At 37.9% G+C, this 104,557-nt stretch overlaps 16 protein-coding genes across 29 annotated transcripts; 8 read left to right on the top strand and 8 right to left on the bottom strand.

Annotated features, from left to right (window-relative positions):
• Positions 1 to 4,972: 4,972 nt before the first annotated feature.
• Positions 4,973 to 48,505, top strand: LOC108146008 (heparan sulfate 2-O-sulfotransferase pipe). Of its 10 annotated transcripts, XM_017271778.2 has the most exons (7): positions 4,974 to 5,262; positions 26,070 to 26,236; positions 32,576 to 32,634; positions 37,024 to 37,341; positions 37,401 to 37,645; positions 37,709 to 37,863; positions 37,921 to 38,196. In XM_017271778.2, exons 1-7 carry the CDS (start codon positions 5,174 to 5,176, stop codon positions 38,097 to 38,099), a joined length of 1,212 nt encoding a protein of 403 aa, XP_017127267.1. In that variant the 5' UTR covers positions 4,974 to 5,173; the 3' UTR covers positions 38,100 to 38,196. The 10 variants fall into 10 exon arrangements, with proteins under 10 accessions (XP_017127262.1, XP_017127267.1, XP_017127264.1 ...); XM_017271773.2 differs by lacking the exons at positions 37,024 to 37,341; positions 37,401 to 37,645; positions 37,709 to 37,863; positions 37,921 to 38,196 and adding exons at positions 35,306 to 36,165; positions 36,229 to 36,383; positions 36,450 to 36,977 and having other exon boundaries at positions 4,973 to 5,262; XM_017271775.2 differs by lacking the exons at positions 37,024 to 37,341; positions 37,401 to 37,645; positions 37,709 to 37,863; positions 37,921 to 38,196 and adding exons at positions 46,633 to 47,192; positions 47,545 to 47,699; positions 48,188 to 48,505.
• LOC108146010 (heparan sulfate 2-O-sulfotransferase pipe-like) lies at positions 42,333 to 42,911 on the top strand. Its single transcript, XM_017271785.2, has 2 exons — positions 42,333 to 42,459; positions 42,528 to 42,911. The coding sequence occupies exons 1-2, from the start codon at positions 42,333 to 42,335 to the stop codon at positions 42,716 to 42,718; spliced, it is 318 nt and encodes a 105-aa protein (XP_017127274.1). The 3' UTR covers positions 42,719 to 42,911.
• A 2-nt stretch (positions 48,506 to 48,507) lies between the features above and the next one.
• Positions 48,508 to 51,010, bottom strand: LOC108146009 (deoxynucleoside triphosphate triphosphohydrolase SAMHD1). The gene is made up of 5 exons (XM_017271784.2): positions 50,675 to 51,010; positions 50,068 to 50,234; positions 49,838 to 50,009; positions 49,080 to 49,780; positions 48,508 to 49,022 (listed from the first exon to the last, which is right to left on the bottom strand). The coding sequence occupies exons 1-5, from the start codon at positions 50,825 to 50,827 to the stop codon at positions 48,956 to 48,958; spliced, it is 1,260 nt and encodes a 419-aa protein (XP_017127273.2). The 5' UTR covers positions 50,828 to 51,010; the 3' UTR covers positions 48,508 to 48,955.
• A 1,550-nt stretch (positions 51,011 to 52,560) lies between these two features.
• Positions 52,561 to 64,316, top strand: LOC108146169 (glycogen-binding subunit 76A). Of its 2 annotated transcripts, none has more exons than XM_017272064.2 (3): positions 52,561 to 53,594; positions 59,825 to 60,044; positions 60,217 to 64,316. In XM_017272064.2, exons 2-3 carry the CDS (start codon positions 59,877 to 59,879, stop codon positions 62,212 to 62,214), a joined length of 2,166 nt encoding a protein of 721 aa, XP_017127553.1. In that variant the 5' UTR covers positions 52,561 to 53,594; positions 59,825 to 59,876; the 3' UTR covers positions 62,215 to 64,316. The 2 variants fall into 2 exon arrangements, with proteins under 2 accessions (XP_017127553.1, XP_017127554.1); XM_017272065.2 differs by lacking the exon at positions 52,561 to 53,594 and adding an exon at positions 56,557 to 56,709.
• Positions 64,317 to 64,368: 52 nt separating this feature from the next.
• LOC108145779 (collagen alpha-2(VIII) chain) lies at positions 64,369 to 65,507 on the top strand. The gene has a single exon (XM_017271349.1). The coding sequence runs from the start codon at positions 64,842 to 64,844 to the stop codon at positions 65,505 to 65,507; it is 666 nt and encodes a 221-aa protein (XP_017126838.1). The 5' UTR covers positions 64,369 to 64,841.
• Positions 65,508 to 65,584: 77 nt separating this feature from the next.
• LOC108145746 lies at positions 65,585 to 70,000 on the bottom strand. Its single transcript, XM_017271308.2, has 5 exons — positions 69,140 to 70,000; positions 66,833 to 66,893; positions 66,709 to 66,783; positions 66,049 to 66,300; positions 65,585 to 65,984 (listed from the first exon to the last, which is right to left on the bottom strand). Exons 1-5 carry the CDS (start codon positions 69,264 to 69,266, stop codon positions 65,858 to 65,860), a joined length of 642 nt encoding a protein of 213 aa, XP_017126797.1. The 5' UTR covers positions 69,267 to 70,000; the 3' UTR covers positions 65,585 to 65,857.
• A 2,118-nt stretch (positions 70,001 to 72,118) lies between these two features.
• On the bottom strand, positions 72,119 to 75,960 carry LOC108145722 (uncharacterized protein KIAA0825 homolog). Of its 2 annotated transcripts, XM_017271284.1 has the most exons (8): positions 75,692 to 75,960; positions 75,511 to 75,614; positions 75,287 to 75,368; positions 74,466 to 75,227; positions 73,888 to 74,299; positions 73,533 to 73,797; positions 73,020 to 73,219; positions 72,119 to 72,950 (listed from the first exon to the last, which is right to left on the bottom strand). In XM_017271284.1, the coding sequence occupies exons 1-8, from the start codon at positions 75,764 to 75,766 to the stop codon at positions 72,226 to 72,228; spliced, it is 2,625 nt and encodes an 874-aa protein (XP_017126773.1). In that variant the 5' UTR covers positions 75,767 to 75,960; the 3' UTR covers positions 72,119 to 72,225. The 2 variants fall into 2 exon arrangements, with proteins under 2 accessions (XP_017126773.1, XP_017126774.1); XM_017271285.1 differs by lacking the exons at positions 72,119 to 72,950; positions 73,020 to 73,219 and having other exon boundaries at positions 73,628 to 73,813.
• A 325-nt stretch (positions 75,961 to 76,285) lies between these two features.
• LOC108146340 (putative aldehyde dehydrogenase family 7 member A1 homolog) lies at positions 76,286 to 78,674 on the top strand. The gene is made up of 2 exons (XM_017272310.2): positions 76,286 to 76,391; positions 76,973 to 78,674. Exon 2 carries the CDS (start codon positions 76,974 to 76,976, stop codon positions 78,597 to 78,599), a length of 1,626 nt encoding a protein of 541 aa, XP_017127799.1. The 5' UTR covers positions 76,286 to 76,391; position 76,973; the 3' UTR covers positions 78,600 to 78,674.
• LOC108146341 (rRNA N6-adenosine-methyltransferase METTL5) lies at positions 78,592 to 79,680 on the bottom strand. The gene is made up of 2 exons (XM_017272311.2): positions 79,193 to 79,680; positions 78,592 to 78,848 (listed from the first exon to the last, which is right to left on the bottom strand). The coding sequence occupies exons 1-2, from the start codon at positions 79,678 to 79,680 to the stop codon at positions 78,695 to 78,697; spliced, it is 642 nt and encodes a 213-aa protein (XP_017127800.1). The 3' UTR covers positions 78,592 to 78,694.
• A 26-nt stretch (positions 79,681 to 79,706) lies between these two features.
• LOC108146343 (SOSS complex subunit C homolog) lies at positions 79,707 to 80,276 on the bottom strand. The gene is made up of 2 exons (XM_017272312.2): positions 80,052 to 80,276; positions 79,707 to 79,982 (listed from the first exon to the last, which is right to left on the bottom strand). Exons 1-2 carry the CDS (start codon positions 80,178 to 80,180, stop codon positions 79,707 to 79,709), a joined length of 405 nt encoding a protein of 134 aa, XP_017127801.1. The 5' UTR covers positions 80,181 to 80,276.
• A 354-nt stretch (positions 80,277 to 80,630) lies between these two features.
• Positions 80,631 to 82,606, top strand: LOC108146490 (protein max). The gene is made up of 5 exons (XM_017272522.2): positions 80,631 to 80,826; positions 80,898 to 80,963; positions 81,431 to 81,538; positions 81,921 to 82,044; positions 82,113 to 82,606. Exons 1-5 carry the CDS (start codon positions 80,782 to 80,784, stop codon positions 82,253 to 82,255), a joined length of 486 nt encoding a protein of 161 aa, XP_017128011.1. The 5' UTR covers positions 80,631 to 80,781; the 3' UTR covers positions 82,256 to 82,606.
• A 214-nt stretch (positions 82,607 to 82,820) lies between these two features.
• On the bottom strand, positions 82,821 to 83,532 carry LOC108146491 (BET1 homolog). The gene is made up of 2 exons (XM_017272523.2): positions 83,348 to 83,532; positions 82,821 to 83,251 (listed from the first exon to the last, which is right to left on the bottom strand). The coding sequence occupies exon 2, from the start codon at positions 83,212 to 83,214 to the stop codon at positions 82,855 to 82,857; it is 360 nt and encodes a 119-aa protein (XP_017128012.1). The 5' UTR covers positions 83,215 to 83,251; positions 83,348 to 83,532; the 3' UTR covers positions 82,821 to 82,854.
• Positions 83,533 to 83,966: 434 nt separating this feature from the next.
• On the top strand, positions 83,967 to 87,642 carry LOC108146298 (lysophospholipid acyltransferase 5). Of its 3 annotated transcripts, none has more exons than XM_017272246.2 (4): positions 83,967 to 83,984; positions 84,381 to 84,496; positions 85,179 to 86,209; positions 86,679 to 87,642. In XM_017272246.2, exons 2-4 carry the CDS (start codon positions 84,388 to 84,390, stop codon positions 87,033 to 87,035), a joined length of 1,497 nt encoding a protein of 498 aa, XP_017127735.1. In that variant the 5' UTR covers positions 83,967 to 83,984; positions 84,381 to 84,387; the 3' UTR covers positions 87,036 to 87,642. The 3 variants fall into 3 exon arrangements, with proteins under 3 accessions (XP_017127735.1, XP_017127734.1, XP_017127733.1); XM_017272245.2 differs by lacking the exon at positions 83,967 to 83,984 and adding an exon at positions 83,991 to 84,092; XM_017272244.2 differs by lacking the exon at positions 83,967 to 83,984 and adding an exon at positions 83,991 to 84,096.
• A 343-nt stretch (positions 87,643 to 87,985) lies between these two features.
• LOC108146299 (ruvB-like helicase 2) lies at positions 87,986 to 89,694 on the bottom strand. Its single transcript, XM_017272247.2, has 2 exons — positions 89,591 to 89,694; positions 87,986 to 89,533 (listed from the first exon to the last, which is right to left on the bottom strand). The coding sequence occupies exon 2, from the start codon at positions 89,522 to 89,524 to the stop codon at positions 88,076 to 88,078; it is 1,449 nt and encodes a 482-aa protein (XP_017127736.1). The 5' UTR covers positions 89,525 to 89,533; positions 89,591 to 89,694; the 3' UTR covers positions 87,986 to 88,075.
• A 453-nt stretch (positions 89,695 to 90,147) lies between these two features.
• Positions 90,148 to 90,966, top strand: LOC108145669 (39S ribosomal protein L21, mitochondrial). The gene is made up of 2 exons (XM_017271223.2): positions 90,148 to 90,308; positions 90,383 to 90,966. Exons 1-2 carry the CDS (start codon positions 90,239 to 90,241, stop codon positions 90,916 to 90,918), a joined length of 606 nt encoding a protein of 201 aa, XP_017126712.1. The 5' UTR covers positions 90,148 to 90,238; the 3' UTR covers positions 90,919 to 90,966.
• A 5,526-nt stretch (positions 90,967 to 96,492) lies between these two features.
• On the bottom strand, positions 96,493 to 97,010 carry LOC108145670. Its single transcript, XM_017271224.2, has 2 exons — positions 96,846 to 97,010; positions 96,493 to 96,794 (listed from the first exon to the last, which is right to left on the bottom strand). Exons 1-2 carry the CDS (start codon positions 96,876 to 96,878, stop codon positions 96,513 to 96,515), a joined length of 315 nt encoding a protein of 104 aa, XP_017126713.1. The 5' UTR covers positions 96,879 to 97,010; the 3' UTR covers positions 96,493 to 96,512.
• Positions 97,011 to 104,557: the final 7,547 nt, after the last annotated feature.

Here is a 104,557-nt window from a genome sequence, read left to right as displayed (position 1 = left end):
TAGAGAGCAAACAATTTGTGGGCAGTTCGTAGATGCCTTTGGCATATTTACCACATAGCACATAGCACCCATTAAAAGGAAGTAAACAAATTACATTTAGACACTAAATGGAAGAGATCATGAACTACAATGAAATTGTATAGAAGAGCAACTCCAAGAGCAGATCCCTATGCGTAGGGCCTCTCTGGCATTAACTTTTAAGCAATTAGACTAGGTATAAAAACTGTTAGCAGCATTTGAAAAGAAGTTGGGGAAAGTCGAAGGGAATCTCTAAAGTGTTGTGATCTAAGGCATGCACATACTGAACTATGTTTAAACTCAAGCAAATCGAAGCATTTACATGATTAATACTCACAACCGAAGGCGCGGTACGATATATACATATATTTGTATAGGAATTATCTATATAGTCTATTAAGATGGCAGCACTTTTGGGTTTTTATCGTACAGCACAAACACATTAGCAAAGAGCATCACTTAGTGGTTTATTATCTATACAAGTCGATACAAAGGGTTAATAAAATGCAATTGTTATTAATGAATTAAGTAGAACTCCAAACCAGAGATTTGTTCACTTTTCATCTTAATCGAGAGAACTGCCAAAAGAATACAAAACACAAGCCAATCAAATGTAAATATTTCTGTCGAGCAATTACTTGTTTAATGTCAGCATTTATGTTCGTAAATTGAACACAAATTGTTTCCCATAAGTAGCTGCAGTAAGTAATATTCCTAAAGTTACATAGACTTTGTAAAAACTACAAGCAAAGCGTAATAATAAACTGTATGCAAATCTACCATTTAAGACACGCCCCATAACCCACATAAACAATCAAATTTTTGGCAGTTGCAGTAGGATTAAGCAAACACCAAACGAAAGAAAAGCGTAAAAAACAAGACATAAGTACTTTATTTTATAGACACCAAAACTAGGACAAAAATTATAATACTGAAAAAAGACAATTCAACTGGCTGCAATGGAAATTTTAAAAATTTAAGAACCTATGCCATCTGCATGCCGCATCCACACCCATAAAAACCTATTAATATTTCAACTCCAATAAAACTGTACCGAAAAGCATGTGTGTAAAAAAAATATATATATGATTTAGCCAGCATAAAAAAGTAAAAGGAAAACGATATATACATAAATTAAATCAAATATTTTCGGTTGGCATTTTTTGATAGCAAATAACCTAAATATTTATAGCCGAAAAAGAAGTAAAACAAATAACGGAACGCACTTTGTACAATTTAATGAAAAATAAAGAATTATTATTTCCAGACACACACCACACACACCACACATATAGGATATTTTACACCCATTCAAATAAGAGATAAAATAATACTGAAATATATATAAAATCGAAAACAAATTAAATTAATTAATTAAGAACGGCGCCTAGGCCAAAAATGCATTTTGGCTGCCGGCAATTGAGGAAAAAACCAAAATATTGAAAGTATGGTTGGCAGTGCATTTAAATAAGTAGCTTTAAGACCAGCTGGACTTGGATCGATCCGAGCTGCAACTACTTCGTTGGCCACCATTGTCACACACAAAAATAAACTCACATCTCAATCATCAGTTCGGTTCAGTTCCTTCTCTCTACCAAACCAAACCAAACTATGGAAATTTCTGTGCCAACTGTGTTTAAAGTAGAATTCAAAGATAAAATACAAATAAAAAACGGGGGCGAACGAAGAAATTGAATTATGACCGCGCATAAAACATTGCATGTAATTTATTTGAAATGTTCGAAAATAAAGTAGACGAAAAAGAAAAGATAACTCTGCGCGCCATGGAAAATTATAATAAAAAAAAATCAGACAGCTGTGTAAATAGTCAAACTGCGTACAGTCTACGCATATTTAATTAAAAAACTCAAAATAGAAACGCAATGAGTTGAATTAAGCGAAAGGAGATCACGTCTTATGTTCAGTTTTTGACTTCCCCGTACATTTTTTGTTGCCGTTTGATAGCGTAAGTTTCACTTGTATGATAAATAAAACTAAACCAAATATTTATATAGAGATATTATACGTATATGAAAAAAGGAAAACCTTAAAATAATGACGCACTGAATCAAATAGATGAAACGAGTATTTAAAAACCAAGACAATTAAAACAAAAAAAAGAACTTTAAGCAAAAATAAAACTGAAGAAAAAAATGAAAATTAAAACGGCGCACCTGTCTTCATTAGCCCAATTTTTGGGGCTGTGGGTGGATGGGTGAATGGATGATTTGGGGGCATTTGTGGCCGGAATGCCAACTGTTCCGTTTGACGCTTGGGGGAAAACCGTTGGCTAACTAAGGCAAACTCAAACTCGTGTCCAAATAGCTGGCAGTCAAGTAGGCCACAGATTTTGATTGCCCGCATCCGGGCGACCATCGGTGGACATCCTGGAAAATTCGGAACATTGAACGAGATGGTGTTAAAGCCAAGCCGACTGCCTCAGGCGTGGGTTCTCACCGGTCGGAATTGGGATTGGCATTGGCACTGGGTTTTTGGTTTGGGAGCCTTCCCACGTTAACCCGCATAAAACATAAGCCACCGAGAGCCTGCTGCTCGTGTTGTGTGCTGCCTATACGCCAGATTCCCCCTGTTCTGTGACTCTGTGTTTACGGCCGGCAGCTCTGTTTCTGGCCCTGGCAACTCTGGCCCCCGGACTTGGCCAAAATGGCTATGATAAGCGTAGGCGACAGAAAGCGCTAACGAGGTGTGGTCCAAAAATATTCATAAAGATATTGTATTGAATTTTATATCAAGGTAAGAATTGAAATACAAAATAATAATAATAATAAAATAAAATATCATATGTTCATATGTTGTGAAAACATTACAATATAATAAAAATAATAATTTTATTATTGATAAATGATTTGAGATAGTAAAATTTCGATGCTTAAAATATAAAATATAGATACTTATAGGCAGATATTTGTTTTTTAACGTGTTAAATATTTATATAAAATAGTTGAAAAAAGAAAATTTATTAAGAAGTATAACTTTTTTAGTTTCTTGCCAAATTCTGGACGTAGTCATTAAATAAAGAAATAATATTTAAAAAATGAATATTGTTACTTAAGCTATAAATAATTTACCTTGGATTTATGTTTTAAGTTTAAGTGATCACTAACTGTCCTGGACACCCTCGCTATGTAAAATGTTCTCTCAAACGACGGGCAAATATAATATATACGCACACCTGCCACAAACACACACAATCGCCCATTTAAATTTGCACCTAGGGCCAATTGCAGTTGTTTACAATTGAGTGGCTAGCTCAGCACAATCGGCACAACAACAAACGAGCAGTTGGCAGCAGAAAAAAACGAAAACATCAGAGCAAAGATATAGCCAACTTTTGGTGAACAATGAGCAACCACAATGGGACAGCAAATAAACTTAACCCGAAAACTGACAGTCAAACAAGTCCTCACCTTTTATGTTTAAAAATTGGAGAAAGAGTCTGATTACTTGGATATGATATTTATTTCAATTGATTTGAACAATCATCGAATGCAACCGGCTAACACCTTTTCAGCAACTTACTTTTCATTTTTTAATACTATTTACTTTCTTGGTGCCAATTACAGTAGTTACTTAAATAATTACCATACAAAATAAAGGCATGTGCCGCCAACACTTTTTTTTGCTCAACATTATTATCATATCTGTCTGTTTTTATGTTGAGGCTGGCATTTTTTCATTTTTTGCCATTGTTATCGAGAAATTTACACGAATTTTCAGCTTGTTGCTGAAATAAAAAAAGGTTAGTAAGTTTAAACAATCAGTTTTTTGTCGTTTTTAAAAAAATGTGCACCTAGGCAGATAGTTGTGGGTAAACGCTTAAATCTGGCAGCCGTCAGACGCCAGTCAGTGGACAAGTAAGGTACAGTGGGAGAAGAAAGTATGTGTGCCACAAAAAATCATTTAAATTATATTAATCATTAAATAATTTAATTATTAAATTGCAAAAAAAAGACTTTTTAATTAAACAGATCATTAAAGGATTTGTGTATTATTATTTCAGATGTTCGAAGTCAAGAAAGCATTTAATTAATAAACTTGCTTGTCCTTCAGCTTTCCGGAAATTATACATACTTTTTAACTATGCTAGAAAGTGTATTAAGTTTATAATCAGAAATCCATTATTTTTTGTTAAGTAAATCATTGTTGAATAATTAATATCTCATGAATGTCTATATAAAAGACTTATTTTAGCCACTGTATCTACAGACGATTGAGGGTCATTGAGCTTTGCGGACAGCAAGTGCGGAAACTGACGGAACCCAAGTCTTAAAGAAATTTCAAAATTCACTCTGGCCAAAATTATACATAGAACCAGAGTTAGCAAACGAACGATGCGAGAAGCCAAAAAATGGAAAAAAATCTTTTATTTATGCACGACTGGCAAAAACTAATCGATGGAAATTACAAAAGCGGGAAGGTCAACTTTTCGACTGCCCATTAAGGGGGGAGAAGTTCAAAGGTAAACCTGTTTTAAATTCTAATTATCTTCCTCTAAAAAGAGTAAAGACATGCTGAACTGATCTTCTAGTTCTTTTTTTATTGCCAACGTGGTTTGGATCACACGAAATGTATATCTTTTTTCGAGTAACAAATTATTATTTAGGTTGTGGCAGCCAACTGTTTCAACAGGGGATATTTAAACAACTGCCCAAAATTAGATTCCTTGCGCGAAGAACAATAACACACTGTGCTGTTTGGACGACCTAAATAAATATGCCTAAGTAGATTAATGTCAAAAGTCGGGTAATAATAAAAATGTTACCACAAACAAATGAGCTACAGTCACGTCCACAAAATCAGTCAACTGCCGGACAAAGAGAGTCGGCAAGAGCGAATAAACAGAGGCGAAGAGAGCGATCGTGTGCGCAGAAGAAAATGGTAAAAGCAAACAGCAGTAAGCCGCTGCCAACGTCTTAAAGTTGGCCAAAAAGGCGGCCAAGTGCCCCCAGGAACATTCAGTCAAGCCGCGATCGCCGAGCTCTACGGACGTCTATATCTCCCATACCTATATCTGTATCTCTTCGTGAATCGGAGTGAACCCAAGTGCTGACCGGAAAATTCTTTCGGCCAAGAAAGGTCTTCGTTTAAAAAAGATCTCAAGCGATTGTGTTTTTTGTGTAATTCTCGTTCCTGGATGTCGCTGAACGCCGAACGTTCGTACAAAATGAAACTGCGCGATGTGGAAAATGCCTTCAAATATCGGCGCATACCGTATCCCAAGCGGTAAGTGTGATCTATCCAAGAAAAGAAAAAAAATCGGAGGAGAAAAGATTTCTTTCACTTGAGAATGAAGTTCGTTTCAAAGAAGAAATGCAATTGAGTTCCAGTTTCAGTTTAATTGAAAACCGGTCATAATTGCCATTGAATAGCCTGAGAATTGAGTTGGTAGATCGAAGATTGCGTTCGCCTCGACGGCTGAAGATTAAAAAAAGACTTTGCTCTCGATTCTCCATAAAAAGCATAAAAGCGTTTAACTTTCCGTTTTTCGCAGCTGGTTTAAAAGTGAAAGACATTTCAGGGTCGTCGCATTTGATAAATAATATAATTAAATATAAACTTCCATTGCTGGCAAAAACAGTTCAAACATTTTTGTCGGACTTTAAGTACTGCCAGCAAGTAAATTAATTGCAGCTATTTGTACATATAAAAAACTATCATCAGAATTGGTTAATAGTTCTATAATTTAAACTGTTGCACATTCACAATTTTTTTATGAATAGAAGTAATGTTATTATTATTATCAAATTGATTCATTATGATTATTAAATATTTCTTAATATAAGTTAAAAAATTTGATGGCAACTAATAATATTAATACTCAAAGATAAATATCAGTAAATATGGTTAGAACGGTTTTAGTAGTTAAATTAATAATAAAATAAAATTAAACACAATTAATAAAATTGTGCTTATGAAGAAACAACTAAATTTTCATGCCGCAAAATGAGGTACTAGAAAAAATAAATTAAACATTTTTCTTTTTACTGTAATACATTTTAATGTATTTGATTTTTTCCAAATTTACGTTTTTACGTTAAAATATATGATTTTATTTAAATACATTTTCAATGCTACAATATGAGTAACCGTTTTTAAAAACTAATCCTTTCCATAAGTTAATTCAGTCCATAAAAAAAATACTCCAGCAGCTGACATTTTTCAATTTTGCTCTAGTTTAATAGCAACAATCTCGTTTTTAATTTTTTTATTGCTGTTTTTATTTTCAATTCTTCACATAATTCATTTGGTGTAGCACCTTGGGCCAGCATACAGAGATGAAAAGACGGAAAACCACAAAACCCCAGCTCAGCTTCAACTAGTTCAAGTAGCCAAAAGAGCTGTGTCTTACCACCTCTTCCCTCGAGCTGCATTGTCTAGGCCTACATTTTTCAGTGTTTGTTCTGGCCTTTTACAGAACCCAACTCGGCGCAGTTCAGTTCAGATAAAAGTTAAGAGCCCGCTGACTTGACTGCCCGCTCATTAGTCGATGTTGATGGTCGACGGACGGCGGTTTCTGCGGCCGCCCATAACAATTTTGGCCATTAAAAAGGTGTTTAGGCCAGAGATCTGAGCCACTGCGTCCGCTATTGTGAAATGTTCGCTTTTTTTTCCACGACTGTATGGCCAAAATTTGTTGCAACGAGTGCGTCGAGATGTAAACTAATGATAGTCCGACTACACATGTTATGGACTAATAGGCTTTTGGAAAACGATTTTTTTTAGCTTTTGTTGATTTTCAAAGAGGGTGTGAGAATTTGCTTTTCATTATGGCAAAGCGAACTAGAGTTATGGACAACGGATGTTTGCATACAAGTAAATGTTAAAAGCAATGGTGAAAAAGTATATTTAAAGTAATTCGCTTTTACGGTAGATAATAAATAAAACTTTTGATGATATTGAAACTAGTTTAAAGTATATTCAATTATTTCAAATATTCTGTTTCGTGTAACTGTTACATATTTAATGCTTACCGAGCGAATCATTCCTTTAGGTTTAATTAAACTCAATTAAACTTATTTTACCCTCTTAAGCCCCTTTTTATTATCGATATCCACCAGCCCCGTTTGCCGTTTATTTACAGAACAAATTATTACATTTATTGTATGAATTACTGGCATTAATTAAACACATGACTTAAATGTAGATATGTACTTTGTATGATTACTGCTCGCAGTAGCATAAATTTCACGCTCATTTTGACAATTTGCATGCAGCTGAAAACTCTCAGTCAATCAGTTGGTCACTCAGTCAGTCTGTCAATCAATCAGGTAAACATTTGTTTTTTATCCATTTCCGATTGCGCAGGCGATTTGGCGAAAAGACAATCTCCTACCATTTGCACAATAAAATTATGCAAATATTTAAACATGGATATGATTTATAGCAAGGGTAATACATTGTCCTGGAGAGGAAAACCAAAAAATTTCCCAGCAAAATTGGTGCGCAACTCTTTTGTGCATTTCCCAAATGATATTAATTAATTAAATTAATTGGTTTTGCTTAAATAACTATCCGACAGATGTTTGGCAGCTTCATTAACCAGACACGCGATAAATAAGCATACGGAGAAAATGAGTTCGTTGCACTCAGTTGATAAAAACCTGTCAAAATCGATTTTATAAAGTCAATAACAATTAACCGCCCAGTAAGTAGAATCAAATGCAGTTATGCCATACTTGGGCATGAATTAGCATAAATTACTTTTTCTGATTTGTTTTCCATATAGATTAGGCCTTACCTAATACAATATGTACTTTTGTTTTCACTGCAAGCTGAAGCGTGACAGAAATTATTTAGAACGCCCCAAAAGAGGGTCAAGTGAGGAAAAGAAGCAGGGGGAATATTCAAGCCAGGCTTAAACGAAGAGAGTTTGGCCGACTCTTTACGTCTTTCTCCTCTGTGTCTCTCTTTCTTACCAATTTCTTTCTTTCTTCTGGCGCCACAACATGCAGTCACTCACACTCGCATAATTACATTCAGTGATGTGATTTGTTTTCTTTATTTTGTTTTGAGTTTTGTCTGGCGTTTTGTTTTATTTAGTCTGTCTTATTGCAATGGAAATGATGTATATTGGGAATTTTACACGCTGCTGACGGGCCACGGGAAAGTTAATTAGTGATGTCTGTTTGCGGGTGGCAACTTAAAAGAAAAAAATATTATAATTAACAAAAATGTTGTTAAAATTTCATATTTAAAAGCTTTAAACCTATATCTCAGAAAGAAATAAATATATATATATATATATATAAATATATATATATATTTTTTTTTTTGTATATATATATATATATATATATTTTTTTTTTTTTTGTTAAGACTTACAAAATAACAATAATAAGAGAAATTTTTAAATTAAGTCAGCTTCCAAACTGTGAATTGCCCATCAAAAAACAAAGATAAATTAAAACATGTCTACTGAAGTTTCTTTAAAATAATTATTATTCTAAAAAAGCCACCTTCACTAACTGTAAATTCAAAAAAAAATCTTTTGATGTAAATACTTTATAATTTATTATATGAGAATGAGATGCAGCTTATGTACAAAACTTATTTTCCCAGCACACTCAACATCTTGATAGTTATTTTAAATTCTGGAAACTATAGGCCACCTGGCTGTAATACTTCATCAATTTAATAGCCGGATAGCAAAACACAAATATTTGTTAAATACATTACCCACTACAGAACAGTGAGAGCAACATTTTAGCCCGCACTTTACACAATTTTCCCAAAAACTTCACACCTAACCCGCATGATCTGGTGAAACTCTAGGCCCTCCGCCTACATATCACTCCCTTTTTCACAGATAATTTCGCACGCAACTTTTGGCAAGAGAAAGCCCACAAAATATTCACATGTTTTGTATACATTATAGCAATTTATGACCGCAGCCGTTTAGCACCTTTCAGAAGAGATGACCAACAATTTTACTGGGCCAATTTCAGAAAGCAACAAACGCCCACCAGCAGTCCATTGCTATATGGCTGTTATTAGTTGGTCATAAAAACAAAAACTTTGGTTATGCCCGTGTGGATACCAAAAACAAACGCCCTCTCCCACGAAAACTGAAATGAGATGAAAGAGTTTTTCTACATTATGTAAAAACGGTCAAATGGCGACCTAGGTTACGATTAAAAAAAAATACGGACAACAAAAAAATTCGCATTATTTTTAGCATAGTATATAGAGTGTACAAGAAAGGCAAAAGCTGATTAACACAATCATGTGAAAAATGTGCAACACTTTTTGGCTAAAAATAAAACAAGTGCAAAAAAATACCCAGACGTAGACAGACATGTGGAAATTATGTGTATAGCTTTCACTTGATATACAAACATGGGCTTTTGGACAAAGGGGGCGTGGCCAGCAATGCGTAACCGACAACTGATGATGACAATGATGAATTTTTTGCCTTCTCACGGGTTTCAAGTTTAAAGATTGCCAGGCAATGTGTAAATTGCTGGGCAAAAGGTGAAGTTGAGCGGAAGGTGGAATTAGTTTGGAGGTGGAACTAGTTCAAAGTCATTGAAAATAGTGTTTTTTAAATGAAATAGTCATTGAAATAATCAAGGTGGAGGTTAGGGCAATTTTTTTGTTAAAGTATTAATACCTACACCTTTTTAAATGTTTGATCTTATCAGTTTTTAAGGTAAATCATAGGCTACACTTGTACTTATTAACATTTTTGTACCCCACTCGTTCATCTTTTGAGTTTGAGCAAATGACCATCAACTAATTACCCTTTCACAATACTGATAAAAACAATGAACACAACTCATTAATACCACTTCACCCAACATAGTCCCCTTAATTTGTTTTAGCACTTCCTTGCCCGAAAAAAGACTTTCATAAAAATAAACATTATGCAACGCACAAAAAGTTAAAAAACAAAAAACACATAAACCTCCTTTCAATTTTCGTTTTTCCCGAAACATATCAAGATGGTTGTCTGCTGTGTTTCTCGTACTTTCTCATAAAATTTGATTGTTTTTGATCAAATATGCATGCAAAATCCTATAAATAAGAAACCGAGTATAAATGTGAAAAAAGTAAAATTGTATTCACTTGTTTGCGAGCGTTTTGCTGTTTTTGTTTTTAAGCTTGCCAAATGCAGACGAGGCAAAATTGAATTTAATTTCTTTGCTGCTTCTTCACTCTCAAAGAGCGAAAGTGAGTTAACGCTTAGCTTCAGATCCAAACTGGGGGCTTCCTCGAGTATGTAAATCACTTTTTTTACAGCCGGCAAACTGCTGGAGATTTATGGGCGCCAGCTACTTAGGCGAGCAGAATATTTTACGGTGGGACATGTCTGGGATCCCAAGAGATAAATTCCCAGGTGGGTGGTGCTTTTAACCATTTGGAGTAAACTCTATTATCAAGTGAAAGCATTGAACTGCAATTAGCAGCGGCATTTATGATCCTTTTCACTTTTCGGGCAGCCAAGCATTTAGAGAACTTTTGGTGTTAATTGGTAAAGATAGCTAAGCCGTTTCGGTTTCACTATTTTGCTCTTCAGATGTAACAATTCACTTTCTATAAAACATTTATTTTTTTAGAATTTTAGGTTTCTCCATAAGTTTAAAAAAAATTTGTAACTTCGTAGAAAAACCTTTTTAAAGCTATTTATATTTCTGTTATTATTTATTTATATATATTATTCGGTTAATTGCCAGTCAAAACTTCTAGGAACTTTCGGCGATAGCTGAAAATTACAAATATCTTAATTTGTGTTCCACTCCTTGCACTTGAGAAGTCGAACTGGCTCGCCATAAAAGGCCATTTCATCAACTCTTAAGAAAACTAGAAAAAATAACCGCAATAAACCAGTTTGATAGTTGGCAAATATTGGCCAAGACCGAAACGAATGCACTTTCAAATGCAAGCAAAGCCGAGTAGTCGAAACAAAAAGGCGAAGGCAACGCCTATAAGAAAAAACTAAAACTACAAGATTCCGTGAGCATATAAAAAGTGGAGTCTAGAAACCGACCCCCAACAATGGACCAGGCCAAAATTGAAATTGTAACAAAATGCTCACGACAAATATGCGGTTTTTGTCTGTCCCGACTTACAAGTTTTTCCCCATTTTCCGCCTTCCTCTCTCACTACACTATATATATCTACATGTATATGCAGTATATCTGTTGCCTTTTGGCTGTGCCACTCCAAAAGCTGCATCATGACGTAATGACCACATGAAGCTGCTCGGCCAAGTCATGTGCCACTCGCTGGCTTTTGGGCTAAGCCGCAAACGGAAAATCGGTCCACGGCTCTCGAGGAGGATCCCGAGCCTTACTGTGGTATAATTAAATATTTTTTAATTGCACTCTCTGCGGTCTTTTAATTGCCTGGGGGATTGGCCTAGGCATGACAAGTATGTGAAGAAAAAACCAAAAATCTTGACTGCATTTTCTTAAAGTGGTCATTCCAGATTTAAATGGCCATTGAGACAAAAGATTAGAGTTATTATGACCCACAAATAATTAGAGTGTTGCGATGCTTGAGCAAGTGGAAAAACATTTTATGTGATTTTGAAGGTGTCAGGTTGGGCAAAGGGAGAAAAGATAAGGTCGAACCAGTGGTTTAGGCATTCTTGGGTTAATTCTACATTTCATTGCAGAAGCCGAATAAATATTATTCGGGTTAAATAAAATATTTTTTTTATAAATCATTAACTAATCAAAACGGTTAGAAGTTCTAACCTAATGTAAGCATTTGTTGTAAAATAGTTTTGCATATAACTAAATCAAATCAAATCAAGATTGAACTACTATAAGCATTAATAAAACAAATGTTAGTGTTCATCGCCCAACTAATTTTCAGATTACTTACAATCCGAAGAAAATAGCCTCAACTTTATGGATCATTAAAGCTTTGATTTGATTGCCTTGAATGGCCAAAACCGCTGAAAGAGTTAACGAATTGGAATTGCTCTGTAAAAGAAAGCCAAATTGATCCCTAATGAATGTCGAATGTTGTAACCTGCCATTGAACACCCCCAATAAGAGTTGTAATCCAATTTCGCCCCTTTTCCCTGGCATGTGGCAGCTGTTACTCGGAACTCGGTGAAAGGAGGTTGGCGAATCAAAATTGATTTTAATGATGCCTTCGTTTCGGATCGCTTATCGGTCATGTACCGAACATCATGTTCGTAAATCATAAATCTTGCTATCATTTCGTTTTGTTACCACCTGAATCGGAGGGTGATTTTGGCCCGAAAATGTTTCATTTCTCGGGGCGAACATATGAGTATTTGAACTGTCGGGTGAGGAGTAACTGCCGAATGATGCCCTGATGGGGTCACAAGCTGTGCGTGTACTTTCCACGACCACTGTTTTACAGTCTTGAACAAATGTTTGTATATTAGGCGGAGCCTTCGACTTGCGGCAGGTGCAGCAGGTATTCCACCTGCCTTTCACTAAACAAAAGCCAATAATGCCAGTTGAGTTGGTCCGAGTTTGTTTTGGCGCTTGCTTAGTTTACATCTTCTGTTGGTTTTGTGCGGCTGCATTTCGATGATTTTGATAATGACATGGCTTAAATGTATTCTCTGCCAGTCGTTGTTTATCATTTTAATTAGCCAGGCCACAAGTATCTTGATTTAATTTTGAAGGGGATTTTTCCACACCGATTTCGAATACATGATCACGATGTTATTAAGATATTAAATAGTTACATGAAAGGGGTAATGTCCATAAAAATGAACAAGAGCCTATATATTAAGGCTCTTGTTCAATCGATCAACAATATTTTAAGGCCTTCAAAAAAATTAAATAACAAAAGAAACAATCACTTTTTAGTATTTAATACTTTTAATGAGTTTAAATGTGATCATGCAAGTTTGAATTTATCAGTTTAAGATATTCAAATAAATAAACAATTGTCAAGCTGGATTAAATGAATTTCCTGCTTGGTTGATCAGAACACTTAAGCAATACATCCTAAATTTCTTAGAATCATTTGGAAGATAAATCAATCGTTATAAATAACCTACATCCTTTCCAAATGCCAAAGCTTTTCAATTAACATAAATGCAATGGCAAATATACATACGTCAGACAAGTGCCTGCAATTGAATTGCTTAATTAATTTCCACACTCGCTTCCTCTTTTAAAAACAAGAGAACGCAGAATTGAGACAAATAAAATTGAAAATAAAATTTAATTTTAATGTAGCTTAGACTCTCGTTTAGTCAAAGATGTCCCACAGGATGCAAATCCATTTTTATGTCTTTTTGCTGCCTTTGCTGCCTTTTGCTCCTTCTCTTTGCGATTTTAATGTGCGAAGCGAGTTTTTCCTTCGGTCGCCGGTTAAACAAGTTGCCGAGACGATGGCGACCTACTTTGGGCATCGCCTGTGACTTGGATTCAGTCTGAGACTATGGATGAGAAAAAGCCGGAGATCTCTGTCTGGGCGGTGGCGAAAAAGACACAGAAAACGGCAGTCAAACAGGAAAGAAATATAACGAACATTTATGATAAATTTGATTTTAATTCAAAGCGCCCACTAAAATTTTTTGCATTTATATAGACATGTTTGGCCAATAACAAAAAAGTGCCTTTCTATTTAGAAACATTTTTGTATTGCATTTAATTGAGACAACATATTTTATAAATTACAATAAAAATCTATGAATCCCTTAAATCGACGTTTAAAGGGTTTCAAAATGTCTTCTGCTATTTTTCCTCAGTGTACTTTGTGGCGCCACTTTCTTTGGCGTCCAGTTGACTGGTTGACACCAATTTGAATGGCAAGTTTCTGTCAGGCGGCCCGCTCTTTTTACATCACAAATGAGCAGAAAATCGGATCGGGTTCGCCATGTGAAAGTCAAGGAATGATACAAATACTTAATACTCGAGAGCCCTCCCACCGCCTCACCACTTTGCCCGTTCGCCCCTTCAGGTGGGCACGTCTAAAAGGTGGTTTCGGTTAACGCAAATTGGCGAATGTGGCCAATGGGGATTGCGCAGCTGCCGTGGAGAAAGGATTCTTTCCTTGGGTCATTGCAATCAGCAGAGAAAATTAAACTGGGCTTCGATTTAACTATCTTTGGGCAGTCCAATAAGCAAAGCTTGTTTTTCTTGCCGTATTGAATTTAATAGGCGCTTTGTTGCTTTGGGATTTGCAAGTATGGGAAACTCATTCATATCATGCTTTAAAAAAAACTGCACAAAATCTTATTTTATTATTCAAGTATTTCAATGTATAAAAACAAATGTATTTATTTTTATTTCAAAAAAATTTGCATAAAAAAAGACATTTCCAACCATAATCATTTTCTGGAATTAGCCCCCTTTCTCAAATAACATTTCAATTTTCTGTAGCTCTTTACATTGGCTTAAGCCCCTTTACCAAGTCTTTGGAAAATTATCTTTAAACTCTCTTTGTCAATATCAATTTTCTATGCCGCAAGTCGTTTCAGGTATTATAATGACAACAATGCAAATGCTTATCATGGTCATGGCAGCTCTCGGAAAAGCTAGCTCGAATTTCCAGCGCAAGACACAATATTTTGCCCCTCCCCAATTTCACTTTGTAGTCCATGCAGGCGTTAAATGAGGAGCGTTTGACAACTAGCGAGGCGCCACCTTATCCCTATTTGGCCCTTAAGTCGGAAGCAGTTGTTGCTTGCAGCAGCCAGAGATCAGAAATTAGTGTGCCAAGTTGTTTGGCCGCGGACCGCCCCCACATTCTTATTCAATGCACAGAGAACAGAAATGTTTTCTCCTTTAAATGTTAGTTTGGATTATTAGCTTAGAACTTTTTGTATTGTATAAAATAAGTGTATGCTAAGGAACACATTGATATACAAACTTATAAAGGTACTAAAAGTCTAGTGTAAATGAAAAAAAACTAAAATTTTTGAAACATTTAGAATTCAGTGAATATTATTCACCCCAAGACACAATATTCAGATGTTATGTATAAAATTCTAATTGTTGAGTTTTATATATGTAAAGTAAGCATTTAACAAATTAATTTCCAAATGTGTATTCTTCAAAATTAAAACTATATGAACAAATTTTATTTATACATATTGTAAAGAAATGTTGAAAATATTTATTCTTGAGTTGAGCCTGTAAAACAGGCTTCTGAAAACAGATGACAATCGTTGATATCTTTTCTGTGTATAACCGTGCCACTACCCCTTTCCCCATACCGCCCTCAACCCGTGCACACGTACACAGAGAGCAGGCAAAAATTAATTGCAATGCCGCAAATGACAGCGTCAAGTAGTAAAAGTAAGCACCCACGATGCCAAAGACGGAGATGGCGGCCAAGAAGCCGGAGTTTCAGCATGAAATTGGGCTGCCTCTGCCAGCAGGAGGCGTGGCAGGTGGACGACGGGGGGCGGCGGACGAAGGGCGGACGGCGGAGGGGCGTGTCACGTGCGCTAGTTGCAACAAGGACGAGCTCGTTAAAGGAAACGACAACGATGGCGACAACAATGCGACAACAGCAACAAATACCGTCGAGTTGTTCGCTTCTGTTGTCGAGTGCGTAAATTTTGGTTGTTGCTGGTGTTGTTGATACAAAATGTTATTAACATTCGCTGCAAGTCAAATAAGTAAGAGCAAGAAAGGGAAATGAAAGGCTTAAAGCATTTTCCTTGTTACTTTGACGCCTTTTGCTGGTATTGTTGCTCAAATATTTGGTTCCGAAATAGACAAAAACTTTTAAGTAAAACATTTTTAAATATCAACCTTTTTGACCATTAGTAATTTAAATGAATAGAAATCACAGGAAAAAAATAAATATGTTGCTAGAGTTGGACAAAAATTTTAAATCTAAAATGATTTAGAAATTTTTATTACTTTATATTTTTTTTAAGACACTAATGCGTTGAAGCTTTCTTTCTTTATTTCAAATTAATTTTCTAGTTTAATAATAAGTTTAAGGTAATGGTAATATATTTTTAAACTGTTATGACATTTTAATAATTATGTAATTGTAAATTGTTTTTAATCCACTTAAAATCATTTACCTAAATAACCGCAGAAAGTGTTCATTATCATTAAGATGACTCTTCAAGCCTAGCCTTGCTCCATTATCGCATTAAAAAAATAAACCTTCGCGGCGAAATCAGTTGCCATAACAGTTAATTGTCTACAATTTGACCCACAAAAAGCAATTTGGCACACATATACTCTCCTTACCAATGCCAGTTCTACACTCCAGCAAGCCGGGCAGATTTATGGCCATGATATGAAATTCGTTAATTGTCAACACACATCTCTCCTCACTCCGTCTCCATGGACAAATTCTAGCCCGACAGCAAAACAAATGACAACTGGAGTGTGTTAATGGACGAACTCAACATGTTGCCAGCGACATTTGTTGCAGGTAGCGCGTTTGCCTGCTCGTTCAACACCCCCAATATGAATGAATAACTCGAAAAATAGCTGAGGGAAAGAGTAACTCACAACAGTCAAAACCAAACATATTTACACTTGAAGTAACACTTCTGCAGAAGTCTGCAAATATTTTCTAATTAACGCAGAAAGATGACTTAAAGAAAGAACTAGGGTGTTGAGTCTTCTATTTATTCTCTAAATTTTAAAAATTTATTTCAGGAAGATCCATCTTATATCAAGAAAGCAGTTTCATTACCCCATTATTTAACTTTTAATTGTCTAATCTGAAACTAGCAACTATTAACTATTATATAGCCATTATATATTATTATTTAAAATGTATTCTTAAAATTGTTTTAAAACAATCAGGTATAAGACTTTGAACGATTTTCGAGTTTTAAAAGCAAAAAAAAGTAAGGCGACGCTTAATGAATTCCCAGTCTCATTTTTGCCACAAGTCTTGCACACTCCTTCACTTCCTACAAATGCGTTGTGTACTTAGGACTTTTATGTGTGTACTAGGTGAAATTTAGGGGCAAACTGAGGGGGGCAGTCACTTGAAAAGCCCGCACGTAGGTTTTACAACTTAATTACAAGCCGCGTTAATCTAAGCCAAATGAAGCTTCACCTCACCCGTTCACTTCACATTTGACATGCACATGCTACGGGAATGGAAGAAGGAATTTAAATGGGACCATAACAAGCGAAATGGAACTTCTTGAACCATGTGGGTTGGATGACATTTTAATTGGATGCTTTTTAAACTACTAAACAGTAGATCGTATTCAAAACCTTAAGAAATTACTTTAATTTTGGGTAATAATGTTTATTCGTACAATAACATTAACGACCTCTAAAGATGCGTAGTTAAACACTCCGTTTTCCATAGTTTATGGCATCTATAAAAATACCATTAACAAATAAAAAGTTATTAAAAATTAAGAAATAAAATTTATAAACGAACATTTTTGTAATAAATATCATTTGGTTTTGAATATGTCATTGATCGTTTCCGAAGCTCGTAATAAGATATGATAACATTACCCTTAAGACGTAAAAAAAAACATTAGAATCAAACAACTCATTTTCAAACTAACAGGAACAAAGAAGTCTCTTTGATAGTTTAAGCTTAAAACTTGTCTATAAAATGTTGGGCAAATATTACTCCTAAGCAAAATCTTCAAACAGCTGTGACTTTTGTGAGTTACTTTCCATTCAATTTTTTGCCATTACGTTTTTTTTTTTTTTTGAAGACAAAAAAGCAAATTGTCTTGCCAATGATAATGATGAAGGCGATAATGATGATTTTGTTGGCCAAGATTGACACTTTTATTCAACGACCATGACTGTGACTCTGACTTTGGCCGCAGCTCGATTTGCACAAATGCATCTAACTATCTAACGGCAGTCAAACATACCTAATTTAAATTTCGCTGAATTTGATTATTTACGAAATATATAAAACTTTCTATTTTATATACAGACATCCAGAATTTATTTTTTTAATTACAAAAATGTTGGAAGGTAAATTTAAGAATACTTTCGTAAAGTATAATGAAACTAACTAAATTGTGCCCAAATGGTTAATTGAAATTTGTTCTGCTTAATGAAGCTGTACTGTATCTATATATATCTAACTATTTGTATCGGGTTAGGCAAAAACAATTTTTCTTTGGGCGAGGGGTGTGGCTGATTTGCAGCGGAGCGTTGCATTCGCACGTTCCTTGAAAGCGCCGCACAATTTGCAATTGAAAGTTGAGTTGTATATTTACTTTTTTTTTGTATCTCTTCACAGTAACCGCAGTTAGCCATTTGATCGAAAAGAAGACCTTTTTCCCAGCACAGAATGTTGTGTCCGGCTGGGATTTTATTTCTTACTTTTTACTCAGCTTTCTTTTATGGGATCACGTTCTATTTGAAACGTGAAATATTTGCAACAAGCCTGCTGCTGATGAATGGAAATAAATCATGATATAGAAAGAGGAGAAAGGTGGAAACGGAATGGGAGAGCATAGAAATAAAGAGTGGAGGATAAAGCCCAATTCCGCACATTCAACTCAATTTTCAAGTGCGTGTTAAGCGCCACTTTATAACATACAATATACGATATACTGTACACGATTTACGATATTCGATACGGGCGTGAAATGCCTTCAAAATGTTTTCTTTTCCCAACCAGCATCTTCAGTAATCGTTTCGTATTTGATTATTATTTTGCGGCTGTTGAACGCTTCGGCTGGCAAAGTCGTTAACATTTATTTTGTTGTATTGTATTACACTTGAGCGTGCCGAAGAAGATTACAATAATTTCGGGGCAACTCGTCGCCTTTGGCTTAATTGTATGTGGATTTTGAGACTGCACTCATTAAACTTGAAAGCTAATGACTGTCTAACATGGAAAATGGAGAAAACGATTGGGCTAATAGCTAAGAGTTATCCATAAGGATTCTAAAAACTATTAACCAAAATAAAATTTATTATAACTATTGCAAGCTCATAAATTATATTGTTGTTTAAATTAAATTAATTTCAGTATTTTCACAACTATAATCTAACGATTTAAATGCACTTTTAATAGATACTTTTAGTGCTGTAAAAACAAATGTTTTGATTTTAACGGCAGTAATTTACTAGAGCGTAAGTTAAAAGTGCCAAAATCGCTTTCACCACTGAAAGCCACTACCGAAATTCCATTAAAGTCCAGGCAAATTTGTTGGACCCTCTCACCCTATTTAAACATTGTCTAAAAGCAATTTTGTTGACCCAACTTTTTTTTTTTGTGCCCTTCGCTTGTTTACTTAAAATTTATCACAATTACTTTACCACATAAAACGCAATGAAAAACGAGAAAAACTGTTTTTTTGATGAGTTTTTAAATGCTGACTGAGTCTTGTTATTAGAGTAAACAAACCACAGAAAAATAACGAAATAAAAGAGCAGCGGCAAATGCAAAGCCGAAAAAAATGAAGAATAATGGTAAAATGTAGTTCAAAAATGGCATAACATTTGTGAAATTAAAATAAACACAGTTCCAATCTGTGGACGGTTGTTGTTGCTACTTTTGTTTTGTGGCTTCAATTAAATCATATGCCAAGCTTTGGTGGCTTTTCATGCTGCAGAAAATTGTTGCTATACATCCATAGCTATAGCTACTTATACAATACAATATCAGCCGCCCGCCGCAGTCTTCATCTCTTTCCCACTCAAGACCGAGATGGGAACGTGCAAAAACAAAACCAAAAACCGAAAAAAACTAAAAAGAAAAACAATTGCATAAAAAATTCACATGACTCGAATCGTTCGCGTTCGTCTCTTTCGAGATTATACAACTTTCTAATCAAAATATTATTTTATTATTTTTGCTAGTGCCGCGTTGATGTTTATTTTCGAACCTTGCTTTACTTCACATTTTTTGTGGCGTCACTAAATTCAATTGCCCAATTGACTCAATCAGCCGCAACAAAATTTCCGTCTCCATTTTCTTCGGTTACATTTTGGAAATAAAGTTTCCGGTACGCACTTTTCGTCTGAGATTTGCTCCAAAAAAAAAATTACTAGTAGATTTGGGTCAGTTTTGCCTCCATCAGAAGCCAAAGTAAAACCAAAACTCATCGACAGGGGCACGTAGAACGTTTTAATTACAATTGGCCTAGTTTCCCTGTGAGCCGAGATTTTGGACCGTTCTCTGTGGCTATGGCTGATGGCTATCTATATGCTGGCCAAAGTCACGGAGCCTGCTATCAGATTAGAGTTAATAGTTTAATTGGGAGTGGCCCAGGGGAATTCTGCTTTTGGACCAAGCCCCAGGGAAATGTGCTTAAATGTGGCGACAGAGATCTCTGTAAAAGCCCAAGATTATTTATTGTTACTTCTTTTAAAATGAACTAAACGCAAACTACTTATAAAATATTACCCATTTTGTTTGACCCTAATAAGCAAAAAAGTCTAGTTAATGGAAAGAATTTGAAGAATATCTATATATCTTTGCTTATTGCTTATAAGCAAAATTACATTTAAAAAACTAAATTTATATAAAATAAGAATAAATGTTAATCCTAATAAAGTAAATTAAAATGAACAAAATTAAATGCAACAAAAAAAAGCTAGTATGAGTAATAAACATACATAAGCAATTCATAATTTTGAGTGATTCTATTTCTTAGAGATAAAGAATGACTGAAAGCCTTTGAAGAAATTTTTGTGTCTTGGCCGAAACCTTTGAACTCGCAGATTTTAACAACTTTAAGACACCCAAATTTACTGTCCAATTTACCAACTCTTTGTCTTTGCAAGATCCCGAAAGTCCCAAAGAAATCATCTCCAAATTGGTTTCCTATGACCTCAAATGTGCTCACTGCTTTGGGATGAAGCCTAACGGAACAGCCAGTTTTAGATATTGAACCCTGACCCAAGTGACCTCATTGCACCTCTCTATGCGCTTCTCACACACTTTTCCTACGCGCTTACACAACAAAAGCAGAAAGCCTCATTAACTGACCTTAGTTGACAATTTTAATGGGCCTTTGAGCCGGACCCACGAAAATTGCCTAATGAAGTGCTCATGGATTGCGAATGCCAGCCAAAAGTCAAGCAAAAGGTTCCCGCAAAATTGAAAAAAAAAGTGTTGGCTCAAAGTTTGTTGAACTTTTGTTACGCCAAAAAACGCGGAATAAAATTCAATTTCTTTGCATATTAAATCAGGCAAATCATTATGTGACCCGGGGGCAAACTAGTTATAAAAAGATCTGCCGCCAAGCGATTGGGTTATGTCATGGTGCCAGTGCCAGGCATTTTTCCTCCCAAATGCTAATGTTCGGTAAAGAATAGTTCTGCAAAGTAAGGGGCCGAACATCTGGGCATATTCATCGATTGTATGATTTCATATTTCATACCTTTGCGTTCTTTCAAGTGGTTTGGCCACTTCTTATACTAACACCACTGGCTGCGGGGCAAATCTGGGTTCAAACACCTTTCGAAAACTTGCCTATTGCGTGTATTGATTGGAGTGTGTGTGGCATCCAAACGCGATTCGGTTTTTTCATCTTCGCAGATCCCCCATCGAAAATCGGACTCATTGCGAAAGAAATCTTCATGTCTCGAACAATTTGTTGCGCCTGCTCTGCAAGTCAACCAAGATGGAGCTGGAGTTGCTTCATTGTATATCACTTAAGTATATTTCGAGTGGTTGTTAACAGTAAGAATTCCATAGCTGAAATCAAAGTTTTATTATTATTTTTATTATACATATGCATTTAAAGAGGCACAAAACTTTGTATTTAAGAAAAAATAAATAAAATAAGTAAAATTAATGTTGTATGAAATTTCAAATACATTTTTAAAATTTAAAAAAAAAAATCTACTTACCCAAGTTCCACTGTAATTTTGTCTCGGAATTGCGAATTTTGCAATTTTCATTTCTAATGCCTTGGAAACTGGCTGCAATTTTGTTAGTCGCTTGCCGTTTTACAGTTTGATTAGCTGGAAAATTTGCCATCGTTTAATTATATTATGTTTTCAGTTGGTAGTTGATGCCTAGGCTTACGTGTATGGGCAGTCGAATGACAATGAGCGGAAATGGCGAGCAATTTGCATGCAACGGCAGCTGACTTATTCCGTTTCCATCCCTCCATCTTTCACCGGAGTGAAAGGTGCGGTCTGTTGGCCAACAAATGCTGACGGATAAACGGAAAGCATCTTGGCCAATGAACTCTGCGTTCTAAGCCAACTTCTTGCTGATTCTGCACATTTCTCGGGTCCGAGATGGGAACTGAATTCGCTGAAAAATTGCTGGATATGCACGATCCGTAGGAATAATCTAAGCAACCAAACGTACCTATGGTCATGGCTGGTAAATGCATAACTTTACCCGTAGAATTCTCACCTCAAAGTTGAGGTAGAGATACAGTTAGTCTGAGTTGGTGTAGTTGGATGTGTGTTTAGTTTACCTTTTATTATTTACACATATCTTGAAACCACATTAAGGCTAAACAAATTGAAAAGTTAACAAACAAATGATCTTTGCAAATGCTAAATCGTTGGTTTATAAAAATGATAAAAAATGCAGTAATAGGATTAGATTTGTTTGGATTACACACATTTAAATAAAACCAGTCAAAAATATTGCTTGTCAATATTGTTACAAAATCTTGATAAAAATATCCTTAATTCTGGCTGCAAAAGGTTAACTTAAAAATATCCATAACTCTTCGTCCTTTTTCACTCATTGCCGACATGCACGCACATATTTCAATCATCTTGATGAAGTTGTAGCCAACTGTGCCACTGTGGAAATCGAGCTCGAAGCTATTACTCTTGGAGCCACGCCCACCCCCACAACCAGCCGCCCCCTTTGGAGCAAGGGAAATAGAACTGGCATCGCGTACAGTATTGTATAGTATAGTATAGTATAGTATGTTGAAAGTCCCAAAAAAAGCGCTAACGAACCAAGTGTGGCCGAGGTCCCGATCCCTGGCTCATGGTCCCTAATGGCCTGCACATGTGCTACGTGGCAGCAAACGAACTGCAGTCGGACCAAACCAAATAAACCCTAAAACTCCCCCACCCCCACTGGATTTGGCCAAAGAAATCGACGCAGTCACGTAAAATTATTTTAATAATCACATAACTTTCGACACTTACACGCCGGGCGATCCAATGGGAGTAGCAAACAAAATGTCAATAAATTTCCGACTTTTTGTTTGCGCCAAACAAAAAAATGTATATACAATTGCGAACACAATTATAGAAGTTTTGCAGAGCTTTTAAAAAATCACATATTTGAATATAACAAAGACTTTTAGATTTGATGAAAATCATAAAGAAATTAAAATAAAATAAGTTAAATACATGAAATATAATATATATATAAATATTAAAAACAAATTAAATTTTGTAGCATTTATTACTGCTCTCAACTTGGCCACAACTGTATATGTGTAACAACGTTAGGATATGCAGAGGAAAAAGTATAAGTTTTTGGTGGCTAGAGCGCTTAAGTGGGATTTGCGTGGCACTTTAGTGTCAACTTTAACAATAAGTTGAGAAAAAAAACGAGGCCATAAATGCCCAGCCGAAACATTCGCCTGCACATAAGCCGCAAAACTTTTGGCGGCCACTGTGGGCTAATGAAATGAAGCCTCCCCACGAAAATGAATATATATATATATATATGTATGTGCTTAGCAACTTGAGCTGATTTCACACAGCAGGTGACCGTCTGAAGGAATTTTCCTTTCTGACCATTCCCTGGACACTGTTTTAGCTATCAATTGCATCTGTCTATCCACCAGATACATTTCACTAAAGTCTAACCCGGGATTTTTGCAAGACCTCCCCCTTTTTCCCCACCGACATTCTGCCCAGCTGAGCAACTCCAGTGCAGTCGCTTGAAATAAATTACTCTGTGCACCTGATGACAAACTAAACAAGACCCCTCGAACTAAATTCTGGCCACGGAGTTTAAGGGGAGATTGTTGGCTGTCATAATGCTAGGTACCACTAGGTATTTTAAAATTGTGGCAAACTTTGAAATTCTCGAAATAAAGCAAAACCATGATAACAAAAATGAGAATTAATAAATTCTATAAAATAATGAAAACGCTAAGGAACTTTAAATATGTATATGACCCTTGTAAACAACTTAAAACATTTTGACAGATTTTTTTAAATATGTTTTTTTAAGACAAAATTAATTTACTCAACTAGTGTTTTTCTTACCTCGAGATAAAAATGTATTTATTTTTCATAATAATTGCTTAGCGTATTTAACATTTCGGCTTCTAAGCTCTTTTTATTCCCGGTTTCTGGCTGGTATTTGTATCCCTTCTATGGTCGCATTTATTGTCATTATTATTTTGATACCGTTTTTTAAGTTTTCTGTTGTTGTCTGCCCAGTTTTGCCGCTATCTGCCCGTAGATTTATGCCAACAAAAGCCAACAATAAAAAATACATACACTCTGTTTTTGCTTTTAATTTTGTTTCTTTCTGGTGCCGTCCAGTTGGAGCAGCGGACAGCTGCATTAAAAAGTTGCCAAAGAAAACAGTTTGCATTGCAATTTTTTCTCGGTTTTATTTTTCAACTCTCTTTAGGAGTTTCGTTGTTTTCTTTCTATTTCTTTGTGCTGTGTTTTGTTATCAACGTTGGTCAGAAGTAGAAAAAATATCAAAACAAAATAAAAGTATATATATACTTAAATATATAGTATTCTTTTTGTGTGTGCTACAGTAGTGACCAGGGCCCACAAAAGGTTGTCCGGTCTGCTGCAACTCGGTTAAGCCCTCCCAACTGGGTCATTGTTGTCCGCTCTGGCTTACCGACTCGAGCAGAAGTAATGCCAAATCTGAAAGCTGCGAATTCAATTTGAAATGAAAATATATGCATAAAAGGAAAACAATTGAAAGTCTTTTGGAAGCTGGAATAAAATAAAAGCAAGAACATAAATAGTTCGACATGAGGGAGGAAACCCCTTGATGGGATATAAATTAAAGTTGAGGATCAGAAAACAAAAACCCTTCAAATTTGGTCTTGCCAAACCAAATAAATGGTTTTTAACTAATAGGAAGAAAACAATTATTAAAATCTGGAAACTTTTCGTTTTTTTTTTTCAAAGTACTGTAACTGCCAAAAGGTTAACCTATTTGTTGTTTCTCGAAGGACACAATTACTTTTAATTCAATCGTTTTAACAACTTATTTGATTGAAAGAAAAATAAAAAGAGGAGTCAACAACCTTTACACGATTAAAAAAAAATTGCTTTTACTTTCAAACCTTTATTAAATTTTTTATTTACCGGATATTTATTATGTTATCAATGATATTTACGGACTTATGAATTAGAGAGTTTAATTAAAGTTAAGTCTGCTTTTTTATTTATCGTAAATAAAAGATAAACAATTTTTATTGTGCGTTATTACTTGGTACTTATAACTGAGTAACTACTAAAAATAGTTTAATAGTAATAGTAATAGAAACTTACATCATTTTCTTTAGGCCTCGATTAATTGAAAAACAACTAACGATTTCGACATTAAAAAAATAGATTTTCAATATCGCAGAAATGTATATCCTTACGTTATTATAGATAAATAAAAGTCTAGCTTGGATGCAAAATATAATTATTTATCAGTCAGTTATACAAATTTATATTTATATCTATTATGCTGATAAATTACTTCAGATTATCCTTGGCATTAAAATACCTTAATCGCAGAACTGTACCGCACACCTGTCAGGTATCCCTTGGAGCAACACCCCACATCTCATCCTGCATTGTTTGTTAAATTTTTTTTATAATTTTTGCAATTTCTCTCTCACTCAGTACCAGTGCATTTCTTGTGTCCCTTCGCCGATTTCTGCTTTGTTGTTTCGTTTTATTCCTTTCCGGCTTTTCAGAACTTAATTAAATGTTGTCACAGCGCACAGTTTGTAGTCCCGCTGGCTGGACCTTTGCCCCTATGCCGCCCATTTCCCCATTTGCCCACTTCCCCACTTTTTATCCTGGGGGATGGGGGACGGTTCCACTGGCTGTTTGTGACAGCAATTCGAAGTGTAAATGAAATAATAGCTGCTAAAAACCAATTTGGCGTAAATTATAAAAGCTTAATGGCCATTATAAATGGTGAACACCGAGCTGTTGGATAACCTTTGACTTACAATTTATTTGCTTGTTCTCTTGCAGTTCCGTGGAGCTGATCGCCCTGCTGGCTATTTCGTGCACCTTCTTTCTGTTCATGCACACGAACAAATTGAACAGTCGCCTCAAGGAGATGGAGGTGAAGCTGCAACCATCGGAGTTTTCGGCCCTGGGTCTAACGGGCAATCACATCAGCGGACACGATGCGGGCAGTAAGTCACTATCCCTCAGATTCCAATTTCGGTATCTAACAGATACCCACTTCCCCCGTTCATATCTCAGATGCATACATATCTAACGCATCGCATCACATCTCACCTCATCTCATCTCACTTGTATCGCGGAACAATGGACACAAGGCCAAATTGTGGGCCAGAATTTGCGCTCGATTGCATTCGCGTTGCGTTGCCTATCGGAATAAGGCATCAGATTTGGACAGGAAGTTTAGCAAACGGCAAAAAATAGTAGGAACAATATAGGGTATGAGTAAGGGATATTAGTGGAATCTCGCATATTTAGAATTGGCTCCAATTTTAAAACTAGTTTGGACAATAAGACTTAACAATAAATTCGTTTTTCAATTTCTTGTCCATAAATCATCCATTAATTTTGTATTTTTAAAAAAGTGTGTCAAAAGTACCTATACATAAAATGGTTTTAATATTCAATTAATAGTTTAAATACAAAAAGGAAATGGATTTAAGTAGTTCGTTATTTACCAATTTATATAGCCGAAAATCGTTCTTAAAATCATACTATAAATATTTTATTGGCTTTTGTAAATTCCTTAATTCACTAATAAACACTTATTTTAAAATACCTAAACCTAAAACAATCTGAACGGGGCGGTCTGATCCGCCCATTCAATTTAAACAATACCGCTTTTAACAGCCAGATACGCCCAATTGATTTTTAATTACCACATTGACCCAAACCTCAAACCACGCAAAAACGGCTAAAAAGTACAGATTCAGGGAGGCTGAGGAGACCTTTGTTAATATTTTCCGTTGGCGCTTGCCATAAATTAGTTGATCGTTTTAGACTAAATTAGTGCTTGTGAATTAATTATGGCCTATTTTGTAAATGTAGCACAAAGAGTAAATATAAATATTATTGCATTTATTACACTGTTAGTGTGTACTTTTGGAATAGCACTAATAAACTGCCAAATTAAAATCAACATAATATATGGTCGATGCATTCAAAGATTGCCGCTGCTAAAATTATGCGCGGCGCTCATTTTAATTACAATATGCATGTGTTTCTATATATAAATATATAAAATATTTTTTACATAAGGGAGCACTTTTTTGTGAATACCTTAGTGCATTAATAAATTATTTAGGAGCGACAGGTCCGCTGGGTAAAAGGTTAGGGGAATTATCTGCGTGACTGGGAATTTAACCTTTTGACACAGCGTTAAGCTCGTTTTTGTTTTTGTGGCCAATATAAATAATGCATAATATTGATTGTAATATTATTAATTCAATTAGTAAACAATGATGATAAAAGCGAACAAAGGAAATAGGGGATTAATTGTTTTGAAATATAAAATCCCTATTTGCAAACACATTTTAACTAAAATATGAATATAATAAATTTAATGGGAAATTAAAGTATAAAAATATAATATTTTTATAATAATATTTTATAATTTATTTTTTCTTCCGCATATAAATCTTTAAACAGTTTGAAATACTCCTATTAAGATCATACTACCGCCGACCACAAAAGAAATCACTTGACACCTTTTTGGTCCACAAAAATGTTTGCCGGCCATACTTCAAATTCCAGTAACCAAAACCGCACTGAAGTGGATAAACAATAAAAAGTGGCCCTAAAAAGAGCATAATGTCTGGCAAATGAAAATACGCATATTTCGAGCGTCACTTCAGATTCTGCCACTCAATAATAATCATCAGGCTGAAATCCCAAATTAGGCCGCATCCAACCAACTAATAAAGCTATCATTAGGCAACCGCGGAAAAATTCAAAATCGAATCAAAACTCTCTGGAAATGCAAAACCCTAATTTCCATGCCGGAAGTTTGGCGGGCTGCTCGGGCCGTGCAATTCCACTTGCAAATTAGGCAAAAGTTGCCCCAACATCGCAACAGCAACAGCAGCAGCAGCAGCAGCAGCAGCAGCAGCTGTGCCAAGTGATCTCCACTTGGTTGCTTTGCTTTTCGCGGGGAAAAAGTGAGTTGAGGGAGCTTGAAGAAAGAAAACAGAAGACTTCACGCCTTACTGCGGTGATTGCCAAACAACAACAGCAGTCAGCTGACGGCAATGAAGAACGGCTTGGCTTTCTAAACATATCGAAAATTAAATACTCTGTCAGATTACTTAATTAATAACTATATACCATTATTACAATAAAACCTAAGTATTTTAGTAACAACAACCTATACCTTGAATTTTTTTATTAACACTTTAATCATTATGAACTAAGTTCATTAAATCAAGCTTTTATCATTGTTTTTATTGTTTATTAAATGTTGCTTATGTTCGTAAATCTTAATGTAATGATTAAAAAGTTATTTTAAGAGCTTTTAATTGAAAGTATCAAAAATAATTGTTTTTTTTTTATTCTTGTTATATTCATCAAAAATTATAAATTGAAAATTGTATAGCTTATGGTTTTGAATAGGTTAAACAATATTATCTAATAATATATCTGATATCAATATAACAAATAAAAAAAAGATTAAATTAAGTGATTTGAAATTTGATGCATAATTTCATTAACAAATCTGCAATACCCTCTTTAAGAGGATTAAACAGGCGAAAATTCCGCAGCCCAAGTCGATTTTCCACTATGCCGTGACTGATGATGATGATAATGATGATGTGGAAGTGGATAAAGTCGGGCCAGATGCGGCCATAGTGCACTTGTGGGTTATGTTTGCTGCACAGCTGGTGGCATCTTCATTGTTGCTGCGCTTGCATTTGCGTCTGCGCACGCGTCAATTGCCGACAGTTACAAATTGTCCCCGGTTAGCCCCTCTCCAAACTAAAAAAAAAAACCCAGCTAATGGCAAAAAAAAGTGCCCAAGAAAAAAAGAAAGAAAATATTTTGGAAAAGAAAATAAAAGAAAACCCAAACAAAACCTTGTGACTGTGATGGAGTTTTTCTTTGGGCCAAAGACAAAACGAAATAAACAGTGTGAAATGCAGGAAAAAGGTTTACCTCCAGCCATTTGCTCATCCATTCATAAATATTTCATTTAATTGACTCACACGACTCGGGGTCGAGTACGAGATAAAGATACGAATATGACGACGTACTCAACATGCTCGTTTAAGCCATCACCATCACGATGATGATGACACCGTTTGTTGCCGTTGGCCGATGTCGGTTTTTTTTCGTCTGTCTACCTTTTTTTGTATTTATTTTTTGTATATATTTGGCTCTGGCAACATTGAACTTGACTTAAGTTAATTAACGGTGCTGAACGATGCAAGCCAAGTTGTCTGCTGTTCGGTTAATTTCTTGGTCTAATGAGCAAATGGAATCGGGCAGAGGAAAATCCTAACATTCTAATGCTTATTTTACGAAATTATGCATTTACGAAGAGTGGGTTAAGCACAGAATGATTTATAGAAGAAATTAGCCCATTTTCAAGCAACGTTTTTGCAAACGCTAATTTAGAAACTTTTTGATTTGCATTTTATGCTTTTTAAATTATGATAGGCAAAAATCTAACATAAAGAACAAAATCTGTTGAACCTAGGAATTTTGTTTAATTATACGATAATGATTATACTTAAAGTTTTTATATATTTATAATATTTAATGAAATGTTTAAATATATTAAATATGGTTTTTATAATTACTGAATGCGAAGTATTTTTCCTGAACAAAAGGGATGAGCGTACCAATCAATATTAATACTTTCCTTAATTTATCACTGACAGTTCTTGTAAATCTTGTATTCGAAACACTTTATAAATCTGCCGTAACTCTGTTTTATCGACAATAACCCTCGACGTAATAGATCAACCCTCTTTAGAACCTTTCAGCACTCTACCTGTCACAAGCCATTGTCTCTGAAGTAAGTTACCAGCCCAGCAATTGTTTGCACCTTTAACCGGCACAGTAACAACAGACTTAGCAGAAATGTAGCAATGCCAACTTTGCCCCTGGCTAAAATGCATAGCAAACCAGTTCTTTGCGCTCACTACCAAACCGGGCAGCTTTATTTTTCAATTAGACAGCCACAAGACACGAACTAAGCCACGGACCCAAACACCCATAAAAACAGCACCAACAGCAAAGGCAATACCTACAACTCCACAGAGAGAAAGTGTTACAAAACATTTACAATTAAATGGGATTTTATTTAGTATTGTAAATATTTGTTAACAAAATTCATAACACTGTGTTTTACAACTAGCAAGTTAACAAATTTCATTTAAATATTTAATATTATCAAAGAATTTCGTATCATTATAAAGATTTTAATTGTACTTCCTATAGAAAATCGGTAACTATTTTAAGTGCAACACTTTTATGTCGAGATTTGATAGACAAAGATATTGATCAGATTATTTAATGTTTTTCTCTCTGTTTGTTAGCCACAAAAACTAAGTGTTTTGGAGCTAAGGTCCAATTTAGTTGGAAAATGCAAGCAAGTAAACAATTTGTGTTGGCAGGGGCGGTACCCAGGGGCTCGGATAATTTTGGAGCCAGATCTTGAGATAGGGTGCGATAGAGCGATTGAGAAGTGAAACATAACATTAACCTAATGAACGAGGTTTTGGGAGTGGCAGACAAAGCTTTAGAAGTAGAATGCAGGCAGAATACGAAAGAGGAAAATCACAAACGGCATAAAGTGATATTAGTCTTTAAAAATTAATAAATAAAGTTTTATAATTAAGAGCCGAATTTAGGTTTATTTTGATTACTTTAGGGTGTGAAAAAAACATGTCAAAGGTTATGGGAGAAAGAAAATTTCAATAAAATCTTAAACTATATATTTTTTTTGTTTCAACTCCCCCTTCTTCGCTGTAAAATTCCCACCACAAAAACCTGACCAATCTCAACCCGAGAATGAATTCACATAGTAATTCTTAAATGCTTCATATTCAATAAACTGCGACATATGCTACGTGGTTCACCTTCAGCGCATTGACAGTTCAACTGGGCAATAACCGGAGCTAGGCTAAGATTGAAGGTCGCATTAGAACAACAGACAAATACCGAATCCGAATCCAAGTCCGAGTCCGAAACCCAATCAGAGAAAATGGACAAGAGAATTGCATGGGATGTGACCCAATTTGGAAACCGCACGAAACGAAAACACACACAAAAGAATCGAGTTAAAAAGTGACAAATAAAAAGGAGAGCTGGCAGGGCTTCTATTTTAAGGTTTCGACCGCAAAATGTATTTCACTCTTGGTTCAGTGACTTTGTTGTCGGCGGTTTTGTGCAGAAACTTGGCCAAAACCAGTTGGTCCAACACTTTCATTCACAGTTTCCAGCGAAACTGCCCAATTGACCAAATACATCGAATCTGGATCGGGATCTGGTTTAAAGGCAATTGGACTGGATATACGCAGACTTCCTCGTCCAGCTCACGTTGAATTATGAAATAGTCGGGCATAAAAACCAAAGCTACAAACCAAAACAAAAGTGGTGCTACCGACCCACACAACACTACACTTGAAAATCAAGATGTTTTCCGCATCTCTCTGTCCATATGATCAATTGCAGTCATTTACCAGTTTGGCATAAATTTTATGGACTATGGTCTGCCCACGAGCTAAGCTGGAAAAATGCTTGTGCATTAGTATTTTAATTGACCACACGACACGCATTAACTTCTTGGGCACTGGGGAAGAAATGGATGAAAAACCTTTCAAATCCACCGGAGATGATCCCTATCGCATCCCAAGTGAGCCGGAAAAGTGAAAGGAATCATCATGAGCTTGCATATTTATTGCACTCGTCTTTATTTATTTATCGGAGCTGTAAATGGCTTCAACTTCGACTTGGGCCTCGGCATCCCATTCAAATATTGCATAAACACTTTCGGGCCCAAATGTAGGAAAGTAAAAGTATTCGGGTTGCTTCCTTTTTTGGCGTCAGTTTTTAAGGTCATCGAATATTTCAATTTAATTGGGGTCGAGATGATAACTGATATTGGTAATCAAGGCAATGTTAGATGGTAATGGGATAATCGTGGGGTATTTGTAAAATGAACAAGGGATTTAAACCACCAGTAAATAAATGTATTTATTAAAGCAAATTTTTAGCTTTATTAATGAATTTTTAGATTATTACAACTAGTGAAATATTTTAATTATTAGATTTGAATATTAATTTGTATTTATTGTTTTCTTTTTTAATTGTAAAACATTTATATAAATTTAAAAATATGCAGGTTCATTAAAATTAGAAACAAGATGTAAAATTTTTAGGGCTTTAAAATTCTGTAAATGAATTTTTTAGCTGTTCTCTAAGGCAAAGACATTTACAATTTTTATTTTTAGACTTATAAGAAAATCTAAATTCTACATTACTTAAAAAATCTTTGATACATCTTTCAGAGCACGACGATATCAACACTCTGCATGGCACCTACCAATATCTGAAGAGCACTGGCCAGGTAAGCGCAATTCCTTAAATTTGATATATATCTTGCATTTTGCCATATCTTCGTAAACATTGTTGCATACATTATGGTTCATAAAGCGGAAAACAAGCAACCATCGATGAAAGTCCATCAAAAGCGACCGACATGTGGAACGGTAGCTTCAGCTCCTTGGTGTTTGATATTGCATTTAGCATTTTGCCTTATTTTTTGCCTGCCCACAATATCTCATTTGTTGTCTATCTCTCTCTGTCTCTCGCCCATGCGCTGTCTTTGTCGCACTCATTTTGTCAAGCGCGGATGCCACTATATATCTGTAGCATTATCCTTCTAAGACCTCACCCACATACAACACAAACAACACACCACAAACACATTAGAATTAAACAGTTTAGCCAATTAGCTATCTGGTAGACTATCAGCTATCCCTATATCTATACACCTATTCTCTGATCCTAGTTAGCTCTCCTACACTATCCTGCAAATATCTCTCCTAACACTAACAATAACTAGCAAAATTACACTTCGACTCTGTCTTGGAATTTTTTGTCAGCGCAGTCTTACATTTTTTTTCGATTTTTTTTGTTGGTTCGTTAGTTAGTTGCGACATAGAGGCGATAGAAAATCGATTTATAAAGATTAAATAGTAAAGGTAAGTGTCCGTTATGGGGAGGATTATTATTTATGCCCACATACCCAGCTGTGTTCAACTTTTTGCGAAATTTCTGAAATGATGGGATGCCCCCAGGTGCCTTGTTTGTTGCTTCCAAAAACCAAAAAGAAAAAAAAGAAAAACCAAACCGCTTAAAGTCTATTTTTATAAAACTTTATATGTTGTGTCCTACTTGTGTTTCGACTCGTTTATGTGCGTGTATCTCTGTGTCTCTGTGCTCCCAAGCTGCAAGAAACCTGCAACCCGAAAACCGAAAACTGAAAACTGAAAACTACTCCAACTAGCACTCCCAACTTTTGCAATCCGGCAGCTAAAACACCTGACCGCCGCCCAGCTGAACAACACTCCGTTGGCCCAGTTGGACACGATATTCTTCAATCGAATCACAAAAACGGGTAGCGAAAAGATGATGGAATTGCTCAAGATCCTGGCCAAGCGCAATAATTTCGAGGCCCGTCGCGATGTCGAGGGATTCTACGAGGTGGTGGTAATGCACGATGCCTATGCCAAAAACTTTATACGCACCGAAGTGCTTAACTGTAGTCGAGCCAACACGTACACCAAACATGTGGCCTTCTTGGACTTCAGCCATTTGGATGAGCCCTGGCCCATATACATCAATTTGGTGAGGGATCCCATCGAAAGGCTGGTCAGTTGGTTCTACTATGCCCGCGCCCCCTGGTATTTAGCCGAGCGGAGGGAGACCTTCGGGGATGCCGTCCAAATGCCCAGTATTGAGTGGCTGAAAAAGGACTTTAACCGCTGCATCGAGGAGCGCGATCCCGAGTGTGTGTACGAGCAAATGGAAACGGGCAACCTGGGCGATCACAGGCGACAGTCACTGTACCTCTGCGGTCAGAACATGGAGGTGTGCATGTGAGTAGCTGTTCTGGAGCTGGTAGTGGGTGTTGTTGAGCTTTAGGTGTGGTTGTTCGGTAAGTGGGAGTGTGGGATCCAAAGAAAATAGACTATTAGATAGGTAATCCAATTAGGAGTTTTTGAAAAAAAATTTCCATACAGCCAATCAAAGATTTAGGTTGATAAATGATATTAAATGCTTTTCAATGACATCATTTTTCAAATAAATTGCCTATAATGTTTTGTTTGCAAAAAAAAACTTATATTTCAAATTTGTTATAGAGCTTTTCTTTTAAATTTTTACACTTCAAATTTACTTAGCAATAAAAAATTTTTTTTTCTCACGCGCAGAAAAAAAGGAAATCAATGCATGCATTTAAATAGCAAATCACGTTATTTTAACAGTTTGTTTTGCTTATGAGAAAATATTACATACCTCAACAGTGTTAAGTCTGATGCAATCTCCATCAGTAGATTATTTGAAAATTATGAAGGGCTTAAATAAATATACAAAATACTTAAGGAAATTTTTATTTGAGATCTCTACTTTACGGTCAACCACGCCTTTAGTTAAGACACCACCTCAAAATAGAACCCTAGTAAGAACGAGACCTAAAGTGAAACCCAACCATCTGCAGGCCCTTCAACTCCCATGAGGCCATGCAGCGGGCCAAGAAAAATGTGGAGGAGCACTATGCAGTGGTTGGAACCTGGGAGGATACGAATGTCACGCTCTCGGTTTTAGAAGGCTACATTCCACGCTTTTTCACCGGGGCCAAGGACGAGTACTATGCCCTAAAGAAGAAATTGGGAAATGTAAACCGGAATGCATTCAGACCCACTCTCAACAAAAAGGCAAGGGCCTTGCTCAGCCAGAATCTCACCCGGGAAATCGAATTGTATCAGTTTGTCAGGCATCGACTGTACAAGCAGTATATAGCCCTGCAGCTGGACGTAGATCCCAAGCTGAGGGTTTAGTTGAGAATTAGTCACTAAGGGTTCGTTGAAGAGTAATAAAACTATGCTAACTTTCGTACTGCTTCGATCTTTTCCGGTATAATTCTAACCCTAAACTTGGTAAACTTTCGATTTGGCGACTAGCTTGGGTAGATTTCGCACAGATTTAGCCTTATATAGCCCATATTGTCCATGCAGAAGGTTGGTTATAATGTACACGATCGCCGGAGCAGCGAGGAAGAGCTGCGGGATTCGGCGGGACATGGACATGGACATCATCATGATCACCACTCGCATCACCACCATGTGCATCATCAGGAGAAGATTGATGGCCACAATCACAAGGCTGGCCATGACAAACAGCTGGCTGTTCCCGAAAATATACCCAAGGAGGATGAGGTCCACTACGAGGATGATGATGATGATGATGAGGAAGTTGAGGAAGATGATGACGACTTGGCCAATGGTGTGGACTCCGGTGATGGAGAGGGTTTCAATTTCAAAGCCGATCTCCTGAACAACACAAAATTCGCCGAGGTGGACTTTGTCTTCTTCAATCGCGTGCCCAAAGTGGGCAGTCAATCGTTGATGGAACTGATGGTTCGACTGGGCAAAATCAATGGCTTTACCCATGCCCGAAACAAGGCTGGTGCCCATGAAACCATCGTGATGAATAAGCAAAGGCAGAATGATCTAATTGCGGATCTGCTGACGCGACCCAAGCCGCATATTTACAGCCAGCATATAGCGTACATTAACTTCACTCGCTTCCATTTGCCCAAGCCGATATATATCAACTTGATTCGCGATCCGATTGATCGGATCATTAGCTGGCATTATTACATTCGCGCAGCGTGGTACTATCGCGACATGCAGGCCAAGTTGGGGGAAAAGGCACCGCCCATGCCGTCGGATGAGTTTCTGAACCTCGATCTGGACACCTGTGTGCGGAATCATGATCCGCACTGTACTTTCAACCAAATGCAGGTCAAGAATCCAGTGGGCGATCATCGCCGTCAGACGCTCTTCTTTTGCGGCATGAATCAGAAGCTGTGCATGTAAGTAGGACGATAGATAGGGACATTAATCTACAATGTGATCCGTAAACCCATCATCGGTAGGCCCTTCAATTCGGAGGCTGCCATGCAGAAGGCCAAGCGAACCGTGGAGACGGAATACGCCGTAGTCGGTACCTGGGAGGACACGAATATAACGCTTTCCGTTCTGGAGGCCTATATACCACGTTTCTTCCGCAATGCCAAAGTGGCCTACTACTGTAAGAAAGAATGTAAAAAAAATATAAGATGAGGATTTGTATCAATCCACCTTTACCATTTTTCAGTGGGCAAGGATCGCCTGTCGAGAGTCAATCGCAATAATGTCACTCGCATCGTCAGCGATGAAACTCGGCTTATTTTGAGGAAAAATCTCACCAACGAGATCGAGTTTTACGAGTTTTGCAAACAGCGTTTGTATCTTCAGTATGCCGCCTTGAGTCATGGAAAGCAAATTGGGGAGGATGACTATCTTTTGGTACCCGAACAGCAAAACGATTACAATGAGGAGTATTAAAGGGCTAACTTTAAGTAAGAACAAATTGAATAAGTGATAAGCCAGTATGAAATGTATGATTAAACTCAAACTCAGGACTGCATAGAACACATACAAATAAATTAAACTGAACAATATGACAGACTTTTATTGATTTCGTCAAGGCAAAAGGGATTTTATTAGATAAACACAATAAAACACATATATCAGAGCCTTTACTTTGTGTGTGAATAATTCCCAAAAAAGCACAGTGTTTGGTTGCTTTCTGTGTATCTCGAATCCCGCCTAGAGCTTTCTGTGTTTCTCCATCTGTACAACTAGTATCTGTGATTGGCTTTCTTCTCTACAACTGTGACCTTTTGCAGCTGTGGCGATTGAATCCGAAATTCCTCAACAACACCAAGTACCATACCCGCGACATACTCTTCTTTAATCGAGTGCCCAAAACAGGCAGTGAAACCCTGATTGAGTTGATGATACGATTGGGTGAAAAGAATGAATTTCAAAATGAACGGGCACCTTTTTCCAAGCCAGTTGGAATGTACTGGTCCGTGGAGCGCCAAAAGCAAGAAGTCAGTCGGATAATGGAACTGCAGTCCGAATCGGCCTTTGTCTATGTAGAGCACATGATGTACATGAATGTTCGACCGTTTCACTATGCCCAACCAATTTACATTAACATGGTAGGACAAATAACCTGATCCGAGAAGGTTTAATCACACAAAAAAACTTGATTTATTAGATTCGCGACCCTATAGAAAGAGTGATCAGCTGGTTCTACTACAAACGCACCCCCTGGAACTCTGTGAAAATGTTTGAGGTCACCGGAAAGTTTGAGAACCGCACCCATTACGTCAAGAACTTTGAGGATTGTGTCTTGTCGCACGATTTCGAGTGTCGCTATGATCATGGACTTAGTTTTAGAGAGGATTCCGCCGATCACAAGCGGCAGAGCTTGTTCTTCTGTGGCCACTCACCCGTTTGCGAGTAGGTTGCTTAAAATTCTATTGGTTTCATGTCTTAACGGAAGGGCTTTCCAAACCTTTCAAGACCTTTTAATTCTCCAGCAGCCATAGCAAGGGCCAAACAGAATGTAGAGCGTGATTACTCGGTAGTTGGTTCCTGGGAGGATGTGAATGTGACTTTGTCAGTGCTCGAAAACTATATACCTCGATTTTTCAAAGGCAGCACCGAACTGTACTATGGTAAACTCTCTAAATAGATGTCTATTCAGGGGCTCTAAAGATATATTTTCTCTCTAGAACCCATCAAAGGCCTGGCCTTTCAGAAGGCCAATACCAACCACTGGAAACCGAAGATTAGCGAACGCATCAAGCGAATAATGCGAGCCAATTTCACCCAGGAATATGATTTTTATTATTTTTGCAAGCAGCGGTTATATCGACAATACTTTGCAATAAATAGACACTTGCATTTCTGAACTATTATTTCTATTAACTTTACCACAAAAAAAAACCCTGTAGTTCATTTTCTGTGTCGATATTGGCTTGGCTTATATTTTGTTTTTTTTTTTTTGTTGGAAGAAGAAAGTGGACTTATTTATCTCCTCACATTCAAGCTAGAAAATTTGGACGCCGCCCAACTGAATAACACCCCCAAAGCGGAGCGTGATTTTGTGTTCTACAATCGGCTGGAGAAGACGGGAAGTCAGTCGATGACGCGTCTCATCAAGCAACTGGGTGAACGTAATGGATTCGACGCCTACAGGAATATAGTACGACCCTCGAGGCCACTTACCGATAGCTATGAGGATGAGAAGGATCTGGTGGATCAGCTTTATGAGCTGGGTGACCACGCTGTTTACGTGGAGCACGCCAATTGGGTCAACTTCACAAAGCACGGCCACCTCCGTCCAATTTACATCAACATGGTTCGCCATCCCATACAAAAGGTGATCAGTGCCTACTACTATCAACGCCATCCGCTGATCTTTGCCCAGAGTTTGATGCGGAATCCCAACAAGCGAATTGAGACCAAGCAGTATTTCGACACTGCATTCAACGACTGTGTTAGGAAACGGGTACCCCCATATTGTGATTTTGATAACCACAATCCGTACAATGGCGATTGGAGGAGGTTCTCGCTTCACCTTTGTGGCAATTCGGAAATTTGCACGTAGGTCTTTACTCACTCAGATAAGATGTCTAGGCTTTCTTTCCAAAATCAAGTTTTCACGGGATTGCTTATACGATATTTTAATGTGTTAATGGGTGACGTTACAAAAACCATTAAGGTTTTGATATTAATTAGAAACTGTCGAAAAGTATGCAATAAATAAAAAACGTTGGCTTTGCGAATGATTTCTGGATTTTTAAAATGATTTCTGCATACTTTTAGACACCCTTTTTAATAGATTTTAAAATCCGTGTGATTTCTTGGCTGCCCATTTCGAAGTATATAGCAGATTTATTGTTTGATAAATTTATAAAGCGTAGATTCTGTCCCGTTAAAACTTGGTAGTGGAGTGACGCCTTTTTCAAAAGAAAATATGGACTAAAAGAACTATGGTCCTCTTGTTCAGGCATTTCAACTCAGCAACTACGACACAAATTGCCAAGAGTAATATTGAACGCGAATACGCAGTAGTGGGAAGTTGGGAGGATACAAATGTGACCTTAGCTGTTTTAGAGGCCTACATACCACGTTTCTTTGCCAATGCCAGGAAGGTCTACTACAGTAGGTTTACACACCTCCAAAATAATACAAAAATAAATAAACTCGAACTCTCCTATTTAGGCAAAACCGATAAATTTACAGTGAACACAGTTTCACACGACACCCATCTGGATAAGGATGTGGAGGAATATCTGAGCAACAGTTTCTCCTTCGAGATCGAGCTGTATCTGTTTATCAAACAGCGACTCCACAAGCAGTATATAGCAGTGCACAAGGACGAATTTCAGTCGCCTTAGTTGTAAATAGTATGAGATATACCAAATCGAAATAAATACAGGGTTTTATTTGCCAAATGATTTTTACACCTAAACTACAACTCGAGTCTTCTTCTCCTCCTTTCGCTACTAATCATTTGAATAGCTTGGTTGCTTGAATTCACTTTCGTCTCAGTCATATTAGAAACAATAATTCAAGGGTGCCCAAATGCACGAAACCTTTGCAGATCCTTCACCTAAGTCCCGATAAACTCAACAATACCCCCAAGGCCGAGATCGATGTCTTGTTTTTCAATCGGGTTCCAAAGACGGGCAGTATGCAGCTGATTGAACTCATGCGGCAGTTGGGAAAAGTCCATGATTATGAGGTCGAAAAGGATCCGCAAAATGGAGGAGTCATTACCATTTTGAGCGCCGCCGAGCAGAGCGACATGATCGATAATATTGTTAACTTGGAGGATGGCACCGTATTCGCCAGTCATGTGAATTTCCTAAACTTTACGAAACACGAACAACCCAGACCCATTTACATCAACATGGTACGCGATCCCGTGGAGCGTGTGATCAGCTGGTATTACTATATCAGAGCTCCTTGGATTTTTGTCCCCGGAAGAAGGCGTAACAATCGCGAAATGCCCAATCCCAAGTGGGTTAACACCGAGTTCGATCAGTGCGTTGAAAGCGGTGAGAAAGTGTGCACCTACATTGAGAATGCCATGCTGGAGCATGTGGGCGATCATCGGCGACAGACTTTGTTCTTCTGCGGTCACAATGAGTTGCAGTGCACGTGAGTTAGGCTAGCATACCCCCCTTTTTCTCTCAGTGATCTCTCGAACCCCTTATGTAGACCCTTTAACGGTCGTCTGCCCCTGCAATTGGCCAAATTGAATGTGGAACGGGAATACTCTGTGGTGGGAACGTGGGAGCACACGAATGAAACTCTAGCTGTTCTAGAAGCCTATGTACCACGCTATTTCGAAAATGCCTCCAAAATGTATTACTGTGAGTTGGGAAAATTTATTTTGGGAAAAGAAAATCTTTAAAATCAAGAACTTAAAAAATCCTAAACAAGAATGGAAGCAAACTTTGGCAAGCCGAAGTTTTTATGCCCTTGCAGAAATTATTTAAATATATAATATTCTTTAAAACACTACAGTTACATTTTTATGAATAAATATATAAAGTTTCCGATTAAATTTTTGATCTTTCCTTTTTTTCCTGTGTTAATAACCATAATTTCAAAATAGTAAGCAATTACTATATGTCAAAGATTATTCTAATTTTTTTTCTGATTCTTCTTATAATATAGACTTCCGATTTTAATAAAATTTAAGCCGCAGTGCTTCTTTTGCAAGGGTATAAAAAAATTACGTTCCATCCTGAAAAACATCTTCTTGATTTATTGATTTGTATTTTTCTATTTTGTTATGGAAAAATATAAATATTTTACAGCTGGTCTGAATGTCGACAAGCAAAATGTTAACCCAATGAAGCCGCATATCTCGCAGGATATAATAGATATGGTTCGCCGGAATTTCACGCGTGAAATTGAGTTCTATCAGTTTTGTCGCCAACGTTTGCACAAACAGTACCTTGCACTCAAACTGAACGATCTCAAGCGGGTGGATAAATCGTTGGCCATGTTGGATCAGGCCAACGAAATGGCCATCAAAAACTAGTTTAATTAGATGTATTTTCCAAACCAATTAATAAAAATGAGGGGAGAAACTTAGACTTTCCTTTTATGCCGAAATATTTTATCTTATAACTATATTTGGGGTAAATACTTTACTTTACTTCTCTACTGCTTATTATTTTATAAGAACCTCTCAGGACTTTATTTTTTATCAAAAACTAATGATGGAAAGGAAAATTTCTTTCTGAAACTTGGGAAAAATTCCATTTCACTGCCAATTGAACTTAAGCTCTTATATGAATTTATAACTATTGCTTATTAACCGAAGGATGGAAAGAACAACTATTATTAAAATGCCTCTCCGAACTATCGCAGTCAACAATCCTACCGCTTAAAAAACTAAGGACTTCTTAAAATTGCTGCTTACTAACCTGGCCAAAAATAGGATCAAATGGCTGATCTTTTCCTTATTGAACTCCCTTTAGCTTAAGCACCTGAACACGAATCGTTTGAACAACACAAAAAATGCGGAAATTGAAGTACTTTTCTTTAATCGCGCCGCCAAAGTCGGAAGTGAAGCCATGCTGGAACTTTTCATGGCTCTGGAGAAGTATAACGAAGATATTACACTGGAAAAACATGGTCTCCACACCAAAACTGTTCGCCAAATGGACAAAAGGCAGAGGCGTGAGTCCGCCGAATATGTTGCCGATCTGGAGGAGGGCACCATGTATATAGAGCATATAAACTGGTTGGACTTCGATGAATTCGATTTACCCAAACCGATTTACATCAACTTGGTTCGCGATCCCGTTGAGAGGGTGATCAGTTGGTTCTTCTACGCTCGCAGTGCCTACAAAAATGCCATCGAGTATCGAAAGAAGCCGGATCAAAGAATAAAGCCCGCGTCCTGGTATAAGAAGAACTTCAACGATTGTGTGCGAAACGGAGATCCCGAGTGTCAATATGTGCCCCATACGGTCAAAGATACGTTTGCCAATTTCAAAAGGCAGTCCTTGTTTTATTGCGGTCACCATGATGATTGCATGTAAGTAGATAGGGACAGTAGTAAGTCGTATGCTAATGGTGGTCTTTTAGTCCCTTTAACTCACCGACTGCCGTGCAAATGGCCAAGGAGCATGTGGAACGTGATTACGCTGTAGTTGGCAGCTGGGAGGACACGAATATAACCCTAACCGTTCTCGAGAACTATATTCCACGATTCTTTCGCGGGGCCAAACTCATGTATGAAAGTAGGTCTTCGAAATTCACCAAACCGCAGAACATAGAACTCATTTTTTATATCCCATTCTCAAAATAGTGAACAATAGCAAGATCACCAATCGGAACAAGAACAAACGCAAGCCATTTATAGAGCCTGAGGTCAAGGAGATGATTCGCAAGAATTTCACCAACGAGTATGAGTTTTATTACTTCTGCAAGCAGCGTTTGTACAAACAGTATTTGGCCCTCAATCTGAAAGAGTTGGAGAAGCATGGTCTTTTAAATTAGTTTCAGTACGACAAATAGATAAGAGTAGTAATATATATGCGATCAAAACTTCACATTTCAATAAATAGTAGTCAGTAAACAACAGTAGAGTAGACCCACACTTTCTTTACACGTTGAATCCATATCTGTGTCTTGTCGTTTTTTGTTGTGTGACATGAATCCCCCTCCCATGAAGCTTCTAAACCCATACCCTATCCCCAAATAGTTAGGTGACCTCACACCTGGTCGACTGAACAACACAGCCAAGGCGGAAATGGATCGTCTGTTTTTCACAAGATGTGCCAAAGTGGGCAGCGAATCGCTGATGGAATTCATGGAGCATCTGCAGGATATCAACAACTTCCGTGTGGATCATTATGGAGTGAACAAGAAAACGAAAAGGCAACTTAAACCCCTTGCACAGGCTGCAACGGCGGGATATGTCTACAACATGGAGGAAGGATCTGTGTACATTGAGCATATTCCCTGGATCGATTTCAATGAGTACAACCTGCCCAAACCAATCTTTATTAACCTGGTGAGAGATCCCGTGGAGCGCATGATCAGCTGGTATTACTACGTGAGGAACTCCTACCGGAATGCCATATTCTACAGGAATAATCCACTGGCTCCGATTAAGCCCACGGCCTGGTTTAAGAAGAGTTACAACGACTGTGTGAGAAGTGGTGACCCAGAATGTCAGTATGTTCCTCTGGCAGTTCGCGATGTGGAGGGAAACTTTAAGCGGCAAACAATATTCTTTTGCGGTCACGATCAGGACTGTTTGTGAGTGCTGTCAAAGTCCCCAAAAACGTCTTTTTAAGATATGCAGCCTTAACCATTAACCCATTTCAGACCCTTCGATTCTCCCCTGGCTGTTCAGATAGCCAAACGTAGGGTTGAAACCGAATTCGCAGTTGTGGGAACTTGGGAGGAGACCAACATAACTCTAACCGTCCTAGAGCACTATATTCCCCGCTATTTCGCTAGAGCTAAAATTATCTTTCACAGTAAGACTTTACCAATCAAAAATATCTCGTCAGTTAGCACTTAAAGAATACCACTTTCAGTGTATCAGAAGACCCTACAGAATCGCAATCGCAATAATAGAAAGCCCCACGTAGATGCAGATGTGAGGGCCATGGTCAGACGAAATTTCACCCATGAGTACGACTTTTACTACTTCTGCAAACAGCGTCTCTATATGCAGTATATAGCCCTCAAGCGACAGGAATTGGAACGACTGTATCACCCCTAATTTCCCAGACTGAACTTTATTTAGTTGTTGACATATTTGTAGTTTATTAATAAAGTACTCAAAAGTAGTTGTAACTAACATGTAGAGAAACATTTAGGAAACCGTAGTTAAGCCCAAATCTATCTATACAAATCACAGCTGGCTTCGTTGAGCAGTGAAAAGCTGAACAACACTCGACACTCGCGACTGGAGGTGATCTTCTTTAATCGTGGGGCAAAAGTTGGAAGTGAGGCTTTGATGCAACTCACCCAAACAATGGCTCCCTATAATAACATGTCGGTGGTGACCAAGGGACCAATGAACATTAATTCCCGCACCCGAAAGCCTGGAGAACGAATGTTGCAGGCCCTTTGGGTGACCGAGCTAGATCCAGGCACTATATACATAGAACACTGCAATTGGTTGGACTTCCACCGATATGAGTTGCCCAAACCCATATACATCAACTTGGTTCGCGATCCCGTGGAGCGGATGATCAGTTGGTATTACTACGTTCGCAGTGGTTATCGCAATGCCATCCACCATCGAAAATTTCCCAATGCGACTATACAGTCGGAGAAGTGGTTCAAGAAGAACTATAACGATTGTGTTCGCAGTGGTGACCCCGAGTGTCAATATGTGCCAGGAAGTGTACGTGAGGCGATAGGTAATTACAAAAGACAGTCGCTCTTCTTCTGCGGCAACAATCGGGAGTGTTTGTAAGTAGCTCGCTTTTTATAAGAAAAAACCTCAAGCGGAGAGTATTTTTCAGACCCTTTGACTCTCAACACGCCATTCAACTAGCCAAATTAAATGTGGAACGAGACTATGCAGTTGTTGGAACTTGGGAGGAAACTAACATAACTCTAACCGTATTTGAGGCCTACATCCCACGATTTTTTAAAGGAGTCAGGAATATCTTTGAGTGTAGGTTGCATGGCGTACTGTTTTCAATGCTGATTCCATAACGCTAGGTGTCTAAAAGTATGCAGTGATAAATAATTTGAAACTAATCTACAAGAGATCCGGTTTAAAAATATATTGTTGCATACTTTTAGACACTTTATAAATGAGTTCAAAGTGCTGTGTCACCCATTTATAGTTGATTGAGATACTTGAACACTTTTAAGTTGGCTAGCTTCTGGGATACTTATCAGTCTTAGTTAGTTACACCATCTACACTCTGTGTTTCATTCACCCCTCGCTTCTGTGACTTATTTTCTGGACATTTAATGAAGCCAACAAAAATCCCTGACCTTCCCAGCTCGGACGGTTGAACTTAATGAATCTGAACAACACTCGGTATTCGAGTGCTGACATAGTGGTCTTCAACCGACCAACCCGAGTGGACAGTGAGCAAGTGTTGCCGCTTCTACGGCAACTGGCCGCCATGAACGACATAAATGTGGTGCTCAACGGACCTGTGCGAACCATGAACAGAACTCGCACTGAAATGGAACAACTAATTGAATCGGAATGGGCCAGTGAGCTGGAGAGTGGATCGATCTATATGGCCCACTCCAACTGGCTGGACTTTCCTAACTTTGGATACAAGAAACCCATATATATATCCCTAGTTAAGGATCCCATCGATCGAATGGTTAGTGATTTCTACAAGCGACGATCTTTAGTGAAGCGAGCTATCTATAGGCGGATGTATCCAGGACGTCGTGAGAGATCTGAGGAATGGTATCAGCAAAGTTTCAATGAGTGTGTGAGAAGTGGAAGCCCCGAATGCCTGTTTGTCCAATATTCAGTAGCAGACTACATTCAGGACTTCAAAAGACAAACCCTTTACTTTTGCGGCAATTCAGAGGATTGCTTGTGAGTAGTTCAGGTCTTAGTTGACTTAAAGTTTCAATTATTACCCCCCTCTGTAGACCCTTCAATTCGCATTTTGCTACCCAAGTGGCTAAACAAAGGGTGGAGAAAGAATATTCTGTGGTGGGCACTTGGGAGGAAAGAAACATAACACTGACTGTATTGGAGAAATACGTTCCCAGATTCTTCAATCATGCTCGTTTCCTGCATAAATGTAGGTAGACCCAGGGGTCTAAACTAAAACTAAAAAGTGTTCAAGTATCATCAACAAAGTATCGAGTGTCATGGAATTATCTCTTTCAGTGCACAGCAAAAGTATTCGAAATCGGAACCGCAATAATCGCAAACCCCACATAGATCCCGATGTCAGGGAGATGGTAAGACGGAACTTTACCAACGAATATGAGTTCTACTACTTCTGCAAGCAGCGTTTGTATAAACAATATTTGGCACTGCAACTGGAGAACAATCTTCATTAGGGAATTATTCTAATAATAAGGCAACTGAATAAATAAAGCAACTTGTGCTGCATCAATAACTTGGTATTTAAATGAATATAATATATGACACAATATAACAATAAATAAAGAAGGGTTTTAATTAAATTTATGCTTAAATTTAAAAAGTACTAAAGAGTAAAATATTTTTAAAAGGTCAAACGAAATCAAAATAGGGTTTTATAAAAATTCTCTGTTAAGTCACTCTTGTTTTTAAAGTCCCATTAAGCTTTCAAAACTTGTCCCTTGCCCTAAATGCATATCAAACACCATGGATCTGAAGGTAAATAAAAACAAAACAAAAAATGATACAAAATATAGCCTACTCTAATTTTAATTTTATTTTTTTTTTTTTAATTTCTTTTTAAACTCCTTATCAGATGTCCTCTCTAAATGTAAGAGATCTGAACAACACCCGCAAGGCACAAATGGAACTGGTATTCTTCAATCGAGTTCCCAAAGTGGGAAGCCAGACATTTATGGAACTCCTTCGTCGACTTTCCGAGCGAAATAACTTTCAATTCCATCGCGATGCAGTTCAAAAAGTGGAGACCATTCGATTGGCAGAGGATCAGCAGCAGGAAATGGCCGAAGTGATCAGTGAGCTGCCCGAACCGTCGGTCTTCATCAAGCACGTGTGCTTCACCAACTTCACCAAATTCAACCTGCCCAAACCCATTTACCTAAATGTGGTTCGTGATCCTGTGGAGCGAGTGATCAGCTGGTTTTACTACGTCAGGGCTCCCTGGTATTTTGTGGAGCGCAAGGCTGCTTTTCCCGATCTACCACTGCCCCATCCCGCTTGGCTTAAAAAGGATTTCGAAACGTGTGTGCTCAATGGCGATCAGGAGTGTACTTATACTCAAGGAGTTACGGTGGAGGGAATCGGCGATCATCGCAGACAGAGCCTATTTTTCTGCGGTCACGACTACGAGTGCACGTAAGTTTTTGCTTTTACCCAAGTTAAAGTAGATTTAACATATTCTAAAAACTAAATTTCTAAAATTATATAAAGATTTTGGTTAGTTCACTCATTTTTACTGTGAGTAAACTAACTCAAAAATGTAAGGAGCTAAAATAAAAACATAAGCCACACATATATATTTTTTAAAATTTTATGAGGATATTTTGTTTAACCGTCATTGAGTTTTTAAACACATTTCTCTATAGTAATCCTATTAAGGTTAAGTTAATTATAATGATCCAACTAAATGGGACTTTCAGAAATTTATTCAAAAATGTTCAATAATGTTAACTTTTGATTTTATTATTTATTAAATTATATTTTCTAGCCCTTTTAATACTGTGGGTGCCCTGGAACGAGCCAAATTTGCTGTGGAGCAGCAATATGCTGTTGTTGGTGTGCTGGAAGATCTCAACACCACACTTTCTGTGCTGGAAAAATATGTGCCACGATTCTTTGAGGGTGTTCGCGATATTTATGCAAGTAAGTTGATAACGCTTAAATAGCCAAGGAAAATTTAATTTAAAATGAACCCAAACTTCACTCAAAACAAAAGCAGGCTAAATTATAACAAAATGTTATGAACATCCTTAAGAACTTGTTTTTAAATATTCAAGCATTATATAAACAAAATTTATGCTCAATATATTTATTTCAATATAGGAAATAGGCAAATTTAAGCGTTTCCTATTCTAAAATTTATTTTTTTTTAATACTGTGCATTTTTAATTTACTTTCAAATACTTTTCAACTTTTATTTTATATTTAATTTACTGTATAGAATTTTGTGAGTGTATGCAAGCTTTGCCCAAGTGCGCACTCATACGAAATAAAGTAATAAAAGCAATAAGTGGCACTTGAGTTGAGTACAATGTTGCAGCACTTACAATTGTCGACGTCTTGTGAACTTGACACTGAAGACTTATACATTTCTGACCAAAACCTATGTATTCGCTTTTCTCATCTTACAGCCAGCGCCGAATATTTGACCAAGATCAACAAAAACAACTTCAAGCCTCCGGTCAGCGAACATGTTAAGGATATAGTGCGTCGGAATTTCACGAATGAGATCGAGTTCTATCAGTTTTGCCGGCAGAGACTTCACAAACAATATCTAGCTGCCCACTTACCACAGCGTATAATCACAGACTCAGCACATCTACCCGCGCTTATTGGCAATTAAATTGTATACTTTATAGAACGCGAACAAATGTAGAAACAAATATAACAAACAGAATCGTACACGAACAATGTAGTCAGCTAAGTTCCCCATTATATTGTAGAAAAATGATTGTTTTCTCTTGTGTATATTTCAATGTGGTTATCAAAAATATGACAAATCCATTTATATTTATATTGTTTAGTAAGTACTTAATGTTAGAAAGACCTGAATTTGAATTGTGATGTCTTCAAGTGAACTGTTGAAATTTTTGTTTTAGTATTTTAGCTTTAAGACGATTAAGATAATACAATGTATAAACTAATAAACGATTATTTTAAGAACAATTTGCTTTTGTACTATTGTGACTATTAAATGGAAAACAGAAAAGTGAATAACTGCAGCAAACAACTGATAAAATCAACGATACTCAAACATAATAACGGATAACAGTTTTACGAGTACTAATACATAGTCATAGTTTATTAAAATATAGAAAGCGAAATGAAAGCAAAACAATAACATACGTGTGGTTGACGGCTTAAACATGAATTAACTGGGAACTCTTTGCTCGAGATTTTTAATCTAACTTGTAGCACTTGTTGATTATGGTCGGGCTTAAGCATCGATTAACTGGACGCTTTTTGCTGCAAATAAAAATAGTTAACTAAAGACTTATGTTATTTTGGTTGAGTTTTGTATACCGTTTGTTTCCAAAAAAGGCGAACGCCTCTTCTGATTTCATAGCCTCCCAAGGTCCAGGAATACCTCGCTGCACCCGTATTACATTTGATCCGGAACAGTTCCCATTCGATACTTCTACAATTCGCTGCGGTTCCTTAATATATCTCGATATGGGATCCGCTTCAATAATATTTAAAACGAGTTCATCGGTTAGCTTGAGCCAATCTGGGTCTTTGGAACGAATGTTCAATAGTTCAGGGGCCAAACGTTGTACTGCTTTGGTAAAAATAACATCCGCGGCACATGTCAGGGGATTTTGATAAGCAGCAACGTGGAGGCGCGTTCTTGCCTCGAACAAGCGATATATGCGATGATAGTCCTGATAACGATACTCGATGCGTTGGCCATCGGCCGATATGCGAGCCTGAAGGAATACATCATCAAAATCCATTTCGACTGCGCTGAGAATTTGCAAGCGTTTGTTATCACGGCGCAGGTAATCCCATTTGTCGACATCCAATCCGCAGCGTCGGTTGTGAACGATATCAAAGATATAGGTATGTCCCATCATGGGAAACGACAGGGAGTCACTGCAGCCCAGAATGAGAGCCTTTATCAATTGTACTCCACGGCCACTTCCATCGTCCCTCAAGGAGACCAGCTCCTGATCAAGGGCATCATTGAAAATGAGATCCACACAGGCTATGGCATTTTCCTCGTGCTAAAATTATGTCTTCTATAAACATCTTTGTAATACACAGTGACTTAAGTAACTTACATCAAAACTATGGTGACATAGAAGCTCCCAGGCATGTGACATCGGTCCATGTCCAATATCGTGAAGGAGGGCGGCTATTTCCACTGCCTGACGACACCAGTCCGGAAGTTTTGGTTCATAGCGAGAGTTTCTTTCGATGGCCCTTAGGTGATCCTGGGCACTTTTGTAGGCCCTTAAATAAAAATTAGATGGTTAGGATTTAAGTGTGTATGGCATTATCTTTACTTTACCCGAGGCAATGATCGTAGCGCTTGTGATTGGCTGCCTTATTGAGAGACCACGGTATTAGACCCAATTGGTGAACATGTTTTAGACGCTGGAACAGAGGATGGTTCACAATTTCTTGTATATGTCTGGGCAGCTCAATTACACCGTGGACCTCATCTTCAATGAGCATCTGAAAGTATTTAAAACGAGAAATATAAGGTATGTATATTTATTTTTGATATATCTTGATTTATTTTTAGTTTAAGTACGACTTCGTACAATTGTCATGATTTTATTGGAGATCCAAGAGAAGAGTGGTCAAGCAAAGGTAAATTGTGCGTTTTTTAATAAGGTAAATTAAACAATAACAAAATAATAACAAAAACCTGTAATTCAGGCTTCTAAAAAAACTGACATTAAGTATACGCCATGATATACAATAATTTTTAATCCGCTTCAAAATATTTCTATTTAAATACTTATTATGGTTTTCTGATAAACATTTTTGCAACCAAATCGAAATTAGTCAACAATATTTAGTCCGTCATTTTTCCTAGTGCAATCAGCTGTTTTGGGACAGCTGTGAAGTTTCCATGGCAACCAATAACAAAAAGTGGAGGGAAAACTTACATACTGGCGTGCAGGTGTTTCTTGTTGTTCATGATGTTGTTGTTGTTGTTGCTGGAGAAGTGGTCGCTTCGAGTTCGTTGGATCGAGAGAGAGGGACAGGGGCAGGGCGTGGCGACGCTGCGCGGGGGAGTGAATAACTGCACTGGTGGACATTCTAAATGGATTCCTGTTTATCGACAATCCGCGTCCGAAATACAACCGAAAATGCGAGCAGCACGACGTTTTGAATGCTGTCTTCCCGCCGTTTTGTCCGTTACATACGTAAATTACATCCGGAACTTTATTATGAACTTTATGGCGAATTTTTGACTCGTCAGACACACAAACACAACTGTAAATGAGGTCGAGAACAGCTGACTCGACCTATCGGTTATCGACTAACGGCGCCATCTGGGCGGGTGGTTGTGGAACATGCTCTGATGGTGCGTGTCCCCGCTTTTCTGTTTTCTGCTACATGATGAATTGAAATTAACATATTTACAAAATTTTTAGAAATTCAAAGTAAATTAAATCAAACTATTTTACAAATTCCTTATAGTCCTGATTTTCAAATAAGCTTTACCAAAATCAAATGAAATGTCATTGACTAAAGCGACTAATTAGACACTCGAAAGTCAAAATTAAATTATAGTTAATTTAATGTCATGTGATAAGCAAAGCTGATTTAAAGCAAATGATAGGTGGTCTCCGATTCTCGACTGGAGAATTTCCAAAGTTATTTTCCGTGGGGGGCGGTGGATGAAAGAGGGTCGGCACGTGGATGAGTTAGCGTGGAAATTGTTTTTCCTGAGAGCGCCGTCGCATTGAAGTGAAAGCGAAAGTTTGCTGCTGACCCACAGATAAAAGTGGCACAATGAAGAGAAATTTTCAAAAAAAAGAGAAGCCAAGAGAACCCGACCAAAGAGTATCTTTTTATTTTTGTAACTGTAAAGCACAGAAATGCAATTGCCAATTCAGTGCAATTGCAATTTCTGCTTCTTCTTGGGAAGTTCTTTCAGCAGTCAACGCACTTTAAAAATAACAAAGCCCCATAATAACCAAATATTGTTGCCGTTGTTGCCTTTGTACACCTCAGATTATCGAAAATGTGTAAATGAGGTAGACCTAATACGACAAGTTTAAGAAATAATTAAACGAAAACAAAAATCGGGCAAACAGTTCAGGTATGCAAATATGTATAAACAAAAAAGAGAAATGTACAAAAATGCCGGCTCCACAATTGACTGAGTGAAGCGATAAAGAGACCTATAGAGTGAGAGATATCAACGAGAGAAATAGAGAGGCAATGAGAACGTAACTCAAACTGCAAATAAATGCTGCACAGTGGTATCTGACCAATTTAAACATAACAATTAAAAGCATACGTTTTCGGAAAAATATTTAAGAACATTTCGAACTTAATTTTATAAAAAATATGTAAGTAGAATAACTTTGCTCAAGTTTACTAATACTTCAATGCTGACTACTTTATTTTGTTAATCTAAGAAAATAATATATTAATCTGAAACGACAAAAGAAAATTTATGTTCCTAGCAATACTCAAAATATATTAAAAATAATTTAGATTTGACCAAATATCTTCCTGGATGTTTTCCAAAGCTAATGCAGACATTTAAAGGAATTCAATATATAATTGATAAGACTTAAAATCTGGACTATTTTTCTGGTCAACCACCACTGTACATTGCTTAAAGTGTATTCTCTCCACCGCGTTGCTCTCTCTTATCGCTGACATTTAGAACCCGTGCTATATCTAGCAGAACCACCCAAAAGCCACCCACTGAGAGGGAGAATTCCCGAGAGAATTGGCCAGAGAAGCGGCGAGAATGAAAGTGAGAGGCCTGAAAGGTTGCAACTTTCGGCGTTTCGTGCCTCAGTTGCCACACGACAGGAGGCCCAAACGGGCGATTCGAGAGGTCTAAGACTCTAGGCTAAGGCCGTGTCCCTCAGATACACCGATTGCTTGGGCAAATTAATAATAATTAAACCGCTGCGTGACTAGGACAACCCGCTCCCCCCATTGTACCTCTCGTCTGCTCGGATTTAGCAAGCAAAAAATGCAAAACAAACAAACGAAATAATTCTCGAAAATCTTTGTATCTGTGTATATCGGAGAACTGAAAAGAGGCCGTCGTTTGGCGCTCTCGCATCTCAGTTGCCAGTGGGCGAAAGACGCAACTGCTGCGACCTTGCAATGCCCTTGAATGACACTCTTATTGCGACCAAGTCGCCAACGTTGCCACTCCAACGGGCGCTGCTGCCACGGCTGCCACTCAGCACTGGCAAAAATATAAATAATAATAATAATAATAATATAGGATTAAAAAATAAATAAATATAGAAGGGCCAAAACGAAAACAACTGCGCTGAATAAAAGTGAAAATTTGATTGAAGTCAAACAAAATTTTCGCGTGCCTTCGTGAAAAAAGCCGAAAATTCCCGACGGATCCTTTACCAAAAGCCTTAACCCAGAAATCAAAACGAGTGTGTGCTAAATAAAAGCCAAATAAATAACATTTTGCAACGAATTCCCATACATCAAAAATATAAATAAAAATTATTTACAAACATATCTGAAAAATCCGACAAAAAGTGTTATCTAACTAGCGCCCCCTGGCGGCAAGGTGTAACTGTGTGTGTGTGTGCGGCGAATAAAAGTGAAAGTTCTCGACTGGCGAGTATATCCTTCGGTAACCTTTCTCCCCCAAAAACTGGGGTCACTTCCTTTGGCATCGAAACATAAACGACAACGGGGCACGCAATAGGCCAACATATATAGTAAATATATATATATATATATACCCGAAATCGGTATATGTAGGCGATATTTATGCCACAACTATTGACAAGCAATTATTTTTATTGCTACGCCGACGAAAGGCCAAAAAGGAAACGCCTTGGAATAATATCAAAACATCAGGTTGGTAAATCATAATTATTATAAGAAATCGTACAACTATGTGACATAATTAAGTGCGTGTTTTATACAAAACTTTGCGTGATGCTTTATTATTACAAGCTATTAAATGATGCTGCCTTCAATTATCCATCAGATACATTTGACATTGGCTTTGCCACTTAAAGTCAAAGCTTCGTTTGCTCAACATGGACATGGATTTTTCGCCATTTTTCAGCAACCTGAACTAAACTTATAAGTCAGAACAAGTTCAATTGGGTACAAGTTCAGGGGGTTCAATAATTATACCATACCATAACAATCAATTTAATTAACTGCATGTACTGTAGGTGAAATGGAACATAAAGTTGATACACCGGTTCTTGAACTACTATTTTATTTAATTAAATAATTTAAAGTCCAAAAATAAACAGCTAAGGTTTAATTAAATGATTAAATAACGAAATATTGTATTTAGTCAAAAATAATAATTCTGTCAGCAGAAAGTAAAGTTAAAACTGTAAAACTAGTAAAATGTGTAAAAACTTAAACAGCTATTTGAATGTCGGCTTTTGCAACTTGAGTTACATAATCTAGGTTTATAATTTATTTATTCCCATTTTAGTAAAAAACTTTGTAATATTTGTTAATATTTATATATAATATTTGTCCTTTGCTTAATCAATGTCATGGATTCTGTAAGCACTTTTTCTTGGCTTCCGCAATCAAAACAATCGAAATCTCGTTATCACAACAATCAAAACAAGCCAAAACAATTCGCAATCCTCGGGTCCACAACAATAACCATAAAAAAAGGAAAGCGAAAGCTAGTTGAAGGCAAAAGTATCTTCCTCTCCCCAAAGTATCTTTGTATCTGTAACCGAGTTTTCAGAACAGCGTTTTCCACATTTTTTTTTTTGCCTTTCACGGTGCTTGGCTTTGTTTGCTTTTGACATTTAGTTCGGTAGCAATGTCATACAAATATAAATAAAAATGTCCACGCGCTGCTGAAAAGCAAAAAAGAAAAAAAATTGGAATATGGGAACCACCCACATCCGAACACACGCACCCACACAGACGCGTGCAATGTATCTGATAGATAGATAAAATTACTGAAGGCAAATTAGCGCTTCAAATGAGGCTCGTGTAATCCACTTGTATTTTATATTGATTGCGACGAAGTTCGATTTTTTTTGGAGGTCTAAGCATAGGAAATTCGAAAGCCCGGCAACAAGCAACATGCGCCTGCCTTAATTTCAACTAAAGGGGACTTTAACATTATATATTATTAATTTTGGTTTATTTATAAATTAAAAACCAGTCAGCTGTTGTGGTTTGTTGATGGGTGGAACACGTATCTATTGAGCTCTTTTCAAAGCGTGGGCGGCACTTGCCGGTCAAAAAAAAAAATAGTCCGAATAGAAATCATGCTAATGATATATGCGACAGTGAATGACAGCGTGAAAATGTTCTCTAATGATACTTCTTTAGTTCTATATACTGACCAATTCAAGAAGATTCTATTCTTATTCAAATAAATCATACAGATTAATTTCAAAGGCGTTTTAAAGTTCTTTAAAATTAATTGTTTCATTATTTACACAAGACACATTTACTTTGATTAAATTTTTTTTAAATATATTCTTTCAAATCAAATCAAAGAAAGATTTCAATTAAATTCTTTTTAAAATTGTTTAATGTAAAATTGAAAGTAAATAAATAATTTGTCTATTAACTTAATTATTTTATTACTATTTATAATCATGCTTAACAAACTACTTAATTTGTTCCGTATAATCTTATCTCATAAACACTCTTCAAATTCATAATTAATTGCCTGTTAAGGCTTTTCTAAGCATACTTTCTTTGTAGAACAGTTCAACGATCCGCTTAGCAATCTTATCACCTTCGATCCCTTCTGTCACCCATCAATCTAACTCAAGTCGTTCAGTAATGCTAAATCAGGATTATAAAATGTTCCGGCGCCAAGTCCAAACAATAACAAATTAGTTACCTAATCTCATGCTTAAGCAACAAAACGCGAATAACTATCCACTGATTAGGCTCATATCGAATGGCCAAATTGGACATATATGTATATGGGTTTATTTATAATCCTACAATCACAGCGGGCAGTACCGGAAGGTTTTTCAAACGCTGATAGTTTATCTGAGGGTAACACGGTTGATATGGCCAAAGCAATATGTTACAGTATTTACCAATTTATTGCAGTATCTGAAATCCTTTTGCTTATTTGCTATTTGTGGGTTAAACAACACCCTGGAATAATTAAAGCGCTTGGACTTGTTTTGTTTGCATAAATTATGATATGATTTTTTTTTATTTTGTGTTTGTGTTTAATCCGAAAAACTACGGTAATATATGTAAGCATTTTTTTAAAAGACCTGTGAAGTTTCGTATTTTTTAAGTTCTTGAACAATTTTTGAGCAAAATTTATACCTTAATCTTCAGATTGAAAAACGATAAATTAATTAAATTAAATGCAAGTGGCTCTTTCATTTTGAAGTACTTCCCAATAAAAAAAGGGCACTTGAAAGAGCAGTTAGCTACGATTAAGATTGAGACAGACATCCGAGGCTGCGACGTCACTGATCACGAGCATCTGTCTATAGCATCGACTGTCTGCCAGAATCGAGAGTGGTGAGTGGAGAGGGGGGCGCTGCAGCTACCTTTTAGGATGCACTGCGATTACAGATATATAGAGGCACAGTTACAGATACAGATACGGATTCCCGAGGAGGCGGATGCGGATGCGGGGTGAGTGCAATCTTGCTTGAGGGCAGTGTTTGGCTGCGATCTGCGATTTTGCTCCGCTGCGCTTCGATTTCGATTCGATCATCCATCGTAGCATCGCATCGCATCGCATCGCATCCCATCCGATCCGATCCGTTCCGATTTTGCCTTATCAATCAGGGTGGATTTGCTGAATGCCAAAAACACAACAAAAAGATCGGTGGGCAGTCAGTGCATGCCCGACACCGTGACGCTGCAGACGTGGTGCAGTTCGAGTGCTATTCCGGTGGTTTCCTTCGATTTTTGTTCTAATTCGAAGTAGGGAACTTTAATATTTACAATAATTAAAGTCCTAAGAAAATCGGTTATTTCATCGTCGCCTAGTGTAAGTGAAAAGTCCACAAATGAGTGCTATTGTGAGAGAAGCGTTCGTGGTTCGCGGGTCAATTCTGATTGCTATAAATAAAATTGCAAATTCGTTATCACGCCTCTTAATCGAGACTCGGGCGCAGCATGATTAAGTGAACCGCCCGTCGCACCACCCAAGCCACCCAACTACCCATGCCACCCAAACCACCCACTCATCCACCCATCGCCCACTGGCAAATATCATGTGTGCTTCAGGTGATAAGCCGGCGGCCGGCAATAAAAATATATAGTTCCAGTTGTAGGCCTAGAAACATCTAATCGAATTATTTAAATGGTGTGAACAGCTAATGGCGCATCTATCTCTGGACCAGTGACTAACTAATTGACATGACAAATGCAACTGGGAGATGCAGTTGATAAGAGTGTCTGTTAGTTTATATTTTGAGAGAATGCCTGTTTATAAATAAATTACAAATTCTTTCTTGAAAACAGATTTCTAACATTTCTTTTAAAATTTTATATTTTTAAACGTCGTTAAAAGTTTTTACCAAGTTGTTTTTATTATAATTTATATTTTATTTTAAATTACTATACAAAATATGATTTTTGAAATGCTTTTCTGTAAAAAGGGGAAATCTTAAAATTACAAATCATTTCTTAGGTAATCTTTTAGCCATTATAAATGCATTTAAATGTTCATTAAACGTATGAAGCTTTATAACAAATGCCAACAAAATTTTAAATGAATCATATATTAATGGTAAAATCATTGCCAGACAGAATTAAACCACAACTAAGTAAATGGGATAATAAATGTACAATCAAAACGGAAAATATCTTGAAGCATAATAATAAATTGAAAAATACTTGTGAAATCATTTTGAAAACCCAATAAATTTTGTGAGTAATAAAAGAGTGTTAAAAATTATCTTTCATCTTATTTAAATACAATAACAACATAGTGGTATAAAATTGGCACCTCGGCAGCACCTTGACTTTATCGTAAAAGACATAGACTAGATGTGTACCAATCAAGCATAATTCAAATATATTCTTTATTGCGTGAGTCGTTGGGGTGTCCACTTTAATATCAATTCCGTATATTTTCCCCAATTTAATTCAATTAAGCGGCTTTATGGGTGTCTCCTCAGTCAGTGCGTGTACCTACTTAAGTCAAATACTTGAAGCATAAGATACTTTTGCAGTTACGCAGTTACCGTCAAAACAAAGCATATATTCGCCAAGCAAAAAATGTGAGAGAATCGCAAATAAAATAGGAAAATATAAGAAGAAAAAAAACGGAAATGTTACTTTGGCCGTAAAATAGAAGTCAAAGACATATGTTGTCTAAGGTTTATTTATAGACTTCGTGTTCGTGTTATTTATTTTCATTTCTTTTTCTCTTCAAATATTTTATTTATAAAATGTGAGCTTGAGTCGCTGCATTTGCAATTCATATTTATATGGCAGAGCATACAGAGCATTGAATATGATAAGAAAATTTGAAATTTAATTTTTTATTGTATTCTTAAGCGTTAAATTTTTTCATAAATGCTTTCCTTAATTTGGCAAATAACGAGGACAAACGTAATTAAGCAATAATTCTAAAGCACTTTTGATTTTAAATGTATCCTTTCGTTTTGTAATGCTTCTCTTGACCCAACGTCATTAGCGCCCAAAACGCATTTAGCCAGTTGGCCGAAAGCCAAAAAATATTCAATTTATCTATAAGCTAAAAAAAAAATGAATAAAGGTACCGAGCTGCAAGGGATGTCTGTGAATCATGAAATATCTGCCATAAGTGGCAGCACCTCATAGGCAGTGGCATCTGTATACTGTATGGCTACAAAGAGACCTGCATTCTTTTATTTAAATTTAAGGAAATTTTAAAGAGATCGGCATTTTGACCTCCTTAATCGATCGATTGTCAGACGATCGTTTGTTTATTTAAATCTTTGTCGACGCCATTTGGCGAGCGAAAATATTTCAATTCAATTTTTGTACTTCTTTTTACTCTTTTTACTGTTTAATTAAATTTCCTATGCATGCTGCCAAAAATAAAAAGTAAAATACATAAAACCAAAAGAGACGGAAAAACAAAATAGACAAAAAAGAAATGCCGCGAAAAGTTCAAGGCCAATTGACTTTGTCTCGTCTCGATTGGCGCATCTAATTTCGAAAAGATAAAAAACGCTGATGTCTTAATTGGGCGGCACTTCCTCTCTCTCTCGATTAAAACGCTCCCTCTCGCTCTAATTAAGTAGATCCAATAATGGGCGTGGCTTGGCTTTGCACCTGATCAAAGGTAAAGCACGTGCAGCCATCGCAAAATGAAAACAATAATAGTGCCATCTGCCAAGAGCAAAAAAGAGAGGTGTTAACAATTTGTTGTGGTCACCCGGTTCATTGCGGATTTTCATTGACATCGTTCGTGGGACAAACCATCACGGGTTTTCATCACCTGATTTATAACAACAAAATACCAATTAATTACTCAGGTAGTGTTTTCAAAAATATTAGAAATTATTTTAGAGCCAGTCATAATAGTTCAAAACATAGATTTACTTTAGTGATATTAAATTTTTGGATTTAAATATAAATACATAAATAAATAATAATATTCTTAATATCATATTCAGTTAAATGCAAAATTATGATCTATTTTTTGTTAAAATAATTTAACGTTTAACTAACATGAAATTTAGTTCAATCCATTTAAAACCTTCATAATTGATTTTCAAAAGATTAATGATTAAATACCGACAAAGAAGTTGAAAAATTCTTTTAGTAATTCTGAAGAATTGTTTGCATGTTATGCAATTCAGTACAGATTAAACCGACATATTTCTTTAAAAGTCTATTTAAATTTTAATGACAACCAACACAATCAACTAAAAAAAACCAAGACAACGAAAGAGAAATGAAAAATGCGATGAGGATAATAAAAGTAGATATACTGCATAAAATATTTTCCCAGCTGTTTTAAAATGCCATCGAAAACATGGCAAAAACGAAAAGGGAAAGTGATGGAGAACAACATTTCATGTGAATTTATTTGTTTACTTAAAAATTGCTCATCGCGTTTGAATATATCACTCACGTCATATATCCCGATGGTCCTATATTTGCAGATATTCCGCAGATCGGTTGCACCATACCCGATTGTGAGTCGACGTGACGTAAATGAACGATCCCGGCGATATACCACTGACACACACCAGCACGCCGGACAGCAGGCCGCCCTGCAGCATCATCTCCATCATCCCAACCATAGGGATGTCCTCGTGCCGCGGAAGAGCCGAGGCATTCGCACGGAGTCTGTCCTCCAAGCTGCGCACCTTGGGTTCACAGGTAAACTCCTAGGTTATTTAATAAAAATCAAATATAGCTGAATTTCTTAAGCTAAAAAAAAATGTAAATATCTAATTAAAGAATGGGTTAAACATTCTAAAACTAGTTAAACATTTAATAACTGTTAGTTAAGAAAGTTCGAGCAATCTTATTAATATCCGAATTTTTGCAGACAACCGAGGAGGGCGAGGGCAATGCGGAGGATGAGCCCATCATCAATGGAACCAGCACGAACACGTGGGTCAACTCGCACGACTCGGAACAGACGGTGACGGATCTGCAGCCACTGCGCCATGAGTCCGACTCCTTCTTCGACTTCGACTGTGAGCTGGAGTCGCCGGGGAGTCCGGTGGACGAGTGCGAGTACCTGCGCCTGATCGAAACCGCCTCGAATACGCCACACAACTCGACGGCGGAATCGGGCTATGCCTGTGCCTCCATGGCCAGCAGTCACAGCAGCAGTACCGATGGTCCCTACTTCGATGCCACTGCATCTGGATCCGCATCAGCATCCGCAATCGCAATTGCAACCACATCCGCTTCCACATCCACAGCTGCAGCTGCCCAGGACCAAAAGCTGCCAGCCTCGGAACTCAAGGATTATGTGAATACGCTGCAATTGAATGGAAGACATGGACTAGTCAATGGAGTGAATGAGGAGGAAGAGGCAGCTGGCCAGGATGCGATTCAGCCGGAGGACGAGGCCTTTCTACAGGCCCAGATCCTTAGTGAACTGCAGCAGCATAGCATCAGCTTGCGGGTGGAAGAAGAGAAGTTTACGAATGGACATTTGGAGGATGTGAAGACACTGGAGGTAGCTGGTCCTACAAACAAAGCTCCAGAAGAATTGCATAAAGATGTCTTCACTGAGAAGGTTGAAGAGTTAACCCTTACTGAAGGAGAAACCCCTTACGACAGAGTTCAAAAAGAAAGCTCCCAGGAGGGGGTTACAAAAGAAAGCCACCAGGAGGTGGTTCCGAAAGAAAGCTTCCAGGAGAGGGTTCATGAAGACATACATAACGAGAGAGTTGAAGAAAGAAAAGGCGAGGAAGAAACCCCGAATGACAGAGTCCAAGAAGAAACTCCCAGTGACAGAGTCCAGGAGAAAACCCCTAATGAAAGGGTTCAAGAGGAAACCTCCAATGACAAATCTCCCACAGACACCTCCCCCGAAAGAACCCCCACGGAGGAAAGCTCCTCCCCCGACAGGACAACTCAGGAAGCCAGAGACGTCGAACTTTCGCCGGATAGTGGCATGGACGAAACAGACAAATCGGCCAGCAATCTGACCGTCAATGTGGACCTGGCCCAAATCGAGCAGGCCAAACAGGATGCCACGGATGCGGTGGAAAAGAGTGGGGCAACGCACAGTCATGGCATAGATACCACAGATGATGAGGACGATTGTCGACCTCAGAGGATCCGGCGTTGTTCCTCGCTCAAGACAGGAAAGACACCGCCTGGAACTCCGGGTCGCAAGAAGATCGTGCGGTTTGCCGATGTCCTTGGCTTGGATCTGGCCGATGTGAAGACCTTCCTGGACGAGATACCCACCATACCAAAGTCGGCGTTCGAAGATCTGGAGATACTGGAGTCGGAGCCGCCGCTCCAGCTGGGTCCCAAGTCGGATAAGCTACTGATGCCACTGTTCCAGCAACCAGGTGGCCTGCCCAAGTTCCTCGATGCGGTGCGCGAGAAACAGGTGTCGCTGGAGAATGCCGCCGTTTCGGATAATATCAATCAGACGATATCCGGATCGGTGCGCGTGCGCAATCTCGATTTCCACAAGTCGGTGCACATACGGTATTCGCTGGACGGATGGCGGAGCTATGCCGATCTGCAGGCCAACTATGTGGAGAACTCGTGCGACGGCTTCTCCGACATCTTCACCTTTGTGCTGTTCGGCAACTCGCTGCACGTGGGCCAGCGGCTGGAGTTCGCCGTTCGATTCCAATGCAAGGGCCAGCAGTTCTGGGACAACAACTACGGGGCCAACTACTGCTTCCAGTGTCTGCCCAGTTCGACACATGCCACCGGCACATGTAGCTCGACGGCATCGCCTCCGTCCGTGGTGACTGGCGCCGTTACCACCGGTAGCCATCCCGGTGCCAGTCTGGTCGGATTGCTAAGCCCCACGGCGGGCGATGCCTGGTGCAGCTCCTTCTACTAGGCGGTGGCGATGGGCTTGCACTACGGGCACTGGCTTAGAGTTCACATAACCCCCGTTTAGGAACCCTCAACATACCCAAGGACACGACACCAAGGTCTGGGATTGCTCCCGCACCCTGAGGTTGTGTCTATGTCCCCTTAAATAAATTCGAACTAGAATCCCACCCCGAATCCCAGATGTCCAGCCAGTCAGAGATCACGGATCAGAATGCCTACCTTCGTTGGGCTACCTCTTCAATAGGATGTTTCGATTTTAAACTACAAATTCTGGGTGTGATTAAGTTGTTAATGGACAATTTTAAGAGTATCAGGAAAGGTAGCCCACAAAACTAATGTTTTACAATGGCTATTTCAATCAAAGAACGTCTTTATATTTAAAAGCTGCGTTCATTTTTCAGTTTTGATTATTTTCTGGTGAAAAAAAAACAGTTAAATATATGTCATTATATATATTGAGGGCTTAAACCACTTAATAAGCAAAACCTAGATTAAAACTCAGCTTTTAAAAAGAAGATTTAGATTATAAATACTAAAGAAAAGCTACTAAGAACTGTCTACAGATTACTTACCACCCCCAAGAATTTTCCAATTTTTTCACACCCATAAATCGAATCACCCTACCCTTCCTCAAGAAGGCAAAAATTGTTTATATTTTTATAGAACGAAAAGGAGGGAAGGGTTAGACAAGAAGGAAGAGAAGATGTAAGGAGGGCCACAAAAAAATAAATTAAACAAGCCTGAGTAGTGCGAATGAGAACAAAAGCCAACACAGTTCGAATGAATCCCAAAGATAGTTGTTAGTCGTATGTTATAAGAAGAGCAAGTGATAACAAACTAAAAATCAGATCAGTTTCTTCAATGTCTTCTTCTGTTTTCAGTTTTTTTTTCCCAGTTTTTATTTGGTTTGTTCCTAGGTTTGTTTGCAGGTTGGATCGGGTTTGTTAGATTGGACTTCTGCCAGTTGATGTCTTCTTAAGGAATTCATTTTTGTGAGATGATTAATTCCGATTAATCGTAGTTCAACAGTTCTAAGAAGTATATGAGCTTAGCACCATTTACTATATATACTCTTCGTTTCGTAAGAGCAACTATACGATTAGCTCATTCGACAATTGCCAGATCATTTTTTAGCCAAGTTTTTAGATCCATTCGAGCGCAGAGACCATGTCGAAAGTTAACTTTAACTAACCAACATCCATTATCTAGTCAATTCGAGTTTACTTTTGCCAACTATACCAGACTATTTTCAGTTCCAAAGTAAATACTCCAGTCCTATGATCTTTGTACCCCGATCGGAAAGACTTTTTCAAACCATCTGACACAACAGACAAACCTTCACTTTTGTTTCTCTTAAATGTTGATATTCTTCTAATGTTTGATTTTTTTTAAATATTCTTTAATTTTATTTTACACTATTTCAATATTTTTTATGTATATGTTGATGCGTAATATATATCGTAATATTATATAAATATATATATATACAAAATAAAATAAATATAAAATTTAATTATTCCTCTTTTGTTGATTCTTTTACTTATCTTTGTTTCTTTACTAAATAATAAAAACAATTCAAACTCTTCTTATCCACAACAGAACCTTAAAAAGCCTATATCAGGGATAAACAAGCAAATAAATACTTATAACAATTAATTGCAAACGCAGCTACCTCAAGGTTTTCCAACCGAAAACACGAAAAAAGAGAGAATAATAGTTAAACAAAATTTATGATTAACATAAAATAAATATTAAATATGTTTATTGCATAGCAAACATGTGTAAAACAAAAAAAAGCAAAAACAACAAATAAAAATGAACTTTAAAAGTTACAACTATTTACATATACTAAATGTTAAAGTAGCAGAAACCACAGAAAAATTACTGAAGTCCCAACAAAACAAAATGACTTAGACTGAAGCGTGAGTATTTCGTGAGAAGAGCGAGAAAATGTTATGAGATCTGCCCAAAAACCAGAAATTTGTTAAGGTTTTTATGTGGGCGGGGCTTTTGTCGACATGAGTTCCACTTCACACTAACAAAGGAATAATAAAGAACCCACAATAAAATAACAATGCGAACAGCAACATTTTGCATGTCTAAAAATGTGTTTTCTTTTGTGCATTGAAATTAAATGAATGGCAGCTGGCATGGCAAGAGGAAAAATTAAATTTATAGTACACACTAAAATATTCAAATTGTTAGCACAGGTAAGTAATTTTGGTTACTCCAATAAAAGTCAATGCTCTGGTTCCCTTTATAGTTTATATGAATTTGATTGCTTTCTTCACAGTATTAGGTTTTGTCTTTTTTTATTTATTAAGCCATAGAATTCACTTTTCATGGCTCAATCACAAAGTCCAACACCCATTTAGTGTGAAAGTTCTTTCAACGACTTAAGAACTCAGCACGTTCATTGATTTTTATGCAAATTATGCACACTTTATAAATAGTTGGCTTAGTTTACTAAACAAGAGGAATTTGCATAAGACGGATCGCCAGACAATGTGCATAAATCTGAAATGAGCTATTTTAACGGTAGTTTGAATGATTCTCCCCGATTGCCCATCTTCAGGGCATTGTCCCCATATAAAAGAAGTGACAATGATCTGATTTTGGTTAGTTTACAGCATGTCGTCGCATTTGGAAGTTCGCCTTGCGAACTGGATTATTTTGGTGGTACTTTTCGGAGGTGTTTGCGCCAAGAATGATGCCTCTGTGCCTCGACATATTACCCTGCAAACTGGTAGTCCGGCTCCAGCTTCGCCGCCACAAGAAGTGATTATTGAGGAGGACTACGATCACCATCATCATCATCATCCGCCGGCTTACCCGCCCAGCTATCCGTATCCGCAGCCTCAGCCACAGCACTGCCACTGCCCACCGGGTCCTCCAGGTCCTCCAGGTCCACCGGGTCAGCCGGGTCAGAAGGGTTATCCCGGACCGAAAGGATCCAAGGGTGAGCCTGGCGAGAAGGGACCCAAGGGTGATAAGGGTTATCACGGTATGCCTGGATTACCTGGTCCACAGGGTCCACCTGGTTACCCCGGAGGATCCTATCCCCCCTATCCCTACCCACCTCCACCTCCACCTCCTTCTTCACCTGGACATGGCGGAGGACCAAAAGGACCTCCTAGGTATTACGATCAGTACTACAATGAGGAGGACAATGAGTATGGCGATGAGCGAGCCTTAAGATTTTTTGAAGAGGATCAGACTGACAAACAACCCCTCATCTTGGCCTTTAGTCATTATAGAAATCCGTTCACCACAAAAGCCAATAAAAGAAGAAATTAAATAAAATAGATAGTACAACTAATCAAGTAAAATGTTTGCATGTTTGGGAATTATTTTTGGACTTTAAGAGTTTTTAACTAAATACAATATACAATATTTTTCAAAGTTTAAGCAAATTCGGATAAAAATCAGAAGTATTGATAGTTAATATCTTATAAAACGTTAAACGATTCTTATCTCCAATACAGACACATAGGTCCAGTTATGAAAACACAATATATTTAACTTTTCAATCGAAACCTCTTTACCAACTTTATGTTATTAGATATCTTAAAATAATCTAAAGTCTCACATTATTCAAAAATCGAAATTAAATTTCAAATGAGAAAAATAGAAGTATATCTTAACTATTAGCAAACATCATCATCTATGGCCGGGGGGTCGTCGCCCTCCTCCTCCGCTTCGTCATCCAAGGCCGCTTGTGAGGCGCTAAGCTCTGCGAAATCATCCTCCATATTATCCACAAAACTGGAGACCCTATCAACACAAAACAAATAGACATTAGGAACAAATAACATGGATATTCGTTGTCTGCCGTCACTTTTCAAAGTCGCAATGCGGCAGGAGGCCCTCTTCTGCCTTCGAGGGACTAAATCTGAGCAGCGTGCAGAGTCTGAGGACACCAAGGAGTATCAGGAACATTCCGGCCACATAACTAAGCCACAGATTGTGGGGATATAGTATCAGGCAGATGCCGATGACCGCATAAACGGGCGTGGGTCGCCATCCGCCACAAATCGCCGAAAGACGCCAGCAAGTCAGGCAGCTGCAGGACCTCCGCTGGTAATTATCCCTGGAACAAATTAAATCCATAAATATGTATATGAATACATTTAAAGCAATAGATTTCACTGAGAAAAATTGTCAAGGAAGTTGGGCCTTAAGGGACTTAATGAGAATTTTTAACGAGGCTTAGGATACATTCACTACCAATTTAATTTTGTGTGTTTTTATCAGTATCACAAAATGAGTTGCTAAAGATAATAAAACGATTATAAAAATGTTCAGATTATGGTAGACACTGTATAAAATATGACTTGCATGTAATTTAAATATAATTTTACGTGGGTATGATAATTTAAGATAGTTTAAGCACTACGTTTAATTGCTTAGTTCGCAATATGAAATTTTTAATGCGTTTAATGGGGGAACAAAATGAAAACTAAATCAAATGAATTTTCTTATGTCTAATAATACCCACTCTGAGCACTGTAGTTGCAGAAATATGGTTACGAGCCACTTGATCTCTATGAACATTACCAGCACGGCTGAAAAACTAACCAGAAATTAATAAATTTTTCAGGGTTATTGGATCTTTGGCTTACACGATGTAAAGACCAGCCCGATAGCCATGCATGTAGACATCAACACCAACGCCGCAGATAACTGAAATGAAAAATGGCTTAAGAAAGTTTCGATGCGGGGGGTCCTTGCTGGCGGGTTGAAACGAGGAGCGTTACCCTTGAATGAGCCTATAAAATAATGTGATTTTGTCTAGGCAAATATATTTATAAGCATATTTATTGAGTTGGGGCTTTTTTGTTTACCACGCTTGGGCCATAAAATGTAATACAAAACCAATGAAAAGAAACGAGGTGTGCTTTAGAAATTTATAGATTGTGTTTCAGAGCTTGAAACCTAAAAGTTTTGAGACAAATGTTATATAAAGTTATAACATTTTAACCTGTATATAATAGAAACTTTTATTGTTAATTTAAAATTTTGTAATAATTTTGCAGAAAAATTACTTTTATAATTGAGGAATTAAAATTCTTGACAAATTTATTAATCGCCCTTCGCAAATTTTGTCAAGCATCCCCTTACAATATTCATATTCTAGCCACATTATGGCCCCCCATTTTGACTCAACCAAATCCACTTCCACTTCCAATATATAAGATATGGCCACACATTTGCCCACCATAAAAACCCAATCTAATTAAGTTGTTTTTATTATGCCGAGCCGCGAAAAACCAATCAGATTAAGTCAGTTAGATATATGACTGATATTTAAATAAAAGTGCAGAACCAAAACCAAACCAATTACATTAAATGCTGTCATCGGAACAAATTTGAAAAAGCGTAAATCGAAAAAACATGCAAAAATTATCTGGATAATTGAAAGCGATGGAGGGAAAATACATAGATATCGGGGCCAGAAAGGCAGGGGAAACTTGGCGAATGGCTGGCGCCAAAAGGCTAACAACAAAGCTCATTGTCGACCGTATGGAAAAGCTGCTGATAAGGGGGGAAATCGGGACGGGGAAAATTCTGCTCTTGGCACAGGATGCGAGATGTTAGCTGCAAGCTGCATAGAGGCCAATGCCTTGTTAATGGCTCTGACAGAGGATTTCCTTGGGAAACCCCCATCCTTTTTCCCCCATTGTGCGGGGTTTATGAACTACATCCAGCTTTTATACTTTGTTTTTCTGCGTGCCACTGCATCCATAATAGACCCCAAAACAACTTGCGAAGAAATTAGTTTGAACTTGACCCAAAGTTTTTGTTATGCTGCAAACCAGCAATTTATCAAAATTCAAAAAAAAAAAAAAAAAACGAGGGTGCATAATTTGAAGACCATTAGGGAAATGTCAGATGCTGCCGGAAAATCGTTATGATTGGCCATGATAAGCGTTAAAGCCAACTTTGATAGCTGCACCAGATGGCCGAAAAAATTCGATGAAAAAATTTGATTGGATTTCCATGGTTTGAAATGATGAAAAGTGGGTGGAAAACTGCATCCATAGATATTGATTTAATTAAAAAGAATTTATATTAAATTGCTACTTTTTTAATCCATCTATTATTTTTCCATGCTTGCTAAATACATTTAATTTGTATTCATGAGTTCACAAACAAAAGCCACAAATTTTAGTTTGTAAAACCATTTTTTTGTCTTCATTTGTTAGAGATAAAATACAACAAAAAGCTAGCTTTAACGAATAATCCATAATTTAATTTTATGAAATTGATGAGGAGAAATATGTAATTAAATATTGTGCAGCTTTAATTGACTTTTAAGCTAAACTAAAATGCTATTTATTGCATTATGCAAACAAGCATTCAACCAAAAATTTGATTGTACAAGATACCTTCGTAAGCAAAGGATTGTTACTGAATATTATATTTATATAATACCTATGTGTGTGTGTATTGTGTTAAATAAATTAACCTACTTTCTCTGGTAAAATGGAGATGGCGTTTATTTAAATTTATTTTACCTCTTTTTAGCCAGGCAAATCCAGCCCTATTGTGTTTACGGAAAAATGGCTTTTATAATAATTTATATTGAAAGGAAGAATAAAAGCAGCCAATAAGAACATGTCCCTATTCAGCATCTTAGCCATACAATTTCCATTCAATGCCAAGAAATATAATAAGCCACAGCACTCAACATATCCTGGGGCTATGATTTCTATGCACAAGCATTTTCTACGATTTGTCAAGGGTAAACATTCCGAAAAGGACCAAAAGAGAAGTGTACTATGTATATGCACATGCATACATATATTCAAGCACATGCATCATAACCCCATATCGTGATTGGCATTATCTTGAGACCAGGGGGTCACCTGGGCACCGAGCGAGGAATTTTATTTCACTGGCATGGATTTCCAGGCACTTGAGCTTACCGAATGAAGTCAGCAGACCGAAAACTCTTATCACAGGACGTAAACACTCGCAAGGCTCTGCGGACTGATGACGGTGATGGTGACGTCCGCGGCGAACGCGTTGCGTTTGCAGTTGCATTTGACTCATGGTCAACTTTGAATATAAATATTACACTTATTTTATAAATTATTTATTTTTAAATGCTTGGTGTTACTGTTATCTTTGTTCTCTAGTTTTTATTTCTATATAATGGCACAAAGCAACCGATTAACGAATTTATAAATGTCTAATTAAGCAAATGTTTCAGCGTTTTTATTTATTTTTGCCTTTTATTTGGCATATATGACAAACTTAAATTTTGTTTTATAACCATTATTTTCTTTTACGTTTTTTTAAATATTTTTTATACCAAACTCAAAGTTACTGTCCAAAGGAATCGCTAATAAAACAATCAAAGAGCCGTATCCTCATCACAAAAATCCATTACGTGCTTGGCATACTAAGTGGCCAAATAACTTTACGACAAACATTTCCAATGTACCAACTAAGAACCACTCGCTGTGTGCTTTTAAATTTCAGCATTTAATTTGGGCATACGCTGCGTATGCGTAATGTGACACTTTTCGCACCTCTCCTTCCACGGCATTTAATCACCGGTCCGTTTGCGTGTGTGTGTGTCTGTGTATGGCAACTAATGTCTGCAAATTACCGTTACCATTTGCACTTTACACCCGCACGTTGTGTGCCCTCCTCGTTCTTTTTTTTTTTTGGTTTCAATTTTTCCTTTTTATTCTTGTTTTTTTTTTTTAATTTTTTTTGTGAGGTGCCACTGCCACTTTGGCACTTGACTTTATGACCGAGCTCTAAACAACGAACGTCCGCACGCTTCCAGCAGCGCCAGCTGAATGAAACTGAATGAAAGGACCAAGCAAGGAATCGTTTCTATTTTCGGAGTCAGATCCAGAGTCGCCGCTGAGGCTGCCTTTGCAACTGCCACCGACTTTGTAGCCAACTGCCAGCCAATGGGGCGCTGCATTTGAAACTGCTAAGTTGATTTGTTACGAAAGGACACTCTCGTTTATCTCTTTTTAAATGCTTCTCACAAAAAACATATTTGTATGTTGAGATTTATGGAAACCACAATTAATTCTATGTTGTTTTAAATGAAATTTGAGACAGATGTGTTGTTTTTGACACTCAATATTATTTATTATTAAGAAATGAATTGAAATGCGTTTATTACCATAAATAAAATGGAAATAAATTGCATTTTTTATTATCTTTTTGCATGTATAATTTTTGTTTATTTTATTTTCCTTAAAGTGGATTTATATTTGCCAAACACTTGTTCTTGCAAACAATAAACCACAAGATGCATACCTTTATGTTGGAACACAATTAAGCTATAATTAGGGCCAAAATAAAATATATCATAAAATCATAAAATATAACATTACTTATTATTAACAATATTTAATACATTAAATAAATGTTCCTAATTTATCCTTTCAATTTAAAAAATGTCTATTTAATTACTTAAAGTTTCAAATTTAAATTGGAATAACATAATTAAAATATAACAATATTTTTTTAATTTTATTTATTATTTAAGAAATGTCTATTTAATTTTTTTAACTTTCCAGTTTTAATTCGAACATATTAGCTTGATTTACTTAATTTTTGTAACTTTGAAGTTATAAGTAAAACTTTTTCACTTGATTTCATCAATGCATTACCTTGTGTTTTATTATTTTCAAAATGAAACTTTTGATAAACTTTCCAGGTAAATAAAATCTTTTTATATATTATAAATAGCTTTATTTTAAACAGTTTGTAAGTTCTAAGGCTATTTTAAGCTCTTATATATAAAAGTGTACTCTAATAGCTAAATTGAAATGAAATGTCGTTTAAAATGGTAACTGGCAGTGATCAATTAGTTGCTAAACGTAGCGCATTGTGGCAGTCTTTATAGTCCAGCAGATTTTCTTACCAATGCTAGCTTGATTTTATTTGTCACGTTGTCCTGTGCGCTCATGTTGTTGCTATTACTAGTGTGGTCCTGTGTGTGCGTGCTTTTGGTTCTGCCGAATCACACCCTCCCCCCACCCCTCCTTGGCCACGTTTCAGTAATTTTCATAACCGGCTGAATGAGGAACGGAGTGTCAGGAGGCAAAAAGAAGCTCTAAAGACGACAGGAGAAAGGCTGAGCAATTGCCAAGTGCCAGGCGACTACGCAAAATGTGGACAAAAACATTTTCGGTTGTCACACCGCCCCCAAAACCTCACATATACATATATAAATTCAGGGGGGAGCAGAAGTAAATATTTTTTTAGCCCCTCCGCTTATTGTGCTGTGCATTTGCTAAGGTGCCTATCGTCAGACGACTTGTTTGCATTATGCGGCGTTAATGACATCCAAAGTGGGAGGCCATCCCCCCGAGGAAACGCTCCACTGTCGCCACCATCTACGACATAATTTACAGCTGCCCCACACTCGGAAAATTTAATTTCCTCAAATTTTTTTGACTTCGTGTCCTGCATCTACTCTTGTTTTTGCAAGCTTTGGGACGTGGTTCTCTTATATCTTAACCTAGATGACGTGATACAAACATCTAAATTAATATAATTATTAAATTTTTAAATGGACGTCCTAAAAGCTATGAGTATTTAGTGAATATCTTTGTTTTATTTTTTTTTAAATTGTATTGCCTTTAAATGTTTTAAAAGAATTTTGTTGTATTTCTTTTAACTTTTGTATTTAAGTTTTAAAAATAGATGTACCTTGTTTAATTGTAGATTTTGCATTTCATGAACCTTAAATCAAAATTGTCCCACATTTTGCTACAATGCATTTTGGAAATATTTGTCATCCTCTTTGACATAGTCATATAAATTAGTTTGGCTAATTATTTTTGTTGTAGGTAAGTACATAAGTTCTTTATAAAGATTTTTTTGATTAGGATATTTAATTATTTTTTCCATTAGCAACCAAGTTTTTAGTTAATTCAATTATTATTTTACTTCTATATTAATAATTTTAGTTATACCTAAAGCTACCCCCAATGTTTTCCAGTGCACGCATTGCTAATGACGCTTCCCGCGTAGCTCACTTGGGAAACTCCTTGCGCCGCTTCATTATCTTGGTAATCCCGGCCACCATGGCGACCTCGGGCAGCGACAGCTTGGCATCCTCTTGGAAGTCACAGCGTCTGGTTAAATGCAGCCAGGTCCTTTCCGGATTCAAGGACAACGGCATCTGCAGCCAACTGACATAGTCGATTTTCAGAGAGCCCGTGAGCAGCTGGTCAAAGGGGGTATTGCCGATGAAAAACATGGACCTCAGCACGGAGGTCTTGGCCTCCTTGATATTCTGACCCTGAACACCCTGAAAAGGACTCGGATCATTATCACCCGTTCCCAATTGTTCGAGTAACCAGTCCTTGTTAAATTTCAAATAGTTATAAACCACTTTCAGTGCCTGTTTTCCAATGTTTGTGGTCAAAACATCACTGACCAGAACCTCGGCTATATAATCTGCAATGCCCACATCCAACTCCATGGCATAGTTATTTGGTGGACTGTGGCTCAGGCGATCTGATTCCGCATTTGTCAAGGCCAAATCATCCATTTTGATGGTACTCACAGCACTCATTCCGCCAGCCCCTCGATTATTGCCACCCACTGTTCCCCCGAAATCGGTGTCCAATTTAATACTCTCCCTGGCCTGTTTAAGAAACAATTCGATCTGATCCGTGTGCTTGTCATCCTCGTCAATTGAGCAAATCGCCTCCGATATCGAGTAACAGATGGCGGCCTTGTCCTCGTTTTTGGCTGAAAATAATTTAATATAAATTCTCACTTACAACAACATAATAATAGTAAAACTCATTTATTACTCACCCTGTTCATACATTTCGGCGGTTTTTATTAATTCTGTATAGAGAGCTGCAAAAACCACCTGCAATAGCACTGAATCCCCCAAAGGTTTTGTCGAAACAGGTATGATATCCTGTAGCAAAGAAGCAATTTTGTAGAGTCCCTCGGGAAGACAGTCCCAGATCTCAGAGACACACGTTAGAGCCAAAGACATCGCTTGATACCTGTAGGAAAATTTATTTGTATTTAAAAATAAACATTTACATATGTCATCTTTAATGTATTCAAGTGCTTCAGATTTCTTGTTGTTTATAGACTATGCACTTACAAATTTTAGTTTGTAAGGCAAACTTTAAACTAAAAAAACTCATGAGGTTAAATATCATAAACAATTATTCCTTTAAGTTGTAAAACAATGTTATCGAGGCGTATACTTGATATTTTTGAAATAACACTTCTTCCGGAAAAGTCAATCTTAGGTTTTTTTTATAGACATTGTAAATGAAGTTGTTTACAAGTTTGGCTTGGGGTACATACATGCTGGCTCCATTTTCCACGGCATTAACTAACATATCCACCACACAATCGAGAACAGGGTAAACGAAGTGCATGATGGCCTCCAACCAGGGAGTTCGCTTCTGGTTCCACACTTGCCTCTTGTCCAGGCAATCGCTCCACCCTGCAACCGCATGCTCCTCTAGGGTTTTTATCAGACAGGACTTAATGTCCACCGCCTTGCCTACGGCTACCACTAAGTAAGTAAGTGAGAGGACAATCTGGTAGTTGGATTGCCCCACAGGATCTGTTCGGAAAAGAATCTATTTTTAGTTTACCAAACCATTAATTTACAATTTTCACTTATTTTCTTAATTTGTAGTTAATACCTACTCACCTACATCCCCAGCTATTGAATCGGTGACATTAAAGCACTCGCCGCGACACAAAAATGCCTCGCACTTTTGAGGAGCCCCTTCGGCGCTGGTAAATGAAATCTTAGCCACGTTTTTAAAGTTTTCCGAGGAAGGTAAATGCTGCATCAGATGTCGCATTATAATGCCAGTGAGATATGCATCTCTCATCAGGAGAATCTTCAGCAGATACGACCAATCTGCCTCGGGAAAGGCGAGTAAAACCCTCAAGTCCAAGGAAATAGCTGTGTTGGTAGAAAGATCTGAGAATTCGGTGACCCATTGACAGGACTGCTCCTTGGGAAAATATCTGGGAAGAGCAAAAATAATCCAAGCACTGGGTAAACCGTGACGAGAGCTAAACATTTCCATGTTGTCCAAGCCTTTACGAAAAACCTTGAAGAATTAATGCAAGATTTATTTATTATAAAAGCTCCTTCTATTTAAATTATAAAATAAACAAGACAAACGTTTGGAATTTTTAAAATTTATAATTATGTTAACGAAAGATATCTCTCTATATATATTCTAAAATCAATTCTCGCACTCTCAAAAGTCTTACCTTGGAAAGCACTCCAAGCGGAGAACCCCTTAGGAGGAGGCAATAGAAGAGTTCCCTGCACTTAGCATGAATATCCCTGAGGATAACGCTCTGATTACTTAGCTGCAATCCCACATAGGCCTCACCACTTTCACAAATATGGGGCAGTAGTTCAGCGATGCAGAGGAGCATATTGCAGATGTCCACCAGATGGAGTGTGGATCTAGCCACACTGGTCACTATCTGAGTATATCGTACAGTCAGTACACTCAGCGTTTCGTTTAGCATTCCGGCGAATATCTTTTGAGCCATTTTCGGTGGCACCGAATTCCACAGATCGGTTTTGGAGCCCCTCATATAATGCCACCACATCTGAACGGTATAGGAACCCCGTTCCGATTCGAAAAACGGTTGAGTATCCTCCCAATGCAGACAGTCGGCATCTTGCATTATATAGAGTAGCAGTAATCGGCAGTGGAGATCCAGTAGTCGTTCAGCCAAGGCCTCTGACATCTGGGAATATTGCTTGAAACTGAGCTTGAGAGCACCACCCTTTTCATCGCCTTTCGGCGGACAAATAGTGGTGGTGGCTGCCTGCATATAAACACTGAGGGAATTCTTCACCAGCGAAGCAGCTCCAATTGTGGCAGTGAGCACGGATAAGTCCGCATGATCCAAGGACTCCTGCGAAAGGCGATGAACGTGCTCCAGAAGTAAGTCAGCCGATTTGGTGACCAGCTGCACAAACTTATCCGGATCAGAGGTCTTCACGGTGACACTGGACTAGGGTAAGCGAACTATACATCATATTCTTATACTTTTAAAATAAAATATTAACTTACAAAATCTCCTTCATTCATTTCCTTTTCGGTATGCAAAAGTCCAGAGGGCTTTCGGTAAGAGGCAAAGTACTCATCTTCCCACCTGAAGAAGTTATAATGATTATATTTTTAATTAAAACAGCAAAACTACATTTAGATTTGGAAAAAAAATAGTTTGGAATTTCTTGAAAATGTATTTTCAACCCTAATCCTATGTTTGTCTCCACCATATTTTAAATACTTACCATCTTATTAATTTAATAGCAGCAAAGGAAGCGTAACGTGGAAAATCCAGTTTTCCACCCACAACTCCTGAACAAATTGGTTCCTGAAGCACCCGTTGATGAGTCTGATTAAAGAGATGATTTTATTACATAAGCGACTAAAGACATCAAATGGGATATATATAATACATGTAAATAATACCTGGTAAAACTCGAGATCGCGCTGCAGTAAAATCGGCACTCTGTCCATTAAATTTCCCTCTTCAAGCACTTCCATTATGTATTAATTTGATCAAGTTTTTATAAAACAGAAAACTATCTTTATGTGTCCTAACGAACAAACAGTTTATTTAGTTTACTAGTTGCCAGGGTAACAGAATTATTAGTACAATTGATGGATGGTCATTCGAAAGTAAAAAGCGATTATTTAGTAGGTTTTCTGTTATTGGTACCTTTTCTAAAATGAATTCTAAATTGTTTTTATTAAAATTTTGTTATTAAATTTATGCTGAAAATTTAAAGATGGTTCGAATTCTTATTCATACTAAAATTTATATTTTAGTTTCTTGGCGAAAAAGAAAATAGAGATACAAATACTTTAACTTACATATTTTTAATATTACTTAAGCTTTATAAGTTTAAGTTTAAATCAACCATATTTTCTGTTATTTTGGTCTTACCATCTGAAAGTATGCTTTATTTTTATTTGCTTGCTGCACTCAACCTCTCATTTCTTTTAATATTATTGATAAGACGCCCACTGAGCTCCCCACCGCCTCTCTTTGCATTTAATTCAGTTTACGCCTGCGATAAGCTGGCAACAAAAGCCAGATCTGCCCTCAGTTGATAATTGACTTGCGACTCGGACAGTCCTACTTTAAATCCGGGCAAACACATATTAAGTGAGTACCGCCTCAATTGAGATGCTATCAGTGGGTCCGCTCTGCTGGGGATCTAAAAAAACTTTCCAGCCAGCAACCAGAAAACAGACGGAGCTCTGCTCTTATCGCTCGATAAGAATGGTATCAGGGCATAATCAGTAATCCATAAATCTCCTCTCGCTCTCCTGCGCTAAAAAACAACATATGATCTTAAAGTAGAAGGTTAAAAAAATAAAAATAACACATATTAAAAATTACAAAAATTATTACTTTATTAATTTGTACAAAAATAATTGTGTTAACTTAGTACTTTGATACCAATTCAGTTTTTACTGAACTTAAGAAAGCGAAAGTATAAGTGTCTGATAACAATTATTAAAAAAAAATTGGATATTTATCATTCTGCAAAACAATGCAATTATAATGATAATTAAATTAAAATTAAATTTCCTTTTTCATGACACCATTTATCTACATTTTCAATACCCATGCTTGAGTATAAAAGTATAGTTTTATGATGAATCTTAAATAAATAAATAAATATTTATATGATAACTTGTATTTCCTGCTTAAAAATTCAAGTTCTTTTTAACTTTTTGCAGAATGTTGGCACATTTGAGAAATCTTTCCAAGCTGGCGCTGCCCCGCCGACTGGTCACCCAATCCGCCAGCTACTCCTCATCGTCCACATCGTTCCTGATCGACCAACCGGAATACAGTTTCCTTAAGGAACTGGGCCTAGAGCGGGATAATCCGGGTGTTTATTCCGGTCAGTGGCAGGGGCGCGGTCCCTCCATCACCAGCTACGATCCCGGAACTGGCCAGCCGATTGCCACAGTGCGTCAGGGAAATGTCCAGGAACTGGATCAGACCATCGGCTTGGCCGTGGAGGCCTACAAGCAATGGCGTCAGGTTCCGGCGCCCGTGCGAGGTGAAATCGTCCGGCAAATCGGAGATGAGCTGAGGAAGTACAAGGAACCGCTGGGCAAGCTCGTCTCCCTGGAGGTGGGCAAGATCTACAGCGAGGGTCAGGGTGAGGTTCAGGAGTTCATCGACATCTGCGACTATGCGGTGGGTCTGTCCAGGATCTATTCCGGTCAGTTGATCAACTCCGAGCGGGCCGATCACTCGATTCTGGAAGCCTGGCGTCCACTTGGTGTGGTGGGCGTCATTTCGGCCTACAATTTCCCCAATGCCGTCTTCGGTTGGAATGCGGCCATTGCGCTGACTACTGGCAACAGTGTCCTGTGGAAGGGAGCTCCCAGCACGCCCTTGGTCTCGGTGGCCACCACCAAAATTGTGGCCGATGTGCTGCGCAGGAACAATCTCCCGCCGGTGGTGTCCCTTTGCCAAGGTGGAACCGATGTGGGTCAGACTTTGGTGGCTGACAAGAGAGTGAACCTCGTGTCCTTCACTGGCAGTTGCCAAACTGGACGAGATGTGGGCGTGGAGGTCCAGCGCAGGTTCGGCAAAGTCATCCTCGAGTTGGGCGGTAATAATGCCCTGATCATCGATGAATCAGCTAACGTGAAAATGGCCCTGGATGCAGCACTCTTTGGTTGTATTGGCACCAGTGGTCAGCGATGCACCACCACCAGAAGGATTATTGTGCACGAAAAGCTGCACGATCAGTTTGTGAAGGCGCTGGTTGGCAAATATAAACAGCTAATACCCAAGATTGGCCACCAGTTGGAGGCACAAACTCTGGTCGGTCCCGTGCACACGCAACAGAACGTGGAGAATTACAAAACGGCCATTGAGGAGGCGAAATCCTTGGGCGGAACAGTGGCCTTTGGCGGCAAGGTTATCCAGCGCGATGGCTTCTACGTGGAGCCCACTGTGATCACTGGCTTGGCCCACGATGCCAGCGTTGTCCATCGCGAAACCTTTGCACCCATCGTGTACATCCTCAAGGTCAAGAACGTGGACCAAGCGATCGAATGGAACAACGAGGTGGAGCAGGGTTTGTCCTCTGCCATCTTCACCGAGGACATCGGACAGGCATTCAAGTGGATTGGAGCCAGGGGTTCGGATTGTGGCATCGTCAACATCAACACCACCACCAATGGCGCCGAGATTGGCGGAGCTTTTGGTGGAGAGAAGGCCACCGGAGGTGGTCGGGAATCCGGTTCGGATGCCTGGAAACAGTACTGCAAGCGGGCCACCATCACAGTCAATCACTCCGGCGAATTGGCCTGCGCCCAGGGCGTTGTCTTCAATGTGGAGTAGAAAAGAGATATGATCAATTTTAATATTTTCCTATTTGCTACAATTTAAAATACATAAATAATGTCCAAAATTAAATGCAACCGAGTTAATTATTTCTATTCTTCACTGATGTCGAAGCGCCAGAAGTCCACCTCAATGTCTTTGGACTTGTGCTTATGGAATTTGTAGCTGGCATCGATGTTGTAGCGGAGTTCGGCAATCACTGAGCCACGGGCGCCCCATTCCTGGGCCTTTTTCTGGATGTAGGCTCTGGAAGAAAGATTAAAGGGAAGCAAATGAGTAAGGATAACTTAAGATATTTTCTGATTTTCTGAGCGAAAATGCATTACTAAAAAAGGCTTAATTAAACCCCAATACTAAAAACTTATATAAAAACTGAATAATTGATAGAAAGTAAAGAAATCAAAACGCTAGGACCATAAATTTAAAATTATTATAATGCTTAGAGAACCAAAATGTAAGCTACTCAAAATCTTTAGGGCCTGGAAATTAGTTGTCCATTAGGTACACTAAATTTAAGAGAATTTGTTGTTAAAACCCAGAATAGTTTAGCAAATCAAGATGAAAATCTTAGCGATAAGTGAGTTTCTCACCTTGTTGAAGTCTTGTGCAGGGAGTAGACCGCTGTGTTGGCCAATTGCAGAGCAACTTCCAGGAATCGCATGTCCATGCCAGCATTGTGTTTTGTGCCGAATGGTGGGTTCATCACCACCGTGTCGAAGGACTTCTCCCACTTGCTCCCCGCCAGCTGCAGCACATCCGCCCGCACGCAGTCCACGTTGGGCAGTTCCATCTCCACCACATTGCTTCTGAATGTGTCCACCGCATCGCCGTCCAGTTCGAAGCCCACTGTGAGTTGGGCGCCCAGCAGAGTGGATGCAATGCTGAGCATTCCGCAGCCACAGCCCAGATCTCCCACCAGCCTGCCCTCGATATCGCCGTGCTGCGCCTGCATATGATGGGCCATACAGGCGGCAATGTGCGGCGGAGTGGGATACTGTTCCAGCAAGATCTTGGGCTGCTCGAAGCCATCAACACCTTGCAGGTACTCCTCCAGCTTTCTCAGCTTCATTCGGGCCATTATGATGGCTCCTGTTGGTTCAGCTACTACGATTTGCTGATACTCGGAACGCTTTGGGGGCTGGTTGTGGTGGCGGTGGGTGTGGTCGCGGGCGACGGCAGCGGCTCCAGACGAGGCAGCACGGGTATAAAACTGTTTCCAAAATACGAATCCTGAGGTACAAAGAAGCCCAGAGTTGTAGAGCTCGTCGGATTAAATGCAGAGCGGGCGGTGGATGTGGCATTGGTGGCAATGCCCACGCCCACCTGGAAATCGGGTGAAGTCACTGTTGTCGGCTGTCCCAGCAATGGAGGTGCTGGCATCTAAAGGTGCGAACAAAAATCCATGTTATTTCCTTGGAATCTCCTCATTCCATGTCCATATAAACCCACCTGATTCGCAGTGCCAGTCAGTCCCAAGTTTATGATCCCGCCCGCCAGCAGCTGCTTCTTCGTCTGAATCTCCTCGAGTATCTTGCGGTTCGTCTCGGCTTGCTGGGCACTTGTGGTGGGAAAAGCCATCAAATAGTCTAAGTTTAATTGTCAAAAATTCGGAACTTGATGTGGAAAATATGTGCTTATGCTTCTTCTTCTGTCATTTTGCACGCGGCTTTGTGTGGTCACACTGGCGATAATTTCAGTGTGACTGTTTTGTGCTTTGAAGTAGTTGGGGTATTCCCTGCTTCGGATTTTAAACTTTTAAATTTAAAGAACAACGTACTAGAGAATTAATTCTTTTGGACTTAAAAATAAATTTGAAAATTTTTATTTGGACAGGCCACATTGTCTTGACTTAAAACTGTATTCCAATACAATACAGTTTGTTTTATATAACGAATTAATCTTCTTTAATGTTCAGCATCAGCAAGTATTCCAAAATAAATAATATTAATAAAAAAAATGAATTCAAAATTTAAATGCAAATGGCGGGCTTTCATGGTGATGTATAATTTTGTCATTTTCTGGCTACCAGAATGCGGGCACACTCGGTCGTAAAACGTGAAACAGACAACAACAGATTTAATTACAATAATCACAAACAAACATTCGCAATAAATAGCTGACTCTCCAAAAATAAATAATTAATTGCGCGGAAACCCCTGCAAACAAGTGAAACAACAAAATGAGTATGAGCGACGACGACCGTGATATTGATATCGAAAGTGACGTAAGCAAATCGAAAAGAAAACTACGTGTGTTTTTATGCGTATTATAATTCCAAATTACTAATTATTATAGGACGATGGGGATTCGGACAATGGTTTGGGATCCTCACGACACACGAGCACTGCGAATTTCACACAGGTGACTATCAATTGGCCTCAAATAAACAAGAAGCGACTGCGCACATTTCCATTTTGTTGATAAACAGAACGCACATGTTGTTGTTGTTACGAAATGGTGATTACATACAGCCATGTTCACAATAATAGCTTTTAATATTCTTTTTTAAAATTCTTAACATAGATAGTAAATGTATGTTTCAAATTATGCAAATTTAATTTATTATTATACATATTTTTGTAGGAAAAATTTAAATTTTTATAAAACTATTTAAAATTATTTAAATGGATTTTTCAACAGGGATTTTTTTTGGTTTGGCTTAAAACCTTACTTCTTCAACTGTATTAGAAAATGTGTAAAATGTATGGTATATAGTAAAATGTATATGTATATATATTTTAGAAGCATTTCACATTACACCTCTTATATTATTCAGAACTCAACTATATCTCCGATTATAATCATATATATTTAACGATTATTTAAAGGCCGAAAAGCGAGCGCATCACAACGCCTTGGAACGAAGGCGACGGGATCACATCAAGGAAAGCTTCACCAACCTGCGAGAGGCGGTACCCACTCTCAAGGGCGAGAAGGTAATGGAGGGCACTGGGTGATCATGTGGCGCACAATGGCTGTCAAGAAACTAGCACCTGTCAAGATACAAGAGCTGGAGACTCGGTTGGAAGGGAACAGCTACACATTTCTATAATTGTTTATAATGACATAAGAGAAGCTGATTTATAAATATTCGGTTGTGTTCAAGAAAACAGATCAAGAAATAATTGTTCATAGGTAACTGTTTGAAATTTAATTTAACTGATGTAACCCTTATCTCAAATGCACAAATAATTATCATGGGGAACCTTAAATATTTTAAAACGAGAATAATTAAAGAGAAATAGGTATTGAATATATCCACTAAGCCCAATTATAACTTTAAACTATAATGATTTAAAAATAATTGTTATTTCACAGGCGAGTCGAGCCCAGATCCTGAAAAAGACCACCGAATGCATACAGACAATGAGGCGGAAGATCAGTGATAACCAGAAGGATATAGAGGAGATCAAAAAGCAAAATATTATTTTAGATCAGCAAAGTAAAATCAGTTAAAAACACCCTTTTAAAAGTGAACATGAACATAAAATTCGTTTCTGTACTCCACAGTTCGAGCGTTGGAGAGTCCGAATGGCGATCAATATGCCGAATTTCTCAGCGAGGATGAATTGGGCAGCGAGGAGGCCGACGAGGATGACCTCGAGCCAGATTTCAGCAGACGTAATAAAAAGATGAAGACCTTCCACGCATAGCCGCTTGGCCAGTCCAAAATGCGGTATACAGGCACGTTCCGGTTTTCGCTTTCGCCAATCTTGTGAATATTTTCGTCGATTTAAGTTTACTTTTCTTAGAGTTGTGTTACCCAAAAGCAATAGACCTCCAAAGTTGTGAAGGAATTGGTTCCAAATTCAAATCAATTTAAACTCGATCAAATTACTTGAAAATGAAAACTGTAACAAGTCCGATAATCATAATCATCATTAGTTGTAAGTCCATACTGTAACCCACCCACTCGACCTTAATTTGTATGCGTGTGTCTCTTTTTGTACTTTGAGCAAATAGTTACTCTCTGCGCTAATTAATAAAAAAGTAAGTAAAAAGTATAGCAAATCAAATTTTGTTGGTAATGAATGATATGGATAAAATGACATGATAAAATATTGACTGTAAATAATTTTTGTGATAGAATAGAAAACAATAACAGATGTAACTTAATTTTTTTTTTTTTTTGAATGAAGTATCCAAAAACCTAGTCATTTGATGGACATTCCAAAAAAATTAAAGCTTTCTCTCTCTCTCTAGACTAAACAATACAAATTTGTGGGTATATATTTAATAAAATTAGCAACAACTACTTGAACTTAAGGGTCAGCCAGAGGATGAAGAAGACGACGAGAACGAAGAGAAACATGTAGCACATCTGGCGGGCACCACCGCCCTGTTTGGCCAACCGCACCACCCGCGTCATCGTGTTGCCCAGAAAGCCACTCGTTCGATCCATGTCATCGTCGATTCCGCGCAGGAGTTTGTCCTGGTAGCGCACCTCATTCCCGATATCGATGGTGAGGGACTTGAGGGCTCCGATCTTCTGCTTCAGCTCCTCTGCGGCCTGTTCATTTTCGGCCTCCAGGGAATCATGGCTGGCGGGATGAGGATTAGATCCAGATGGCTGCTGGTTCAGGGGCTGATATGGGTAGTTGTTGCGGCGCATACTGCTCCCCGTGTGTGCCAGTTTGGCATCCGGATTGCTACAAATTATTTAGAATATGATGCAAATTAGTTCGATATCCGGAAATCACAGAGTCCCATTCAAGTGACACGTAAACGTAAACATGGATTCTCACCCAGCGGCAGAACAGCTGTTGGTATTTTCTTTTCTGGGGTCAACCTCGGTGGCTGACTGCACATTGACCCTTGACCCCTCGTCACAATTCTCGGTTGTGGCTGACTAATGCTTAGATTAAATAAATTAATATTTTTAAAATACAATCCAATTGTTGGTTGTCGGATAGTGTGACCAAAGCGCGCGAGCTAACACTTACCGTATTTTGTTTTTACGGTATTCGTTTAACCCATGGCTGATCGTAATTTTTCGTCTTATACCGTTTAGTTAGGTACATTAATTGAAATCAAAAACTAAAAAAAAGTATAATAACTAGCATAATTTTATAAAATATAAATGCTAAGGGACACAATGACATTTTTTATTAACCACCTCCAACTGCCTTATTTTATTTGAAATTTTATATCTCTTGCATTTATTTCCTTCTCATTTGCTTTATAAGTTTATCATTTGTATAGATTTCATTTTCAGACTTAAGTTTTTATTATACACATGTAGTTACTAATGTTAAAAATGTGAAAATAAGTTTACCCCCAACCACCTTTAATGGGTTAATCCGCGTGACTATTACTGTTAGAATTAGGTATTTTCTATGCTCCCGTCAACAGCCACACTGCTCCAGTGTTTAGTAACTTTAGGTAATTTTGGCCAACAATTTAGCTTGCCGCTTTCGTTTGTTTTTCCCATCCATTTTTATGATCTGACCGTGAAATCAATAAGCATAAAATATTTAAATCCGTGCGGTGGCAAGTGCGTCATTATTGAATTCAGTGGCTCGCCGAGATAATTCGGCCTTTGTGTTTCAATTCTCATTGACCCTGACCAAGTGCACTCGTTTGTTGTTGTTATTGTTGCCTCTGCTTTGCTCTTCTTCTTTGATTAATCTTCCCCCCTCCCCCGCACCCGTGTGATGATAAAAAAACAATCAGTTTGCGTAATATGAGGCAACAGCAATAACAACAATTACTGGGTGATAAGGACAATGAACCACGCGAGTAAAGTCACTGATAATCGCTGCAACTCATTTTTTCCAGATTTAGCATGACGGAGTTCACGGAAATCTTGCCACACAAGGGCCTAATGGATGGAGTCGCAGATGCAATTGGGGTTCCCGTGGAGGCATTCCGACTTCTCCTAACCATCGTAGCCGGTAAGCCTTGGGAGGCCCATGACTAAGTTCATCAGGCCATACCTCTTTCAACCTATTTCCCAATAAATCTCAAATTTGCCTTTCATTAAACATTTTTAAAAATAAAGTTTGTCCTTATTCCTAATTATAGCATGAAAATTAAACTCCGAGAAGTTTTTAGGGCTTAGTTCGTAAAGTAATGAGATTTTGTATGCTTATTTTTTGTTAACTTAATCTAGGTACACATGTTAATCTTTGGTAAATATGTTATTTTTGGTAAATTAACATATGTACCTATATTAAGTTAGTTAAAAAAAAAAACACATACATAAGCTCATTACTTTTGTATATATAAAATACAAAAGTAGACATAGACTATATGCACAAGTGTTTATGGCCAAGCAAAAGGGGCTAGAAATGTTTTCCCGTTTTTTGGTCAATACAAATTTGTACACAAAATAAGTGGCTTAAAAAAAATGTAGCCTATTACATAATACCCTTTAGTAAAAGTACGAGCCTCAGCTCACAAAAATGTTGTATTACAACTAATGAGTACCAAAGCAATGATAATTTGATACATAAATAATGTAGTTTATTTGTGACATAATTTAAAATTATTTTTATAGGACACAAATTGGCAAATTACTTTTTAAGTTTATATATAAATTAAATATCTTACCATTTATCAACTAATTGCTTTCAGGTTATCCCTTGGCAGCATTTTATCTGAAATTTATTGCTATTATTCACGATAAGACCGTACATCACATGTTCTTTGCCGGATGTGGCGCTGGATTGTGTTACTTCAACTACGGCCACGACACATATCACTCCTTGGTGGCCATCCTGACCACCTATTTCCTCGTACTTTTCCTGCGCAAGAAAGCACAAATATTTCTGGCCATAAACTTTGTATTCCACATGAGTTATCTGCTGCTGGGCTACTTCTTCACCTCCAGCAATGACTACGATATCCTGTGGACGATGCCCCATTGCATTTTGGTACTCCGTATGATTGGCTTTGGTTTTGATATCACCGATGGACTGAAAGAGGAATCGGAGCTTTCGAAAGACCAGAAGGAAACTGCTTTGAAGGAACCACCTTCGCTGCTGGAACTCTTTGCTTTTGCTTATTTCCCCAGTGGATTTTTGGTGGGACCGCAGTTTCCGTATCGCCGATACCAGGCCTTCGTTAATGGCCAATTCCGTCAGCACGAGGGGAGCTTGAATGCTGGCATTCGTCGCTTTGGAGCTGGGGCCTTCTACCTCATCGTTTGTCAATTGGGATTGAGCTATTTCCCTGACTCGTACTTCCTCACCCCGGAGTTTGCAGAGGTTGCGTTCATCAGGAAGATTTATTACCTGGGCTTTTGGGCCAAGTTCAGTCTATACAAATATATATCCTGCTGGCTTCTCACCGAGGGAGCCCTCATCTGCATTGGATTAACCTACAAAGGCGAGGACAAGAATGGACAGCCGGATTGGTCGGGCTGCAGCAATGTCAAGCTAAAGCTCCTGGAGAGCGGAAACACCATGGAGCACTACGTGCAAAGCTTCAATGTCAACACCAATCAGTGGGTGGGACAGTACATCTACAAGCGACTCAAGTTCCTAAATAATCGCACGATCAGCTATGGCGCGGCTTTGGGTTTCCTGGCCGTCTGGCACGGATATCACAGTGGCTATTACATGACTTTCCTCATGGAATACATGGTCGTGAGCACAGAGAAACAGGTGAGTGCCTTTTTTTGGGTTTATATCTGAAATTCAGGATGTTTTTGGAGACCTCAAACTGTACCCGTACAATTAAAGACGTAGCTGAATGGTAGCTGCAATTCTAAACAAGATCTCAAAGCTTATTTCAATATTATTTATGAACTCCTGGTTAAAACAATTATATTTAATTTGGGATATTTTTTATTTTAAATTAGCGGAAGAATTTAAATGTTGCTAAATGCATTTAACTTCCAGGTCAGAAATGATTGAGCTTAGCCATAAGTGTTTTGAACAATTTTTTACGACCTTTTTGAGCCATAAAGCTTTAATGAGGTTATTATTTGTTAGTATAATTAGGTTGTAATAGGGGCCATAAAAAAGTTAAACAAAGAATCACAAAGCCAGAACGAAGTTTAGATTTTAAGAAGTTGTTTATGGTATTTACATTTCCAATCGGTCAATAATCTGTTCTTTTCCGTTTTTTTAGATAACACGCTTCTACACCAAAGTCGTTTTGCCCAAGTGGGGCCACATTCTCAACAAATCGGACATCTACAAGCTGTTGTACTTCATTGTTATGAAGTCGTATAACATATGTTTTATGGGCTGGTGTCTGACGGCATTCGTGTTCCTGAAATGGGAGCGATGGATCGTTGTTTACGGCGCCGTCAACTACTACGGATTCATTTTCCTGATCCTCTGGGCTGCCTTCTATCACACCTATCATTTCTTTTTCCGGAGCACTTCACGAAGACAAGCTGGCGAGGATGAAAAGATAGAGGACAAAAGCACGGAAAACGTCACAGAGCAGGAAAAGAAACCAGAAGACAAAAAGTCTGAGTAGAAAAGGGGGAATTGGAGAAGTTATTTAACTGGCAGGAAGTTCTCAAAATTTTAGTTCACCTTGACAATTATTTGGAATTGGTATTAATCAAAGAATCTAATTATTTTCTACTAACCAAATGAGAAGTTTTACCAAATAACATGCCACTGTAACTAGAGATTTGTTAACTAGCTATTGGAATGCAATTTTATACATATATATCGTCTGCCTAGTCAAGGAGGAGTCATCCCCAAGTATGCAGTGTGTTTTTTTGTTTTCGGAGATAAGATACTGTCTTAACTTGCCGAAACAAAAAAAAAACGCATTCTCAGTCTTATATATATATTATGGAATTGTAAATTGTTTAAGTGCTATAAGCCGTTTAGTTCAACTAGTAACTAGACAGATCACACAAGACTTTAACAAGACCCGCGTCTATCAAAATCAAACAACTTCTGCAAAAGATTCTTGTATTTGTATAGGAAGCATTCGAGACTTAACTAAGCCATAAAGACAGTTTTATACAGATACGCAGATAAAGCAAAGATATATTTTGATATGCTCACGCTAAGTGCAAATTTCAGAAACGGAAATGCGAAATAAAATGCAATGAAATTATTTTAAGGTACAAGGCAAGCGTTTATTGGGCGTGGAAATTGAAATGGGTTATTTTGGACAATACTGATGATATGTAAATTATCTGCAAAATAGCTTAACGTTTAACAAATTCATCTCAAAATAATTGTGTTTTTGTGATTCAATATGTCATTAAATCGCACATTTTTCAGATTAAATAAGTAGGAATTGAATGTTGATTTAAAATTTGTAAATATGTAACTTTAATATAAATGTTGTCAAAATTTACCTGGCCTAAATGGTGTTGAATATTTTTTTTCTTTACCAAATCATCATAAACAGACATTTCCCATTTTAAAAATCCTGGTGAAACACCGCAATCAAAGGCGTTTAAATTAATCGTAGATACAAGGAAACTTATTTATTGATCATAAAATAGTCATGAGAATGTACTGGGAGGCTGCTGGAATACTAGTCTGCACGCCCTAGTGCTCCATGGCCTGGGCATCTCCGCCGCCGCCGCCCTCCACACGACGCTTAGCTTTCCCGCCAGAAATGGAGTCCTGCTCTAGGTCCTCGTTGATCTCGCTGAACATGTAGTCGTCCTGGTACTCCTTCAGAATCTTGCTGGAACGATTCTCGTCCAGGAACAGTGTGTACACCTTCTTTACATCCTCGGTATTGACTTCGGTGGCCTTGCGACGACGGCAAACCAAATTGGCCGTGGTAATCAACTGAATGGCATAGCGCAGGCTGGTATCCGTAGCAATGCGCGTCAGAATGGTCAGGGCATCTGGGTGCATGATGCAGTCCTCCTCCTCGCAACGGATCTTCAAGATCTCCTTGACTTCCTTCTCCAGATAGGCCACAGTGCGTATGATGATCATGCGATCGAGCAAATCAATGGGAATGCCGTGGGGACTGCGGTAGTTGGTGCCCCTGATGCGAGTGATGCCGCGATTGGTGGCCATCACCACCACCGGGGCCATGTCCGATTCCAAGGCGCGATTCAGGAAGGAGAAGCACTCAATATCGAGCATGTGGACCTCGTCGATGAAGAGCACTCCCGGATTTATCTCGGCCTTGCCCTCCTCACGCCACTCCAAAACTTTGTTGTTAATTTGATCGCGCACCTCCTGCTTGATTTCACCGGTATCGCCGGAGAACAAGGCCAGGAATCCATGGGTGCGACTATTGATCACATCGATCTCGTGCAGCGTGACAGTGTGCACCACCTCCTTGCGCTTCTGCAGCTCCCCCTCGGGGCACTGAACGAATCTGGTCTGGGCCCCGGTGGCATCATAATCCCTGGCTCTGGTGAAGCTGCGTCCCAGTTTGTTCACCTTTCCGGATGCCTTGTCGATGGTGATCACATCGCCCGCCTGGATTTTCTCCTTCATGAAGCACTCGATGATCTTGTTGCCCAGATCGTAATTGGTCTCCATTTCGGTGGTCTTCAGGGTGACTTTGCCCATTTTCTGTCCAGTTCCGGTGGCCGGGCGTTCGATTTGGATCTCCACCACTTCGCCTTCGATGATCTCAGTTTCCTCCTTAATGCGAACGCCAATGCTCTTGCGCAGAGCCTGTGACAAAGCCTCGGTTTTGCTCATCTCCAGGGAGTAGATCTCCGATCCGGACATACTGGTGAATGGAGTTTCGGTGCCCAGAGCTTGGGCCATTCCCACGGCGATGGCCGTTTTGCCGGTACTCGGTTCTCCGGCCAGAAGGATGCATCTGCCGGCAATCTTGCCCTCGCGCACCATCTGCACCACCACGCCGGCGGCCCGACGGGCATCCTTCTGACCCACCATTCCCTGGGACACCAGACGCGCCTCCAAGACATCGTCCAATCCCAATCCGCGAATGTGCGAGTGGGCGCCAATGCGCTCGATGCGCGTCACATCGCGTACCTCGATTTTCTCGGTCTCGGTCATTTTGTACTCCTAAAATATACAAACGCTTGTAAGTTATAATATTTTTCGATGCGTTTAGCGACTCACTAGTTGTTTATGGAGCTAAAATAAGTTGCTAGGCACAAAATTCGGATAGCAAAAACGCCGGGCCTGCTTTCAGGAGAAGTGTTGGAAAGTGACTCAGATCGAGGGTATTTCACAACACTGGATCGGGCAGCACATGCTGTCTGTGATGGCAGTTTTTGAATATAGCTAGCTGGAAATAACTCGAGCTGGTATGATTTAATTGTAAAACATTTTTATTGTTAGTTTTCTTTTCTTATGAATCGTTAAAACTTATGGGTTGATCCTTTGAGTTGACTTCCAAGTCCTAGTGGCCTCTGGCATTGAGATTTTTTAAAGGTTATTAAACTTTTTCCGCATTGGCGCGGTATCCATAAGTTTTTTTTAAATTAAATATTGCGTTCACATGCTGTCTGTTTTTATATAAAAATCTGGTAGCGATTTGAAATAATTTCCCCGCTGATTTGAAAAAGCCAACTGTAGAAAATAGCTAGATTATAAAGCTAAAATTGTATTTAACAGTGGTGTTAGTTCGCATATGTTAAGACAGCTGTTTGGCGAAGCATTATAGCATTTATCCCTCCGTCGTTTACAACACTGCCCTGGCAGTATCCAAATAAAATACGAGCATATTTATTTATTTGGTTTTTGAGTTAAAAAGCGGGCAAAAAGATGTCGTTTTTAGCGCAAACTGTGCGCCAGGTGCTTCGACAAGTGCCCCATCGCAATTCGTCATTAACAGGTAATAGAATATACAGTAAAACACGATGTAAACAATGTGACATAACAAGTTCTCACAATTCCCATTTTTTGCAGGTGCCATGCGCTCGCTGAGCATTTCGCCGGCTTTTAAACAACAAAATAAACCGGCCACCGAATCGGTTGATATATCCGCCATAGCCAAGGATCAGCAAAAGGAGGGACAGGACATCTGCGAGCGGATCAACCGACAGGTGGCCAAATCCGAGCAGGGACGGCTATTCGCAGTGGTGCATCTGTGCGGCAAGCAATTTAAAGTAACTCCCGGCGACATTGTCCTGGTCGAAGGATACTGGCCTCCAACGACGGGCGATGAGATCAGTCTGGACAAGGTACTCCTAGCCGGCGCCCGGGATTTCACGCTCGTGGGCAGGCCCATCCTGGAACCTGGACTCGTGGCCGTGAAGGCCACCGTGGTGGAGAAGACCCTCAGCCACACGAAGACCCACTTCCGGAAGAAGCGCAGGAAGCAGTACATGCGCATCAACTTCCAGCGATCCCCGCACACCATGCTCCGGATCAATTCGATCGAACTGGCTCGTCCCGTGGATGGGAAAAGCGAGGCGCAGGAGTCCTCGAAGCGCGTCTTTTAGTTTAAATGCTGTTAATCAAGAAAAATAAATCAAATCGTTGGAAGGTAATTAAGAAATCGAAATGCTTATATACTATAGGGACCCACAGACTTCTAAAGATATTGAGCACCTGAAAAGGAATTTAAAGAATCTTAAAGAGATTTTTTATACAATTATTTTCCGTTTAATTTTAATATAAATATTTAGCTCAGTGTCCATTTGGTTTTAAAATGTTATCACTGTTCAACATTTAAAACAGTTTAGGGAGTATTTTGTCAGTTCCCCATCATACTCATAGACCTTTTCATCCTTAATATTTTCTACACCTATGCAAACTCAACTAATGAAAACAATTAACATATAACTTTCTTGTTTTTCGTTTAACTTTTAAAAGTTAAGACTTTTATATGAATGACAAAAAAAAAAAATGTTAAAAACTATAATTTTTTCAATGACAATACAAAAATTGTCTATGCATGAAATATTAAGTTTTTAATATCTTAACCATAAAACATTTTTACCCATCTGGCAACAAGCATTCTTAACTTTTCCACCAATCTGGTTTCTCTTTGAAAGATAACCTTTTTGTATAGGTCCGGCCACTTGTGCACAAGTTTTTAAAACTAAACAACTTACATTTTTAAGGATGTTTTTTCTCTACTTTTGATCTTTTGCAGAAATTGCCCTTCTGTTTTGTTTTTTCCATTTCAAATTCCACTTTCATCTTGATTCAATGACTCTGGTTTACTCATCTCGATTCTCGACAGTATTTACCCAAAACGACAACCTAGTTTGAAATACGAATCACCCCACTCAACTCCCGACTTTTTGCACCACAACAAAGATGAGGCGCCGTCTCTAATGAAGCAACCAGCAGCAACCGCTGCAATTTTAATGACAACCTTTTATCGTCCATGTTGTTGTTGCCATCTTTCATTAAAAGACGTCCTCCCCATTTTTACCACCCTCGCCACAGTTTATAAACTGCATTTTTCACATATAGTAGGATGCCTGCATGCTGCTTTCTTTATCAGCAGATGTAAGTTGCTCCCGAGTCGGCGGCTGTCGTATTTGTTTACGCTGCTCTTTCACTTTTCACTAACCAAAGGCGTTTACTTTTTAGCCTTTGCCTGGCTTCAGCCATTGCTTTTGCTTTTCCCTGGCCCCATTTTCCAGTTTGGCCTTTCCGGTTTCAGATTTGCTCGGGGGGAATTCAAAATGTGAACGAACATGTGCGTGGTTAAAGAAAGGTTCCACTTTGATTGGGTCTACAAATTAAATTTATGCCTGCAAAACTGCTTTAAAAATATCACAAATGAATTTTATCAAGATACATTTAATAAATAAATTTAATTTCGTAAGGTTTTAGTTTTTGAACGTATGTCTATTCAAATTTGATAGACTATATTTTGAAATTTAGTTATGTTTTTGTGAAAATTTATAACATGTATTTACAAACATCATTTAAGTAATTTGTTCTTAATGTAATCACTCACCTGCAACCCTCTTTCCTCCCACTTTTAAGGTTCTTAGAAATAAATTCAAGTTGATGTCTTCACTCCTGACGGCATCTGTGTTGATGCCTCCTAAATAAAATCACTTTCGCTCCATATAAAAATGCCATTAAAAATTATGGTTTCGCATCCGATGCCCCCCATTCCGCAAAATGGAGCCGACGTTGATGCGTCTAATGGTGCCACATCAAATTTCGCAAATTGCACAAGCAGCACAAATTCAATTGTCGACACTTCGGGCAAGTTTTGCTCAAATATCCATCACAAAAATGTATATTCCCGCTGCACTTTGCCAGCGACAAATCAAATTTCAATATGGGAGGTGCAAAATAAATAAAAAAAAAGAGTAAGCGGAAAATAGAAACATAAATTGAAAGCATTTTGGTGTGATAAAATTTCACCTGACTGCTCGCATGGGCAAGTTTTTCGGCATTATGTAGTACTCCTTCCACATTTTGGGTTGATTATGCTATTTGCCCAGCAAAATTGCATTTGATGTGCGTTAAGTGACAAAACGGAAATTGCCACCAAGCGGAAGCTGGGTTTGTTTGTCTTCTTATGGCGTTCACCAACCTCCTACGTAAAATCACCCACCAAACAACCGTCGAACGGCCATCTAAGCCACCACTTTCTGCCAACCCTCTCTCCATTCTCCTCGCCGTGGAAATCCCATGTAAATGCGGCTCAAGTTGGTCCAAATTTCGTAAATTTATGCGTAGAAGCGTGTGATGTATGAGTCGCAAAAGGGAGAAGGCACGAGAAAGGGGGCATGTGGACTCAATCACTCCAAAAAATAGTACTCTAAAATTTTAAACAAATTTTGGTCAAAAAAAGAATTAAAAATAAGATTTAAATTAAATTACAGCCCTTCAAAAGTTTTTTAAAATATTTCAAATATACATTTTTTTTTATTTTGGAAACCTAAGCTAAAATATTAATGATATTAAAATATGCATAGTAACTAACGCCATCTATACAAGGTTTTTGTAGTTTTGATCTGGTATTGCTAGACATATTTATTCTTTTAATATTTTACTAGTTATGTCATGTTATAAAACCTTCTTTATTTTTTTGTAGGTATTTTTTTCAAGTGCACCAGGGAGAAGGATACTGTATTATGACCACCCATCCATCATCGGCATCACTCAGTTTTGACATATCATTGAAATCTTATGCCAACGTCGTCATCATCTGTGACGTTTCATTAACCCACCTCCGCCCCCGCATCCTTGCCCCGCCCATAAATCTGGGTGGGGGGTGTTGATGGGATGCGAAATAGGAGTGGGAGGAATGTGTTAATATCAACAAGCGAAAACTGTGCGAACGCAATCTACCGATTTCCGCTTAACCAAGCCAAACATTGCATTTTTGATTAGACACCGGCCCAAAAAGAGCCCCCGGGCTGGACAAATCCCAAGAATGAGGATATAGCCTTCCATAGCCTTCCTTTCCAAGGGAATGTTCGCAGGGGTTGCTTTTTGATGTGATCCGTTGGACTTTTGGTCGGGATTACGGGGTGCGATTCGGCGGTTAAGTGACGAAGTCAGGGGCGCGGGCAATTGATTGTAATTCCATTTTTATTGGCGCTTCGCAATCACTTCTATTCGTCGTATTTGTTCTTGTTTCCCTTTGAAATACTGGTGGCTTCTATTATTCGCTGAATTTTTATAGCGGTTACATAAATTTGTAGTACACTAATAGGTGTAAATGATTTTCAAAGAAATTAAAGCCTTACTTTATTCAATTTTATTAATAAAAAATCAATTTTGTTTAAGAAACGTTTTTTTTAAAAAGAATTTCCCTCTGGAGTCGTTGACAGATAAACCGAACATCTCAATAGATATCCAAAAGTAATAAAATGTATTTAGTTAGCTTGTGATATATATTTTCATTTTTTCTTTTTATCTTTATTTCATCTACAGTACTCGGTTGCTTATAACTTAAATTCATATATGATTATGGTAATAATAATGATAATAATAATTTGTAACAAAATAAAATTTATAAAAAACAATAAGTTTGATCGAAAGTAAAACCATAACACAATTAAAATACCTTTATTAAGTCTATGCATATTTTCATTGTAGAAATTGTAAAAATTAATTTTCTATGACTCAAATTGAAAGCATTCAGTGAACCCATCAAAAGCAAGCATACTACAGTTAAAATTTGTTTTCTGGATTGAACATCTCATTTATTTCCTTCACGTTTTGCGTATTCATCAATGTTCTTAAACTCTAGCTTCCACAATCGAAATATTATTTTCGCATTATATCGATCGTGAACCCAACCCTCGTCTTCATCAATTTGCCTAAAGCATATTACATTCGAATTATAAACTCACATATCATTTTTCGATAAGAGGGATGATGACGATTTCTGTCACCCAACGCATAGCTTGGAAAGTTTTTCTTGAAAATTATGCAAAAATGTGAAAATTGTTGGCTCTGCTCCTTGGGGATATTTTTCAGTTCACTGAATTGTTGTTTGTGATGCCAAAAAAAAGTGATTTCCAATGGCAAGGGTTGTCAAGCCGTTTTTTTTTTGTTTTTTTTGTAAGGATGCTGTTTCTTTGATAACCTGATGGTGATATGACAATCTACTCGTACTCCCACGCACGTGTCACAATTCGAATTTAAATAAGTTCGACGAGCAGCAAAGTTCACAAACAGTTTTTGGGTGGAATGGCCTCTCCACTTCTACGCTCTTAATGATGAAATTTCAATAAATGTCATTTGGTCTCGGCAAAGTGTCAACATGGCACCTACCCGCCCCTTTTTTGTCCTTTTTTTGGGGGCTGCAACAGCTGTCAGCGTCGCGTTCAATGCGTTAATAATGACAGTTTTCCCAATATTTTTTTTTTTATTTTTATTTTTTGTTAGACTCTAACTAGCCGGGAAATCGACAGAGAATGGCGTTTGGGACACAGCACACAGGACTCCATGCAGTTCTCGCTTTTGCCTGTTAAATTTAATTACTTTTCCATTGCTCATACGCACTGTGTGTCGGCGCAAAGCAGAGACTAGTGTTGCGTCACTTTTAGCACGGATATGCATCCCAAAAATGCTAAACAAAAAACTTTGCAAAGCCAGAAATAGTCGAAATAAAATATACATATTTAATAGGCGAGATGGTACACTTAATTGGGTTTTTAATATGTACTAAATAAAAGCTAATTTCATTTTAAATAAATTCTAGCTGCTTAAAATTACAACAAAATCTTAAGTTTCAACATTATATTTGAAAAATTATAATTATGAAATATTAATTTACGATGTGAAAGTCACTTTAAAAATAATAGATAATTTTAACATTAAGAAAGTTAAGATTTAATATTTGATTTTATATTTAATCGTTATTACAGAGTGTTTTATAGAAATGCTAATGTAATAAACCAAGAGCAGGAATATCTTATTTATATTTGGGGTATTTTTAATGTAAAACATATTGCTTTGAGTTCAAACGATCGGAAAAGTTTGATATGAAAGGGACACCAAATAGTGTTTTCTACCATTTATATAATAGTTTGAAACCTACATTTCGGTGATCAATTTGAATCTAAGGTGCCAGCACTGGCCAAATGTCACAGAGCGAGAACTGCAGTGAGTGCGAAGTTGTGATTGAAAATCGTTGAAATTTGCATGTTACACGAAGAAATTGCCAACTGCGTTTGTCACAGCCCCTCTCACTGATTGCAAACGGCGACTATTCGGATGGTTGCCGGTGAAACTGGTGGTCTGGGGGCCACCACGTCCTCATCTTCTCATCATCATCATCAATAGTTGACTGTTTCATAGCCAGTTGGCGGCGTTAGTCACAATGGCATTTAATATTTGGACACCGGTGTCCCTTCAGGAAATTGTTGGTCCTGGCAAAATATTTGATCAGGTCTTCACCGCACATCCTGGCGGCTATATGCGCCGATTTTGGTGTTGAACTTGTGAACTGAACAATTGCAAATGAAAATCACAGGCAGCAAGTATTTCCTAAATATCGGTATAAAATATTTTATTATTTCCTTCTTAAGGTTAAGTTATATAGTTCTTAAAATTAATAAATGTTTTTTTTTCAAGTTGCCCTGGACTTTTACGTTTTGCCGACTCAAGAAGTAAAAATAAAAATAGGCTTTTGACCGTCCACCAAAAGCTGCACAGCGATGGATTCGATTCCTTGCATGAACTCCAAATTCAATTCGAATGGATATGGAATTTCTGAAGTCCGAAAGATGATTTTATTGCGTCTGCAGTACTGTAATTTGTAGTCCCGAACTTCTCTGGTTAATCTATTTATACGGCGCTCCAATTCAAGAAGCCGGCGATCGAAGGCAGTTTGTGGCTTTGTCCTTAGTTTGGCCTGAATTATTCGCTTCCTACGCGTTGCAACCTAAAACAAGTTGAGTAAATATATGCTTAAATTGGTTTTCAGTTTACTCACCATCTTCTTGGTGTATTTAATGCGAGCTGCCATTCGGTTTCTTGATAAAAAATAATCGGGAAAGGAAATGCCGGTATTTAAAATGTTCCAAACTTTGCAAAGTTGGCAATCAAACACGTGACAGAAATGATTTTGTAGTTTATCGATAGTGTGTGCAAATATAAGTGTGGCCCAATAAGTTTAATTTGATTAATTGGAATATTCTCTTAAATATAAAATCAGTGTAAATAGTTAATATTTGTTTGCGCTCACTTAAATTAAATGCTTCGATTTTTTAAATTAAAAAAACAGCATTTTCATTATCCCAGCGGCGCGAATTTCTTAAACTGTACTTCTATGAACTATCGAAACTTTTTTGTTGCGAAAACAATTTTTCGTTGGTCACACCAAAAAGTTTTGCCTATGAAAATTAAATCAATCAAACGATATTATAAAGCTCAACATTTTTTGGAAAGTGTTCAATGGTAATATCTTTTTATTTTTTGTTAAATTTTGTTTAATTTATATTCCAAAAATTGATTGAGAAGTTAAAATAACATAATTTTTTGTTAAGCTTTCGTAATATTTTTCCTAAACAAATTGGTATTTCTTATTGTAAATTCTGAGACTTAGTCCTAAAATAATATTATAATATATTTTATATATAATATTTTATATATTTTCTCCATAAATATCATTTTTTTCAGTTTGCACTTGGGAATTTTGTCACAAATTTTTCGAATTTCGTTTAAACAAACAACATGTTATTAAGAATTAAAATAGGAATTTATTTATAATGTTGAATTGATTTATCTTTATTTAGGTGCTCCCTCGGCGAGATTTAAGTTCTGCTGAATTTAATGCATCATTATCCATTATGTGACCAAACTTGGCAACAGATTTCCATAATGGCTATTTCATTGGTCAGTCAGCGCCAGATCCCCGGGCCATCCTTTATGGTCAATGGCCATAAACCATTCCGCCTACTCTTCACGTTTTTCTTGCGGTTTTTGGGCGAATTTCAAAGCCCTTTGCTGGCCCAGCTGCGGACTTCCACTTCCGGCTGTTGAGTCGTGTGTGAAATATTAAAATTCAATTAAAATGGCGTTAATTCCAGCGCAGCAGCAACGAATGATGTCCAATGGCAATGCCTGCGTCTGTCATAATTGTCAACTCTTGGGAGCTCGATCCGCAGGACGAGCAGCATGTCCTTTGGCATAATGATGCTCATCAGCGGACAGGTTGCCATCACGTCCGGAAGTCCCTCCGTCCGGCTGTTTTGTGTCCACATCTCAATGGCATCAATGGCCGCCGCTGATTTCCTCTGCATATAACTTCATCTCTCAACCCGTTTTTGTTTGGCTCGCATGCAAATTGCACTTCAGACATCCATTTATCATCGACGCATCAGCACCAGAATCGGAATCGCCAGTCAGCAGTCAGCCAACGATAATGGTTAATTAATAAATATTTCCCCCTAGCGCGGTCCGATTGAGCTACAAAAAAGATGGCATCCTTTATCCTGATATAGAAATTGTATGCAATTGAATTGGCTTTTGCCCCATTCATTCAAGTTGGTCTAGGCCCTTGGACCCGTTTTTATTTGGCGTTGGACTGTTAAGCCATTGACCCACTCGTATTAACTGGGCAACTGTTGAGACTAGACTGGAGTGGGGCTATTTTATGATGGCAAAAAATAATAAAAAAGGAGTAAAAATATATAATAGAATAACTAATTTAATTAAATGTCATTATTTGTTGCCATTTATTAAATTATTTTAAAATTTGTAATGGAATTATAATATAATAATAATGGTGGAGTTACTTATTTCAAGTATGATTTATTTTAAAGGCTTAAAACCACATTTCCCATTTCAAATTTTATATCTAATAAAACATCAGTTTGGAATCTATAAATGAAAAGCTTTTTAGCTACTTAAAAACTAAATTGGTCAACCTTACAACTCAGTTTCTTATTGTATGCGCATCTTTAAAGTGTTCTTGGCTCTCAAAAAACGAATCCCCCCAAAATCGCAAAACGTCTTAACCCTTAAGCCTCATTTTTCGCTCCCCTTTTTTGTTCAGATAGAGTCCTGCAGGCTTTAAGGATTCCCCTTTGCAGATACCGAATCGCGTTCAATATTAGTTGTATTTTGTGTGCTTAAGCAGCCCTTCAAGTACCCTCCGACTGTTTGATTAGGCATTCCGGCTGCCGAATAAATACCAATAAACGGAGTCAAAGAAGGGGGCTTCCAGGTGTCAACTGTACACAACAACACCCACTTGAGTTGTTCAGGGGGGAGGGGGAGTGTGAAGAGGGGAATTCCCTGCGACTTGAGTCAATATTTGATGTCGTTGCTGAAAGTTTCACTAACAACTTTTCGGATTCCTCACTTTTCTTCGCAGTTTGGCCGTGTCCCAACTCTTGTGTGCCTTTTGTCGGAGGTCAAGTTATTGACTGGTGTTTGTTCAATTTTTAAATTTTATTTCCACATAGTTTTCGGAGTGAAAGCGGACTTTCGCAACGAAATCTCCGGTGGAACGCCTCATTGATTGCCCATTTAGAACCGCAAAATTTAATTTATCTGCCATCAGTTGATGTTCTTGCGGTTTGCCAATACACAGGCACTGCCCAGATGATATCGAAAGAAGGTTCGATATATATATATATATATAGTTGTTTATATATACGTGTCTAAAGCCCCGCCCCAAGTTTGTGGCCCTTTGTTTGGTTGAACCCATGTCAAAATTGTACAACAGTTTGGTTTCTCTTTTATTTTTTTTTTTTGCTTGTTGCTGGTTTTCTGATAACATTTGGCTGGGTAGTCATGTGTGATTGTCTGAGTGTGTGTGTGTGTGTGTGTGCGTTTAAGATATCATCTGTCTCTGACGATACCGAGCAGTCCCCAAAGACCCCAGGATCCCAGGATCCCGGTATCACGGAACTCGGAAACCGAACCCCAAATCGAACCCCAAACCCATCCCCAAATCCGACCCCCAGTCCGCAATCGAAGGACGTCAGGCACTTCCGTTGGCTGCCATTGCCACCTGCTGTTTGACACCTAAATTCGCTTATTGTTGCCTGCTTTGGATTTACTTTTATGAACTTGTTCGCTCATAGGGGAAATCTATATCTATGCACCCAAAAAAAATTATCAAAATTAGGTTGGGATCTAAGTTACAATTATGTATAACATGTATTGCAAAAACTGTTTTTAATCTGAGTATGGTTCTGCACTATGTTGAAAACACAGTTTTTAATATGATATCATCTATTTTTAACTTTTACATTTTTTTTTGTATATTTAGATAATAATATTTTTAAAATTAGCTATTCATTTTTCGCCACTTGGTCGAGGATTATCAGTTTCATAAAATTAACATTTTGTATACCCTAATGTTATAGAGTAAAAAACGTGCTGAAAAATATAAATGTCAATCGTAAAGTTTTTAGAGTATTTTAAGTCATAGCCTTTATGCTAAAAACAATTATACAATTTTTAACTTATTATTTGAAAGCATAGGACTTTCATTTAAGTAAAAACCATAAACAGTAAATCTTTTGTATTTTAGCTATACCTATTCCTTGTCATTTGATTTCATTGGTTATATACATTTTCTAATATTTTGATATGTTTTCTACCAGTGCACTTATGAGTCTGGCTGCTGAAATTTCAACACTTCATTCAATTCGCTTCAACAATTGAAATGCGATTAGCGCCAAGGTGTACACGGGGGAAATGAATGAATGAATGAATAAGGAACAGGAGGGACAGCACGAAGAGGATTTGGCGTCGGATACGGGAGCGGGTTTTGGGTTGGCTACATTTTTGATTTATGTGAAATTGAGTTAAATTCATCCACACATGCACACACCCACAGCACACATCCTGCCCCGCAGGCTTTCATTGTAGCGAACGCGTCCTAATCAAGGCTATTCACTTGCCATAAATCAAATTAAATGGCTGTCACATATCGCTGGGCGCCAGTGGGCCTAAAGCTCCTCCTCCACCTAATCCTCATCTTTGTCCTGCCGCCTCCTGCTCCAATTCATACTACTCTATCTAGCACTACCATTGTAGTTTGCGCTGTCAGCTAAGCATAATTAAAAGCGAGGAAAATATAGTCTTTACGTCGGACTTAGGATTGGGATAATACAGAGCATGAAGAGTTTTTTTTGTGGCCAACAGTTGTTTACTGATTAAGGCTTAAAATCTTAAAATATATTTTCTCTTCTAAAAGCTACTGTTTCTTGAAGAATTTTAATCGTACAACAAGTTATACTGGGGTTCGTCTCAATTATTTGTATTTTGGCTTTTGTAAGTTCAAACAGATTCAAAATCAATCTTAAAATTGTAAAATTTATTTGCCACAAACACCAATCTTAAATAGTTTATACTTTTTTTAATTTAAATTGGAATATTAATCTTAAAATTAGGATGTTTCTTTTGGTTAACCTAATCAACCTTCCACCTTAATTCTAGCACTTTTTTTTTGAGTCTAGTCCATGGATTGACTATCTTTCTACCCCAATTAATTTGCCACCATGATTAGCCTACCATCAAATACTTCACAATGCGGCAGCTGTCATGGGGAAATTTTCCCGCTGTGGTGGAAATTCTTTAACCCCTTTCCCTGGGGCCGAGAAGTCGAGTGAAGTGTAGCTAATTTACTGTGCCTCCGATTTTCGCTGCAGCCTGGGAAAAAAGAAATCCTTTTGACTTCAAAGAAGAACTGTTGCTTGGAGTGCGTGCTGGGGGGAGGGAAAAATGGGGAGGGGGGGATTGGGGAGGTCCTGGAAGGTCCAACATTGTTGCCAAACACTCCACGTGGTAGGCTCGCGCTCCCCAGATCCTTTGACACTGTGAAACGGGCTACGTCCTCCCAGCTTTGCCCCGCTTGAAGTGCATTTGTTTTTTGGCTTTTGTTTTAATTGGCTTGCGCCCGGGCTTGAAGGAGTCGTGATCCTTTACTCCTTTTTAGCAAACTACATTCCCCGCTTGCTCACTCATTAAACATTTACACTCAACGCTTTGTCGGCGTGAACTTTGATGTTGACTTTGGTCCCCATGTCCCGCAGGTCCAGAGGGCCTCGGAGATAACCACTTGAGATTGCATCCACCTCTCCCGTTTTGTCTTTTGAAAAATGCATTCTGCCGCAATTTGTGGCTCTCGTTTGGGCCAACATTTCTGCACGATGCCATCAACCCTCTGGTTTTTATGTTTTTCTGCTTTTCTGTTTTGAGCCTAGTCGAGTCCACTCGGCTCCTTTGCAGTTGCATCTTCACGTGCATGCTGCTCCTAGTATCCTTGTGCGTTGCACGTACTTTTTGCATTTTCGCAGAAATTAACATGCGATTTGTCAGGCAAAAGTGTTTGAGCTGGGCGTTCTACCTGTTGTTATTGTATCAGCATAGCTCAGAGTTACACATTTTTTTTCTTAAAAATTACAATATTTTAATTCAGGTTTTTTAATTAAACCGCTCATAAAGTTATATTTTTTTATATAAACATTACATTATATTTCAGATCTTATTGCAAATTTATATTTTTTACAGCTATTAAAAAATAAAAATATTTATTCAAAAATAAAATTTTTAAAATTATGTATTCATACAAAAAATTCTGCAAAAAGATACAATTCCCTTATATGATTTTTTTAATAAATGTAAGGTAAAACAATTCTATTGAATTTATTTATTCACTTTACTAAGTATTTAATAATAAAATAATATAAAATCAATATTATGAAGCTCAAACTACAAACAATCGTATGCAACAATTTTACTTTTGCCAATTAAAAGAAGAAATAACTGTTCCATAAAAGGGCATATGTGGTCTAAAAAAAATCTAACTTAAAACGCACATGTCATAAATCAAAAGAGGTTTTCCAACAAGGGGAAATTCGGCAGCCAGGAGCTGCGGACTAGGACTTGGCAAAACTATGCACAATACAATTGCTATGAAGAGAGGCCCATTGTCATGAAGTCCTGGATGCGCAGTGTATGGCAATTCACTTAGGACTCCAACTCTATATACATTTGCAACCCCTCGGTTGGCATCGTTTACGAGGCTATTCAGTAAGCGAATACCTGTATTTATGGCCTGTAGCCTACTGTGCCCAGTGTTGCTTCAAATCTAGATAGTTTCATGTTGAGGTACTTATTTAAGGTACTTACCTCCCGGCATGATGTTTTTTATTAAAACAAAAATCACAAAGAAATTGCTACGGTTTTAAGATCACTTAAAAATGTGCCTATAAGTATGCAACACTATAATTTTAGTCAAAAATTTAAAAACGACGTTAATTTTTCATCGCATACTTTTGACACCTTTTATTTCTGTTGCACACCCTAATAAGTAACAAAATAAATAATTACGTATACGCATTCCCGGGATATTTTTTCAGAATGTTGTACCTAATATTCCTCCATGTCAAATTTACCTATCACATCACTGCCTGTACCATGGCTTTTATCTGCCAGCGGTAGTTACATTCCATTCATAAATATTTTTCCATTCACTTATTCGCTACCTTCCCGTTTTTCCCTCAAACAATTTTTTGTTGCGTTTAGCTTTCACCAGGAGTTGCATTTGTTATTGTTATGATGCCGCGACTCGTTTTAAGCGTTCTATATGTATGGCTTTGAGTTTCAGTTTGAGTTTGAGTTGGAGTTGGAGTTCGAGGTTGAGGAAGTATCTATGAGGCAGCCATTGTTGGGCATATGTTTGTCGCTTGCCTTTGATCTTTTGCCAAAGTGAAAGCGATTGCATCTTGCGGATAGGGATAGTCGAGCTGCACTTCAAGCTGGCTCTACCAAAGTTAATTGCAAAAAACAGGCTAAGGATGGCATAGGCCTCAGTTTTGCCCTCTAATTAAAAATAAATGCTAGCTTCTATGCATTTTGTATCCATATTTTTTGGGCTTGCAAGGTGCAATTAAAACAGACATCAGCCTTTGAGAGTTTGTTAAAATTAAAACTGTGTATCTACTCGGGTTATGAAGACTAATTAGAAGTTGAGAGCATTCAAGCGAGAGTTCAAATTGAAGGGCAAAACCTAGAAATTATTTCATGGGTTAAGCCCTAAATTTTTGAGGTTACTACAGTAGAAAATCACATATTTTCTACACTTGACTTTGTGGTGTTTCTTATTTATTTTTAACATATTCCTATCCCGCCCTTCAGGATAGGCAACAGTTTGCCAACTTATTTAAAATCAAAGCCTCTGACTTAGGCAATAAAATTCTTTATTGCTTTTTTAAAACTCCAAGGCAGTCAGTTATGAAGAAGCTGCTCAGCCAAGTTAGAAGACAGGTAAAACAAGAGTGCACACACTTTCAGGCCACCACATGGTTGCTTAATCATTCATGCAGACCTTATAAATTTTCATTAAAGTTTGATACAAAAATCTGCTGCGCCCAAGCAGATGTTTCAACCAAAAACCCATTCTCTACGCCTCCAACCCTCCAAGACCGGAGTTCTGTGCCATCTTTCGCAGTGTTGTCAGTCAGTGATTATGTAAATATTTCAACACAAATTAAAATCAAAATTAAAATTACAAAAAGCTGCCACAGGCAACACATGTCTGTTAGGGAGCGGATGGAAACTCAGGCCGAGCACTTTGCTTAGGAGGCTCCTTCAATACTCTTAGGACGAAACCCCCTCCCTCCATTTATCACCCTCTCTATCTGCGGGCACTTCCATCTCCCTCTAGCGTTGGTCCTCGTTCAT

Source organism: Drosophila elegans, unplaced genomic scaffold (genome assembly GCF_018152505.1).
Source record: "Drosophila elegans isolate 14027-0461.03 unplaced genomic scaffold, ASM1815250v1 contig_208, whole genome shotgun sequence".
NCBI classification, from domain to species: Eukaryota; Metazoa; Arthropoda; class Insecta; order Diptera; family Drosophilidae; genus Drosophila; species Drosophila elegans.
Note: the sequence above shows the minus strand (reverse complement) of the source record. Positions and strands in the feature narration are given on the sequence as shown.

Bases quoted from the DNA above. Each gene is read 5' to 3' on its own strand.
- LOC108145746 (XM_017271308.2), bottom strand. From the start codon at position 69,266: ATGAGTCAAATGCAACTGCAAACGCAACGCGTTCGCCGCGGACGTCAC. The intron at 66,894-69,139 runs GTAAGCTCAAGT...TTTTCATTTCAG, and splicing joins CGGTCTGCTGACTTCATTCG to TTATCTGCGGCGTTGGTGTT. The intron at 65,985-66,048 runs GTGACGGCAGAC...TTGTGTTGATAG, and splicing joins CCGCATTGCGACTTTGAAAA to GGTCTCCAGTTTTGTGGATA.
- LOC108146343 (XM_017272312.2), bottom strand. From the start codon at position 80,180: ATGGCTTTTCCCACCACAAGTGCCCAGCAAGCCGAGACGAACCGCAAG. The intron at 79,983-80,051 runs GTGGGTTTATAT...TCGCACCTTTAG, and splicing joins TGACTGGCACTGCGAATCAG to ATGCCAGCACCTCCATTGCT.
- LOC108145670 (XM_017271224.2), bottom strand. From the start codon at position 96,878: ATGGCAGCTCGCATTAAATACACCAAGAAGATG. The intron at 96,795-96,845 runs GTGAGTAAACTG...AACTTGTTTTAG, and splicing joins TTAAATACACCAAGAAGATG to GTTGCAACGCGTAGGAAGCG.
- LOC108146491 (XM_017272523.2), bottom strand. From the start codon at position 83,214: ATGCGCCGCAACAACTACCCATATCAGCCCCTGAACCAGCAGCCATCT.
- LOC108146340 (XM_017272310.2), top strand. From the start codon at position 76,974: ATGTTGGCACATTTGAGAAATCTTTCCAAGCTGGCGCTGCCCCGCCGA.
- LOC108146009 (XM_017271784.2), bottom strand. From the start codon at position 50,827: ATGTCCACCAGTGCAGTTATTCACTCCCCCGCGCAGCGTCGCCACGCC. The intron at 49,781-49,837 runs GTAAGTTACTTA...ACATAATTTTAG, and splicing joins TATGTCACCATAGTTTTGAT to CACGAGGAAAATGCCATAGC. The intron at 49,023-49,079 runs GTATACAAAACT...TTTTATTTGCAG, and splicing joins GCCTTTTTTGGAAACAAACG to CAAAAAGCGTCCAGTTAATC.
- LOC108146490 (XM_017272522.2), top strand. From the start codon at position 80,782: ATGAGTATGAGCGACGACGACCGTGATATTGATATCGAAAGTGAC. The intron at 80,964-81,430 runs GTGACTATCAAT...GATTATTTAAAG, and splicing joins GCACTGCGAATTTCACACAG to GCCGAAAAGCGAGCGCATCA. The intron at 82,045-82,112 runs GTAAAATCAGTT...TGTACTCCACAG, and splicing joins TATTATTTTAGATCAGCAAA to TTCGAGCGTTGGAGAGTCCG.
- LOC108146299 (XM_017272247.2), bottom strand. From the start codon at position 89,524: ATGACCGAGACCGAGAAAATCGAGGTACGCGATGTGACGCGCATCGAG.
- LOC108146298 (XM_017272246.2), top strand. From the start codon at position 84,388: ATGACGGAGTTCACGGAAATCTTGCCACACAAGGGCCTAATGGATGGA. The intron at 84,497-85,178 runs GTAAGCCTTGGG...AATTGCTTTCAG, and splicing joins TCTCCTAACCATCGTAGCCG to GTTATCCCTTGGCAGCATTT. The intron at 86,210-86,678 runs GTGAGTGCCTTT...CCGTTTTTTTAG, and splicing joins TCGTGAGCACAGAGAAACAG to ATAACACGCTTCTACACCAA.
- LOC108145722 (XM_017271284.1), bottom strand. From the start codon at position 75,766: ATGGAAGTGCTTGAAGAGGGAAATTTAATGGACAGAGTGCCGATTTTA. The intron at 75,615-75,691 runs GTATTATTTACA...CTCTTTAATCAG, and splicing joins GCGATCTCGAGTTTTACCAG to ACTCATCAACGGGTGCTTCA. The intron at 75,369-75,510 runs GTAAGTATTTAA...TAACTTCTTCAG, and splicing joins GCTATTAAATTAATAAGATG to GTGGGAAGATGAGTACTTTG.
- LOC108146341 (XM_017272311.2), bottom strand. From the start codon at position 79,680: ATGGCCCGAATGAAGCTGAGAAAGCTGGAGGAGTACCTGCAAGGTGTT. The intron at 78,849-79,192 runs GTGAGAAACTCA...TCTTTCTTCCAG, and splicing joins CTGCACAAGACTTCAACAAG to AGCCTACATCCAGAAAAAGG.
- LOC108145779 (XM_017271349.1), top strand. From the start codon at position 64,842: ATGTCGTCGCATTTGGAAGTTCGCCTTGCGAACTGGATTATTTTGGTG.
- LOC108146169 (XM_017272064.2), top strand. From the start codon at position 59,877: ATGAACGATCCCGGCGATATACCACTGACACACACCAGCACGCCGGAC. The intron at 60,045-60,216 runs GTAAACTCCTAG...GAATTTTTGCAG, and splicing joins TGCGCACCTTGGGTTCACAG to ACAACCGAGGAGGGCGAGGG.
- LOC108146010 (XM_017271785.2), top strand. From the start codon at position 42,333: ATGGCCAAGGAGCATGTGGAACGTGATTACGCTGTAGTTGGCAGCTGG. The intron at 42,460-42,527 runs GTAGGTCTTCGA...TTCTCAAAATAG, and splicing joins GGCCAAACTCATGTATGAAA to TGAACAATAGCAAGATCACC.
- LOC108145669 (XM_017271223.2), top strand. From the start codon at position 90,239: ATGTCGTTTTTAGCGCAAACTGTGCGCCAGGTGCTTCGACAAGTGCCC. The intron at 90,309-90,382 runs GTAATAGAATAT...CATTTTTTGCAG, and splicing joins TCGCAATTCGTCATTAACAG to GTGCCATGCGCTCGCTGAGC.
- LOC108146008 (XM_017271773.2), top strand. From the start codon at position 5,174: ATGTCGCTGAACGCCGAACGTTCGTACAAAATGAAACTGCGCGATGTG. The intron at 5,263-26,069 runs GTAAGTGTGATC...GTTCTCTTGCAG, and splicing joins CGCATACCGTATCCCAAGCG to TTCCGTGGAGCTGATCGCCC. The intron at 26,237-32,575 runs GTAAGTCACTAT...TACATCTTTCAG, and splicing joins CAGCGGACACGATGCGGGCA to AGCACGACGATATCAACACT.